The following is a 121,896-nucleotide window of genomic DNA, read 5'->3' as shown; positions in this document are numbered from 1 at the left end:
CAGGTACATTACCCATCATCGATTGTCAATAATGGCTTGTCCAGTGCAAAGTTGCACAATTTATCCTGGAAGGAGGAGGCATGATACTCCAGGACACCTCAGGGCACATTTAGGTTTATTCATTTAGCTTACACTTTCTCCAAAGGCACTTACAATATTAAGCTACCTACAATTATCTATCCATTTACAAATTAGGGTATGTTCTTTCCTCAAAGGTACTACAGCTGGAGATGATATTCAAACATATGACCTATGGGTCTGAAGGCAGCAGCTCTAACCACTACACCACCAGGTGCTCCACAAGGCAAGTTTCTTTAACAATAAATTAATTTTAAAAACATTCTGAATCTTGTGTTTGAACTTGAAAATCAGCGATTGATTTCAATGATGAGGAAATAAAAAGTAGCCATGGCATTCCCCCTGACTCACACTGCACCTCATCCCATGTGACTCAACCCTGAGGTGAGCATCCGAGATCTCCAGAAATCTGTACACGTGTCAGAAACACAAAACCTATCTGACCACCTTTCAAAAAAATATGAAACGCCTGACATGGGCATGTAAACACAGATACATTTGATCATCCGCAAAAGCATCGCTGAGACGGAGATGTCGATGACAAGCAAAGCCGGCTGAGTTTGGGAGGCACCCAGTGAAGATGTTTTTAATATGGAAGGGAAAGTTCATGCACATTCAGAGTGATTCTTCAGAACAGCTTCGCAGCTGTGGCTCAGAGAGAGGCAAGCCTGTGTGCTCTGGGGACATTCCACACTTTGACTGGCTTCACACTGATGGTGGACCGCTTCCACTGAAAATGAAAAAGATAAACCGACTAATTATCGACCTGAAAATGAATGGCTAAATTGCTCATTACAGTTACTGTAGATCTGCTGCCAAGGAATATGAGGAAAAGCATTTCTCTATTCTCCTTCCATTTCATACTCATGAGTAAAAACACATATATATTTAATATATAGTACATGTAATACACTAAGAATGAAACAAATGTCAATTCCTTACAAGCACATGATTCTGCAAGGCATGACTGCAAGCAATTCACACAAATGAAGATTGTAAAACGTAACGACGCTTTTTTTCACTGTCATACGCAACATACATTCATTTTCACAAGTGTAAAAACTTGGCACACTTACACAGTCGCTGCATTCATATCCTGATTAAAGCTAAATGTCATTTATAACTTGAACTTGAGTACAGTTGAGCAAAAGACCCGAGTAAATACTAAGCTATATCAAGAACAGTGTGAGTCACTTTGGATAAGTTAAGTGAGAAAATAAAAATGTTGTTTATGTTTATACTTATTAAAGCGATATTGAAGCGGTCTTATGTAGGAGTCTTCAAATGAAATGCAATTTACAGTTAATGAAAAAAAAATCACGTGGTTCTTCTGAGGCTTGTGAAGGTGCTCTGAACATAACAGAATTGAAAAGTTCATTTTCTCATGTCCCTTTTCAGGTTCGCAAAACTGGATATTTCCCTTGACAACTTAGAAGAGAAATGTGCAAAAACAATTGTAAATATACTCAAAAATTTGAAGATCAGCTCAAGTTTCAGGCAAGAAGCGTCCTTTGTTCTGAGTCATTGGCGTGGTTTTTTGTGTATGCTTTAATTCATATGACTCCAATTTATAATCACCCGCTTTAGCGTCGAGGTTACAATAATAAGCACTGATTTCTTTTTCGAGTTGTAATGTTTCCCTTGGTCACTGTTGATGTCATTATGACATTAGAATGCCAAAAATGACTCAATATAATTTCCATCCCTTATAAAAGCAAGGCTGTCACTGATGCTTCTCAGACTGCTCTTCTTCTCTGCTGATACTTCAGGTGGTTTGTGTGGTGCAAACTCTCTAGAGTGGAAATGGCCAAGTGCCACAGCCACAAGGCTTCCAGCAATATTATGCCTTCCTTGCAAAAGCAACTGAAGTAAAGAAAATGAAGAATGCGTGTCATATGAAAACAGTCCATGCATATAAAATCGTGCACATAAAGCAAGTTACAGGTCAGCAGTAATTACACTCTTCTTGCTGTGAATATAAAGGTTAAAGGAACGCGAGGTCCAGTGGTAGCTGTGTTTCGTAAATGAACTTCTCATCAAGTGTCAGTCAGAGCAAAGTAAATATTAGTCCACTTTTCCTTCCTTTCTCCAGCATGATTCCAAAGTTTCAAGAGCGTTTCGTTCCCTAACCATGAAGTGCCCTTAGATCAAAGTTTTCTTTTCTATGTCCATTTAAAGCTGAACTGCAGATGAACTTTCTGTTCCACTGCAGCCCTTCATAAGCACTCGAAGGCTTCAAAAAAGGCATTTAAACAGCTGTTAGACTCTTATGCATTTTTATGATTTGTGAGGAGAAGGGAACGATCAACTTTCTTATGAGTACGATTACGACTACAATCGGAGGCCGTACGCATGTTCGGATCTCCCCAGGGCACGCTAACTACCTTCACTGTCTGCAGCTACCAGCGGCGGAAGACTGGATAATATAGCCTGTAATAAACACGTCAATATCCATGCATTCCTGAGCTGGAGGGAGCCGGAAAACGTTGGCCACTGTGGGAACTTATTGAAGGATGGAAAACTGACGCCAACTTACGAGATTTCACGTGGCAACCCAAAAAGAGGTCAAATTTTAAAGTAAAATATAAGTGAAAAGCTATACATATATAAGCTATATATACTGTATATACATACACAGACAGAGAGTTCATTACTGATAACATGTATTTCCAAAAGGTTTTATGGTTTCTTTAAATACATCAGCGATATTCGTTTTGTAACATTTAACATTATAATTTATTTTGTTGACAGCGACTTACAATGAGAGGTTTGTACACTAGCCTACGTACAATTATTTACCGATTTATAAAGCACGGTCATTTTTACAGCATCAATTTAGGGTAAGTACAGTACTCTGGTTATTACAGCAGTATATAGGATTTGAACCACTGTGTTCCCTGCTTCCTGTATTTGTTTATATTTTTTACTTATTTATCAGGTGCTCCAAGATGAGTATTTACTGTTGAGACTTGGTAACCATTTGTAACCCTATCGGAGCAGAGTTATGGTCATCAGAGGTAAGAAAACCAAGGAAAAACCCCAACTCCAGGAAGCTATTATAGGTGCTGTTCGTGTTCTGTGCGTAATTGCTCAGCTAAAAATACACACTGCGCCAAATTAAGGGCAAAATGTCTCGGTCTTAAGTAGCCGCTACAGTGATGAATTAACTGTCTACACAGAGGGTTCCCCCATCGGAATGTGCGTGGAATTGCCCGAAAGTGGAAACACAGACATGGTGGAGATCATGTTCCAGGAACTTAATCTGAACTGAAGCTCTGAGCTGAGGAGATGCGATTGCACACGGTCATCTGAAGCACTGGTCCTTCATCAGAAATGGGGAAATGTTTGCATGACCCTTGCTCTCATTTCCGCTACGTGAGACAACGATCTACTGGCCAACAGCAGGCAAGTTTTCGCTTGGCTGCTGGTGGGATGCTGTGCAGCAACCCAAAAAACCTGTGGATGCTCAGTATTGGTGGAAAAACTGAAGAGCAATATTAAAGGCTTAAACACAGCATGTAGCATGGGTTACATTTCCAGCTGTTGTATGATGCCAACCAGAAAACAGAAACGTCCCTGTATTTGTTCATTGACAAACCTATAAAGGACTCCACAGAAATAAGGTAGAACAGAAAAAGTCTGTACCTCGACAACTGCAGCAGTCCAAACCATAAAGACATGCAAATTCCATTCATGAGGACAAATATCAGCATGTGCTTGACAGTTATATTGGGGCAGCAGGCAGAAGGGATTTTACTGAATGGAGGACAGTTAGTCCACACCTGCTGGAGTACAGCACATTAAATTGAGCAAAGACAGCTGTGGTTTTCACTTTGTTTATAGCATATAAAAAATCATGTTTCCATACACAGATGCAGGATATGGCATTGGAAGACTGAGAACATCTGCTGTCAATCATTAGGTAACAGTGTCATATTGCAAGCATTCTATCTATCTATCTATCTATCTATCTATCTATCTATCCCTTCAGCCTAACATTACTTATTACATTATTTTGCTTATACCTTTGCCCACTCATACAGCAAGGGTAATTTTGACTGTATCTATTTATTTTGAGTGTACTGATCAAGAGAATTACAGCAAGAGCTGGAATTAAAACCAACAACCTTAAGATTGAGATGTAAGAGACCTAAGGTTTACACAGTAATAAAACGAGTATGTAGTTATGTAATACGTATATTATTATTATTCCTCGCTTTTGTTGCCACAAATTTCTTTTATTATGCACAGTTCAGCTGTTAATAGAATAAATCAGACAAATTATGACACGTTCAATCGACTGCATCAGGGATCTCACACACACACACACACACACACACACACACACACACACACACACACACACACACACACACACACACACACACTCTCTGAAACTGCCTTTCCCAAGTGGGGATGCGGTGAACTGGAGCCTAACCCACCAACACAGGGTGCAAGGCTGGAGGGGGAAGGGAAACACCCAGGACGGCACCTTCAAGCAGGAATCGAACCCCAGACCCACCAGAGAGTGAGACCCGGACAAGCCTGCTGCCTCACCGCGCCCCCTTTTTGTGCTTTTATTTCCAGTGTACACATAAAAATAGGTGCGTTTTCAGAAAATGCTGATCTACATCCTTGTTTAATTGTGATTTATTCACTGTTTTGGGCAAAAGATGGAAAAAGAAGAATGTCGAAGTAATAGATTATTCACAACAGGTATTGTGTTTATTTGGAGTCTCTGGACCGAGTTCCATCCTCTTGCTGTGGTCTGCACAGATGAGACCTATAATCCTCTCTGACAAAGCCCAGACTGCGCTGCCGAATCTCACGCTACATGAACAGCAAACCTGCTTGCTGCTGACTTCACGGTGCAGACCACGGGGGAAGAAACTGAACGAGGGCGTTAAAGGAAGAGCACAAAACGATATGCTGTCTAACCCGACTTAAACAATTGAAATTCTTGACTGAGTTTTCTATCTATGGGTGTGTTTTTGCAGACACAGTCCCCACAAAGAGAGTAAACCTTGAAAAAAATAGATGTTGCGGAGAGGCCCCCGTGGAATAAAACATCTTTCACAATGGACTGGGAAGGGTACAGATAATTTATTATGCTATAGTGGGAGTCAGTGTGAAATCTTTGCAGTACCAGCTACACAGCACAATGCTATTTGGAAGAAAAGAAGAAAAATGTACCATCCTTGCCCCACAGAGCATATGCAAGAAGAAATTACAATTTAGCCTTAATCTCTATGAAACACAACTTTACAACTATTTACTCAGTTATAAGTGTGGAAGACACAGCTAAGTAGCTAAAGGTATCTATCTACCTAACTTAAGGGTGCCCTACCAATAGGAGTGGGATTTGAACCAGTAGCCTTTAGATTAAAAGGCAATGGGCATACCTGGTCTGCTACCCCGAAAAGAAGCGCACTAGTAATTCAGTGCCTGAAGGAAAAAGGTAAGGTAAAATAGTGATTACAGGTGGATGACTGTGAGTTGAACCTAATTTTGGGTACCTGAAGGAGCCTCCCGCTATACCTCCTGTTGTAGAACCCTTGATAAATGTCCGATCCCTAACCTGATGCGGGAGAAATTACCCAGCTGTAGAATTCTGTGAGTAGCTCAATGACTTTGGAAAAAAGCATCAGCTAAAGGAACACGTTAACGCTTCTCAAGAACTATTCCAACAGAATTACTTGCTGCATAATATTTTATGTTTTCAATAAATCATATTTTAAAACAGCTGAAAAGAGATAAAAGGTGCTGCTCAACTGAGCTTACTAGCTGACTGGTCAATTATTATTATTATTATTATTATTATTACTACTACTACTACTACTACTATTGATAACAACAACAACAATAATAATAAGAATATACATATCTCATTTTGGCTAATGGTCAAGTTGCATACTTCAGCACTGCAGCAAACCAGCTTTTCTATTTGTTTCCTAATGTCCACATGGCAGTTTGACATCTCACCTTGAACTATCACAAAGCCACCGTTGTACTCACACATCAGCATCTCACTGCATCGCCTTGCCTTTTGCCTTATAAAGTCCATTCTGCGCAAATACAAATCACGAAGTCACAGTAAATCTGTATATATAATGCAATATAAATCACACAACATTTTCAAGCGCATGCTGTGCTGCCAGCACACATCATTTAATGTTTTCCCTCAATGAGCGTTATACCTTTGAAGTCGATTTGATATCTTGTCTGGATTACGCCGACTCGAACCGATTTGACAGGGGCCGATGGACAATATTTCCCAATAAAATGGCGGAGCTGGTTCGTGAAGTGTGCAGTTAGCTGGAGGCATGTGGGGCATTACAGCACATTTTAAAGCTGTCTCATGCCTGTGATGAGCATGGAAAACATTGAGGTGTCTTAGCTACATTCTGCCTGCAAAGCTACAAGGACCTGTGGCTTGTATAATGTGGTGGAACACAAAGCTGGGCAATTAGATGCTCATCTTCAACTAGAATTTAATTATGCTAACAGATGTGTCTTTACCCTGTGATGGACTGGCACCCCGTCCAAGGTGAACTCCCTCCACCTTGCATCCAGCGCTTCCGTGATAGGCTCCGGTTCACCGCGACCCTGCTCAGGACAAACGGTTACTGAAATTGGATGGATGGACGGATGGACATATGTCCTACAGCCTCAGCCCTGAACATGCAATCAGAGCAGATCACTCCAAAATACAGCTTCTTGTGCTGCCTTTTCGTCTCTTATTTTTTCTTTTTTTTTTCTTCAAGGGGCTGAGAAGTAAAGAAAGGACTCCGATGTGTCATCGGCACATCCAAGGACTTCGACCAAACAGTGGTTCACTGGTCAGCAGCTGAAAATGATACTAGGTAACACACCTTTCCCTGGGAGCTTTCATGTGTATGTTTGTGTGTTTGTTTGCATGTTTGCTGCAGCTCTTTCCTCTCAACCTACTGCCCTGTTTTTGTTTTAAAAAAAAAAAAAAAAAGAAAAAAACGGGTACATTTTTCGCTGCTCATCTAGACAACACAACAACTTTCTTTTCCTGTTAATTTAACTAGCTGTAAAACACGTTCCGCTGAGGAGGGTGGAGGGTTCGAGAAGCAGGAGGGCCGGTCCTTCCTGGTCTTTCCTGGCTCACAATGGCAGGAAAGGCTGCTTCGCTATAAATGGAACGTCCCTGTGAAACTCAAACAAAGGCTTATCCGATACCACGGTGTATGTGCTGCTTTTACTCTATTATTTTTTCCTCTGCGAGAAGCCAGGCATTCCCCGACAACGATGACGAGAGAATGCCAGCGAATACTACGTTAATCGCCTGCGCTCTGCATGAAGATCTTGTTTACACATGTGCATGTTCCTTCAATAATACACTAATTACCTGTTGTTACTGGGCTTTAAAGAGGTGTAATAGATAGACAAGGGCAGGAAGTAAGGAATTATTGTGTCAGATGCCATTTCTCTCTTGGCTACGTTTGTTTTCTTGGAATTTGGGCAGAATTGCACCCCTCGTGACCTCAAACACGCAGTGTGCTGCAGCGCTGCCAGGCCCCATGCGCGTCCTTGGTTAAAACGCCACTTACTGGTTGCCCGCAGCGATGACGCTGCAGCCAGCGGCGGTGCGTTAGTGTCACACAGCTGTGTCACAGCGTCGGAAAAGGCGCGATGGGAACACAGCGTCGGCTGAAAGCAATTTCGAGGTCACTCCTTGCCAGCTGGTCTCGTAAGCCTCTGGAGAGGCACGATTGCAAATGAGAAGTAAAACGGAATTTGTTTGTTTTCCTTGCGCACTCTTATGTCGGGCCTTTGGAATGGGGGATGACAGAGCTCAGAGTCACGGCTGTTTTTTCCTGCATTTTTCTTGCCTTTCTCCCCTTTTCCACCACGTGCTGCTCGACGAAGCCATTCACCCGAGACCCGGACGCAGGAGCTGTTGAAGGTCTTACTCGTTTCCGTCGAACAGCTTGTAAACTATTTACAACGATTTGCCCATTTATACAGCCGGGCAATTTTTACTGTATGAATTCTGGGAAAATACCGTGATCAAGCTACAGCAGGAGGCCAGATTCGAACCTGGGTCCGTCAAGTCTTCTGACCACTATTCCACCTGCTGCCCAACTTAGCACACGTCATCGATACAGCCTTGCAACAGCAAAGTCTACGGCAGAGCACCTCTGTCTTGCTGATCGTACAGCACGGAGAGCAGATTTTTGGTCAACGCACATTTTTCCAAGGTGTGGTTTCCAGGGGACACGCTGAAATGCCTTGCTGGTCACAATGTGCAAAACCCCGTCAGTTAGTTCAAGGACAGATTTTGTGTACAGCCTAGAGAAACAACTCCTTTTCCGTCTATATAGAAAAATATTACCCAGCTTTACTTGAACTTACTTTAGAGCAAAAAGACTGGGTTGCCAATTTGAGCACAATTTGACCAAGTTACCTTGTCACGCAGGGAATCTATTGATAAACTATAAAGGCAAATCCTTTTCAATGCTGTGCATCAGTCTTGACTAGTATAAAATAGTCATACTTTCTGACTGGTTTACAGCACTACTTTATTCTGTGTCTTTTTTTTGCACATCCATTTTCTTGACCGGAGGGTGCGGTGGCACAGCGGGTTTGGCCGGTCCCACTCTTTGGCAGGTCTGGGGTTCGAGTGCCACTTGGGGTGCCTTGCAATGGACTGGTGTCCCATCCTGGTGTGTCCTCTCCCCCTCCAGCCTTAAATCTACATTTATTCACTTAGCAGACGCTTTTCTCCAAAACTACTTACAATGGATGCTATGCATTGTTACCGAGCCAAACACCTTATTCACTGCGGTGACTTACACTGCTAGATACACTACTTACACTGGGTCACTCATCCATACATCAGTGGAACACACTCTCTCTGTGTCACTCACACACTATGGGGGAACCTGAACAGCACGTCTTTGGACTGTGGGAGGAAACCGGAGCACCTGGAGGAAACCCACACAGACACGGGGAGAACGTGCAAACTCCACACAGACTGAGTGGGGAAATCGAACCCACATCCTCTCGCACCACCCAGACGCTGTGAGACAACAGGGCTACTCGTTGTGCCACCGTGCCGCCCCAGCCCTACACTTTGTGTTGCCAGGTTAGGCTCCAGTTTGCTGCGCCCCCACTCGGACTCTGCGCGCGTGCATATTTTCATGACCATAGCGGTGATTTTAGGATGCCACAGAGATGGACTTATGAATCTCAGAAAATCATCCTAAATAAGCATTAAATAAAAAAATACATACGGTGAATTTAAAATCAGATTTGGACTTGAATATAAATGAATCATGAAGTGTCCAGCTGAATTTGCCTATAACAATCAAATCATCTTACGAATCTTGCTCACGACGCGTTTCCCCCACGCCCATTCTTCGGCTTTTTGTGGCTCGTTCTTCAGTTTGGACTCCGACGACATAATTGTGATATATTCACACAGGAAGGTGCTGTAGGTACCTTTTTCGGGCTGGGCCTTGCTCCAAACTGAAGACAAGCACAGACAGCAGGAAAATCCCATGAGCCGTGTATACTCAACTGGTTGGTCATCTGGCCAAGTTTCCTTTGGATGTCATTCAGCAATTCGTGCCGTAAAAATAATTATCATGAGCATTGTCCAGCACACATACATACCTGTCATCAGAGGGTAGAGATCAGCATGTCTTATCACTAGCAACAAACTGTTCACTTCTTTCCTCTAGAAGCATATTGCTAGTTTTGAAAAGAGAGCTGTATATTCTAATAATACATTCATTACTAGTCAAAAGTTTGAGTACACCTGGGCAATACCTATGTGGGAAAAACTAGGCAAACTGTCAAAGCAAAGAGCAATTCTCAAGTGTCTTATGTCTCTGAAAACTGCCGTAGAAGATTTGGGAAGACACGACTCCTCGTTTCCTCATGAAACTTAATATTTTTGGTGTTCTCAACTAAAATTGGGTGGTGCATTATAACTGTATACAAATGTCCTGTTAAAAATTTTATTATTATTATACATGAAGAATATATATTTATACAAACTACCTGTAATAATCAGAGGATGCAAGAAGACAAGAGGTTGGACCCAAGTGACCCAAGTAATTGAAGAGACTCAGTGGCAGTGGTTGTTGTGGTGTGGTGATGAAGAAGAGCCGTGGTCAAGGTCCGGGTCAAAATCGAGTTGGTAGTTTTGATCCGTGGGGCAAATCCGAAATCCAGGTCAGCAAGCAGAGCGAAAGTAGAAGCCGAAAACGTTATCTAAGAGGCAAATCGGAAATCCAGGTCAAGGGTCCAAGCGCAGGTCAAACCAGTGGAGCAAGAGCAGGGTAGGCAGTTGTCTCAATGAGATTCTGTGAGTGGTGTGGGTGCTGGAGCTGCTGGAATGTGTTCTGGGGCATGACACTACATTTACATTCATTAATTTAGCTGACACTTTTCTGCAAAGTGACTTACAACGTTAAGCTACCTGCACCTATTTAGGGTAAGCACCTTGCTCATGGGTACTACAGCAAAAAATGAGATTCAAACCGGTACCCTTCAGATCCATAGGTAGAAGCTTTAACCACTACTTCTCCCACACACACACACACACACACACACACACACACACACACACACACAACAGTATATTTATATGTATGCATATGCATATAGATTTATATACAGGTTTCAGCAGGTGAACTCAGATTTTTGACTGGTACTGTATGTTTTTGTTTTTCTGCTCCATATGTCCCAGTGTGTCACAGAAGAAAAAAACTACTAAATGACTTTGTGCCTGTGGCCCTTAAATGAATTATAAGTGCAACCCAGTACACGTGACTATACACATTCCTTTAGGACAGCCATAATAACATGCACATTAGAGAAATTGAGCTAAATATCAGAATAACTATTATTTAGGCTCAGTAAGCTAACCTAATTGTAATATTGCATTGCTCTTGACCCCATGTTACACTAAAACCACCCCATATTTTGTACTCTCTGCTTCCAAACGGAAGACTTTCAATAGCGGTTTAATTAATTCTTCACCTTATTGCACACAGTCAATCAATATGTCAGCCACTAATGCAGGCCACTGAGATGATTATACCATTGTGCTATTTGGCCTCTCTGACTGAGCATCGCCCAGTTGCTACCAATTACTGCTTGTCGCCATCGCAGATGACCGCACAGACATCAGAATTTGTGTCAGGGAATCAAAGGCACTATCTGAGCTGGAACCGAGCAGGCTTCCGGCGTGGGACACAGCAGTGTTCGGCATGTGATCTCGCTGGGCCTGCCGCCCGGCTGGCGTTCCCATGGGGGCCACTCCTATCAACTTCTGCAATTGTGGAGGCTGGGTAACTCCTAGTCGCTCCGGTACCAGTGGCCTTGCGGCAAATTCGCATCGGAAAGATCATAGCCACTACTCACGTGGTCCGTCAAGAAGGAAGAGACCAAATTCCAACCCGTATCTCACTGTACTCAACCTGTGGAGGAGAAAAGGGACAATATTAATCCTTGGGTTGTGTTTGAGAAACATTTCTATTTTTGGTGTTCCTAACCGGAATTCAGTGGCTCATTATAACTTTATATAAAGTAGTTATAAAACATAGATGGTCAATGCTGTGTTGTATCTTTTTAACCAACTTAGTCACTATCAGAAGTTCAACCCCTAGTTTTAAAATTGATAGTCTACAGACCTCATTTACCTGAAGTAATACCACTTGGGTGTGTCTGTGTGTAAACTCTTGAATGTGGCGTTTCATTCTTACGTTTGCTGTTTGTTACAGTCTCACCCATTAATTTTCCCACAATTGGCCAGATCTGACAGCATGCACCACAGATGTGTGAAATGGCATTAAACCAGGTAAAATTCAATGAAATTCGTCATCCTTAATTGTATCTGTTCGGATGCCTGGTGTGGAGGATGTCGTGAAACCGTACGGCAATCAAATGAAATAAACCATATTTACGATTGATCAAAGTCATACACGGGTCAAATTTGACTGAAACACATCATGACGGTTAAGTCGCAAACTCAGCCACCCTAAAAAACATTTACCGCTGCAGTTCAAAAGATTATGCCCCCACTAAGGACGTCTGGTGCGACTTGATAAATTCCTGCCTTGGCTGCAGCTGGAGGTGATTGAACGGAGACGTCAGCAAGACTGATAAGGTGAAAAGCTAAACAAAGGGTAATGTGTCATTTGTGTATTTACCGTGACCTCGCAATGGCTAGGGCCATGTCTTTGTGGAGACCTCCCAATCGAGGCCCAAACAACCCAAGTTCTATCTCCAGATGAGACCCGAGTGCGCCCCCTTTGAAAGAGAAGCGGCCCGACCACGTAATGGCCTCGTAAATCAGCCCGCAGTGCCGCGAAGGCAGCCAGTTGCACGTGTGGTTTTCTGGTCAGTGGGTCACGTTGCCAAGCAGTTAGTTGCTCTATTTTGAGATAAGGCCAGGCAGTCTAGGTATCCAAGGACACCAAGTGGGGCTTCAAGCTCTGAAAACATTGGCTACTACCCGTCCAAAAACTGATAAGATGGTTCATATGGTTTTATTTACCCACACCTAGCCTTGTCCTGCTTCCCTTCCAACCACGCTGAAGTTTCAGAAAGGGCTGCTTGTAAACGAAATAAAACCGCAAGGAGAGGCCAGATAGCGGCTACACTGCCCCGGGGTAGCAAAGCCCTTCCTTAGACATGGCCTGCTAAACGCATCCCACAATCCCACTTTTTCAAAACAACTCGTATCATTTTACAGACACGCCAAGAAGAAATCTCCACTCTGATCAGCAATTTCCTTTCCATTGGCCGGCCTCACTAAACATCTCCCCAAATTGGCAGGGATTGCAGCCATATTGTTGAGGTGGATTTAAGAGAACGTTTAAGGTGGAAGAATGTCCTAGAAGCTGTTCCTCATAACCTGGAGAATTAGGCAAAGGTCAGTTCAGTTTAGCTGTAGGGCTGCAGAACACGGATGCTGCTCTATGGCTGCTGACATTTCAACTAATAAAGACATCATCTATGACTGATGCAGCAGAGCCGTTTTGACTGTTAAAGCACTTGAATTATTTAATTCAGTAATAACTTAAGTATTGTGATTTTTGAGCAAACACTTTCTGGGAACCAGGTAAGACAGCATGCATTTTTTAAGCACCTCGCACAAGAATCGGAAAGCAGGGTTTCAGAGGAACTGAAATGGCAAAAGTCCACAAGTTTAACCACTACAAAGCAAATGGAAACAAACTGGGAACTGTACAGTCATTTTTCTATTTCTATGGATGCTATTCTCATCTCTGTTAAAAACATTTAAGAACTGGTGGGTTCAAATAGGTCAAGTGACTTTTCTGTATAAAATCCCAGGAATACACAATATGTGTTTGTGGTTTGAAGTTATTTTAGTTAAAACTATATAACTAGTTTGATTTTTTTGAGACATTTACCACATTTGGCTATTTTATTTTCCAAAAAGGAAGTGCATTCTATCTGTAAGAAGATATTTTTCCTTTATAAAAGCCTCACAGCGGATCTACTGGTGCAATCCAAGGCAGCTTATATCAGGAGTAAGTACTCCTTAATAAATTCTCATTAAACCGAAATCCTTCTTCGCAGTCCTATTTTAATGGACAACTGAAGAAGTCTATTATTTAAGGTAAATAAAATTATATCATGAAAGAGGAAGAGGGTGCAAGCGGAAACAGTTAAAACTGTAGTTTTCACATTTCAGTGCATAACTTTTGTGCCCAGAACTTTTAAACTGATCTGAAGCATAGCCCTAATGTAGAGTTGTACATTGATAGTGATATTTATTGTTCAAATAATTGTAAAGCACACTGTTCACTGCCCACTAGGTGTCCCTTCAATGAGAAACATATAAATGCATAACTTTTACCTTCATGGGCAGAAAAAGAACAGTTGTGTTATATCATCAGTAACTTTCAAAATGTCATAGTCTAAAAATTTGATGTTCTGCACTGACACGCTTGACATACCACGACAGGCTTGGGTGACTGTTGCTCTGCAAGAGAAGTATTTTCTCCAGATTTTGACAACGTACCTTTATAATAGTTACATTTCGCTTCATTATAATCAGACAGGGAAAAATAGTTATATGATTAGCCAAACATATATGATCCAAATAGTAACACATGGAAATATTTGTAGTTTTAAAGTGCCCAGCTGTTTCCCATTGTGTATAATGCCATTATGAGTCATGGGTAGAGTACTGAAATTGATATTTATGTGTCTTTGCTAATCCTGTACATTTTTCTCAACATTAAAGTAATATTTTTGCATTATTGCTTCAAATTTGCCTTATGTATTTCATGAGTCTGTTGTTTATGCCGGGGGGCGCGGTGGCGCGGACCGGGTTCTGCTCTCCAGTAGGTCTGGGGTTCGAGTCCCTCTTGGGGTGCCTTGCGACGGACTGGCGTCCCATCCTGGGTGTGTCCCCTCCCCCTGCAGCCTCACGGCCTGTGTTGTCGTGTTAGGCTCCGGCTCACCGCGACCCCGTATGGGACAAGCGGTTCAGAGGATGTGTGTGTGTGTGTTGTTTATGCCCTTTGGTAAGGATTAAGAGACAATGGCTTTCAGTCTGTTATGTTGTTGTATGTGTCATATTGGTACAGTTTTTTTTAATAATTTCTATTAGTTACTGCTCCTATCAAGTTCCCCATGTTTTCACTTTGCACTGATCGCCATTGGTCCAACTCGTCAATCCCACAGGTCAAATGGAAAGTTTATTCCGTTAGATTGTTGGGCAGTCTTGACAAAAATAATTAAGCTTTTTAACAAAGACAGAAATTTCTCATAGCCTGATATTATCATAAGCACGTGGGCTTCGGGGGTACATCTAGAATTTAAAATAAAAGAAAAAGGTCTGAAATGGGCTCTGCCAATGAAGTCCACTCCAGGAATTAGTGTAAGATCCACAGTTCAGGTGGCTGACAATGTAAGAAGCCCAAAGGAGTGGTCTAACGGAGAGGACGAGTTTTCGGTTGAGGACATGTTGCACGGTGGCAGGAAGTCTGCAGCAGCTCCGACTCAGTAGCTAGCTCACATGTTGGAACAATCGCATAAAGAAGGGTATTAGTATTCTCATCACATTCTTCGGATCTTTCACGGCAACATTGCCCACAAATGGCTGTAGGTAGGTGTGTGTGCGTGTGTGTATGTGTGCCTGCATCCTATTCACTTAAGTTTCACAAAATATTCACATTCACTTGAAATTGGCAAAAACCTATGAAGAATATCGCTGTATATCAGTGAAATTAAAAGTTGTGTGCTAAAGATTAAAGAGGGATTTAAAAGTTTATAGTACGTTTAATTTAGGAAATAGATAGGATTTGACAACCATGTTGCAAATGAACTGTGCAGAGCTGAATATCTATTCTTGGCCGACATTCTGAGCTTGTCTGTGATTCATCTCCGAGAAAAAGACATGGTTCACCTAATTGGTGCAAGGCTTTGTTGCACAGTGAGGATTACACACATCTTGGCTATTCAACAAATGCAAATCCTTTCCATTTACCAAGAAAAAAAAATTAAAGGCATGGGCCCAGCAGGACACAAAGTTCTTTCCCAAATTCAGACCGCTGGATCAGCCACTTTGAGCAAAACTGGTCTGATCAGGGTGAATGACACGGTGATTGAATTCTGCGATTCAAGGGTGACCCCTAAAAAAGGAAATCAAATAAAAAAAAATCTCCCGGTGCAGAAGACATTACTTTGCTCTTTGTTCGACGGGACCACACAGGTTTTTGGGGAATGAGAAAAACACTTATCTCTTTTCATGCAGCACGTTCAGATTTAATTATCCAGGACTGAATCTGTGACATCCTTAGCTTGAGTGTCTATTCACACTGTTCGCTGCCTTCCATAAGGCTTGCACGTTAAGCGGGTCCTGTGGACTGAGATTTCTCATCATCCTCCAACTGGTTACCTCCATACCACATGTTGTCCGCAGGAGCGTGCTTTAACACAAGTTCTCCCAAATGAATCCTTTAACATCCTTAAAAATGACAACTTATAACTCAACCTCTGACTTACAAATGCACTCCTGCTGAAACACTACATTTCATTTCCCGCTGCTGAATGCAGAAAAACTGTATTTCTTAAATTTTATTTATGCACAGAAACCACAGGTCCTTGGCTATGATTATGTATTCTCCTTTGTTTGTAATGTAGTAGAGGCTGGCCTGAGAAAAGCCGATCGTTCATGAACCCCTCGCGGCTGCCAGTTTTCCAGATGTTTTTAAAATCTACTGTGCTTCTCAAATGGGTTTATCCTACTTAAGATTCGTGACTTTTTGGCAACTATTAAACCTGACAAAATTCGCGACCATTATTATCTGACGTTTCGAGCAACATGTTCTGCGATTCCCAAAGCTGTTAAAAAGACACATTGGAGACACCTGCCTGCTAACCTCATTTATCCCAACAGAATGACAACAAGCTATAATTATGGCTGTATTTCACCTTAATGCCACTGCGCAAGGTGTCACGGACACTGGGAGAAGAAAAGTTTGTTGAAAAACTTGGATTAGAAAAAAATTTAGTGCCGTGGTCGCCCTGTTCAGACATTCAGGTCTTTCGCACTTCCTCTTCACTTGATGCCTACAAAGGAACAATATATTTTTAAAAACTGCAAGTCATAAATGTGATAAAATAAGCATGAAGAAAACCTAGCACTGGCATGATTAAAAATGCCAATGGAGGTCATTTGATCCCATGATGTTCAATTTAATTTGTGCTGATTAAAACAGATTCAAGCAATAACTTTATCCATCCAGCTTGAGTCCAAAATGTCCAGTGTGTTATAAAGGCTCACTGACAAGATTTAGTGACTGACTTGGACATCTTTATTTTGGCATCTTTACAGATTTCCAGAGAATCCTGCTCTAGCCTCCACTATTTGAGATGCTACTGTCGACATGTTTTTAAAAAAAGCGCACATTTTGATGAATACAAGGTTTGACTTTAATATCTCGACTATTTGCCTCTTGATTTTAAAGCCTCGGAGGACCCCAGAGCACGGATGTGCAACAGCAACCTTCCACCAGCACAGGAAAGATTTCACATGGCAGCATTTTTCACTTTGCTAATAAATGACAAAAAGTCATGTGCTTTTATTAGGAGGAAATCATTTCAACTATCCTAATAACTCTCTCATTGGAATGTTACCACATGCTCTTATTTCACTCAAGTATATAAGAAGAATTTAGAGTTTATGTTATTTGTAGAAAAAAGTAAAATAAAATAAAATTCACTGTACAGTGCATGGATGGTACTGGATTAATTCCAGTGGAGATCTATTAAAGAGAATTTTTCTTTTTTTTTGCAGTGTCCCCATTAAAACCCAAAAGAATTCCCGCAGGGTTATGAAAATGCCTTCTCAGCAAAAGACAGCGCTGTGTTTCTCAGTTAGAACTGCAGTTTGAATTTGCTTTGCAAGTGTTTTTAACCGACAGGGAGGAGTTCTAAGACTGAAACCTTTGGATTTCAGTGACTGATGGAAACAGCAACGTGCTGCCATGTCTCAGGACGGACTGGAACATCAATTTAACAGATGAGTTGCTTCTCATCAGATCCTTGGCTCAGGCATTTACACTGTTTAACCCGATGTCTTGAGCATTATGTTTGGGTAACTGTCATCCAGAGCTGTTCCTTTTCCAATCCAAAGAATCCCGACACGCCAAGCTTCAGAGAACACAGGAGGTTTTTCTGATGGCTATTTTACCCATGTTTGCCAGGGCTGTTAGCAGTTTAGCTATATTTTCAATGATGGACACCTCCCCCATTTGGTCATCACCTGAGATGAAATATCTGCTTCAATTCCACTTCCTCTCCCAAAGACTTAAGAAAACCACAATTATATTTATACATTATTATTTTTACCATTAATTACTCATTTTGCCTTTTTTTTGCACAAAGTGGTAGAGTGTTAGGTTAATGTACAATAATTTACCTGTTTATACAACTGGACAGATTTTAATCCGGTTATATACCTTGCTCTAAATCACAACAGCGGGATTCGAACCTCATTCCTTTAGGCGGAAAGCAACAGCTCCAAACACTACGCTGCCCACTGGTTCCTTTTAATCAAAATTATACAGATGAGTGATCTTGCAATGGGAGTAGATTATAATTTACATGCTTTAAGGATTTTACCGCATTTCTGTAAAGTTCCACAGCACATATAAGAGCACCTGCTTTGCACGCCAATGACCAGCTCATAACTTCTCCATGCACTGAAATACTGTGCAAGGAACAGATCTGATGGTTAAGTCAGACCAGATGTTTATGTCGAGTGCAGGCAACACCTTCATTAAGTCAAGGCACATCTGTACGCTTTCCATTTGTTGTACAGAACAAACTGCAGACCGAAGACTCCGTCCATATGGTCAAGATGAACGTTTCGCCTTGTGTTCAGCCATTTAAACATTCGGATCATGGAGAATAAAATAACCCTTTAACACGTCTCAATAAATAAGATTTTGATTTTTGTAAAACATGAAAATGCACTGGGCTAATTGAGCCATTGTTCACTAACATACAGTATGAATAAAAAACGCAATGTATCGCTTCACCATGTGAGGTATCTACAATACTGTTAAAAGGATTGCTTTGACAACCTATTCAGACATTCGTCTGTTAAAAACATCAGATGGAAACATGCTTTTTTAACCATGTGTGAATACTTTTCATTTAGTCATGTCCTGCCTGTCCGCCCTATAATGGTCTATTGTAAAAGGATTATGGTGCTTTAAATCTTCAGCAATTTTATTTTCAATACGTTTTTTTAAGTGTGTCTGGGATCTGTCTGTATTGCTGTGCTTTCCATAACAATTGCAGGCGCTGTAAAGCTCTGGACAGCTTGGGCCATGTTTGTTCCAGACTAAATATGAATGCAGTTCAGGTACAGCGTACGTTCAGCTAATTTTTCATGTTTTTTCACTACTGGCAGCTGTTCCTTATATTTTTCTTCACCAGGTGCTGGAGGAGCCTGCGGGAGACAAATGTGCTTGGGTTCGAAAGTGGGCATCATGGCTGAAGGCGACAGCACACGGAAACGCTCGCAGAGGCCGAAGTTCCACATTTACTCTGCTTTACATGAGGGCTGGCAGGGGGATTAAGTGCATTGTCCGACTAAAACAAACTCATTATTTCAATTTCCCATTGAGCCCTGTTACTGGACAAAGACAGCTCAGCGGGATCCATTATTTGAATATGTTCCTGCTTAATAACGGGTGGCTACGCGCTAATTATCGAGGGGACAGTACACCGGCACTTACTTTTACACATGAATAAGCATGTCATGGCAATGGTTTTCAGCCCATTTACTTTGTAAAGTGCAATCAGGTTGGAGACAATGGGCTCTCCTCCCGCAATCACTTTGAACTCCTTTCAAAACAACTCCAAAATGCCGGTTCTCACACATACTCACTTCAGAAGGTGAGATCCAAGCGAATTGAGGTTCACCTCATAAAATCGGGCGGTCCGGCAGCGTCTCTCAGCTTATCTGTTGCAAAAAAAATGCAGCACTTTTCACATGGAAGTAAGAGAGAATTTCTAAGACGAAAAATGTGTTCTCGGGGAGCAGCGTTAGCGTTACCGAGTGATTTTACATGGAAAGGTGAGCTGCCACCTTGCAACTGAAGGTCTGATTTTAGCACCCTTGATCAAGGTACTTACCCTAAACTAATATAAGAAAAATTACCCAGAAGCACAAATGAGTAAATTATTATAAGTAGCTTAGTGTACAAATCAAACATTGCCAGTCACTTTGGAGAGGAGTGTCAGCTAATGAATAGATAACATTTTGCTGGTCAATATTTTACCATCCAAAAATGTATTAGAGTCATTAAGGTTAAAGACATCAGTTAAAAGTGAAATAACGGTTCCCCTCAAGCACTGTTCGTTTGAAGATGCACCAAATATTGCATCAAAATATGACAATGCCACACAAAGTTAAGTGGCAGAAATCACACTGCTTTAGCTGATTCAAACATAACTGAAGACCTACAAAATCTATTGGTCTGCAGACAATGTACATGTACATGTCCTAAGTTGAGAGTTCTGGCTCAATCAGGTTTTGATCACTTGCATGGCTTAGTAGGGCGATAGAAGTGACGCATCACTGGAGTCCAACCTGCAGCGCCTAAAATTAGCTCCTGTAACACGTACATCACCTCACCCCTCGTGTGTCACAGTGACATGCCATGTGTATGCCATTTGCACAATGCTGGTATGTCATGTCACTCTATAAGAGGAAGTGGAAAGACCAGATTTGAAAAGTGCTGGGCAGGGGCAGCTCTCAGAGAGTCATCAGCAGCCACGAACAACATATTGAACACCGAGGTGCAAAACCTAGCTGTTTGCAAGTCAACGCCATAGTGGCATCATAGGTATCTTTTGGACAGCACATATAAATTCAGTTACAAAAATGTTGAGGAAAGGCCCCTGTCAAATTTGGATGGCAGCAACCATAGTGACAGGGGTGAAAAGGTTAAAGCTTGTAATACTTCAACCCATAACATGAAGAATAGGGTGCTTTGTGTTTGGTTTTGCCATTAATGGAAGCTATCTGGGAGGATAGCCAGGCCTGCCTGGCTGGTTGCTTTGGCTAAAAAAGAGCCCCCAACTGATAAAAACAATATGCTTATTGGTTGTGTGTCCATCACCGCTCAATCATCCAGTCATTCCTCACAGTGGTCACTGGCGAATCAGTGTGTTCCACGGAGCAACTTTAAAGCGAAGCACAGCAACTAATTAAAACTTGGGAACTTAACGCTCGTTAGGAGATCCTTCAAGAAAAGCCTGGAGTGTGAAGGCTGTTTTGTGCTGAAACAGGTCTTTAAAAATGGATGTCATAAAAAACAAAACAACACAACATCAAAGAGGTAACATTAACTCAAAATACCCCCTTGTTATAAGATAATGATTTTTTAATGTAGATTATATTGTCTCCTACAGACATGGTGCTGATTTGCCCAAAAAAACAGAAACACTAAGAAAGTATGGGAAAACTTCAGCCTATTCGCCAACAGCATCTAATTCACCTTTATAGTAACATTTGAATAACGTTACAATATTATGAATGCTGATTATGCTGCAAATTGTGTTGCATCCTCAAACATGCTGGCCGCAAATAATGTATTAAAAAAAAAAAAAAACAAAAAAAATGTGTTAATATTACCATTTTTTCTGCAGACAATATGTAAAACAAAAGACATTAACCTAAAAGACTGCATATTTGAAAACCCTGAGGGTCAAATTTACGTAGCATATCCCTACATTTACAATAAATCAAAGTAATGCTTCACTGTATATGCAGTGGTATTATAACTCCTACAGGGACAAATTTTGCATTTCTTAATTACATTGATACAATTACTTCGAACCCAATCAGATCATGGCATTCCTTTGAAGTTCAGCATCAAAAACAGAAGGGCCAATTAAAAGCATATTAAGAATAAAAATAATTGTTTAGCTCATACCTTAGGAAAAAAAATTAACATGTCTCTAAAGTGTCAGAATATTGGAAGTGATTATTTACATGGATGACATGAAGACGATATTCCAAAGTCAGCTTGCATTTAAGTAAAGACTGACAACGCTGCTTAGCTTCCCAGCCTGTTAATCTCATAACCAAAATACATCTCCTTTTCTCTCAATCCTGTTTACGTGTGTTGGCTCAGGTGGGTTTCATGCCTTATTTTCTGTTTCCGAGGGGATTTGAATTAAATAAATAATGAGCTCCTTGGCTATTTGAGTAGCCATAACATTTGCAGATGATATACTGGTGAGCTGTTCCAGAAAAGAGATATCTGTCATTAATATAACATTAGACAGAGACTCGGTGTCAGTGAGCTCATCTCAATATACGTGTTGGCGATGAGGAGGGGTCACTGTTCGGCCACGTGGTTGGCGTCTGCTTCGGCACGTAGGGCTTTGTTCCATGGGAGCATCCTTCATGTCTTGCTGTTCTGACCTGATGATTAGCTCTCGAGAGCTTCAGCATCCCAAGGTGTGGAGTGTGTCAAATTATAAACTTCCATCAATGCTCCCAGGGTTACTGTGTTTAGACTGTACCCATGGTGGCAATCATCTTCTTGATTTGGATTTTCCATCTCCAGCAGTACTAGTGAAGTATGCTTTTAAAGCATATTAGATGCTCACTCACTACACCTCGACCAGACTGCTACCCTCCTCCACCTCTGCCTTTTGGCAGTCCTGTGTACAAGAGGCCCAAAATCAAAAGTACGAAGGTTTTCGGTTCTGGCCCCAATGCACTGGGATGTCTTCCATCTCACTCACAGCTGTTGAGTATCTCTACATTCAAGAAGGGTCTCAAAATACATCTCTTTTGGCATCACTTCTCCCCAGGTGTCCTTTGTTATCTGTTTACCAGTTTAAATAGGAACCGTAAATGTAGCTACTCCTTGTACTTGACTGTAGTCAAGAATCAAATCTGTACCCGAATCTCTCCTTAACTTTGTGCAATGCACTTTTGGTATCATCCGAGATGTACGTCACTTTGAAGGAGGTATTAAATGAATAAATGTAAACGTAGAAACTTATCAAACCTCTGCTTCTACCATCTACAGTGTAACGTGCCTCATACCCTATGCTCACAGGACAGGCTCTGGCCCACCAGGACCCTGCACTGGACAAGAAATTACTCATAAATGAATCAATGGTTTATCACTTGAGCAGAAGGTGTGTTTAGATGTTCATCCAAACCCACAACCAGAAGGGCCACCACTATCAAGAGTTTTAGTCTTGGTGTACAGCAGTTATAGTCTGCAGTGCAATATCTGCAAAAAATATTTTACATGGATTTGATTAAAACTTTTTTGGGTAGCTCAGCACTCCAGTTGTTTTATGGAATGTCAATTTTATAGCCAAACTAATTAAAGTAACTAATTTTTCCGTTTTAGTTAACGGGTTTCTCTTCATGCAGGCCAGAAACATTCTTCATATACATTATTTTTATTGCTTAAGTAATTGGATATTTTTCCACAAGCTTTATAGTTGCCCTTGTTTGCAAGTTCGTGAACTTGAAGTAACATTTTATGGATTATTTGAGACATATGCAAATGTTTATGATTGGACACGCATTAAAAGTATTTGATGATCTACTGGACTATTTCATTTTTCACAGTCAAAAATATATAGCATTTATTAAGCCTCCAAAGTCATAGGTTGCACATTTATCACTGTGTGTCAAGCTCAGCTGAGATCACGCCATTAAGAGAGTTCATCACTGGTGCAACATAAATACAATGAAAATTCTTTCATCGATAAACTGCATGCACATGATGTAATTCAATGACATTATACAGCATTAATTTAGCAACTCCAGAAGACCTCTCGCCGTCTACAGAGGCCAACAGAAAAATAGGTTTTTTTAACAATCAAAGTGGTTTTCAGATCCATTTTTTTCCCTCTCATAGCACATTTAGCAAACAAGGGTGCCGACCTGGAGTTTGACACAGGTACTTTAATAATATTCTTTATCATCATGCAAGTGAACGGCTATTGTCCACCAAGAAACTGTAAAATTATGATTGGATGCAAAAGATTTGTTCAGAACATTGTGCATGTGATCAAATATCTTGCACTGCATCATATTAAGGGCGCGGTGACGCAGTGGGTTGGACCAGGTCCTGCTCTCCAGTGGGTCTGGGGTTCGAGTCCCGCTTGGGGTGCCTTGTGGCGGACTGGCGTCCCGTCCTGGGTGCGTCCCCTCCCCCCTCCGGCCTTACGCCCTGTGTTGCCGGGTAGGCTCCGGTTCCCCGCGACCCCGTATGGGACAAGCGGTTCAGAAAATGTGTGTGTGTGTGTGTGTGTGTGTGTGCGCATCATATTATTTATACTTATTATCTGTCTGATGCTTTTCTTCAAAGCAACTGTCAACATTTAAATACTTACCATGATTTACTTGTTATACAGTTGTGTAACTTTTACTGTATCAGATCGGAGTAAGTACACTGATCAAGGATGCTAAAGCAGGAGATGGGACTCAAACACAGCTCTATTTGGTGCAAGGCAACAACTGTAACCCTAACCCCACCTGCTGCCCTAAAAACAATGCATTAAAAAGCAAAGGAATACCTGTAGTTCAGGATCGATCTTACTCCATCCAAAAAGAAAAACTATTGCAGTGACAGCACCTGTGAAAAATGGGAGGAAGAGTTGAAAATTTAGAAACCAGAGAGAAATGTTCCTTTCGTTTGATCTGATGTCACTCTGTACATTTATGATGATTTCCTCGAGAGGGGCTCTGCATCACTGGTAAAAGGGTGATGATTTTTATCTGAACCTTGACCCCATCACAGAGGTACTGTCCCCCAAACTGGGAGTAACTTAAAATCTAATTTACAATGGACTTTGCTTCACTTCGAAGATCTGTCCTTCCTATTATTTGTGACCAGTTCAGTCTCAACATATATTAGCAGGAAAAGTCACGCGTCAGATTTGTATTCTGGGATTAAACCTTTTCTACATTAAATCAACACTTGGATGTAATAATCACTCCCATATTGCGGTGAAACGTTTACGTGTCTGTTGGAAAACAAGTGTGACATTTGAAAATTTTGGATTTCTTTGGAAAAACTGTTTTATAGCTTCAGCTCAAATTAGGGAAATTTTCACATATTAAACAGACATGCCAACTCAAGAGCTTCAGGTTGCCTGGTATTGTGGTTTGAGGCACTCTGGATGATGTTACATATTCCAGCACTTAGCATATTGCCATTTTGAAATACAGTACACTGTGAATTCAGTCAGAAAATTATTGTATTAGTATTATATTAAATTTTTAAACTTAGAATAAATAAGGGAGAGAACATCATGTATTCCACTCAAAGCCAGGCTGTAGTACATCACAGGACAGAGCCACAGCCACACGCCATGAGATGCGACTCGCTGCCGTCTCCTGTTCAGACGCATAAATTGGCTCATGAAAACTTGGGAGTTGAAAACATCAATTTACATTTTCATCAAATTTTCTATTCATTTCTTTATTATTATTACTTTTTTTTTTTTTTTTTTAATTTTTTGTTCAGTCTCAAGAAGTGCTCTTCAAAAATTTTCTACAAAAATATGTTTATCAACATCAGGTATGCTGCTGGGGGGCCAAGCGATGCTTGTGATTCTCAGGCCCCATACCTGTATCGGGGGCCCACCAGAAAAATGTTTAATTATTTAGCTGTGACTTCCTTCAAGAGGAACCCCATCCCTCCACCCTGCTCCACCAGGTTTTCCTGTTCGTGAAAGGAATTAAAGTGTCACCGGTTATGCAAATTATTTGATTAGGAACACTTGAACAAATTTATTTTATTCAAATAAACAATATTCTTTCAGGGGGGCCAGAATTTCTAGCTCTGGCCCTAACTGGCATTTTCAGTTCAGAAATCAGGCTTCACAGCTGTATGTATTTTACTGTATACATTTGTGACAAACAGAAAAAACACACCTCATTTTATCCCTTTATGATAGCACAATATTGGCTTACATGGTATTTTAGAGCATTGCGTATAACCGGTTTATAAAATACTGTATATATGAAGGGTGTTGTTCTCCATTTTATTTGTACACACTTTATCCATTTATTTAAAGTTAAAGAAGAGAATTTGCACAGAAGCAGATGGCGTAGCAATTAAGACCATGCACTTTCATAATGCCCATTGATGGTTCAAGTCCAGCTCACCCTCTGATAGCAGTACCTTGAGCAAGGTACACAGCATGAACTGCTGAAGTAAAATACCCTGCTTTACAAGAATGGGTAAATGGGGGCAACACCCTTGAGCAAGGTACGTAATTGCTCCAGTAAAAATTACCCAGCTGTAAAATGGGTAAATCATTATAGGTACCCTAAAACTGTAAGTTGATTTGGTAACATTTACATGTATTCATTTAGCAGACGCTTTTCTCCAAAGCGACGTACATCTGAGGGAAAAAATACAATGAGTGCATTACATCAACAAAACAAGCATCGAAAAAATGACTAACTCTGAAATTAGAGACGAGAACACGGCAATGCCATCCGACAGTCACTTAAGAGTAAACCGTGGTTTCCTACAATCTGTGGATTGCGCAAAATCTTTAGGCAGCGCGAAATCATGCACGCGCTACGGTCTTCCAGGACAGGACATGGACTCTTAAGTTCAGTTGTCTTAGCTTATTTAAAAGGAAAAAACACCTTGATTTGGAAATCTGCATGCCGTGGGAACTGCGTGACTTTGAGATCATGGGACAATGCTGCCAATGGAAGCAATCAGTTCCACTCTGTGGGTCTCCTCTTCCCACAGACCTGTCTCTTCAGTTCATGAGAATTTGCACAGCTGATGAAGTTGTTTCTTGGGAATTAATACCGAGCTCTCATGGCTGCCAAAAGACTTCGCCTTGCATTAGTCTATAGCGGCACGGCTTTCAAAAGTCCGCATGTGTGTAAGTGTGCCTGAAGGTTAGTGTGTCTCTTTATCTGTTAGACAGAAAACACAATAAATTAGTACTGTACTTTATTAAAGAATGTTATATAAAGTACGATAGACTAAAAGTGATGCAGGTGTTTGTTTCGTATTCATTTAGATGAATGAAATTCAAGGCTTTTTTGCAGTTTACGAGGTAAAATAAGATATGTTAACTTACATACATTTTTTTTTTGTTTTGTGTCCATGAGATTATGTTGCGCCTAACACAAACTGGGGTTTAACACGATTTGAGTCATGCCGTTCATTCAGTATTTCAATGAGGGCTAATTAATTACTAGGTCATTTTGAACAAAACCCACCGCAGCTATGGGGGGTTGTGAGGACCATGTCTGAGAACTTCTGATTTACCAGTGTGGATGAGCAGACCGCTGCACATATTTTAGGCACAATAACTTCTGTTTTTATATTATTTGCAATTATTTTGAAATGTGTTGTCTCCGTGAGGACTGAACTTCAAACGAACTGTAGGAGCTGACATTCCTTTGTAGAAGTCGACACTCACGAAAATATGCATTTTAACCAGTGACTGGAGGCTTTGCGGTGCAGAAGTACAGTGTGTTCCCACTCGGCATGAATAAGCTGCTGCAGGCCAAAAAAGTGTGTTTTTGGAAAATATCTCTTGAATTGAATTTGAAGTGGGTGACACAGGATGTTTTATTTTAATATCTGCAGCACTTCATGGTTCTTTGCTAGTCGAGACCAACTGGACCCTGGCAGGTCAACCAAACAACACTTTGTTCCACTTATTGCCTTGTTTGTTGGCCCACTCGTAAATCTATAGCAAAAAACACCATGATTAGCAATGAACCACAGCAATATGAATCTTTACAGGTTAAAATCTGCAAACATTCCAGTTTCAGAAGTTCCCACCATAATCAGGGGCCCATACACAATTATGCAGTGATCTTCTCTATCTACCATGGTACCCTACCGTTGTGCTTACTGCGCTTTAATCAGTAGGACACGAGGTCAGTCCCACTCGAGTCCTCTGTTGTTGCTGTACAGTGGCTTTAGGCACAAAAGCCCTATACTGGAACTTATGGAAGTACAAGCATCTAGTAGATGCCAGATGTCCTACTGAAGGTAATTATTGTTCTAAAATGAATGTAATTAGTGTCCCCTAGGGTAACCTGACCCAACTTTATAATAACTATTTGTTATATCACCAAGAAAAGCTGCAGGGCAGTAAAGAAGTTTTTTAGCAAACTTTTCGGTCTCTTTTCTACCTCTTTTTTCCTTAAATGCTTTATTTTGTAAAACAGCATGATTGGAAACTGCTGCTCCTTGGAGTTCCAGCCAGTGGTTCTGAAGCCAAGGGATGGAAAACACAAGCAAAGGTTGCCATTTAGATTAGCCTTCGCTTCTGTAAGTGTCACCAGGGTGTATGATGGGAAGGCTGGTCCAGGTGAGCTGTCATTTGTAACAGCTGGCTTAGAGTCACTGCAACAATCTTTTCTTAAATTAATATCACACTTAACACATCTGAACTTACAATCTCTTCTAGCAGCTTTTCATGATGTTTGCTTAATTTTTCTGCAAATGAAAATGTTCAGATGTTCACCATGGAGCACAACTGCATGCAATTCACAGCCAGCCTAGACCCCGACAGCAGGGGGTGGCTGGCGTCGGTTTATGATGTTTACACTGTGTTCCATTTTTGACCCTTTTCTTTATGGGTCTCTGGACAAGAATACCTCATTTCTTCACGAAGCAGTTCGCAGGCAGTTCATCCATGCTGCAGCAATCGTAACAAGTGGATCACACATGAGCTCTTCATTTTCACATCACCAAAAAATATTTGGGATCATCTCTGCAGTTATTTCTTGGTTCATGTCCGGGAACAAGACACTTTTGTAGGTAGTGCAAAGGGCAATGATGAGGAAAAACAAGGAGACCAAATCCTTTGGACACTTTGAATGTCAGCAAAAGTGCAGGGAGGCCCTCTCTACTGAAGTTGGGAAAGTGTGCAGCTTGAGGGGACCCTCATTTGCATAGAAAATCACATATAACCTTAGCCTTCCTCCAGGATCTGGGCTAGGAACGTCCATGATTCATGTTTAAGATTACAGCGTAAATAAATAAATGGAAGAAGTAGGGATGATTGGTACCAGATTTCCGCAGTGTGCTGGAAGCAATGGTGTGGATTGTGGGAGGCCTAACCGTGCCTGATTTACAAACTGCATCTGCACTCCTGATTGGAATTGAGATTTTGACAAATAAAGACAGTTATTGAAAGCAGGATCAACCTTGTTGACAGACTGTTTTTCTATCTGGAAAAATCACCATGGTGTGTAAAGTAAATAATGAGGTGCGGATGGCTGTTATCCACTCTCCGCTAACTGGGGCACATTTGTGTCCTAAGGGGTTAATTTTTTTTTTTTTTTGGAGAGATGGAGAGCTAACGTGGGTAACATGTTTTCAGCTTCAAAGATGTTTCCAGATTTTGTGGATTTGATTTTTTACATTTTTACAGTTTGTAACCAACCTCAGTTGATTTATTTATATGAAAAACACAACATGTTTTTCCATGTTTTATTTTTAAAAACAAACACAAATTCTCTATTCTTGCCTCCAAGGGAAAGTTAAGAAATGGCATAATAGTTTTTTTTTTTTTTTTTTTTTTTTGACCCAATGCAGAAGAATTCGGGGGGAAAAGCACTGACAATGAGGAAAAGGGTATAATAGCATAGAAAAGCAATTTTCTGCCAGCCAAGCATACTACAGTTTCTAATAACCCAAAAGCCCACGAAACAGATGCCATTAATTATTGTAGTACTTTGCTCCTGAAGGTAAAATCGTATGGACAATTTGGCCACAAGACAAAAACGTAAGCATTGAGGGACATGGGACAAAAAGCAGCTGGTCTTCTCGCAAGGCCAGATGCCCCTTTTCTTATTACATAATAGTCATACTCGTGAGACCCTCTGTATGTTTCCCAAAGGGATCACAGCAGTGGAGAAAAGGGTGTGTAACAGAGCAAGAATGCAGGATGATGGGCTCCTGATTCATCATACAAACCTGAATTCTCACACTTCCAGCACTTAAACTGTCAAAATATTCAAATGACTTATAGACAATTTAAGAGATTTTCATTTCTGATGTCTGATATCAAGACTAGTCAACACTGTAGTCTGTTAAATGCAGTTTGTTTTTAACTAAGCTGCACTGAATTCTTTTGTTCTTTTCATACATGGTTAAAGTCCAACATTTTCAGCTTGGTCTTAGTAGCTCGTCGTCGTCGTCCGTACCGCTCACCCCATACGGGGCATGGGGACCCGGAGCCTAACCCGGCACACAGGGCGTAAGGCCGGAGGGGGAGGGGACACACCCAGGACGGGACGCCAGTCCATCGCAATGCGCGGAGTGGACGGAGCAAGCCCCTATTCCATCTCCCTGTTCCAAAAATCAATTTAATATATGGTCCCCAGATAGGGGACATATCAGATATTAAACTGATAAGAACAGATACTACACATGATCTTAGCCAAAAGGCCGAGAATGTCTATAATGCAAGTCACTTTTTCTTTTATTATTTTTTGATGAAACAACTGAATTTATTTTTAACTGCTATGTTTCTTTGTTTTTCTCTGCTCATTTCTGCACAAATGATGCTTACCAGGCTGCCATTTCTGCGAAGGCATTCTGTTCTGGTAAGTCGAACGGAGTTGACTGTCAACACTTTGGAATTATAAATGGGTAAATGTGAAGTAATGTAGACTCATAACATGGTCAAATATCTTGGACGGTGACATCAACATTGTATGCAGTCTACAGTGCAATAAGAAAATCTTGAAACAGTTAAACTTTGTGTTACATGTATTTCAATTGGTGTTTTGCAGTCTTGAGGAGAATTTATAGTTTTTTGTTCTTCATCTGTCGTACTGAGAGCAAACAAAAGTTAGTTCCATTGCTCCAGTACCACAGCTAATAGCCCTACCTGAGCATTCAGCAGCTTTTTTCAGGTTCAATGGTTCTTGGAACAGCATGTGTCTGGGGCAAAACCCCTCCTGGGTCTCTGGACGTGGCCTTTGAGGCTGCGGTTCGAAAGGCGTGGACTCCCAGAGCGGGATATTTACAGGGAACCACTTCCAAGAAGAGGTCATGACTGCTTTCAGACCTTCAACATGCAGCGCTCCTCCTGTGTGGCCAATATATCTGTTCTTGAGGTGCGTGGACAATAACAGCTGTGCAAACAATCTGCAATAAGGCCGTCTTTTAACTGGGGAAGTGGATTTGAACGTCTTGCTGGTTTCAAGCCCTTGTAGATGGAGTACCTTGAAGAACAAATCATCACTTTCAGCCTCATTAATGGTTTCAAATGTCTTAAATATGTATTTGTCTCCCAGATCCAGTCCAGTAATTTTTCAGATTTCTCCGGAGCATCTGCTGTTTCATTTGAACATTTCAGTCCTTGGCGTGTCTGTGGAATTTGTAGGCTATAACTAAATTACTTTTGTGTGCATGCGAGGGAGTGTGAAAGACTGGAAGTTTCATGTCTAGTCTCTGTATTTAGATTTACATTTATTTACTTAGCAGACACTTTTCTCCAAAACGACTTCCAATGAACTCTATGTAGCGTTATCAGCCAACACATCTTATTCACCCAAGGTAACTTACACTGCTAGATACACTACTTACAATGGGTCACTCATCCATACATCAGTAGAACACACTCTCTCCCTGTCACTCACACACTACGGGTGAAGCTGAACAGCATGTCTTTGGGCTGTGGGAGGAAATCGGAGCACCTGGAGGAAACCCACACAGACACGGGGAGAACATGCACGCTCCGATGCAAATTACTTATGTATTTTGTGTCAGCCCTTACATGTATATCCATACGACACCATAGGATACAGTTTGACAGGTTAAAATGTAGGCCCCTGACCCAGAAAAAGACAGAGCATCAAGACAGAAGTGGAGATAAGGGGGCAAAAAGGGACAGTTTGGGGAGGTGCCTTACTGCTGCAGCGATTTAAAATGTCTGAGGAAAGCTCCCTAGCAATGCTTTGATCTGAACCAAAAAACTGGATAGTTGCTCTTTTGATGAAAGCCATGCATGGATCTTCTTATCTTAGATGCAATTTTCTAGCCTTTGTCAATTTTAAGTCATTATATTGTCTCTTGCAATCCCTCCTTATGAATTAATATAATCTCTGGGGAGAACAGAGGCATTGCTCCTGTCTACTCTAACAGGGCTTTGAGTCCAGACCTTGAAATACAAAGGCTGGTTAGCTGCTAGTCCCACCTGATGGACACATCAAGAAAAAGCTGTAATTGGACAGACAGACCCAGTCAGTGGCTCTTATCTCTCCAAAAAAGGCGGTTCTGCTCTACTGTACAAGTTCTAGTTTTGCTTCATAAAGACCCTCTGGCTTTTCCTACACAGTCATAAATGTACATTTACAAGGCTACTTGCTCCCACGTATTGTTTTCATATGGGCTACAAAGGAAAATGTGACCCATGCCCTGGATTATCCTAATGTAATTACTGTACAAGACTCTTGTGTCCATACATCACATGAGATGCACGATCACTCACCTTGGAGCACATGTAATCCTCTTTTCACAAGCAACTCTGCAGGCAGCCGCCACAGCATTTAAACACTAATATGTTTTTTAGACTTAGCAGGTTGCCGTGACAGGTGGCCGTAAATACTCCATCACATGCTGGGCCTTTGTGCTTCTTTCTTCTGCCCGACACTAAATACCGTAGCTATGCTGTGAGGAATTAATATGACATGTCTTGAAAAGATGCTCGGTTGGAGTGGGGGGTGTTAGCCTTTGAGCTAATTTTCATAAAAAAACTGGAGCATATTAGTTCAAGTTAGATTTTACTTTTATCTGATGCTTTCCTCTAAAGTCACTTGCAATGTTAGGTTTGTACACTAAGCTACTTACAGTGATTAACCCATTTAAACAGCTGGGTAATTTTAACTGAACCCATTCAGAGTAAATACCTTGATCAAAGGTACTACAGAAGATGGTAGGGTCTGAACGCAGGTCCTTCGATTGCTACGCTACCATAAAATGAGTCCTCCCATATGGAACAGCAGCATCTCTTCACGTTTCTAAATTGATTCACTCGGCTATTTTTTTAAACATTAAAAGCTTAAACTTTAAAAAAAAAAAAAAAAAAAAAAAAAAAAAGCCACAATGCTGTTTTATTCCAACAGTAGGTCTGCCATTGAACCCAGAGTGTGAGATCATTTCCTACTTTGCCTACAGCTGCTCAGACAATGCACATGGCAAGAGAAATAAGAATGTAAAGGAGTGCAATCAAAGTCAACATCAATTTCCACTTTTCCAGACATGCAAACTGTTTACATGCATTAGAATGTGGGTTTTGACCTTCATTTCTCAATTCCTGTCTCACTTTTCCCCACATTTTTCTCTCGAAGAGTCTCATTATTAACAAGGTTTCACAGATGTTGCCCAAATCCAGTCTGAACACATACATCTAGGCTCAGCAGTTCTAAAAAAGTTCCAACTCCATACCACCTCACTTTCATCTTGGCATTTATTAAGGACAGGATACTTAAAATTATGCAATGCCATCCACATTTTGATATGAGTATCTTATCCTCAAGTCCCACACTAAATTTCAGGTGCTTCACCTGGATGAAGGATTACCCGATGCTTTCAGTAAAATCTTAGCTCAAAGACGAAAGCCATCACTCATATTCTAAATGTACTTCAGAAGAAAAAAAAATAAAAAATCTGCCACCTCAGATTACGTTAATACCAAATCCTAGTCCAGAGTGTCAGGTCTTGAGTTTTTATGTAAAATTACCCTTTTTTTTTCCCCCCAAAAAAAAAAAAAAAAAAAAAAAAACTATACACAAAATGTCAGTAAGACATTTTTGCATGAAGCCAAATGTGTGTGCTGTCCCTCACACACAGGCACAAACACTCTTCTGATGGTTGAGGGGGGAATTTACCATAGGTAGGAAGTATGAATTGCAACAGAAAAGTTTGTCTTTTTCTCCAACAGAAGGTGGTATTGCACCTTAACTGCAAGTACAAGTAAACTGCATGTAGGACATAAAACAAAAATGTGCTTTATGGAGATTTCTTCTGCACTGGTTGCATTTATGGGGGAAAACAGTCTTCTACTAGGAAAGAACACATCAAGCTTGGCCACGTCACATGCGGCCGAGGCCAGCGATCACAGAGACTGTGGTTTCGTTCACAGAGGCCATCTCCACAGGCTTGCTCTCGCTCCCCTGGGCAGCATGAGACGAGCACTCGGATTCCTCGAAGGGGTTGTAAACCGGTGGAGCTTCTGCAATATCTCATCAGAGGAAAATTGAAAATAAAAATGTGTTCCAGCATTCTGTCTGCAAGTGTCTCGCCAGCAACTGCGTCCAGTCCCACCTCTGTGGATACAGCTTTAGTCAAGGGAGCGCTCCTGAGGTCTTCCCTTCCTGATGCTGTCCTGATTCCTGACACGGTGGCTCATTGATAGGTTTTTTAAAAAAAGAAATAAATAAAACAGCCAGATGGGACTGTTATTTTGACAAACAGAGAGGTACCTGGTTGTCCACATGGCCCCATTTTAAGGCTGACCACATAAAAATGAATTATGTGCCTCATAAATGGTTTAGGATACGCCATTCTGCTGGAAACTCCACAATTCAATTCCCTAATAGCAGGGAGGCAGATAGTAGTGCCTCCTTATAATATTTTTCAAAATGTTTACGGTTTTCTCTTTTTTCATTTGTTTGGTATAAAAAAAAAAAAAAAAGACTGTTACTCTAATTACTAACTTACAATGATTTACCCATTTATACAGCAGGGTAATTTTTACTGTATCGGTTCACACAGCAAGAGGAGGGATTCAAATCCAGGTTCTTGAACCGGAAGGCGATGGCTCGAATCACTGTGCCACCTTCAAAACGGAAATGTTCTGTATTTAAATGTTTTATCCATATGACTTACGATACTTAGACAGACTTAATCCCAAAGGAAATTACACATTGTAATACAGTGTATTTGTATCCCCCCCCTCCCCAAACTATAAAGTCTCTTATTTTCCACAAGAGGTCTAAAACATCACCATTTTCTATTTCAACAACAGTGGCGGTTTACTGACTTAATCTAAAGGTTTCCAGTTCAAACTAGACTGCGGGACACACAAAAAAATAAATAAATAATAATTTCAACACATTCCATCCATCTATCAAACATAGGAGGATAAAATTACACAGCAGTAGTGAGTGTAATATACTCCTCCACATGTTGGTTCGACCTGCAAACATTACACCAAAACAAATATGAAGATCTATCAATTTTATTGAGTCTTCACTAAATTTTAGCATTTAACCATCCTGTTCTTAGGTCATTGTAACAGCTAACAAGGAATAAACGAATGATAACGCTGCCAGATCACTGGTTACTCTTTGAAATCATACCAGTCGAATAACAGAGTCCTGTCAAGGCCGAATCTGTGTGGTCGAGTGCAATAGCGCCTCCCTCAGCGCACCCCAAATTTCACCCAGTGCAGTTTCATTGAGAACAAACACCCAGTAAGGTAGCAGAAAATGCTTATTGATTAACACACCCCCTTCTTTATTTAACATTCATTTCACAGTGTGTCTTTCGCTCAATTGCTGCGATTGAAAGCAGCTGTTGGACAATTTATAACACATGTGAGGTGTGCTGTGTAAATATTATATCTCGGGAGCCCTGCTTTATGTTTCAATTACTACATATATATATAGGCAGCTAACATGATACACGGGAAATGGGTCGGTAACCCGATTCTGCCCGCAGATTCATAATTTATCAGGGCCGCTTCATCAAACGATGTAGTTAGAGAGCATTTCGCACCCTCATTTGCATGCTTTGAAGACGTGAAGGCCTTTGTTAAAGCTGCACCATCAGATGCGCGATAATGTCCCAAAAGAGTTTCCTCAAAATTATGCACATCCAAATTTCAGCTGGAAAAAAGAAAAAAAAAAAAAAAAAAAAAAGAAGCATTCCTATTTTTATTTTTTGCATAAATAGTCTTGCCCGCTGCCAGTGGAGTTGTGTGTTAACTACTCCTGTGGGACGACCCACCCCTCTCCCCCTTTTTTTTTTTTTTTTTAAAATCATCGGTCCAGTTAGGTCCGGTGAGAGATGAGTGTCTCTTGGTGACACAAACATCAGATTGCAGCTGCCACACATATTTACTTCACGTCCCTCCGACCAGCAGCGATCATATATAACTCATTGCCTCCAACTATTCTAGTGGGCAACCGCAGGAAACTTCCCTTAACTGGACTTACTGTAAATGTTTGCACCAGAAGCACGTAAAGCAAATGATGTTTGATGAGTGCTTGTCAAAGTGCACTTTTTTGATCATGTTATGCAAACAATTATTGTACCAGGGTAATCCTACCAGCTGAATGCCACGGTCCGGACCAATCTCCAAGGAAAGAAGTACAATTTAAACGTACAGTATGTACACATAGCTATAGACTGCGCAAAAACCACCCATAAGGGACTCAGAGTGTATTATCTGTCCCTGGGCAACGGGGCTTCCATACACCCAAACATTTCATTACAAGTGCATTCTGGGTTTGAGAAGAGGAAGGACAAATTGTAGTGTTAGTAACCAGTGTATTATCTTAAAAACCCATAATTCAATACATCTTTTAAATCTACCATGTCAACCACTCTGGCCTTTTTAGCATTCACCATATATTAGTGGTTTTAAACTGTTTTCGGATACAGAACCACTGCCCTGCATCAACACATGCATGAATATATATGTCAGGTACATATATGGTACTTTACTAAAAAATCTGAACTAAAATTACTTAAAAAAAATAGAAGGAATTGCAAAAACACACAGGTATGCAGGGTCAGGGACACCGAGGGTTTGACCTTTGAATCATATACCTCTTGGACAGGAACGGTAGGATTAGATGTGTTCAAGCAAACATGTTCTTGTTTATATAAAGAGGATAGGTTCTTATTAAAAAAAAAAAAAGGGGTTTTATTTTAACAGCTTGCACTCTCTTGGATTTAATGCAAGACTCATTCTGATCATTGTTACCGCTGATGTTATTGCTCCCAAAGAGGCATGGCAGGGCAGCGGGAGGAACGGCTATGGCGGACAGACCAAAAACACAGTCCTGCTTTAACTGGGAGTGACTCTCCAGCCCAGCTGCAGAGAGTCTTAAAACAAAGAAAATTGGTTACACGAGATCGTACGTAATCTATGAGGGCTTGACTCGAACTAACTAAACAAGTTATAAAGAAAACCCTACAATAAACAGAACACATACTGAACATATTTACTGAAAATCTTCATGTATTTAGACCTTCCGCAGCAGCCTCGAAAAAAATTGGTATGAATCCCACCTCCTGCTGTAGTACCCTAGATTAAGGTACTTCTCATGAATACAGTAAAAATTACTCTGCTGTTTAAATGGGTAAATCAGTGTAAGAAGCTTTAGAGGAAAGTGTCAGTGCCTAAATAACTTCAAATGATATTTTATTGTTTTAATTCAGGCATCTGCTTCCATATAACATCTATAAAACCTTTTTGGTGGTATGTGCTGCATATAGTTAACAACAGACAAAAGTTGTTTCTGTTTTAAGTCATATAAATAAATTTTATGACTGATATAAAACGACTGGTGGACATAACACTCATCATCCCTGCGAAATACCTTTTTACGAATAGGTCGTTAGTTATTCCTAAAGCCTGACCGCGCCATTTTTTGACTGGTTGCACACGTCAATGTAGGTGAAAGCTTTATGGATGGATTTGTAATGTTCAGAGTTCGTGTTTCGCCGTGCGGCGGCTCGCCCCTTTCAACCTGTGTGGTATTGTTGTTTCTTTTTTCGCAGGGCCATAACCGCTGTGACCTGACGGGGTCGCCATGTCAGCGAGGTCGCCAGGGGCCGCTCGTTCAAGGTGGAAGGGTATTTTCCATGGGTCACTGATGGGTCTTCTCAGCTCCCAGTCTAGTCGGTAGATAAACACAGGCCGGCGGCCCGAGACAATGTGAAACCTCCATGCTCTTTTTTTTGCTTTTCAAATGCCATAAATCACCTCCAGGAAAAACGAAAACGGCGCATTTGCTCTAATATGTCCTCGTGCGGCCCGGCCACATTAAATGATTTGTTATGGCGGGATAAACAAGACTTTCGCACAGAACCTGCGGCTTTGAGCCTCGAAAGAAACTGTCGCTGCTCATCAGTTTTTTAGCCAATGCACCTGCAGTTTTTAGTTGCCTCAGCATTGATGGTTACAATTATTTTTATTACCCCGCTTTAAGTTTAGCCTTATGCTTTGGCAGTAGGGCAAGCCAATAATTGGCGTATGAATGAAATATGTTTTTCTGTTCTTTTCCTTTTTTTTTGATCAGCAGCAGCCAGAAGCCACTTTCCGATCCAGTATAGGGAAACACAAAGTAATTTCACCGTAACAGGGCTAAACAGCATTAAACACTGGTATTATTACTGCATAATATGTAGAGGGAAAAAAAAAAAGGGGAATGATTAAACATTTTGACAGCAAGAGGCAGTGTGACAGGGGAGGTTAAAGGGCACAATATCAAGAACTAATTTTAAAGGACTCTTCAGCATACTAGCTTTTCTACTAATTATTCTGAATTTACAGCCACATTTTCTGAGTAGCTTGCTGTGTTAAATATATGTTTAAACAGAGTGAAAGGTGGTGCTCCTAATATAGTTTAAGGTAGGTGATCAATCATGACCTTTACATTGGACCATTATTAGCTCATTGGGACCCAGCATGAGAAATTGCACATGTAGTTCAGGCTATTATTGCTCGTCTCTTGTATATACCATTTCAAAGGTAATACCTCATGCATTTCATCAAACATTGGCATCCACTGTTTTCTTTTTTAATTTAATGAGGTATTATAATATAATACACACGGTGTTAAAATGAGACACACTTGCGGAATCCATGGGCACACTGCTTTCATCCAGCATGTCGGAGGGTTTGAAGGGTCAAACGCCTTTGCTTTCACCTGAGGGTCACACTCCAGATGTGCCGCAACGCCTTTGTGATGCTGGCCGATAGTCACCAACTCCAGTTCAGACTGAACTGTACTGCTCTGCAATATCCGCCCATTATTAATTTAATGAGACGGTTCTGTACCGCATTAAAATGCTATACAGCCTGTAATGGTTTTTAGGGATGGTGGCAAAGAACTGCTGGATTTCAGGCCAATATGAAAAATCAGAAAGGGCCAAGTTGCTAATTCCATAAATAAATGTGAATTCTAATGCATTCTGTTTTTCCTGTTTTTATTGCTGCTTCAATTATCTTAATCCCATTGAAATGAGACTTATTTAGATTCAAGACCAGACTAAAACATAAAATACCTAATATCTGTTCATCCCCAGGAATAAAAATAACTCCTCTTTAGTAACTTTATCTGTATCAGTGGTGAACTTTGACCTTTTCGTTGTCTGTGGTGCCATCAGGCATTTCTGTAGTAAAACTAATGTTTATAATGTTCCTGGGCAACATTGTCTATTAGATCAGACTGTGACTGGACCAAACTGTCTTCTGGAAGTTCAGCAAACACTTCTTTACAGAGGCCAAAAATACAGGGATTAAATGCAAAAAAAAAAAAAAAAAATTTATATGCAAACCTTACCGATGGCACAGTGGCACAACAGGTAGCACTGGTACCTCAGTGCTAAAGTGTAAGTTTGAATCCCACTCAGCTTGTACAAAATTTGCACGTTCACCTTGTGTTAATGTTGGTTTCCTCAAGCTACTCTGGTTTCCTCCCACAGTCCAAAGCCATGTGTTTCAGATGAATTGGTAATAATAAATTGTGTGTAGTGTGTGAATTGATGAGCAATTGTGTGTGGCTACCATGGGCTGGCATCCCATCCACAAAGTACCCTCCCTCAGGCTTTCAGCCACTGATCGATAGGTTCTGGAGTGTCGTGACCCTGATCAGGAGTTGATGAAAATGGTAAACTGCAGAGGTTTTGCCCAACAACTTCTTTCATACAGAAAGGAAGAAAATTATGTTTTCTTAATAAAAAGCTTCAGTTTCAGTTCAGCCTCAGGGTCAATCCCATGATAGAGATATCCTTCCTTAAATGAAATAAGCAGCAGTGCTTTAATAGCTCAGATGTTGGTTAGGATGTGAGTGCTATCTGAACGCAGCTTGGCCAAGTATCGCATATCAGTCCCAGTCCCTCTGCGGTGAGTCCAGTAAAACGATTAACCACTTGCACAGGGACCGGTTGGTAGAACAATCACCTGATGTAGTACGAGAGTACAAGTTTCTCACCTCTGTCTGCTTTGTTGTGTTGGCGCTGTGCTGTGTTCGTGGGGAGGGGGAGATAGAGGCTGCTGAGTGAGGTGCAACGGGCTGAAATGGGGTTTCAGAGGATGGAGGTCAGGTTCAGGGGACAAGAACCTTGCAAGGCGTCACCTGAATTCTCCACGCTGCTGGTTTCAACAGGCAAAGGAGCAAAAAGGAAATGAAATGTGGTATAAATCGCAGTTCTGGCTCGATTCCACAAATCCGACAGCAAGCAAAGCAAATTGGTTCCTCCACACAACCATCATTTGTAATTTTTTTACCTTTGCCAATCAGTTGTTTACGTGACCCCTTTCTCCAAGCACCTTAACGTGTTTGTACACTAAGCTACTTAGTCACTTACTCATTTATACAGCAGAATAATTTTTTTGAGTAATGTGATCTTCTGACTGATGTGTTTTTTGAGAAAGTTGTTTTTAACCCAGAAATTAATTCTAGGAATGCCAATACCTTGCACCTCAGTGAAAGACAATTTACTTGCTTTCTTGAGTAAAACAGCAGGCTTCAGGTGTGTGAAGACAATTACAAAGGGTTCTCGATCATTAGGACCACTTCAAGTTGACCATTAGGACACTGGAATAATGACTGTTGAAAATGGAGTTTTGCAGTCATATGTGAATAATAAATCAGAAATCAGTCATTTCCTACAGTAATAGATATTTGCCAGACAAGTAATGATGTTTTGGTTATATTTTTAAATCATTTTAACGGTACCTTGATAATAAGAGCATCAATTCTTTCAAAAACATGAAAAAATCTTGGTGTCTCTAAACTTTTGAATGGTAGCGTATACAGTATGTCAATGTCACATATATGTAGTGGAAAGTGACATCAGTTTCCACTAAAAAAAGTTCACTATAAATATTAACTGAAATGTTTTAATGTGCAAATTTTTAAATATTAATACTTTTAAAAATCTACAGTAAAAACTTACCTGAATGTGTATGAAAATAATCTACAAAGGCAAAAAGTCCACCTAACTAGTCACCTGAGACGACCTTTACCTTATCACTGTAAAACCAGCCAAGGTAAATCCTGTCCTTTTGAGGTAAATAAAGTGGGTGCTCATATATAACATCAGTGCATAATGTGATACCAACAAAGGGAAAATACACGACCTCATTTCACAAGCAATTTGCCTACATTTCATCGATTTACTAAGCTCTTTTTCTCAGTATGGTTGAAAAAAACCCTCCTCAAAGCTTCTCAGAGTAAATCCAAGCCGGCCGCTGGAAGGTGGAAGATAACTTTTACTTCATGATGGGCCAACTTTAAGTTGTGTGAAGTGGACAGCAAAGTGTCCACTCATTTGCAGAATGTCCTATATCTCTCTCCTGCAGGAGGGAAGGTGAGCGGCTTTCAGCTGGACTAGAAACCAAAGGTGAGGCCACTGTTTCAGAGCAATTCTAGTCAATAACCTGCTGATTTTACCCCATGAAACCAAACTATATGGCTTCAGTGTTGGATTAAGATCATTCTGAATGATATATGCAAATACATCTTGGATGTATATTTAATATTTGCAGACATTTAAATTATCTCCAGGAGTGCAGTGGCGCTGCAGGCTTGGCCAGGTCCCGCTCTCTGGTGCGTCTGGGGTTTGAGTCCTGCTTGGGGTACTTTGCGATGGAATGGCGTCCCGTCCTGAGTGTGTCTCCTCCCCCTCCAGCCTTGTGCCCTGTGTTGCCGGGTTAGGCTTTGGCTAGCCGCGACCCCACTCGGCACAAGCGATTTCAGACTCTCTCTCTCTGTGTGTGTGTGTGTGTGCGCGCGGGCATATAAATCACCTCCTGGAGGTACCAGTACACAGATACATTACACAGTTATGTATGTATGTATATATATATATATATATGTATTCTCCAATCAGCAGCATGCATAGATCGCCCGGGCCTTCCGGTAGACCTGAACTGTGACTGAAAACAGGTCCGATTTTCAGGCCTCCTGGCTGTGCCGATTGCGACATTTTGGCAGGAAAGACCCAAAACAAAAGTCCTCTGAACATAAAAAAAATAATTTCAACCAACACTGAATTTCAATTAGTCAAACTCTCCTAGCCCACATGACATTTAGTTAAGAAATGTATCATAAGGCATATTAAACAATGTTCAAATGGAGTTTTACTGTATTGCCAACATAGAGCTGCCACTGACACAATCTAAGACAAACAAACATTGAAATTATGGAACAAAAATGTAAATACATAAACATCCATGGCATAATAATTCACTACAGCGTTCCTTTTTTGACAGAATTTCACTTTAAGTGCCTATATCAGGTTACAGCACCTCTTACTGTACACTGCACTCCTGACAGCATAAGGCAGACTTTACGTTGGAGCGTTGAGCTAAATTGCAACCATGTGATATGTTATTTCACAGAGCACGATATGCAAAATGATGCAATTATTATGTCCTTTTCCACATTATTATGTTGCTAAAATAAGAAGCAATTATACAGCTGACAATATTAAGGCACCAGCAGTTATTATAACCTGTTATAGTGAAAAAGATGAAGTACTGCCAAGGTGTGAGAGGTGAAGGGTGTTTGCGCTTCCTACCACTGACGGAACAAAGAAAGGATGCTGAAAGGACAAAGAGCTTTAAGACCCTTCGTTGACCTCTGAAGAATTTAGGCAAGGCAGATGCTATCTCCGCTGAAAACCACCAAGGCCATTTCTTTCCACATGTGTCCTTGAGTGTTTACTTCTGAAAATCTCATTTTCCTATTATGTGTGGAGAAACAAGGTTCTCCAGTGAGTGCGTGCCATTTTGGCATTTTGCAACATCACTGAAGGCATTTCCACGTGACATTTTACAATTTTTCTTTGACGTGGTCTCTCAGCGACATGCTATATCCCCATCTTGCCATCCTGTTTCACATTATTTTTCAAGCTCAGCCGTCAGTGCGGGGGTATGTGTGTGTATGGTTTGGATACCTCAGGAATGCAGCCCAAAGTGCCCGGCCCTATCGCTTTCACGCTGGGTGCACAGAAGCTGGGACTTACAGAGGAAGAACTGGCAGAGCTGTGGCTTTGCTGATGTTTCCTGTAACCATATTACTTTCCTTCACATCATCCTCATCGGGCAAAAGCTAGGGAGGAACAGGAGACCACGGTGCCTTTCGAAGCAAAGTATATACACTAAAAATATCATGGGAGCACATGCCAGCAGCTCCTTGCTCCTTCCTCACACCCAAAAGGGAAAACAAAAGGAAATAATGGAAAAAACTCAAAGAATCCTTTTAACAACTCTAAAGCACATCTGTAATAATGGTACGATCATATTATTCTACCATCCCCGTTTTAAAAAGTCAATAAGCAAATGGGGGAAAATCCTACAACAATAAGTCTTTCATAATTGATGGCACATGTGGAATAACTTTTGATGTATGATACAAGTCTTGATGAAGGAAGTCATGCCTACAAAGTTTCAAAAACAGCCCTGTCTTCACAGTGAGGCACATGTTAGTTATATTATTCTGAGACAACATCCGTGACTCCCAACTTTCGCTGCCACAGCGCTTCTAGCATCAGGCCCCATATACTGTACATGAGCATTAAAGCGGAAAGAATGCGGAATGAGGAATTAGGAAGGCGGCCTCCCTTCGGACCCTGCTGACTGAGATGTTTAATGGTGTGCACCCCTAGACGCAGCAGACCATGGCCTCTGTGCCTTTCAGAGGCAGCGCTCTGACCCCATACCCACCTCCGGCCTTCCGGGAGCTGCTGACTCAGTCTGTGGCCTCCTAATCTGCTTCGCTTTCCGCCCCGCAATCGCTCTCGTTTCCAAAACTTAGGTGCTGTCCAATGACTGCTTAACAAGGACCTAGAAAAAAACTAAGTTATTTATTTAACAGATGCTTTTCTCCAAAATAATGAAGTTCAAAGTTACAATGTTAAGCTGCTTAAGTTTTTACCCATTAATACAGGTGGGTAATTTTTACTGTATCAATGCAGGGTAAGTACCTTGATCAAGGGTACTACAGCTGGAGGTGGGATTTGACCCTATGTCCTTTGAGTGCAAAACTGCAGCTCTAACCACTGTTCCATTTGCTGGTCTTACAGAGAATGAATTTAATGTGTATTGCAGTAAATACAGCACATGGATGCAGGTGTAGCTTTAACTGAATTAAAATCATGTATAGACAGATTGGTCTGAACAGTTAAACTCTTTTATAGCAGTTCCACAGTATCTTCCTTTATTAATTTTCTCAAAAACTTAAGCTGCATGCAAAGCTCTCCTCCCATCAGTGATGATGTGGTTAGCGCTTACAAGCCTGTAGGCCAATATTCTCTGCTGCACTGAATTTGAAACATATATTTTTCTACATAATCAGAAACAAATGACTCCAATAGTCCAGAAACAAAAGTTAATCACTTGGGTTTTGATGTTTCCCTAGGAAGTTTGAGGAAGTTTGTCTAAAAGAACATTTCTCGAACAAAATGTCTCAGATCCTTTTTTCTCAAAGTTGCTAAACATGAAGATCCTCAAATCGTTTGGTAATGAAGGCTTCCTTTTTGTCAGAAAAGCATAAATACGGTTTTGACAGAACATTAACGCGCACTGCCGAACAGCTGTGTTGCATTTGTTGGTGACAAACACAACCTGCAATGTTCTACTCATCATACACACACACACACACACACACACACACACACACACACACACACACAGCTGATTCTTTTCTCCAAAGACAACCTATTTAAGCTACTTACACTGATTTACATATTTATACAGGTTAGCAATTTTTACTCTGTCAATTCAGGGTACATACTTTGCTCAAGCAGATGGTATCGGAACCTGAGTACACTGAGTGAAAGGTGGTAGTGCTATCCAGTATCCTGCCTTCTGCCCCTACCTCTAAGGTACCTTTTCGGTATTTTGGTAGCATTCATATAAGGCTGTTCCACATGAATTTATTAAATGTAACCTTTCGGAAATACACCACTGTCACAATTCATTAGAGAAACTCATCCGCACTTCACTCACATGACATGTACTTTGAAAGAATTACATATTACTGTTTTGATCCCATGTTATAATGTCTGTTGCCATTTTTTCCTTCTAAATGCTAATTAAAAGTTGTTGAAAAGTATTTACAGATGCCTCATGCAGGAACGGAACCACATAACACTGAAACAATGCAGTTATTTGCAGTATTGTTTTATGGACTGAGAATGAGATATTAAACCAGGCAAAGGGGAACAAGGACAAGAGGTTATGATTAAAATGAGCAGATGAAGGTCATTAGGGGGTTAAAGGCTACATATTCATTCATTTATTCATTATCAGTAGCTGCTTGTCTAGTGCAGGGTCGTGACAGTCCAGAGTCTATCCCAGAAGCATTGGGTACACCCTAAATGAGACACCAGTGCACTGAAGGACAAATAAAGATTTTTTTCCTCACACAATAATTTAAAGGTAAACTACAAATATAGAAGTATCATTGCTTCAAGGCGTGCGCGCACACGCACGCACGCACACACAGAGTTCTTTCATCACTCTAGAGGTATTTTGTTGGGCATCTGACTGCATTATGTGGCAGCGCCAACTGAGATGAACTGACATCTAAAATCAACTTTATCGTGGCTTTATTTAAAGATTAGCAGCCAGCCATAAAGATGTAATTAGAGACATGAATCAGTGCATGTCCAATGGGACTTGGTGAAACACTGTTTGTAAAAGTGAACCAAAGCATCATTTTGCATGAAACTGGAAAAACAGTATCAGACCCCACTGTTGTGACAATGTATCTGGAAAACAACATTCAAAGTCATCTATCAAACACTCAGTTTTGTTTTTACTTCATGAACAGAGCTAAAAAGAATATAATTTAGCATAAAAATTAAACAGATACAGTGCACAACTAAATATGCCTTATAGGAGTTCTTGGGATAAATTTAGCACGACCCACAGGAATAAGAAAGCAGTATTATAACGCCTTAAGCAAGACTCTTGACGAGTTCTTCAAGTACAAAATATAAAAGTAATCTTTCTGAACTCAGGTGAGAATTTTGAAAATTATTATCTTCATGAAGTATTTATGGCCTAAGAGAAAACTAGTTGAAACATACTATGTTAAGATTGTGAAATGCGATAATATTTCTGTCATATCCCTGTTTATTTGAATCTTTTTTATAAGTTGAATATGTGGAAGATAACCTCGTTAGCTCTCCCTAAGAGATGCTCATTTTAGCAACCATGGTAATTTCTGTAGGCCCCTATAGGGTTATTTGCATATTAAGTGATAAGCACCATGGGATTCCTCAAATATTTTTTAGGGACATGGGAAATTCACTCTATTATCCACAGCCCGGGAGGTTTTTTCTTCATCCTCAGGTAACAGGCCATGGGTATGATTAGTTCTGGTTATGATGAAATGATGAGCTCTGGATAAGTTGCCACTCTTGTTATTTTTCCATCCCAGTTCCAATTCCAACTCCAGATTTGCAGCAGTTTCACCTGGCAAAGGTGTCTGTAGTCAACTTCCCCATCCATTCCCTTTGCCTACTGTCCATCCTTAAGCTTAAAGGACTTCCTCTATCTCATTATTACATTCCCAATATCCCAAGTAGATTAGATGTATGGGATCTCCATGGAGAACAAGCCAGAGAGGGGGCAATTGCTTCTCACAGCCCCACCAAATTTAATAGGATGGTTTAGCGTTGTCAGCTCGATCCGGATTAAGCAGCTAAAACCAGAGCCTTTTAATCTGATTGCCCATATGGAATTAGAGTCATAGTGGAATATTTTTCTCCACTGCCAAGAGCCCTTCCAAAGTACGTAGGAAACCACTGCAATTACTGAAATTAACATCCAGCTAATGAAACACCGGAGGGATTTATAAATAAACTGTTAAAAATATACTAAAAATTTACAACATTCATACTTTAACAGATTGGTCCCAGATCAGTTAATCTTTGACGGAATCATTTGCTCTGACATGAAATAATCAGCTTAATTAATATCTGATTCTGGACTTAAATCATCCCTCTTTTCTTATAGTGTACCGATGAAGTGTTTTGCATATATTTCCTTGTTTTTCATGCCGCATGTTCCCTGTGTCATGAGGGCTGTTTCAACGAAAGCCTTTCGTTTATGCAGGTTTTCATTATAATTCATCGCTTCAGCACTTTATTCAATTCATTTCAGTTTTTCCTAATTTAATTTATTGCTTCAAAATACCCTTATTCTGCATGGTTGCCTCCCAGCGCTTAAATAAGATCAAAAAGTACCAGAAAATAAGAAACAACAGCTGGCATTAACAACAGATTCTCACAGATGGAAACACAAGTTATTAACAATTAAAAATGATTATGGGGGAAAGCCAGAAGGCCCAGAGAAAAGGAAAAGAAAAACCCTTAAGCTGATACATGAAAAACACCCTCCAGGGGTCCAAGGCTAGTTGGCTACCCAACCCTCCTGGACATGAAAACTTCACACAAGAGGAGAAACTTGTGCAATATGACGCATATTTGGTCCCAGAACTGGGACTGTTGGAATATTAATGAGCTAGATTGCCCAAATATGGTTAGGGTCTCATCACCAAACGTGTCACACGTGTCACCGATGTACTGAGACTATTTTGAACAATAGCCGTGCATCCCGGACATCAGCATGCCATGTTTCACAGTGTCATATGTCTTCATCCATCCACAGCTGGATGGCGAGAAGACATTCCACCGCCCACCCCCCCTTTTTTTTTTTTGCTCCACGGCTTGTTTGTCTCCAAAGGCCTGCACTGCATTAAATATCATGGAAAGTCAACCGGGTCTACAACAAATCCTTGTGCACTGAACAAAATTTACAAACAAACAGAGCGAGACTGGAAACACTTGGCCAGAAACCAAGTACATGAACCACGAAGGAAGGAAAAAAAAAAAATAATCCCCTCAAAGCATTCAACCGTTAAGTGAATTACAGTGGTGAGGTTCAGTTAGAGGAAGAGCTGAAGATTACACTCTGAGTGCTATCACTTTATTGCATGATTGATTGCGAGATTAGCCTTTCTCATTTTCACATGGAGGTCACAGGCACTGAATACTTATTTTGCGCTTCCTGAAAGACATTATTCATTAAGGGATTATACATAAATTGTTACCTCTGATGTATACATTTTCCATATCTTTCGTGACATAAAAGTCTGATAATTGAGGCGTTTCATTAATGTGTTGCCAGTACTTTCCTTTGTACATTTACACTGAACAACTGCACTTCATCTCAGAATCATGGTATATCTATAATACAACATCCTTAAAAATAAGACTGCAAAGAAAACTCCCATGCAAATTTAAGTATTACACATTTATCTTGTTTTCGCAGTATTTTTCACTGTTTTTATGAACTGAAAAGCTGGTGGCATGAAAACATTGTGCTATCCAGCGAGTCATACCACTACACAGAAACAGAACATATTGAAGATATTGGTGGTTATGGGCTGCATATTTCCCTTCCTTTTTCCCCACTTTAATCCTAGCAAGTCTGTATAAAACATGTGGATATTCCATTTACTCCCTTATCATTGTGAAAAAAACTGTATGCAAAAAAAAAAAAAAACACAAAGTTGTGAAAAACCCTGTTTTACTACATTTCAATAAAATACTTTTTCTTTTAAGTTAAACAATATCTTTTTTTGCATTTTTGATAAAAGCTATGAAGTGTCAAGCTTCCATTCTGTACTGAAGCTTCTTGATTGGGAAAACATTATTTGAGGAGAGGGGAGGGGGGAAAAGTGTAATCACGCTGCTCAAAAAAGGTCACAAATGGGACTCATTTCAGCAGTCATTCCTAACAGCAGTTCAGTGCATCCAGAAGGGGAGGTGAGGGATGTGCTGGGAGCCTCTGCAGTGCTCCTCTCACCACCCACAACACACCATCTTAAATGGTGCAAAGCACTCCTTGGGCTCCAAGGCTGCTCGAGAACATCTGGATGCACTGGGGCTGGGGCCAGCCTCCGAGGAGGTCCCTGTCATGGCAGAGCACTTATCCTCTGGAAGAGCTCCACAAGTCTGCGGAAACAAACAAACTCGCGGGGTTTGGCTGAGCTCCTTGGAGCTGCTGGTAACGTGTCGGGCCCCGGGTGCAGTGGGAGTCGTCTCTGTGCTCCGCTCTCCTTTTGAGTCCTGTGGCTAGAATGGCCGTGCATGAATTCTGGGAAACAAAACGCCCCTTTCATCCCAATCATGTCACAAGAATTTGTGTGATTCATCCTCATTATCCTTGTAATAACTTTTTTTAACTTGCTGGACATGGGCTATGACAGAATGGAAGGATTTGTGACCGTTTTTTTCATAGTCTTTCACTCCATCTGGAGCAAAAGGTCAGCAGCCATATCCCATACCGTCTTTGATTTTGGGCCATCCTATCAATCTCCCTTTGCATCCTTCCCAAGTGTTTCCCATCTTTATCCCTTCTGAGACTCCCACCTCTTCCCATGTCCTCATGGATGCCTTTCTCTTGAGGGCTCCATGACATTTTTGATTAAGGACAGAGGTGGTTGTCCTGTTTCACTCAAGAAAAGTGTAAGAGGGAGACTCACACATGCAATGAGTCATGGGTCCTTTACAGACACATCAACTTACACAAACCACTCCATGTAAACCCCCCACCACAAAGCCCACTGTCTGAAACTTACTGAATTCCAAAAGAGGAATCATAAAAGGTTTAAAATTTAAAGTCTGTAGGGTCTAGGTTTAGCCTCTGATGTTTCTAAATAAGTGAAGTTTCCTCGGTCTCTCAAAAATGCTGAATCACTTTCAACATTCAAAAAGGGTCTCCAAATGCATCTCTTTCAGACTCAGTTCTCTCTTGATTAACTAACAGCTTCATACATTTGCATCAGCATATCGAGATCATCTCTGTATTCCCTCTAAGTCTCAGTTCCACAAGAAGCTACTTGCATAGCATGCCAATAAAATCCGTAGTGTCAGAAACAGTATGCTTAACAGATGCAGCTATATATTTACAATCTGCTAAATTAATGAATGTAAATTTAAAAATCCATATGCAGTCAAAAATTGTCCAAATTTGAAAGTACTTGTTTTCAAATATATATATTTTTTTTAAATAACATTTCTGCCATAATCAATGTCAACATCACATTTACATTTATTCATTTAGCAGACACTTTTCTCCAAAGCGACCTACGTCTCAGAAAAAAAAAAAAATAGAAATGAGTGCATTACATCAAAGCAAGGAAAGATTTGGATGCAGGTGTAATGCAGAGTACAGTTAATATGTCACAATCCAGCAAATGAAGCAGTGTACATCACACAAGTAGCTTTTAAAAAAATCAACACTTCTTAAAACACATTTTCAGAAATGAGGGGAGAAATGAGTCTAAAAGAGGTGAGTTTAGAGACCCTTTTTAAAAGTAGAGAAAAATTCCATAGTTCTGAGTGAGAGGGGGAGGTCATTTCACCACATCGGGGCCAGAACTGAAAACCGTCATGCTTTTGATTTTGGACATTTCGTGTGTGGGATACCAAGCGAGCAGGGCAGAGGTGGAGGAGCACAGCGGTCTGGTTGGGGTGTTTTTGCAAGCTAATGCAAGGATTATAATATAATATAAATTTTTTTAAAAATTGCTTTTGGTTAAATTTAAAACTTCTTGGCATCAGTATCTTTGTGTATGTGCTGAGGTTTGCAAAAGGCAAAAATAAGTAAATATGAATTATAAAGACAGACACATAAAAGGGACAACAGAGAACATCATCTGTTCATGTCATCAACTGACAAAGTTTGTGATAAATGCTACTTCTACATGAAAAAAATTCTATCCTTTATTTCATAATTTGTAAAGTAATTAAAACCAAAATATATCCTAGCATAAAACAAATATAACTGTTAAAACAATTTTGTTGGTTACAGCTAAAAACTAAAATTAATTTTCAAAGTGCATGCAGAGAGCCCCCTCCACAGCCTACCCTGTCTGCGTGTCACACTTCTTGGTCAGACGATAATAATGGAAAGTCTGAATGTTTGAGGACACACAGCGGAACGCAGATATTAAGACGGTTGACATTTAAAGGAGCCCATGGGAAAGCAGGCACAAGAGCCATTGACCAGACAAGAGCTGCTGTTTATGACCAAAATGATGGACATTCGAGTCTGAAAAAAGGCCCTAAGGAAGAATACATAACCGGAAACATTTTTGAAATTTTTTTTTAAAAATGAGCTATGGATAAGATTATGTTATAAGCAACTGAAATAAAAACTTTTTTCTCCCTTCAAAGTTTCCAATTAATTACAGGGAAAAACTGGAGACACATGGCTCTTCTGCGTTTTATTACGAGATATTTGTGGAAAATAAAAACATTTTAACTGCTAACAACATGAAACATATTTTAAGAAATTACTTTTTCAAAAAACAGCAGTTGAAATGTTCTGTAAGAGTTAAAAGTGTCGTGTCAAATGACATTCTGCATTTAAGCATAAGCACACATTTCATGAGCATGCCCAGTGATTTATCTTTTATTTATTTTGTCAATTCGTTGTTTTCATGTTGTTACTAAAAGGATTATGGGATTTTCAAGTTGAATAAATTCATCTGTGATCATTGGCTTATTTGACATGGATGACTGGTAATGAAGAGCACACAGTGTAATAGGAGGCTTATCCCGATGTGTATTTAGCCAGTATCCTTTCACAAGCATCCCACTTAGACGGACGAAATTGAATTATTTTCTTAGGTATCTACCGTTTTGTTAGAAGTCCAGCCAATCTGAGTGGAGGACATGCCGACGGTGCTCAGCAAAACAGACTTTTGTGCAAACAAAGACACCCTTTCTTGTGTATATGCATCTTTCCCAACTGGAGGTGTCTGTTCGCTTTGCCTGGTGAATGGCTATAAATGGAAAGTTTACCTCATGCCAAGATAAGATTGGAGGGGTTCAGCTGCAAAAGATTAACAAATATACCAGCCACCCTCAGTAGGAAACAAAGACCAGACTAATCCCAAAATGGCCATAGAATTCAAGATCCTCCATTGGTCCCATTATGAAGGAAGCCTAAATTTATAAGAAATAAAAAAACTCACGTGAAGTCCAGGCTGATACCCTGTAAATTCTTCTTTATACTCAGGTATAAAGCATCAGTAACCTCATATCAAGAACCCCATATATGTTATACAATTAGACTGTTACTTAATATGAATAGGCATATATCTTATTTAGTATTCACAAGTATCATGTGTTCATATTTACTGTTATTAATGTTATTTTATTATATATAACTGTAAAATTATTTTGACATACACTTAGTACAAAAAAGTTTCAAAATCCTTGTATAGACTGTATGTGCATTTTTTAAAATGAATTGCGATTCCTTATATCACTCTGGATTGTTAGACAACGTGTAACATACGGACAAGCGTGGAACACTATATATTCAAAAAGACACGATTCACTTTGTGTGAAACACCAACTGAACTCCAGCAAATTGCCACCAAATACTTTCCAATTCCATTATGCTGCGCAAATTAAGTTGAGCCATAAATTAGTACAAAATGTCAAACATCTGGATGTGTCCAAGTCTATCAGAAACTCGAGTGCACATGCAGAAATAAGTGATTTTCCAGTAGTCTAAAATGCAGTTTTAATGGCTCTAATAAGGAACAGCTACACACTACATATAACTTGAAACGAGAAGAGCTCATCACAGTGACACCTACGGTGTGCATGGCCCCCGAAGGGCTGTGGGTGGGAGTGCTTTCCTCCAACTCTCTCACTTTCCTCAACGAAGCAAGTAGAGTTAAAAGAAGCCAGTGGCTCGAAGTACACAGACTGCAGGAGGTGTGGGCCTGTTTTAACCCTAACCCTGCAAGTTTCTGTGGGTGTTTTTGCTTTGGATGGGAGACAAATTAGCCATGACTACATTAGGTGAATAAAAGGGATTAACAAAGAATATCTGCATAAGTTTAAATGCGGGTTTAAAGGAATTTCAGAATAAAATACAATCTGGAACTGTTACCATGTGGCGTAGAAGAGGGGCCATACTTGCATACATTACTGTGCTGCACTTCCTGTGCCTTTAATTCTAAACTTCTTACTGAGTTTCCACTGCCGTAGCCACTAACACAAGTGCTGTTAATCACGATACATTTGATTTCAGCTGCAATAACATTTGTCACGTTGGCAGACCCCTTTATTCTTCATTTCTACACTTGCTGAACCACTGTGGATTTCTAATTAAGTGGGACATCCAGATGTACCCAGAAGGCCCAGTGTGAGGAGGAGCCACAGGCCACAGTGGGAAGTGTGTGTGGGTGAGATTTACCCAATGTGTGAGGCAATGAAACCTTTCATATTTCATAGAGACCATTAAACTGGCCCCCATTGCCTAGCCTGACCGCCCACCAGAACATGAAGAGTCGTAACTGAGCTGGAGCAAACTGTGATGATGAAGACGACGGATATGGAACTAAAGTTCTCCTTCATGGCCATATCAGAGCTAGTCATAGTATTTCCCCCCGATGGTGGATGAACTGTAATGTGATCCATCTGCTGTATGACGCTTGCTCTGTGTGAGATCAGAGGGCATTATACAGTCCCATGGATGTACGTGGCCAGTAACTGGGTTTCCAAGTTGAAGTCATAACCACAGCTCTTCAGCTCGACTCAAGGAATCTATATAGAGCATGTGCTATGGTTATTTATTTGAAAAGTGTTTTTCTTCCCAATTACTTTAATTGGCTTGCTTTAATCAACACGGTAGGCACTAAGACTGAACAGTCTTCAGAGTCAAGAATAATTCAAGAAACTCCAAAAAGATCCAAAGCAGATGACACTCACAGGAGGCAATGAAATGGTAGTTAGGCACTAAAAGCATGTGCATAACAAACACACGCCCAATCTCTTCAAGCTCTGCCAGATGAATGTAAAATTAAAATCTAATTAATCGGACACATTCTCCCAAATGCTTAGAACGCCAATTCCACAAGGGCGGTAGAATTTGCATTCATTTAAAAAATTTGACTGTGTAATGTAATGTATAAAATATGGGCATTTTGGCCATACAGAAATGATCCATTCTCAGATTTTTAGGTCACTGAAAGTGGACTGTTACTGCACATTATTTACCATTAGTCTAAGAAGAAGAATTACCGACACATAAATGACATTTATTGTGCAATAAATAACAAGATACTGCCAGTTAATGATTTTATTTCATAAGCATGTTTTTGGAAAGTTCCTGGTGGTTGAAAATGACACCACTGCTTATGTTGCTCAAAGGCATGCACCAAGCGCATAGCATTTATGACCAGCCAAACTAAACACACGGTGATACACCTGAGGGAGGAGTCCTTGAATTTATCTAGACACAATCTTGTCCCAAAAAAAGGAACATGAGGTGGTATTTTGTACCTTGCGTTCACTCAAGATTTAATGCTAAGTTTTCGAATTACATCCCACTCCCTACCTCCCAGCAAGAGCTAAACAATCCCTCAGGGTCCCCGATTCCCCAATTAGTTTTATTGCTTTCATGAACCTGTTAGGGGAATGAATGTTGACACTGCAGTCGTTGGATCGGAGAGTGACGTACAACATATGGGCTATATATTCTAGAAAAGGCCGTCATCAGAGTGAGAGTCCCGGACTGTGAGGTCACTGCTTGGAATGACATAGGACTGGGCTTGCAACTGTGAAACTAGTCACAGGAGTGATAAATTTCAGCAGACAAATCCCTCCTTGCATCATATTTATGATCGCAAATGGGGAATCTAAATGTAGATAAATTCAACCGACTGTTTCCATGTAATAACACGGGGGGGAACCGTTAGTTTTCGGCGTATCCTGCATCCCGGTGTCCCACAAATCAGTTCTGAATTCATTGTGTCACCAGGGAAAATCAACTCACTGTAGACCTTTAAAATAAGACCTGGGTACTATGGCATGTTGGAAACAGTTGTTTTTGGCACGCATCTAATTTTTTATTTAAGTAAATGCACCCAACATACAATATGTTGCGCATGTGAGAATGCTGAAGGATCGTTTAATAACTGTTGATGTCATTCAGACGTTATGAAGGTGCATGCGATGTACAGTTCATTGTCGTTTAGAACACGAGCCAAGTTGTTTGCAACCAATTAGACGACTCTTTGATCTGAAAACTCTTCCACATGTGCCACAGAAACACAATAAATCAAAAAAAACCTCGATTTATGTTATTTTTTTATGGGTGTTGTTACTCTTTGATATACTGGTGTCACCAACTTCAAAAATAAGTATGTTGGTCTTGTTAAATAATAGGTTGTAAAGGATCATAACTAATAAGCAAAATAAAAAAAAAACTTAACTAATAAACAAACACACCTAAAGTGCAAGTAACTAAAACCAAACAGAAAGAGGCCTCATGTTAATACATCTAAAGCTCTTTCGTGTGGAATTTCTCCAAAGCAACGTACAACTCATTGTAGTGTAAATGTATATAAAGAAACTGGTTGATGACAAACCCACCGGGGCATTCTTTGTTGATGGCCTACAGTGATGCAGTTGAACCTGCTGTCATTACTTAGTAAAACAATGGTTTGGATCTTTCTTTGATTGTTCCATTGCTCTTAGAAGGAATTTAATCTTGTGCTGAAAGGCTGTACTGTCTCCAAGTTAAAATCTGATAACTACCTGAAGCCTGGCATCCATTAAACTTTGTCTGAAATACAATAATACATTCCCAGAACTGACAGGGAATAACTATAGATATTTAACTTAGTGAGTATACTGAAAGTAGTATGTCAATAAAAGGTAAAACTTTGAATTCTAAACTGTGCACTGACTTCTGTGTCCAATGAGCAGGGTCGCGGTGAACCAGAGCCTAAACCATCAACACAGCGCAAGGCTGGAGGGGTAGGGAACCACACTGGCTTTCACTTCCAAGGTCAAAATGGTAAAATGTGCATCTGACCTTCAAAGTCAGACAAGTCAAGTCTGACCATCGAACCTATTCACAGTAAATACACTGCAAACACAGAATGGCTCACATGCTTCACAAATGCATACAAAAATCTGATTCTTCCAGACTTGTAGGAAGAGAACATTTATATCTTTAATGTAAATACTTAACTGCACCACACTGTACAAAGCTTTACATGACCTTCTATTTTGGAAATACATTGTTGTATGTGTGAAAAACTGCCAATTTTCCAAAAAAACTTGGAGTGCAGTGCTACTGACATTCATGTGTGTCTTGCTTTTCTACAATAATGTGTATGGTAGTTCAATATATTTTCAAGTTCCAGTTCTTGCTAAATCGTTCAATAATTACAGTGTTTTTGTTAGTCCGCTGAGTTCTTCAAATTTTTAACCTGAAAGTATTTTCCTCCTTAGACATAAACACTGAAGCAGAGTGGGTAAACTGCTTTCACTCATGGGACTGACATGACATGAAGAAACACAGACTGATTTTACACCACCCCGATGGAAGGATATTACTGTTCGGGGCCTTCTATCCTCCTGTTTTTCCAGATGACGGGAAGTTCTACTTCCGTTCTTTCCTCCATGAGAACGTATACTCTCAATCTCATATTTATTAGCATTTTATCCACAGGATTACTCAGCTGGCATTGTGCTTTTCCCCAAACATTCAAGCAGAAATTACATGGAGACATAGGATTGTCTTTTAATCTCTGCCTTTGCTGTCAATATCATGTGTGAAAAAGTTTTCAATGGTTTGAGGCTTGGAGCAAGTTGTTGGGACATGCAATAGCTGTTTATAATTATCAGGGGGCAAAGCTATTTGGATCCTCTCAATGGGAATATCACCCTCTGTGGAGGGTAAAGAAAATATTCCAAGTCAGCTAACACTTATTTTTCACATTAAAAGCATTCTCCTTTTACAGATGGCTGGGTGATTCATGACCATTCATTCCACGTCAGGGGTACCCCCGTTGTTGTACAATTCAACAATGACGCCACGTGCAAACATATGCTCCGAAAGAAGAAAGCGGACTGAAAAGGCACAGCATCCACTTTGCTGGCAGTCTTATTCCCGGTCCCATCGATCATCTTGAGTCCATCTGCTGACTTTCTAGGACTACCCGTCCAGAGTTTCCTACAGACACTTCACAAGCTACGAGTGTCAAGGGTTGTGGGAGGCCTTGGTGAGGAAAGCCTTTGACCACATCATGGAGCATTTTGGTTCCTCATTGGGCTCATTGTCTTTACTCTCTTAAGGATGGAGAATGCAGGCTATGCACAGAAGTATGAAGGCTGAATCTCACAAATTACAGGAGAACATGCTCTGTCAAGGGATGCGCAAATGATACTTCCTTCCATAGAACAGTGTGCAACAATACGAGTTATTATCCATGCAACATCTATCATCCACAGCAGCTGGCTATATGAAATGTACACAGCACCTGTGTCTCCAGCTGTCATCTAACTGTGACATAATGACCCTTGTCTTAAGCAGTTTTAAATAATAAGAACTCCTATATTGAATGTAGGAGTTTCCATCAAACCACCTGGCAATAATATAAAACGTTCCTTGTCCTCGACTCTTTCTGGACGGTGACACCCAGTCACAAGGTCACTGCTTCTATGAAAACCATTTAACATTTTCTTTCTAGTGAGTATGAATTCATTAAGTCCATCAGGAATTTGTGGGGAAAAAAAACATGGTCATAGTCTGCGTTTTGTGCTTAAGGATTTTGTTGGCTGAGGTCTCTGTGGTGAATATTATAAAAACGCTCTCCGAGGAGCTGCACATGTTCTGCCTTCTAGAAACAATATGCCTTTGTGAGAAGGGGCAAAGAAGGGCCAGAGAAGCAGTCTGACAATGGAAGCCCTAATGCACTGCTGTTTTTACACAAGCAGCTCTTCACACCACTTCTGGATTCAGGTGAAGGTGCCTATGCCAAGTAAACACTGTTCTTTATACATACTCCCACTGCTGACTTCATGCTAGATAGGGAAAAGGAAGGCTTCTTAAAAATCATGGCTTTACATAAATATGAATTTATCACAAATTGTTACATGCATGGTTCTGGCAGAGGTGGTTTGTAGATAAATTCTACAACAAGAAAACTCACTTAATACAGAAAAACTTCCACAGCATGTGCTGAGCTCCATAGCTTGACTGTTAGATTGTGTTTTTTTTAAAAAAATGTTGTAATATGTTAAACTGACCAAGCACCATTAATGCATATATTTTCAGTTATGTTGTTTAAGAAATACTAGCTGATCGCTCCTCAGTACAGAATATGATGACACAAAACAATCAGCTTTCATTGTGGTGCAAAATATCAGAAACTTTCCAAAGAACCACATATTCAAGGAGGGTACCTCCCGACATCTGCTAGGTTAGGTTATGTTTCTAAAATTATTATACTGTATTGTTTAAAAAACATCTTTTAATAAAGCCTAAAGAAAGAGCACACAATGCTTGACTAATCAAACTGCAAATATGATTCAGGTATTATACAGAACTCCTTAATTTCATTATTTGGAGAATAAGAAAAAATTTTCCTTTTGACTTTAATATTCAAGGGATAATTTCCACTGTTGTCCATGAGGACTGAAAATGCAGGACGGATCAAAGGAAATCCCAGACTGTAAAGCAGTTATTGAGAAATTTCAGGTCCTTTGGTCATTTTCCTGGGTGCTTTTACTTATAATATTCATTAAAGATCACCTGGTCTTTCTCTTTATTCTGCAAAGAAGCCTATATATCAATTCCGCGTTTCATAAAGCTGTATGAAGTGCCGGTGAGCTGCACGGCTGCCGATGAATAAATCCAGTGGCGGCAGATATAAAGGTCTGTGAAACATTACTTATCACTGCCTGGGAATTACAGACGCCTGCTCTGATGTGGTTCCTGTGATTGCAGCAAGGTACGGAGGACCGGCAGCCTGCCATCGTCCTGCTCAGAATGTGGTTGGAAGTCTCCCCCTCCCTCGTTTTTCTCAGTGTATGGTGCGCTGGTTGCTGGCGCGAGGCAGAGAGTGGGCCTTTGTGGGCCATAAAATCTCACTGTAGCAATCAGAAGTACATAGGTCCGAACAGCAGACATCAAATGGGACTCTGCCAGGGCTTTGAACTATAAAAATAAATACTGAATAGGACCACATTGTGTTGGCCAAGCCTGAAGCTTATACTCATCTGTCTTAGTGTACACTGGTGGGAGTGTTTGGCTTGGACTTTGTCCACTGCATGTGGTAGCTGTAGGGTTTTTTTTTCCACAATAAAATCACCCTTTTTGGGGTACACTTGATAAAGCAGCTGACTGAGGGCACGTTCAGACAGAATTTCACAGACCAACCGTCTTTTCCACCATTCCCATACAAGAGGTTCCATATGAGGACATGGTTTGTACCACTACCAGGGGCTCAGGGTCAGTCCAGCAGTGTAACGAAGCTCTGACAGGGGCCTGAAAGAACAATTATCAAAACGAGAGGATGTGGAGAGCAGAAAGGAAGTCAGAGAAGCAAAGCACCTGGGGCGGACGGGTTCTGTCTGCGCGTTTGGACAGAGGCCGTTCGCAATGCATCCAAAAGCTCCCCCCGTGTGCGGGTCAGGCCAGGCCGGGCCAAGGCCCATTATGGCCTTCACTCTGGCTGAAGCAAAGCAGGTGATCAGGGAACACGAGAGCACTCGCTGTTTTACATGGACTACCGCAAAGAACTAATAAGTACACGACCTTGCGGTCTTCTGATTACATCTGCAACATTTTACTATTCCACCTACTGAAGAGGTTCACCTTTCCTGCTCTGTGAAATGTGTCTGACTAAATGGGTCTCCAGGGTGGATTTGCACATGCTTGGTCTGGCATGGCGAGCGCGACAGGAGAATCATGCCGGGTGCTTCGCATCAGCCAACTGTACCATACCTCTCAGTTGAAAGGGACAGCGCAATGTGGCAGGAAGCGGTGTTACATGGAAGCGTAGCCTAGACAGGTTTCCGGAATGCTCTGCCAAAGGTATTGTGGGTACGGGCTGGAGAGACGACGTTGATGTCATTGGCCAACTTGCTTTCCTTACCCTTTCGAAGCGGTACATTCATTGGGACTTTACTAGCATTAAGTTATTAAACCAATTTCTAGCCCCAGCCCAGATCAACATGTATTTAGCTGAACATGTATAAATATGAAGATCTTGGACAGTATGACAAGTTTCACACTGGTTGGTATGGATTAGCAGTAGTGGAAGTTCTTGTACACTGACTGTAAAACACACTTGTTGACAGTACAGTGAAGTCATGTCGACCAAGCAGGTTGAGTTCCTTCCCCATTTCCTTCCACATCTGTCTGCTGTATATCTATGACCAAATACAGAACCCTTGAAAAATCCGAATGTAAAACTAAAATTAATACAACCGAAATTATCTAATTTTATTTTCCATACACAATAAAGGAGCTCGATATGGTCCAGCTGAAGCCATTATCCAGTCACAACTCACACGTTAGTCACGGGTGGCTTTCAAGTATCACTTTGCTAAATAACTGCAGACTTTGTGATTAGCGTCTTGCCAACAAAAGCCATCGTGTTCTGCTATACAAAGCTTAGGAACAGACCGCGTTCTAATTCAAGCCTTTCACGTCGAGATCTCAGTGACGTCTTGGTATCAAGATGTGTGTTTTGCTTTGAAAAACTAAGCGAAGACATTTGCCTTGCAGCACAGCGCTCAATCCAGGATAAGATTATCCTTAGCTGTCAGGGTGAATTCTGGTTTCCATCTTCCTGGATACCACGTTATCCTTGCTTAAACAGATGCCATCTTGGTGTCCCGTTTAAGTGAAAAATGAAACCCTTTGGGCCTGAGCGAAAGGCGTGACGGTCAATCCCATGGGTTGTGAAACAGGTGTTTAGTAAGATAATAGCCTGTGCATTTCTTCTTGGTTATTCACAGAAAAGAGAACCACGCTTGCTCTAAAATCAACAAGATGTACCTTGATGCATAAGCCTGGTGAAAGACGCACACTTGCACTTGGGTTCAAGGCAAAGGGAGCACTGCTGGTTGTGGTGCTTTAACTGTTGATGATCCTGACCGCATGAGACAACTCATCCTTTTCCATCACAGCGTGTTGAGGGTCCCCCTTCGTCTCTATGTGGCTGACTGTCACTTCTTTCAGCGGCTGCGCAATCACATCTGTTGTGCATTCGTCTGGGTTGCATGGGCGGGGCAACCAAGTGTGTGCGTGGATATGCGTCAGTGTGTGCAAGCCAGACTGGAAGAATACAGTGCAAGGTTTGATTTACGCCACAATTCCCACAATGCACCTTGACAGTGGCCTGCACCATCAGGGATCACTTTCGCACATCCTGGCATCATTAACAGGGATTCAGAGGCTCTCCTTTTCAGACATCTACCCATTAGTCTAAGTTTGGAAATAAAGGAACAGAGAGCATATATATCAACAGGGATGTCAGTGAAAGGGGATACGCTCTATTAAGTGGTGCCTAATGCCTAAAGTATTTTGTTTTCTGCACATAAATTTATTTTTTCTGCATGGATGTAATGTTCAGATCTACTCTGAGGTAAAAACACTGAACAAAAGTGGAGGGGTTAAAAAAAAAACTTCAGTTCTTTTGTTAGATAAGAACTAATGGGTTTGTTCCAGGTAACAAACTAGGTTTACTTGAGAGTCACTGTCTGCAGCCGTGTCTCTTTCTCTTAATGTAATGCATAAATTGTACTTTTGCTGAGAAGTACATTGCTTTGGACAAAAAAATTAATAAATGTAAATGTAATGTAAATGTTCCTAACAATCCTGAAACTTCCTGCCTAGAGATGCTGGAAGTCATTTTGTGTTTTGTCCATTGATAACTTGTCAACAGTAATCATGGGTCGGTCCCCATATGCAGTGTCTAACTGGGAAGAAGTTTCTCACAGGATTGACCTCACTCTCTAATACACTGACTTGTACATTGACCAGTTGAGCTCCAGTTGAGCTCTACGTGACGACAAATTAGTCAAATTAAACATAAATTACATATGTAACAACACAGTATAAATATATAGTTGCACCCTGTGTTTCTGGGATGGGCTCCAGACCACTGCAACCCTGATCTGAACAAATGCTTGATAGTGAGTGAATAGTGAGTGAATGAGTGAGTGAGCAAGTGATGTTTTTCTTTACTCTATTTATACGTAATGTTCCAAAAAGCTCTAATAAAAAAAAAAAAAAATAATAAACTCACATTTGGAAATGGTACCACATAATTATCTCAAAATATCTGTTCATACATGATGTAAGTAATATCTATTTTCAACTTTTCTTCAGCCATAACAAAGCAATGGTGACAAAATGACATGATTAACTTAACAATTTACAAACACATACTGTTTGAATGACAGGTAAAAGAACTAGGGAGAGAGGGACATTTGGTAGCACAATGGTTAGAGTTACTGCCTTTGGACCCTAAAGTCACAGGTTCAAATCTCACCTCTGGCTCTTGTATCCTTGAGCAAGGTCCTTACCCTAAATTGTTCCAGTGAAATTACCCAGCTGTATAAATGGTTAAATAATTGTTAGCTGCTTTGACAAAAAGCATCACCTAAATTAATAAATGTACTATATTTCAGCTTTTTATTACATTCTCTTGTTCAGATATATTTAAGCAATCGATGCTGGAAAGGTAACATTTAATTTTTTTGTATCCAGTGCACAAATTTGTCAAAGTTTTCCCCTTCCACAAGCTTAGGATAACAGACAGTTGCCTTCACAGAATTAAATGGAGTTTGTTTTTAATATGTTCTTGGATATGAAATGTGCTGATTGTTGCAGCTAACAGACTCCAAGTCAATCTGTGGTAAACGGTTGCATTTCAGGTCTGAAACTTGATACCTGGGGAGCCAAGGCAACTGAACCTTCTTTTGTTTGTGACCAAAAATCGACTGTAAATCTGCCAAGTGTGACTCTTTTGCCTGTCTGCTAGCGGGATGCCCTTAATCTTCACCGCAGCAGCCAAACAGTGATCCCCTACATTTGGCTGAAACCGTGGCACTGACCCATGACCCAACCTCCACGTGTCTCCTCCTCAACCCAAATCACACCGCCAGATGACTGTCATTCCCCTGGATGAAACAGCTGCTGGATATTAATGTTACTCATGCTTGGCATCTCAGCATCAGCATGTTGAGCCAAGGAGCACCCGCTCCTTAAATCACTGGCACCATAGCTTGTGGTTTCTCCAGCTTTCAAGATACTAGATTTGTGTTTGTGTTCTCATTTTTGCTCCTAGGAGTTCTTCAATAGGTTTGGAATTTAAAAAACCAAAGTAAAAGTAGCTGCAGTTACATTTTACATGCTACATACAGAGCATTTGCTACCAGTTTCTGATTATTCTCAATGTTATTGACTTGTTATATGGGAACTGCCTAGAACCAGTGGTACTGAACCAAAGTTGAGAATTTTCTGAAACTTACTGCATGCTTTTGGATGTGCCTGTTCCTCATACTGAAATGGAACAGAGTAACCAAACACATGTGCCACACAAAGACGTTCTTTGTCTGCATGAGTCTTTCATGAGAAGAGAAATAAGTAAATCAGCAAGATTATTATTATTTTTTGTAACCAACCGCTACGGTGGCACGTCATCAGTAATTAAATCCCTACTGAAAGGGCTGCGTGGCTACCACTAAAGACTGGCAGCCACATTCGTGCCAAGCTGAATATAGTGTGCTTGCAGTCCACATTTGGGCAACAGATCCATAGTATCGAGAACTTCACACCACGTAACACAACTGAGGCAGCACCAAAGTGTTTGATGAGATTTAGTAAAAGGCTTTTCTAGACATTTCCCTCACATTGGCTTGATTCATCACCAAAAAACAACTCTGAAAAATTTACAATGAAACACACAGAACAGCAATAAGCAGCGATATTTAAACCTTTTTGCTCAAATGAAAAGCCAGTTTTCACCTTACGAGTCATCAGCTAAAACTCATAAACATATTAAAACTGATGAGGTAATAGCCCTGATCAAACAGGTACGAGAAAGTCAAGAAATATCATACAGTATGATAAAATGATTGAGTACACAAGCTTTGAACCCGAACTTGACTGGTTTAAAAAAAAAAAAAAAAAAAAAAAAAAAAAAACCACAGAAAATAAACATGTGATGAGCAGAAGTTGGTCAAATTTTGAAGTATCTAGGTCCAACCAGCAAGTATTTGTAAGGCACAGATGAAAATCATACAAATCATGGAGGTGGCAGTGTAATGTTATGGGGATGTTTGCTGGTCAGACTTGGTGATCTTCACTAAGTCCAAGGCAATTTCAACCACCATTTATAACACAGCATACTTCAGAGGCATGTTCAATTTGGGTTACAGCTAACTACGCAGCCTCTCATTTGTCAGCAAGACACCAACTCAAACACCTCAAATATGTGGAAGAACTACCTGGCCAAGAAGGAAAAAGGTGGAAAAATCTAATCTACAGAAATTCCAATTAATGACAATGAAAATGTTGTTACGAAAAAAAGTTTCCAGCAAGTGTACTCAGACTTTGGACCGGTATGAACATCAAAATGCTTAAATCATGATTATCAGCAGCCATTCCACCTCAAAAACAGCTGAAAACTTTTCTGAAAACGAATTGGGGTTACTGACCCTGAGCAGGAAAAGCATCTTTTTAAATGATTAAATGTGTGTGAGAACAAGAAATCCTCTGACTTGAAGAATACACCACAAAGTTGTACTTCAACCTATGAACACATTGGCCCACGGGACCGGAAGTCGGTTTCTAACTGTTCTCAAGTGCACGCGCTTACGTCACACAGTCAATAAAACCTTATCAATACAGCTTAATCCTTCAAATTATTCACGCCTTATTTTCTGTTTTTTTTTTTTTTTTAAAAAATCTGATAAAATTATAGTTTTAAAATGGCTGTAAAACCTCGTTTATTCTGTTTATAATATCATATGAGAGCTCCGAAGGTCTCGTGTTCCGAGGCAACACTGACTGACGTTCATCACTAACGACTGGAATTTTCACTATCTCCTGTTCAGTGTTGTTGGTGTTTTACACAACAGTGGAGGAGTAACGTTACTTCACGTGTTGGGCAAAGGATTCGGTTTAAAAAAAATAAAAAACGGTAAAGAGTTTCACCTGGCCTGACTAATTGAACCAGACTGGCCTGCAGGGTGACACCAACTCATCACATAAACATGTCTGTCAGCACCTATTTGCCTTCAGTTTAACAGCAGAGAAAAGCGTAATATTACACACTTACCTCTTTTTACTCTGCACAGCTTCTACCAAATTGTCAGGAAGAGCCGCAATAAAAACACGGTGTAAAAAATCGGCTCCTGCACGGCCTCACAACGCTTCTTTCCTGCCCCTCCCCCTCTGAGCGCGTTCTGCTGCCATCTAAAGGCGGCGGGCGAAAACGCAGGCAATTTCCAACACGGCGCGTTACAAGAACACGGCGAGGAAGACCGATCTCTCTCTCTCTCTCTCTCTCTCTCTCTCTCTCTCTCTCTCTCTCTCACAGTCTGGAACCGCTTGTCCTGAGCGGGGTCGCGGCGAACCGGAGCCCAACACAGGGCACGAGGGGTAGGGGACACACTGAGGACGGGACGCCAGTCCATCGTAAGGCACCCCAAGTGGGACTCGAACCCCAGACCCACTGGAGAGCAGGACCCGGTCCAACCCACTGCACCACCGCGCCCCCCCCAGTGAAGACCGTTCAATTACATTTAACAAAAAAATTAAATGTTTCTGTCTGCGAAAGTGTTGCAGTTTTTCCCAAATATTTGTGACACGTAGCACTCAACTCCATGTTAACGTATCAGTCAGTTCATTAAATTTAGTATCAGTGACTGAACATACTCTGAAGAAGCCCGAAAGCATTAATACTTTACATTTATTTGTTTAGCAGATGCTTTTCTCCAAAGCGACTTCCAATGAACTCTACGTAGTGTTATATGAGCCCAGACCTTATTCACCACGGTGACTTACACTGCTAGATACACTACTTACAATGGGTCACTCATCCATACATCAGTGGAACACACACACACTCTCCCTGTCACTCACACACTATGGGGGAACCTGAACAGCATGTCTTTGGACTGTGGGAGGAAACCGGAGCACCCCGAGGAAACCCACACAGACGCGAGGAAAACATGCAAACTCCACACCGACTGAGTGGGGATAAAACCCACGTCCTCTCGCACCAACCAGGCAATGCATATTGTGTTTATTGACATGGTACAAAAACATACAATGCGACAAAATGTTTTAAAGTTCTTCCTTGTGTTGATTTTAGTGTTGATTATGATTGGTTACAGTTCACTGATTACAAAAATACCACTAGTTCTTCTGGAGGGTTACTTTTAGTTTGGTACTCTGGAAGATTCTAGAAAGCACCAGATCCTAAAATGGAATTAAACTAAAATACTGTACCGTACTGTACAATATTTGGTGCTTGGGAGCTTGTGCCAAAATTTCAAGCTAATTTCAAGAATGTGTAATGGTTTGCTAAAAACTGATATATAGTACAAAGCAATGCCAGAAGTATGCTTAATCTACCAAAACTGAATGGAAAATGAAAAAAAAAAAAAAAATCAACGTATTAAAATTTTTGTGACATTGTGTAACTTACTGTACAGAGAGCTGTACTTGGGAGCCACATGATGGGGTGACCAAAACGAGCCTACATTATTTTCTGTACTCCTGAAAATGACCAAAACAATGCATTTAGATTGTAGAAATAGATTGCTTTGCAGAGAACTTGTGCAGATTTTTTTCTGTTAACAATATCCTACTGGTTGTGTTTACAGTTTTTGCATAATTGTGTCCTGGCACGGGGTATGACACTTGAGACAACGGCAATTTAGGCAATTTATACAAACTGTCTGTTTTATTCTTTGTCAGTTAAGTCAGCACGGGAACGCAGCCTCGGTAAGTGTTCTCAGTAACGTGAAAAATTATCATTTCTGATTTCCTTCAGTTGGAATGAGACATTTTCCAGAAGAAACGAAGACTAAAGGGAAAAGTGAACGAGGACAAAGAATGTGAAACACATGATTTCCAACCGAGATTCGAAACAGCATTGGAAACAGAGTCCCGTGGACGAGGAGAAAGGAAAACAATATCTAGTTTCCTCAAAAATCATTTCTAAAAACTCTTAAAATGTACTCGTTACATCCATGACCAAACTGCAGCAATGCGCCCTGTTCCTCCTTGCGTACTTCTTGTTGGCTGGCAGGTTCCGGTTCGAACGCTTCGGGAGCACAGGGTTCGTTCCAGGCACAAGCGGTGCGTTACCGTGCCTGAGCCATTCCGCAGGCGTGTTTCACGTCTACAGCAGCGATCCAGCAGGTGCATTTCAAAACTGCATGGGCCAAGTTCCCAGCATTTCAGTATAAACATGACATAAAAAAATGGCAGAAAAAAATGATGGCAGGCAAATCAAAATGAAACACTTGTAATATCACTGAAGACCAAGAAAGATGGATTTAAAAACCCTGAATTCCCTATTTTACGCATTTAAAAGGGAGCAGTGGGCAGCGTACAAGGCGAAGAGAAGGACGTGAGGGTATCAGGTTTGCCCTCATGTTTTTGCAATACTATTTTAAGCGCCTTCCAAATATTTACCCGTTTATACAGCTCGATAATTATTATTATATTGGCTCAGGGTACGCTCTGGTTTCCTCCCGATGTTCAAACACATCCCTTCCAGGTACAATGGTCCCCCTACATTGCCCGTAGTGAGCGTGTGCGTGGCTACTCTGCGATGGACAGGGTCCTTTCTAGGGTGTATACTGCCTAAGCTTCCAGGAAAGGCTCTGGACCAGCATGACCCAGACTTGGACGAGCTGATAATGATAGTGAATGAAAGAGTGCGAACTCGGGGTAAGTACCTTCATGGAAGGTCTAACAGCAAGCGAAGGCATTCAGACACAGCTCTTTTTAATGGAAGGCAGTGACTCTACACCACTTTCCGCCTATTGAACAAAATCCCTGGTGAGATTCTTGCCCATGACACAGCTATTCTGTTTCACATTACAGGGGTTCCGACGACAGGCACCAGGTGGACTGGGCTCTTCAGGCTGTGGCCCATGTGTTTGCACACACAGCATGCATTAAGAGGACCTCTTGTAGAACAAGGGGCTGGCTGATTTACTCCACCGTACCGCAGTGTGCTGCCTAGACAGCAGTTGCAGAGACAGCGGAACCCTGTGCGTTCGTGCCTGGAATACAGTAGCAAAGCCAACGTATTTTCTCTGTATATTTTCCCTAATCCAAGCCACGGCTATGGATTATTGCAAATTTGTTATGTAAGAAAAGGTTTTTTCGAGTTCACAGGAAACGCGGTCCTTTCCAACAAACTCCTTCAGTCCTCAGACGCTTGGACCGCTACGCGCGGACAAATTCGGCTACTTGGCACATCCCACCCAGAACTGTAGGTCTCAGTGTGCGTTCCGGAACAGGTCCTGATGAGGTGCTCTTCTGGGTTTAGCTAAATTAGAATCAGCCTTGTGAATGGAGCTCCTAAATCGAACCAACACACGGCTCTAAATCCATACCTGCGTGCGACACCAGAGGAACGGGTGGATTTATGCGGGCCGAATGCTTGTGGGCGCTAAGCGTGGATTTTCTTGGTGCCGTAGGTTCTTATCGGATAGCAAAGTTGCCATCTAAGAACAATCAAGTGTTTATATATTACGTGAGGTGGAGTAATATATATAGCAGCTCATGGGAATGGACACTATTGTATCACAGCTACTCAACTCAAAGCACAATGGCACTGAACCTACTGCTGGCCTACGTCAAAGAAGAGGTAGTGAGGAAACCCCAAGAGAGTCCTTGCTATTGTACCCTTAACTGCTTCCATAGGGTGACAGTGCCACTTTATAAGCACTCGAATAAAAGATCTGCAAACGGACGAAAGACTGATTGCCTGGGACTCACGTGTGACCGTTGTTGATTTTACGGTGTGTTACAGGTGTTTGCGTTTTCCAAATCGTTGCTCACGATGGGTGGCAGGTCTGGGAATAACTCGCTCAGTGCATGATGGATGAGACCCATGGAAGATGGATGAAGCTGAAGAAGGGAAGAACACCTGTCCAAGAAAAAGCAGTCACACATTGTAGGCTGCAGAGTTTGCTAACATCGCAGTCAAACGTTTTATTTGTTTTTCTTCCCTTTATTTTTGCTCTCATATTTGCAGCATTTGGGGAGGTTTAGCTGTTCTTTGCGAATACTCTAGAGGCATATTAATGTATCATAACACTTGAGATGAGAAATTAGCAAAAATATATTTCTAGACAAAAATTTTATCATGATCCACTTGTGTTATTTAAGCTTACTTAAAGTCTCATACTAACAAGCCAGAGTGGTACTATAGCAACAAAAAGTCTCTCACTTTCTAAGCAGAGTAATGGCAACAAAGCAACAAAAAGGGTAAATTAAAATGTTCAATAAATGGATGGAAATATAATAATGCATACAGTTTTCAAACTCAGACCTCATCCAAACACACTCCATTAATATTGCAGGAAATCATTTCCATAAGGAAAATTCATCTCATACACACGGCCAGCGCTTCCAACATAATGAAATCCTCACTTTCATTGTTTACCATCCCTTATATAATTTAAGCAACTATTAACACTTCTGGGAATATAAATGTTTGCACATCTGGAATAAGGTGGCGAGCAGCAGCGGGGAGTGTTTCTCTTGCGTTCGCCTTGACCACTTCATCCATGGCAGCACATTCGCTGATTTAATGGTGCTCATTTGTTTGATGGATGTGAAAGACTGGTCCCCTGTGAAGAGAGTCCAGGAGAAGGAAGAGAGAAGAGAGCTGTCTCTGACTCCAGGAGAAAGGTGAAGGATCTCCACAATTAAGCCCATAAAATGGGACAAAGGTAAAAATGTCATTTGATGAAGGTGGCAAAACTCTTTCCGTTACTTGGATCATGCTTTACTCTACAAACTTAATATGAAAATTACATGTGCATGCATATACAGATAGGTTCCATGAAGGCATTCACGTCCGCAAACAAATTCACAGCTATATTTCAATGTCAAAATATTTTTAGGAAAATATTTCCTGCTGTCCACATTGTCCTGTGACAGAGAGAGAGAGATGGTTGACTTCTTGCCTACCACAACAGCTCTACGAAGGAAAAAAAAAAAGAACGTCGCGGCTGGATTTTAATACGAATGCGTGATTTTTTCAAGGGCTCCTGAGGACAGCCAAGAACGTACTCATCCATTGGATCATTGTTGGCCGACATGAACGTCGGCTGATGTCACTCGAGATTAAAGTAATGGTAGCGAAACGCAGATCTGAACCGTGCACGTACAGCGATAAATAACGATGTATTATTTGCACGAACATGTCCGCAACATCTTAATATATTCACTCTAACTGATTTGTCTCGAAAGGCTCCTTGTTGACATCTGCTTCTTACCCGCTGAACTGTGAATTGTGCCCGTTTATCCAATTAATTCTTTTAAATCACGCAGTTAACAGTTTAATGTACATTTTAGTTGGAACTAAAACGAGCTTACAAGGAAGCTGGAGGAGCGGAATTGAGAACTTTTGTCTTAAATATCAATGTTTAAAATAATTTCGACATCTCGGATGGTGCTGGGGGCCCCCGTTGGATGAAACAGCTGGAACCGAGGGATCAAGAGACACCGTGGGGGTCCATGGCAGGTAATTATACAATGAACTGTCTCTAAATGACAGGAAGTAAACATTACAGTATAGCACTTTAACTGGAAGTGAGAATCACACAGATGTACTTAATGTCTGTCATGGGCGGGGGGGGTGGTGGCACAGTGGGTAGCGTTGGTGCCTCGCAACTCCTGGGCTGTGGATTTCATCTTGGGTTTGAATCCAGCTTAGTCGCCCTGGAGTTTCGGGTAAACTGTTGAGTCTAAAAGGGCATTACTGGGTGTATGTGTGAGTAACTCAGTGTGTGTGTACTTGCCCTGTGCTTCAAAGATAGGCTCCCAACCACCATGAGCCCGAACTGCACAAGTGGTCATGAATGATGAGTGAAAGAGGGAATGTCATGGGTTGCTTGTACTTCTGATGAAACTCCGTTTACTTCCCACCATCCAACATGACCTGGAGTCTGTTCTCTGTTGAAAAAGCTTTTCAGACATGATTAGAAATGACTGCAAGCTGGACTGGAACTCGTGTGTTTTGGATACAAGCTGTCCTTCCCGAGACACGTCTTCTTTATACATCTGCAGAAACGCGAGAGCAAAGATCCGGCTGCAAAGTCTAGCAAGATGGTTAAAGACCATGTTATGGCTAACATGAGCACTGAACACGCTCCCCGTGTGCTTTCGACAAAGTCAAACCTACCATGAAGAGGTGTATAATGAAGACAGCGTGTGCAAAACTGTTTACTCGGAAGCATCTGGACATTTAACGGAAAGCAAAAATATTATTCTGTAGTTTGTTATGGAATGCTGATCACTTGCATGCAAATGTGTCAAGTTACATGACCTTACACATTAAATAAGAGCACATAATTAATATGAATGTGTAGGGAAAAGAAAATGTTTCATACACAATATGGAAAAAAGTTTTAAAAAGAAAGTTGTATATCAGGAGCTGCAGACCTTGAACTTGAGCTTTAAGCAAATGGCTGTTCAAACCTGTTCATGACTGGAAAATGAAGTTTACAAAAGATTTATGAAATGCAAAGGCAATATTGAATGAATTAAAAAAACAACAGTAGTGTGTGTGTGTGTGTGTGTGTGTATACACACACACTACTGGCAATTTAGAGTGACCAGTTCACCTGAAACACACCTTTGGACTGTGGGAGGAAACCAGAGCACCCGAAGGAAACGCATACAAACACAGAGGGAACATGCAAACTCTTCACAGATTCAAACCTACATCCGAGCCCACAGCCCAGGAGATGTGAGACACCAGTGCTCTCTGTTGTTTCGCTGTGGTGCCTCCTACAAATAAAAATAGACTAATTTGAAGTATAGAGGGATAATTTTTCTCGTGTACGATGCATTGGAAGAACTGGTCTCTTTATTTTGTCCCCGATAATTTTTTTTCCATTCAGATTAGGTTAATGTGCTGATGGGGGAGATGGGGGAGAGAAGGCCTTGGAAGGTCTTACAATCAAATCTGAGTTATGCGCTGAAAGGAAAGAGAACATCTTTTAAAGCACTTTTTATTGAATATCGTGAAAAGCGGGCGAGATGAACCGCGCTTCAGGGTCAGATGAAATTGGGGATACGGGTTGCGGAACACCCCTGGAGGTAAGCAGGACACAGCACGCCTCTTCTTTGGAAAGCTACAAAATTTGAGGACACAGAGATCGCAGTTTACCACCATTAAAATGCATTAGTTTAATTTATTCATTTTGTTTTTTTTCATTGTGCTTCTTTTACTTGCTACTTTTTCATCTTGCCTAAAGACTTGCTACAGCCCACTGTGGATTTATGGTGCGTCCCCATCTCCCGCCTCCCCCGGGTGTTTAGTGTTGGCTCCTACTTTAACTTTGTGTGCCGTGCGTTTCGGCCCGAGTGGCTGACGGTATTGGTTCAATATGGGGCGAGGAAGCTGCGGAGCCCCGGCGCTCCGCCTCGCCTCCACAGCCAGCGCGATCACATTCAGGAGGCAGCGCGTGATGAAAACCAGGCGTGATGTTCCACCTTATCGTCCACATTCAAAACATCGGCTGAACGCGCCGCGGAGGCGGGAAAAAGCAGCGCTTCTGCCACCACCCCAGCGCGTCTCTTTGGCCTGATTCCAAGCGGACGGACGCCTTTGTCCCCCCTGCAGGACGTGACTTCGTGGCCTATGGTGCGTCAGCCACACGGCAGGAGAGCTCGCTGTCATTCTCCGCCAAGGACTTTGGGTAACTACACCGTGGCTTTCCACTTACAGGTGCCACGGCTTTGTGAGTTTCACAAGCACAAAGTGTGTGTGCTTGTGGGGGGGGGGGGGGGGAGTTCTGGAATTTCTATTGTCTATTCTTTGGCCACAGACGTGTTCTCCATGTCATACAAAAGGAATGACCATGAAAAAAAGAGTCACTTCACCGTACACTGCTGCCATCTAGCGGGGGACTGACTTTCCTTTTGAACCAACATGACACTTCAGACAAGTTTTTATTACTTAGAACTGACACTTTTCCCCAAAGAATCTCAGCACTTGGGTTTGTACACTAAGCTATTAACAGTGATTTATCCATCCATACAGCTGGGTAATTTTTACTGGATCAGCTCAGGGTTAGTACCATGACCAAGGGTACTGCAGTAGGAGGCGGTATTCAAACCCATATCCTTCAATTGGAAGGTGACAACTGTAACCGCTGGGCCACCTGCTGCTCTCATACTGAACTTTCTTCACTTTACTTATTTAATGTGTATTGCTGTAAATACGGCACGTGGATGCAGGCGTAGCTTTAACTGAATTAAAATCATGTACAGACAGACTGGGTGGTGCAGTGAGTTGGTCCTGCTCTCTGGTGGGTCTGGGGTTCGAGTCCCACTTGGGGTGCCTTGTGACGGACTGGTGTCCCGCCCCGGATGTGTCCCCTCCCCCTCCGGCCTTACGCCCTGTGTTGCCGGGTTAGGCTGCGACCCTGTATGGGACAAGAGCTTTCAGATGATGTGTGTGTATGGACAGATTGGGCTGAACAGGTAAACTCCTTTATAGCAGTTCCACAGTATCTTCCTTTATTAATTTTCTCAAAAACTTAAGCTGCATGCAAAGCTCTCCTCCCATCAGTGATGATGTGGTTAGCGCTTACAAGCCCGCAGGCCAATACGCTCTGCTGCACTGAATTTGAAAGATGCATTAGAAAGTATATATTTCTCCACATGATTGCAAACAAATGACTCCAATAACCCAGAAACAAAAGCTAGTCACTCGGGCTTTGATTTTTCATTAGAACGTTTCAGGGTGCTTTGTCAAAATGAACATAACTACGGTAATAGTATTTTTTCATTCGTGCCATAGTTTCCTAGTTTTTTCTACTTTTGATTAACAACAGAACCAAACTGGGTACCAACAACAAACTGAAAAAAATCACTATAGCAGAAAAATAGAGCACGGGGGCAAAATGTTGGAACATTTATCGCCGGTGGTTCTGTACCGCGGTTTCATTACGTCTTTTATTTCATAGTTTGCACTTTAAGTTCTGATGTATGCGTCATAATGTTAAATAACGTTAAATGGATTTCATGCACTTTGGCTTATTTTTTCATTGCTCGGCACAAAGGCATTACCCATAACGTTCAGCTGCGTACAATTTAAAATACAATTTAAATCACTTTTACGCCAGGAATCTGTTGACTGCCGCTTGTTGCTAGTCGACTGCTAGTTGTGTATTATTTCAGTTGCGGTAAACAGTCTACGTGCCGACTGCTCAGCACTGACATAGGGGAGTCTGTGCTGAAAGGGGTTTACAGCCTCGGCGTTGTAGGACGCCACAGAGTCACGTACAACCCTAAAAGGAGTTATTTTCCAAGGCGGTCGACTCGGTATGCCAGAGGTTGAAGCAGAAGAGCGGCCCGGCACAGATGTGCACTTTCCTCTCTCCCTCTCGTTCCTGCGGCCACAGCTCTGCTGTATTCTGGATGAGGGCAAAAGCGGGAAAATAAACTTTTCACATCCTTCCCTGCCAACTCGCATTTTCCTATGTTTCACCTCGCCGTTGACCTCAAACACGTGTAAGACAAAGGCTTGTAAAGCTGGACATTCTGGCAAAGAAGAATTTTACAGAGTCGCTCTGTGCTACGAAAATGAATGTAAACTGGTTGCCTGTGGATTCAGTCCAGCGCCTCTTTACGAAAGTCACTACATGGGAAAATGTTCATTTTAAGGGTGTTAAAGTAACGAGTTTGTATCAAACCACAGTGCTAACATAAGTAACAAAAAAGTATTCCTGGGGGAGTGCTTAGCACTGTTCCTTATACCCCAAGGACCCAGGTTCAAACCCAGCTCCTTCAGCAAGGTACTTGTCCCAAAACCGTATGGTAAAAAGACCAAGCTGCATAAATAGGTAAATCTTGTATGCAGTAGCAGGTAACCTAGCAGTCTGCACAGCTGCCTAAGGCAAAGGTTTGATTCCCAGCTCTTAAGTACCCTCATACACAGTTTGTTCTCTAAACTGCTCGAGTAAGAATTACTCTGCTGTACAAATGGGTAAATCGTTGCAAGAAGCTTAATATTGTAACTTCCTTTGGAGAAAAGCATCAGCTAAATTAATCAATTTAAATAATCGAATTAACTGTTCAGTTCAAAAGCTCATCAACCTGTTGTATTCAGACAGAACATTCTTAAAGCCATTCAAATTATCCTTAATAGCAGTATCATTATGGTAATTATGTGGTATTACTTGATTTTGCCTTTTCGGGGCCATAACTAAAAGACAGAAAGGGCATCAAAGGTTGCGATTTTAGATGGACACTCAGGACACAAGCGCAGCTCCCATATCTGTGAATCTTACATTACTAATCACGACATCACCAAAATTTTTCATTTTGAGACTACCTCACTCACGCCTATCATAACTGTATACGTAAAGCGCAGAGAAATGGTCCGTGACCTTACGCCGAAACGCCATGGTGTGCCGGTGGACCACACACACAGCTTCCCTTCGCACCCTTCTCCGCAAATATTTAGTCCTGTGAAACATTTTTAAATATTTTTAAATCATTTATGCTCAACATAAATGTTAATGCTATACTGATGTTTAGAGCTTTATACCACTGGGGCTAAACGGCAACACTGCTGAACGTGAGAACGAAAAACAAAACTGTTTGTAGACACCAGGCTTTAGCAGCCGGGCCTGCATCTGCAAAATGACTATGTTTATCAGAATCAGAATCAGAATGAGTTTTATTGGCCAAGTGTGCTGACGCACACAAGGAATTTGCTGTGGTTCTAGGTGGTTCTGTGGTTTATAGATATGTTTTCAACATTTCAGCTTCTTACAAACACATATTGGTTTTAAAGCTTGGTAGTCCACGAAAGGTCAAAAATCAAAAGCACGAAGGCTTTCGGTTCTACCGCCCATGCTGAAGTGACTCCCCTCTCACTCAGAACTGCTGAATCTTTTTCTACATTTAAGAAGGTTTAAGAAGATCATCTGTTTTGGACTCACTTCTCCCCTGATTTCGTAATTACATAATAAAAGTGTTTTTGTATAATAATTTTTGGGTACTAAAATGTTAAATAATGGGTAAATCTTTATACAGCTACTGGTGTAATGTACACTGGTTCATATGGTGGAATGCGACAAATTGACTATAATCTGGAATCCCGCGCCTGCATCCAAACCTCTCCTTCTGTTGATGTAATGTGCTTTTTGTAATGATTTCTGAGATGTAAAAGAGTCTGCTAAATGAATACATGTAAATATAAATGTCAAGGCACATTGGCAGGCTATGAAATCAACGCCTCTGTTGATTTGAAGGTGGTGCAGTTGTAGCGCAACCTATTCAACCACTGACCACAGTAAAGGCCCATTGGTATCCCAATGAAAACCACTCACTGCCTGCTGGATCCCAAAGGACTGTGATGAACTCTTTAGCAGCTGGATTCAGTCTAATGGAGGCATGAGATCAAATCTTAGACAGGTCTGTGGCTCAGGCATCATGCTGCTAAATATGACCTAGGGTAAAGTTGAATTGCCTGGGGCCAAAGCCTGCGATATTAGTACTATTGTTTATTCATTCTGTTCACTCTTTTCTCTACAGTTACTTAAAATGTTGAAGTATTTAAATGGTTTTACCCATTTATACAGCAGAGTGATTTTTTTTACTGCATCAGGTTCATTGATCAAGGGTGCTACAGCAAGAGTGGGATTGAGTTCAAAGTGACAGCTCTAACCACTACTCCACCTGTTGCCCCTACAGCAGAAATGTACAAGTGGAGGTTCATAATTTGTGTGTTTAAAATAAGTAGGGATTATTACGTCCTGTGAGGTTAATAAAATATGAGGTTTAATCTTGTGTTCTTCTTTTAACAGACATATGAGAAAAACTGCTTGACGGTTGTTGTCAGTGCCAGCGCTTTAAGCCAGAAATTCGGAGTGGAAAAAAAGATGCCCTACTATTGATGTTGAGTGCCATTAAGTTTATGCTGACTCTCGGCCGCGACACAAGTACAGTTCCTGTCCTCTGCTTGTGTCCTTAGGGTTGAAAGAGTTGAAAAGGGTTGAAAGGGGTCCTTTGTTATTGAGTTCATCCATCTGGTTGCTGGTCGTGCTCCAACTTTTCCAAGGATTACCGTCTTTTCGGGAGAGTTGTGGTATTTGTAGGCCCAGAAAAAAACACAGAGCTGGCTCATAACATCTATGGTTCAGACCTCAGCCATGACTCAACTCAACCACTCAGAGGACACTGCCTCAAGACAGAGCAATGAGGATAACCAGTTAAGACTTGATGGCCCCCCAAGGGCCACTAGGATAGGTTACCTGGGGCACGAGGGGAATTTACAACTCTGGGTCATGGTGGGAAAATATGCAGGGGTGACGTTCTTAATCAAAAGCAAAGCAACAATGCAAAAAAACTGAAGGATCCTTGGAAAAAACGGTGGGAACATGAGGGGGGTGATATATTAATGATTGAAAACAAAGAAGCCATGGAAATACAGTAAATATTGTTACTACTTTTTTACATAGTATGAAGTGCTGCCAGTGTTTACTGTTATATACCAAGGTAATTCCCGCAGTAATTGCTCACATAGGGCCATCAAACCTATATATAGGAGGGGCTGCCCTACCTCAAGAGGCTAAATCAGGGTTGTGTGTAGGAATCCGCATCTCTGCCACCCCGATGTTGACTGGAAGGGGTATGAGAAGACCGGAAAGGACCCCCCTCCAGACATGAACTGGGTGGAAACATGGGAGAACAATGCCAGGACAAAATGTGAAAGGGAGGACATGAATGACAGCATGAAAACAACAGAGGTGACCATAGAAAGCTTTACACAAAAGCCTGTCCCCGTGCACAGTCTGACTTCCTCCCTAACAGCACTCCTCCAAGCTTACAACAAGAGAAGATTTGTCATTCAGTGGCATTATGCGGTTTTGCAGATTTATCATTCGACTCATCTGTAAAGTAATTACAAAATAACATGTGTCCATTGAAACCTGTAAAGTAGAGAAAATAAGAACCCAGCAGCAATTATATTTTTCAAACATACTGATCATAATTTTTAAAAATATTTACATTTATTTAGCAGACACTTCTTGCTGAGGCAACTTACAATGAACTCTATGTAGGGTTATTAGGTGACTTACACTGGTAGATACACTACTTACAATGGGTCACTCATCAATACATCAGTGGAACACACTCTCTCTATCACTCACACACTATGGGGGAACCTGAACAGCATGTCTTTTGACTGTGGGAGGAAACCAGAGCACCCGGAGGAAACCCATACAGACACGGGGAGAACATGCGAACTCCACGGGGATTGAACCCACATCCTCTCACACCACCCAGGTGCTGTGGCACAGCAGCGCTACTCCCCACCCCATATGTTTCCTACATACATCTACAGAAAAGCTGAATATGTTCAACTAGACATTAAGACCTGTTCGCTAACATAATAAAGCACTTTTAAGTGTGTGAGCCAGTAATGGGCAAAATAAATGACACACACCTTGATTGTTCTGTGAGGGGGCAACGGGTAGCAAAGCAGTCAGACCTGTTGAAGGACCTGGATTTGAATTCTACCTCTTCTGTAGTACCTTTGATCAAGGTACATACCCTGGGTTGATACAGTCAAAACTGCTTACTGTGTAAGTAGCAGAGGGACATGGTGGTGCAGTGGGTTGGACCGCGTCTTGCTCTCCGGTGGGTCTGGGGTTCAAGTCCCGCTTGGGGTGCCTTGTGATGGACTGGTATCCCGTCCTGGGTGCGTGCCCTCCCCTTCCAGCCTTACACCCTGTGTTGCTGGGTTCAGCTCCAACTCCCCGCGCCCCTGTATGGGACAAGCGGTTCAGACTGTGTGTGTATATGTGTAAGCAAGCAAGCAGCACAGTCTTTAAACATAGCACTACTTGTTGCCTTGGTGCAAACAATGAGCAAAATGAAATAACAGCACCAGCCTTATATCGTTGTGGGGCATGCTAGCTGGATCCTGACAGATAAACCTGATAAAAGCCAAATGAAAGAGAGGAGAGAGCCACACTACATCCTCTATTCCGACATCGTTACTTTCAATTGTTTTTTTTCTTGAGTTGTACCTCTTCTTGAAAAATTAGATTGCATCTTTCATTCCATTGATTATATTGTAACTGAGTCAAACTATTGTGGCATTGTCTTAAACAGAGTTGGCCCCAAATAACAGGAAGAGCCAATCCAGGGTGAAGGAAAGGGCGGCTCGCACCAAAAGCTGTGGAAACGGTAGTTTGGACTGATACGTGTTTAGCCGTGCGGTTCTGCTGAGTCACTTGTCTGAGGGAATTGTTCTACCTCGGATTCAAGGGATCGTTCAGGCTCAAATTGAAGGCGCACCACGGTGGAGAGCCTGTTATTATTTCACTCCTAGCGCTCCGTTGTTTTCAGGAAATGAGGATCCACCTACCGCTGTTTATTTTCGCAAGGAGAAAGAGAACCGCTCCCGAGTTTCACCGGGAACGGTCGCGCGGCCGGCTGAACGAGGACCCACTTCGGTTCCAGCAACCCAGGCAGTGTCATCTCTGAATGGACCAGACCTCGCTTCTAAAATCACACGCCCCGATGCGCCGCTATCGCTAACGGAACGGTATTGTGGGAAAGGGAAGCACGACCACCACTTCGCTCAGAAATTTCTCTTTGCTCCTTTCCGGTGGTTTCCGTTAGAGCCGCACCCGTAAACAAGAGCAAACAAATGAGGAAATTACATTGTCGAGGATGTAGTAAAACACGTAAGGCCCAAAATTCCGAGTATATGATGAAAGACACAATAAAATTTATATCAGTGAGCAACAAAAAGACGGAATCAATAAGAAACATATACTATGGGCCTCGAAATCAAATACATTACATCAAAAAAGAAACAAAAGCAAAATAAATGTTATAATACAAATAAAATTGTTGACATGATTAAACACACACACTCTTTCTGTGCCGCTTGTCCGATACGGGGTCGCGGGGAACCGGAGCCTACCCGGCAACACAGGGCGTAAGGCCGGAGGGGGAGGGGACACACCCAGGACGGGACGCCAGTCCATCACAAGGCACCCCAAGTGGGACTCGAACCCCAGACCCACCAGAGAGGAGGACCCGGTTCAACCCACTGCGCCACCATGCTCCCCACCATGATTAAACAATATATAATAAATACATAATAAGCCGGGGGGCGCGGTCCCGCTATCTGATGGGTCTGGGGTTCGAGTCCCTCTGGGGGTGCCTTGCGATGGACTGGCGTCCCATCCTGGGTGTGTCCCATCCCCCTCCAGCCTTGCGCCCTGTGTTGCCAGGTTAGGCTCCGGCTCACTGCGACCTCGCTTGGGACAAGCTGTTTCAAACAGTGTGTGTGTGTGTGTGTGTGTGTGTGTGTGTGTGTGTGTGTATAATAGGCCAAATTGAAATTATAATAAAACAATAAGAGCATAAGCTATGAATAAAACAAAATAAGGAATACATAAAACATCAACAAAATCATCTACGTAATAATAAGCTGTAGGAAATTTGGACTCGTTGCAAAAACGAGATGCATTCACTTAATATTATTAACCACCTGAGACGTTTCTCTAAGGTGAGTCTCAGTGTTAGGGTTGTACACTAAGCTTCTTACACCGATTTACCTATTTAGACAGATCGGTAATTTAAACTGTGTCAGTTCAGGGTTAGTACCTTGATCAAGGGTATTATAGCAAAAGCAGGAACTTTGGATCGAGCAGGAAAACATTACACTGGTTTGGATATACTGATCATTAAGCACTTAATTTAATATTTATTTCCAATTTATTTATATGAATAGACTTCATGCCAGATGGTGCACGGAAGCAGAAGGTAGCAGAAACCATGTCAAGGGCAATCAGCTCTCTACATCGCTCTGGCCTCAGAAGCCTGGCTCCGCTCCTGAAGTCAGAACGATCTTTAAATTAAAGTGCAAAGCAGAGCGGAAACGCACAAAACGAGCCGCTGATGAAAGCGCGTAAAGACGCTCTCGTTATTAGTTCGACGCAATCGCGTGAATCGGCCCTTCCGTTCTCGAAGGGAGAGGTTCCCCTGAGTCACGCAGACGGCCAACCTGTGCGCCGCGGCCCCTCCTGGTCTGTGCCGGTGCAGGCGTTGCCCTCCGTCCGGAAGGGAGCCCATTTGTGTTATGGCTGGAGAGACCGATTGGAATTATGGGCACGGTCCAAGCTCGGATTGTTTTAACTTACACCACAGTAGCCTCTTGTTTGGCCTGAAGAAGGAGTGGTCTTTGTTTTTATTAGATGTACAAGAAGTGGTATTGAATAACTCCAGACTCCACGTTCTTCACCTCGGTGTGTTTGGAAGCGTGTGTCGGCGCGTAAGCCGCGTGTCTCGCTTTGCTCCACAGTTGTTTTTTTAATTGCCCCATTGAAACTGCTAGCAGAAATCCAGCGTGGAAATGAAACGAACACACTACAAAGCTAAAAAATGATACATAATGTGCATATTTGCAAAAAAGTACTCGTTGCTCACTGTGTATAAGTTACTGTCATCGCCAGGACAGAGGGACTGGAGACAGGTGAGTGTTGGACCCAAGTGCGGGTTTTATTTTGCGACTGGGTTCGTGGGACAAGGCAAATCTCGTGGGTCAGGGACAGGCGAAGGTCTTCGGGGCACGAACGTCACAATGCGGGCAAGGCAAACTCGAAAGTCGCTGAAAACAGGCTAGGGTCAAGAACCAAGAGCGAGGTAGCCAGGCAGGATGCAAAGAGTACGAGGAGAACGCTGAAACTGCAAGACCATTAGGGCGATTGCAAGAATCCGCGTCGTGGCTTGGATTCGGAGCTCCTTTTATCCCCGGTGTCATCAACTGGCCGCAGGTGTTACTGTTCCGCTTGTTCCCGGGGGCGTGACAGTTGCATTTATTCATTTGGCCAACACTTGTCTCCAAAGCACGTTTGCGGGCATCTGCGTGGGTTCCCTCCGGATGCTCCTGTTTCCTCCCACCCTCCAAAGTCATGCATTTCGGGTGAACTGGGCACTCTAAATTGCTCACATTGTGTTATTGTATGTGTGTGTGTGTGTGTGTGTGTGTGTGTGGCTACCTTGCTGCGGACTGGCATCGCGTAGAGAGTGTACCCCTCCCAGCGTTACGCCAAGTGATTCCGGGATAGGCTCCAGATCGCCAGAAACCCGACCAGGACAAGCAATAAGTAAAAGTGAACGAGTTTTCTCCAAAGCGGCTTCCACTGGTTCAGCAATTTAAAGAGACGGGACTTTTATTACTGCAGCAATTCAGGGTAAATGGTTTGTTCAAAGGTATTACAGTGGTGTCAGTGCCAGTGCTTTCAAAGTACAAAGGCAGCAGCTCTAATCACTATGTCCATGTTACTGCATTTTACCATTTAATCACTATTATTCAGCTGACACATTTGTCCAAGGTGACTTATAGTGTTGGTCTGGAATGCAAAGCTGCTTATTTTTATTACTTCAGCTATTAACCTATTTTGAGCAGCGTAATTTTTAGTGTATCACTTAAGGGTGAGTACGCTGAGCAGGGGTACTACAGCAGGATTCAAATCCAGATCCTTCAGTTGAGATGCAACACGTCTAACCACTGAACCACCTGCTGCTCCCCCTTTCAACACTATTTATTGAATTTTAGTCATTCCAAATTTAGAGGGTGTGTTTTTCCCCTAAGATTAATATTATGTATCAAATTTTAGAGAAAGTTAATTATTTAGAGCTCAGCTGTGTGCAGTGAAATCGCATAGTAGTTATATAAATACAGGTCTTGGTCATTTCAGAAGCCTCGCAATGCCATTTCCTTCAGCCGATTGCCATAAAACTCAATATTGGGTTTTATAATTAAGAGAAGACGTACGCTTTTGGAAGAGGAAATCTATTTGTGAGTCACTGGATTAAAAGGAGCATAAAATGTTTGACATTTATTTGGCAGTTTAGAGTTTATTCTAGATCATATTCAATATTCGCAGTAATCAAATCTACCTTTCCTACTGTAAGAAATACCTCCACAAAGATCTTCTCAAAGGCCCCAGGAAAAGAGCCTCTGATCCTCTGGGTGAAATTAATGAGCTGAGAAAAGTACAAATTTAATGGTTTTAATGGTCCTTTTGCTCCATCTCACTTATAGGTGCACTGCATAATAGACTGGATTTTTCCCACAAACCACATTTGATCATATTCTTTGAAATTTTATTCAATACAAATATTGTTGTTCCTCAGTTGGTTTTGAATTTCATACACACACACACACACACACACACACACACACACACACACACACACTGCTGTAGTAGTCAGTAAAAATAACCTTCTGTATCAATAGGTAACTCTGGCTGAAGGCGCTAAATTTTTAAAAAATCTATAATTTCTCACAGGAAGCACACATAATGAGACTGGCGTACTCATACTTTGAACAAATGATAAAGTTGAAGTCTGTCAAAGCGACATTAATGGCTGGAAAAGACAGTGGAATAAAGAGGACAAGCACCAAGAAGACAGATGGACTCAATCTCAGTGACAATGGACACACCCATTTCAACACTAAGGACACTGGGTGGAGGACAGAACATTCTGGAAGACAATTACCCAGCTCTGTAAATGGGGAAATCATTGTAAGTATCTTAGCATATTAAATTGGATTGAAAAGAAGCACTGGGTAAATGAATAAATGTAAATACAAGAACTCTATAGATCTAGTCATAAAACGTTGACATCAGCACAGAAAAGGAAGAGAATTAAATTTTCTGTGCCGTGCATGACCAGTGAAGATTGTTGAATTTAATGGCATAAAAATAAAGATACTCGAGGTTAACCTTTTATTAAGACTTTACTCTGTGGTATAATATGCAATCACGGGACTGACACCTTACTGACTGTGTTGTAACCAAACGCGCAACAATATTCCACTGATTATTATGTGTCCAAACCCATAAAATCACACGGTGTCACTGAACACATCAGTATGTGTGGAAATGAGTTGAGCACCACATTTTCAACAGGTATCGCTCTTTCTTCGTACTGAATGGAGTGCAATGACATCATTAGCCTGCGATGAAACTGTTAATGTGCTGATGAGTTGGAGCCACCCTGGGGCCATCCTCAGCAGGTTTCCATCCCAATGGTACCCTGGCCCTTTCCCCTACATTATTGAAACATGCAAATTTAGGAAAATGAGATAGTGTAAATGCCAAGCTACTTTTTAAACAGCAGCCGAGAAGTTTTGATGGAAAACTCCTTATTAAGACGGGTAATGGCTTAAGCCCTAAACATAGGGCTGCTTTATAGCCGTGTTGAAAGCGAATCATTTGTGAATAGGGCTTATGGTGAGTGTAATGATGTAGAGCGAGGCAGGGACACGGGCGTTGTCATCAGGACCAATTACAGGAAAACGAGCAGCAGTTACATCTCCTTACCGAAGAAACTGGATACGAATGAACTCAGACACATGGAAAGTTGGAGCCAGGAAGACAAATTGTCCAAGTCAAACATCTTTTTCAGGTAAAGAAAAAGCAGGAAAAATGCAAATAATCTTTCCTGGCAGAGCTGCAGTTTGACATTTGCAAAATTTTTTAGTTCAAATTCAATTAAATGGGAAGTTAAAAATAGTTTATATGTTTAAAAAAAACACTTGTATAAACTATGGCATGTCTACAAAATGTATATTCCCATTAAGACTGACACTCCCAGATGTATATTACAGTGTATACTTAGGTGGGCCTAGACAGGGCTGAACGTACACCCATCAGGGTGGTGTTAATTACTCACATAATGTGACCGAGTTGAAGTACATCAGTTTTTTGTACCCTGGCTCCCAGTCACAGCACAAACCGTCCAAACACCGGGACCGTAGGAACACCCATTCACAGACGTGCCAATTTCAAGTCAGTAAACTCAGCTATAAATGACTTTTTTATGGTCGTTTCACCATTAAAAGTGACAATGACAAATTATAACGAATATAAAACTCCGTAATATTAACACGGTGCGTATTTTAATGCCCTGTAGTTAATGGTTGTTGAAAGCCAATGTAATCAAAACCCTGTTTTGCTTGGTGTTCTTCACAGTCCTTTACACCCATTGTGTGATGTTAAACACAGATATGTGAATGCCTTCGCTGTGTATTAGCAGTTATGTTTAGGGGAAGGCTAGAGGATTGGCATCAGGGTCAAATTTACAGGCCTCCGTCTCTCTGAACCAGTGTGTTTTCATCATTCAGTCTTTTTGCAAACAAACCAGCCTTTCTGCGTTGCAGTAAACAAAGCTATAAGGGATTAATTTCAAGTGCAAATTGTAACTTCTCGTCTGAATTTGACCGAAAAGCCTAAAACACCAACTGCTACTGATTACTGGGAAAACATGAGCCCTATTTTGAGGAGTACACAACACATATAAAACTGCTCTATTCAGAAATCTTTCCACATAAGTCATTTGGCAATAACGAATGTTTATAACTTAGATAATAACGAGTACATTTCTATTGATGAGTAAGTATAATGTTTCGCTTGACTCTTCTGTCCAAGAAACCTTACAATAATACGTATAAAAATTCTTTTGCACTGATTTACACAGGAAGGTAATTTTACTGGATTAATTCAAGGTAAGTACCAGCACCAGTATCAGGGGGAACCGCAGCAGGTGTGGGATTCAAACCAACAACCTTCAGTCTCCAACACAACAGCCCTAAATTGAGCTGCTCTAGAAAAAAAAAAGAAAAAGATTTTCTGCAGACTCCTTCAGGTAGAAGCATCTGCCAAGCAATTAAAGTATGTAAATAAACAAATTCCCTTTAACTGATTCAACCAATTAGAAGGGTTTGAAACAGTACAACGTGTATGTCTTGCTAATGGTTGTGTGATGTTCTCACAAAGCTAAAAATTCCCAGAGACTAATTCAAGAACAGCCCTGAAGAGGAGCATGACGGAATACTTAGTACATTATTTTTAGAAGTCCTCTAAACTGGCTGTTCTTTGAATCTGTAGAAAATAAATATTTAACCAGGAAGGTATTTATGATGTTTTTTGGTAACTGAGAGAACAGGAACCGTGGAGGCATGTGCGTCTTGTTGGCTCATTGTCCTTTCAAATGGTTCGGGTGACTAGATGTCCTGATGGTAATGTGTTTACAAAAGCAGGACATGTGGACAGTACGGAGCCAGAAGTGTTGGTTCTATGTCTGCACTGTGGACGACATTGGTTTAGAGTCTGTTAGTTTTGGCCTAAGGCAAGAAGATCCTTCATTCGAAAGCAAGACACTGAATATGAAATAAAGGAACTTATTTTTAAACTGTGGTGAATGGGTAGAGTCATGGTGCTCCCACATGCATACCATAGAGCCCCACTCTACTCCAAAATTCAGTTTGGTAAGACGTAGAGGTTTAGAAAATACTGTGACATACAAAACATGCTGTGGTGCACAGAAGCATCGACACTTGCACCTTGTGTTACAAACATCCGAGTTACGCGTTTTCGAAGACGTGGACATTTCCCGGTTCATTTTTCATTTATAATCTTATATACGTTAATCGTGTGTCATTGCATGAAGTGGGTCATTTTTGAACCATGTTCTAGGGGCGAATGGTTTTTCAGCATGTTGCAAAAAATAATATCAATAAGTGGAATTATACCTTGTCCCACTCAAATGAATCAATGCATGTTGAGACCCTTTAGACGCTTTGGTTTCCCAGAGCAAAATGCAAAACCCTCAGCCATAGAAAGTCCTAGATCTGGCCTTCGACCTCCAAGCTGTGCCCAGCAAGTGGCTCCCTGCCACGGTCTGCCATGTCCGCCTGCTCTGCGCCCTGAACAATGGCTCATTTTCCAAACGCGGCCCTGCATTAGAGTCCTGCGGCTTGGCCGTGGCCCACGCCTCATATTTCAACCACATGTACTCCACTCGATTGAAAAAGGTCAGCCTGCTGGTAGCACTGCCGCATAGCTCCGCGAAAGCCACGCTCCGGGCGGAAATCTCTCCGCGTCCTGAACCGCCAACCACCAGAAACCAGCGACGAGCTGGGGGAGAAAAAGAGAAAAAGACTAGAGAAGCAAAAAAACACGGGACTACTGTAACATAGGTAGAGCTCGGCTGCGTGAACCACAGCCCCGTTCAGTTGTTTACTTTTAGAGCACATTCCTGGAGATATTGGTGTTCCAATGTGCTTTAACACACTGGTACTTGATCTGTGTGCCTCAGATGTGCGCTGGTACATCCTGCCAGGTTTTTTTCCCTCCTTCATTGTTTCCAGTTTCATGATAGATGTGAGAAAAGAGACTCGCTGAAAGTAAAAATTCCCATATCAGCTTTTTCCCTCCAAAATGTTCAGTTTTTTTTCCGAAGCGCTTTTAGCTTCCGACTTAAAAGAATGACAAGTCAAGGCACCTATGGCTTTCAAAGAAGCTGTCAAAAGTGATCTAAACGTTGCACGCTGAGTGTTTTCCAGAATGCACTGCTGTCCATCCATCCATCCATCCATTTTAATAGCTGCTTTACTAATTCCGAGTCATGGTGGATCAGAGTCTATCCCAGAAGCGCAGGGCATGAGGCAGGGTAAACCCTGGATGGGAACCCTGTGCATCCCAGGGCAAACATACACTCATTCACTCACACACACTTAGGACAATTTATAGCGACCAACTCACCTGAAGCACATGTCTTCAAATTTTGGGAGGAAACCAGAGCACCTGGAGAAAACCCACATGAACACGGGGTGAACATGCAAACTCCACACCGCTTGAGCTGGATTGAAACCCACACCCCAACTCTCAGCGAAACACTACCCACTCTGTCACTCTGTGGCATCAGAATACAGTTTTGTTTCGACGTGATCTTCTTCCATCGAAGAAACATTTCAATTTACCCTTTCAGCATTCCAGGAGGGGTCTTGGTGATAAAGGACCCTTGAAATAGAGATCTGAATATCCAGCTGTACATATGATAAAAGTACCAGACAATAAATGCAATTAATAGTATTTAATTAATAGGGGAACATGTCACACTCTGAGGCTGTCCCAAGTGGTTTTACCACAGTGGTGTTACTTTCCTTCACACTCGGCTGCTAGGAGTGGCACAGTGTGCTCAGAGCTCTACGCTACAGACGTGACTTCATGTTAGAAGAATTGCAGGTGGAGATGGATGCAATTAGCACAAGTACCCGTTTTTAGACATCCGCAGAGGCCGAGAACCAGACCGCGTTGCCGGTGCGCGCGCGTGGTTAACGTCTCTGACGTCGCGCAGTTATTGCTGGAGGCGTCCTGTTTTGCTGACGCAAACACAATTTAGAAATCTGAAATGCTTTCAGCAGCATTTATGACAGTTTGCCCTCAATACACATTTCACCAAAAGGTGCAATTTTTCGTAATGTGATGCCATTTGTATGGCTCCTGCATTTTTTGAGGTCACTCCTCAAGGCTGAGCAGGACTACTGGTTTGAGGTTGGACACAAGGACCTGTTAGTATTACACTTGCGATGTGAATAGAGGAACTACATTTTTGGCATACAAACTCCTTACTTCCCTTTGCTAAGAGCCTTTCCAGACAGCCGAATGCGATGGCAGGTAAGACGCGTAGCACCTGGCCACTTTCCGTCACTAAACGAAGCATATCTGCTTTGCCTCCGAGGATAACGAAGCATGTCTGAAGCTAAGAAGGACCGCGCTGTTACCCTTCAACACTTCAATAAATCGATTTCAGTGGTATGAAGAGCTGATGTTTCATCTATAAAATATAATATATAAGATAATGCATAGAATGAAAGGGCTAATTATGTCATTAGCAATTATGCAGATGAAGAAGACCTTACGTTGTGCAGCCAGTTTTTCCACAGAGAGTAAAAAAATAAATCCATGAAGAGATCTTAATGCAGAACAGTTAATCACAGCTTTAAAAGTGCCTTCCATCATTCGCCTTAAATTTGCATGCACACGTACAATCGGGTTGTGTCTTGGAAAAATTGTTAACATGACATCGCTTTTCTTATTATAAGACTTCTGCGGTCTTGTGGATGACTTTGTGGACTAGTGTTTCTAAACCAAAAGCCCAATGTCTCTATCCCCTCCTTAGTTATGATGCAAACACTAAGTGTGGGTATACAGTATGAGCTCATGGACAATATAAGTCAAGTTGTATAATATGTAGCCCATTAATCTCGGAGCTATGCATATGGAAACTCAATCACGCTTACTTTGTTTCAGCCACTGGTTATGATTTCGATGGCACTGTGAATATGCACTATGAATGTCCAGGACCTTACATAAGGTACTTGTTCTTGCTGTCCATATATCATAATCAAAACCTCAGCTTTTTCCAGAAAGGACTCTGTTGATTTACAAGACCAAGTTTGTTAGTTTTTCTAAAATAACCATGCATAGTCTCAGTCTTCGCCCATATGTGGCGGAATAAACTCGCTCTGCCTCTCAGAACTGCTGAATCCCAAACAGAATTCAAGATCTCAAAGTTAATCTCTTCAGGACAAATTTCCCTACTGAGCTCTTGACAGCTTTGTCTGTTGTGGAACATGTTTCTCTACGGTACATTGCTTTAGAGAAATCTGCTAAATGCATAAATGTAATGTGTAACTTCTAAATGTCATGCGATGTGATGTGAGTATGTGTGTTTGCTGCTGTATTTTTTAGTGTGATCTTCTAGCATTGTCGTTGTTCATTCCCGGCTAAGTGGAAGGTCCTACCTGGGCCGTACTGGAAGCCCACAGGAAGCAGAGCTGCTCGCCTGATGCAGATCTTCTAGGTCCATGGGCTTGTGCTTTCCATCACGCTGAACAATGATCAGCTTCGTAGCTCACATCAGTCCTGAGCCATTGCAGTAGCATGTACACCAATACAACTCTCTTATTCTCCTTATTTGATCATCTGCTCCGAGGCGGAAAGCCAGCACTGAGCGGCTGCACAGACAGAACCATTTCCTACACATGTACAGAGGCAGAGTGGGTCTTTTTTAGTTCACGTGGATTCCAACGTCCTGTGTCAGTACATCAGACACACCAGGTATCTGCTCCATCAGTCACAAGGGAATTAGATAACATGAGTTATGTCTGTAATCTTTGTATCTTTTTCCGTCTTAACAATGAGATTTTTTTTTTTGGTCACGATGCTACGATCCCATCACGAAATAATAAGAAATCAAAATGTCAGGACAATAAATTGCTGAACAACTGGTACATTAGTAACTACGGCTTGTTCATTTTGACAAGCAAAGCCTTGAATGTAATGAGATTAACAACATATTGATGCTATTGATGTTAGCTCGAACCGTAAACTGATGCACATTTATGGTATTTTTCAAATTGAAAAAAGGAAAAATCTAAATCATGTTTCTTGCCCATTATAGTTATGCACTGCAAATAGCTGCGTTGGCCGAAACACTCTGCGAATTTATAATTAAATCCTTCAAACCTTTTTTTAATGGTTCCGTGGAGAGAGGAAGAAATGACCGAGTTAAGATTTGGTTTCAGTTCTAGAGCACGTCGCGCTATTTAAAATCTCCTTGGGCCTTTGGCCACCCACTGCGTGTTAGGACCTGTTACTAGTTAGTGTTAAACCTCAGTTGTAATTAAAACTGATAAAAAAGGGGCTTTGACAGATTTCGTTTAGCACCCACTAGAGCTGATGGATTTAATGGTTGGCCAATCTGAGAACAAAAATTTCCTTCATTGAATTACATCCTTTTTTTTTTCATTTTTTGCTTCGATTGTAGCTTTGACATGACGCAGTGTTACATTTTCGTGTTCTTATACCTTCAGGGAAGAATTCTACTTAGGAAGTAAAGTGTGTTTCTTGGCCTTCAGGCTATTGTTCAGAAACTATGGGTGATGAGTTTCTTTCCTTTGTAATTATGGTTTCTGAAGGTTGGGACATGTTAACTGTATGTCGTTTCTTAGGGATTTTTTTATAAGTCTCCTGTTGTTAAAAAAAAAAAAAAACATCTTTAACCTAACATACACACACACACACACACACACATTTTCAGAACCGCTTGTCCCATACGGGGTCACGGGGGAACCGGAGCCTACCCGGTAACACAGGGCGTAAGGCCAGAGGGGGAGGGGACACACCCAGGACGGGACGCCAGTCCATCGCAAGGCACCCCAAGCGGGACTCGAACCCCAGATCCACCGGAAGGCAAGACTGCGGTCCAACCCACTGCGCCACAGCACCCCCCTTTTACCTAACATACAGTGTTAAGTAAAAATGATAAACCCCATGTTTCAGCGGTTTCAGAAACAACTCAAAGCAATAATCTCGCAGCATCTGAAGACTGTCTGTCCAGTCTCTGCTCATTTCACTCCAGACTTTTCACGCTGTTCCATACTTTTCTATGAAAAAGCACAGCTTAATGCCAGACATCTGAACATTCTCAGGAGATGCTAATCACATCTGCATCTCTCATACCATTCCCTTCCAGTCTATATTGTACATATTTCTGAGGAAACGTGAGAATGTGTATATTATACAATACTGCAAATTATACCCCACCTGCATTTATTAATGTTACCATAAATATTTAGAATCCCTGTCTCAGAATGAAAAAGACAGCATTTGTTTCCAGCTGGAACGAGGGTCTCTGAGATGACAGATCAATACTCGTGTTTCAAAGCATCAGTGGTGTCAATGATGGTTATGGGTTTGCTGATGGTTCTAGTAAAGTGACGCGTATGTTTTCATTCTAGCCGAAATCCTTCCTGAAAATTTAACATTTTACTTTTCTAAATTTGCCATCAGTGGCGATATCCAGAAGCTGGTAATCCAGTGAGTCCTGTGCATTAAAAGAGAACAGTGAGAAGCAGGGCTTTCCTGGAAATATTTTCCCTTTAAAATCAATGTTGCACCTCTGATGGGGGGTGCAGCAGTGCAGTGGGTTGGACCAAGTCCTGCTACCCGATGGGTCTGGGGTTCGAACCCCATTTGAGGTGCCTTGCGACGGACTGGCGTCCCGTCCTGGGTGTGTCCCCTCCTCCTCCAGCCTTGCGCCCTCTGTTGCCGGGTTGGGCTCCGGCTCCCTGCGACCCCGTATGGGACAAGCGGTTTCAGATGGTGTGTGTGTGTGAGATGTTGCACCTCTGTCTGAATCTTTTTTTACAGCACAGCTTTTCATTGAAATGCTTTATATTTAGTATATCAGACTACACACACACACACACACACACACACACACACACACACACACACACACACACACACACACACACACACACACACACACACACACACATTTTCAGAACCGCTTGTCCTATACAGGGTCACAGGGAACCGGAGCCAACCCGGTAACACAGGGCGTAAGGCCAGAGGGGGAGGGGACACACCCAGGACGGGACACCAGTCCATCGCAAGGCACCCCAAGCGGGACTTGAACCCCAGACCCACTGGAGAGCAGGACTGTGGTCCAACCCACTGCACCACCACATCCCCCTATATCAGACTAATCAGACATTTTTTGTATGACATGGTAAGGAGGGCAATACATAAATTAATAATTACTCATTAAACAACTTCATTAAACTAGTAGTTTCATAAATGAAATGACCTCTATTCTGGCATTATGTGGAAAGTGCTCAATATATCACCCTATATATTTCATCAGGCTATTTTTTGTGTATATAAAATGATTTGCTCATGCAAATTCCCCCTAGTAAGGGAGACAAAATCAACATCCATTTATAGAGGAGCAATAAAACTGCCTGGAGACTGGTGTGTTTTTGTTGAGGTTCATTCCATTTAAGATCACATTAAAGAAACCGAACACGTGAAATATCAGAATTTAGGCTGTTTCTCGTGTTTGGATTGAGAGAGGCACAGCAGTGATTATTGCTCATCTTACCTGTGTGACAGCTGCACCTGAAGGCTTGTGTGTGTCACCAGGATTCGGTCAGATGTTGTCTATCACCTGGAGTCACGGGCATGTGTCAAGTAAAATAAATCGTTCCGCTGGCTCAGATTTCACACTCTACAGACACCTCGATGCCCCGCGTGCCCAAAACAAGAGGAACAAAAATAAACGTCTAGACTTCTGTCAGCACACGTTTTCAGCAGGAAGCTTCTGGCTTGCAGAGACCATTTGTTTTGGAAAGACCGCTGGATTCTTTAACATACATTTATTTGAACTAATTATACTTCTGCTAATCCTATCCCCTGTAGCACTAATAAAATAAAACAAAAACCGGGTACATATGATAGGAAAAATTGCTGGACTTATCATGTGTAAGAAGAATTGTCTGATGCGGTATCTAAATTAAAATAGCTGTGGTCACCACTGCAATAACCAGAGAAATAATGTAAAAAATATCAGTATTTTGCAAAATCCATATATATTACATTAGCTTTATTCATTTAGCATATTTTATATATGTATATATATCAAAACCTGACCCGTCAGCATTTAGTTTTTTGTGTTTTACTATCCAGAACATTGTACACTGCAAATAACTACGAAGAACATCTAGATGGCTGATGAAACAAGTAGCTACGAAGGCAATAAAAATATAATTGGTATAAGAATCAGCTACAAGAACTATGCTCTAAGAAACTGTGAACAGCTTACAGTTGAACAAATGATGGCAGTAAATCTCATAAAATTTCATAGCACAGTTGAAAGCTTTTGAATATCTGAGGCCACCAATGCACCATTTACCAAAAGGAAAGAGGGTTTGCAGTGTTATAGTCCAAGCGTGTATCATTAAAAGCTGGAAGGGTACTGTACAAAGCAGGCTCTCCAGGCTCTAAACAATGCTCTCAGTAAGCTGATCCTTGGGAAATAAGATTCTAATTAGATATTTTTTTCTTTCTCAGAATTTCATGAGAGATAAGAAAGAGGGATAAAAAGCATAAGTAAACGTTTTTTCCGGTAATTCATAAATCACTGTCATTACATGTCATTCCAAGTGTAATCTTAATTTATTTCATTTCTGCTTATTACTCAATGTGAAAACAGTTTCAAATAGTGTAGATTGTGACAGGAAGAATAATGGTGGTAAAGGTTAAGACCTGAAGGTTGACAGTTTGAATCCTTGAAGGATACTGCAGCAGCATCTTCAAAGAAGGTGCTTAAACAGAAGTATAAAACATCCCGATGTATTAAACAGCAAGTCGCTTTCGATATCAAGTGTTATAATAAGATATTCAATAATAATTTCAAATGTTTCTTCAATGCAATGGTATATGTCTTGTGTTTGTGTAGCATTCCATTTATTTTGAGCAAAATATAAATCTCCACTTATAGGAACCTTTGTAACAGTACTAGAGGAGAAAAGAGAAGTATACTATATAGTAGATCTGGTCTCAATACATTTTGCTGATGGGTCCAAAAAGGATCCAACTGAAGCTCAACAGTGGAAAGTCAAAACAGACTGTGATGGATTTCGGGAGGTCCAAGGGTCAACTGTGTCCAATGAGCGCTTGGAATAGGTACCTGGATTGCAGTCTGGAGTGGTCCAGCAACACTAAGGCCATGAATAAAAAGGTTCAGGGTTGCCTTGGCTTTCTGAGAAGGTTCCATCCTTTGCAGTACGCAGGTCACTACCACAGATGTTCTACCAGTCTGCTAAAGGAGGTGCAGTTTTCCATGCAGCTGAATCCTTGGCCAGTTGCATTTCTACTGGTGGTGGCAGCAGACTAATCAATAAGGAAAGATGACTCAGTCCTAGGAGTCAGGCTGAAGAAAGTGGCACCAGGAAGGACCTTAAACACACACTGGTGTGTCATGAACAGTCCCTCTCACTCCTGCACACCACCTTCAGCAACAGACTCTTCCAGCTGTGCTGTTCCAAGGAGCCAGTTGAGGTTATTAGACTCTATGATGAGTCCTCTCACTGTCAGGTGGGTCAGTAAAGTTTTCATCCTTCTATCTTGTTAAAAGCCACGAAAACAAAAGTCGATCAAAAGGGTAAGATAGTAAAAGTGGAAGTAAACGGAGACTTCGGAAGAATTTTAATCCAGCCTTCAGAGTCATCCAATGGTGGTTGACTGATGGAGAAAAAATTATGTGTCAGATGATGTTAACAATGTGCACCTGACTGTCCATTGTTAAGTATGGGCCTGCAGCTGCAAGCTGCATACACAGCATTGATATAAAGCAAATGTTTTGTGAAGTCAGGATTTTACATTCCCAGGATTACAGCCCATAAACCTGATGCACGTTGCTGAATCTGCCTTTAAGAATAAATTCATCATCTAATTTTGCAGTTGCATGAGTTTGCAGCAAAGTTGTGATGCAGGGCAAATGTAAATTGCAGTAATAAATCAGGTCAAATAAGTCATACGGTAAAAGACATGAGGAGAAACAATTTCCATATCATGGCACTGACAGAACGTATTTGATTTATATTCCAGTTCCTAGAAAAGCAATGTAAACAATACAGAATGTATTTCTCCTGATGAAGTATCAAACCACTTTTGGATTCTTTCACTGGCTGTGAAATCCTTTTACTTCCAATTTTGTTTGACTTGGATCGAGGTTTATGATCTGCAAAAATTTTTTATTTCTGACATTTCAGTGGCGACAGAACTGAGACCTGCTGGTCCTTGTCTAACAACACTTTCCAGTCCGGGAGTTAAAACCACGCTGTACCGGTGCGCCACGTACTCAACTGTAGTCGCCAGGTACGCCATAATCGGTACCATTCTGGTCAAGCTCACTACTTACCAACCACGTCTGATTTGAGCTTCTGTGACACATGTCAGCACGCTGTGAATTTATGACATCCACAAACTAGGGACTGCTGTTTTACGCTCCACGTTTACCTCGGATTTACATTGGCGTGCGGATGTGAATGCTTTGGAAAGTATTTCTCCCAACTGGTCAGCAAGGAAGACACAATGGCTTTGCAAATATGAATAATAAGTCATGAGTACGACTTGGACTCTTCAGCCAAATTGTTCATCTGAGTACTATAACCCCGAAGGCCTAGGTAAAAATATCATCTTCTACAAAAAAGATAGATAAATATATATATGTATAGATGTGTGTAGATAAATGTATATATATATATATATATATATATATAGTACTGTGCACAAGTTTTAGGCACTTAGGGAAGAAAGCTGTAAAGTGAGAATGCTTCCAAAAATAATGCTCTTAATTCATAAACTTCCTACAAAGCTTAGTAACCATCTATCGTCAACAACCATTTGGCGTGGCAGGTTTGGCCGGGTCCCGCTCTCTGGTGGGTCTGGGGTTCGAGTCCTGCTTGGGGTGCCTTGCGATAGACTGGCGTCCCGTCCTGGGTGTGTCCCCTCCTCCTCAGCTTTGCGCCCTGTGTTGCCGAGTTAGGCTCCGGTTCACGGTGACCCCGCTTGGGATAAGTGGTTTCAGATGGTGTGTGTGTGTGTACTGTAATACTGTAACTTTTTGCAAAAGGAATGCTTGGAAATCTAAAATATGCTCTTTCCCCATTGACACTAATGCAGGAGACATTAAATAACCATCTAAAACAAATATTTTTGTGAAACATCTAAGTGCCTTAGACTTTTGCACAGTACTGTATACATACATACATACACAGACATCCTGGGAAAAAAAAACTGCACAAATTACACAACACTGCTGCATGCTTCATTACTGGCTTTTTGCTGGAAGCAAAAAATCTCACTGCCATGGTTTTTGACCTTTATTTATTATTAGAAATGGATGAACACACGTTCTGTGCGTATCATCCGTGAACCTTGGTGCAAGCGCAGTGATGCAGGACAGCACTGGTACTGTAGATATGTTGTAGACACGTGTCTCCACCTAAGAGAGGCACAATGACTCAAAAAATGGCCTTTTTGTGCAGCAAATGAATGTATAATGCAGGCAGAACATATTTTCCATCACAGCTAGAGTACATTTTAAGACATTGCATATTCCACTTGACAATGTCCAGGAATGTTTTGTGATGCGAGTTTGCAGGTGGTGCAAGTCATCAGCTCCAGCCCGTTGGATATTATCTTTCGAGCTTCCGGAACCTCTGGTCCAAAGTGTGTTTCAGAAGATCTGTACGTCCACACCCGACCGTCTGGGAGCGACAGTTAATTTGGACATCAGGAAAACAGGCGATTCAAGGCAATGGAGAGAGAGATGTAGAGGGGTTTGGACTGAAATGGCAGATGGCAGGAGGAAAAACAGGTACCGTGGCTTTATGCCAATAATAAAAAATACACCTCTGCCTTGCCTCCCCCATCCCGAACCATCTCCTGAGTCCTGTCAGTGTCTGTCGGTCATCGCAACCTCCAGCTGTCATTTATGACAAATTACAACTATTAGTAAAATGCAGTAATTTCTGGCACAGCGAGTAAGTGTTCCACAAGGAGCACAATATCATAAGTTATTTAGTTTTACATTAATTCTTAATTTTTAATTCGACGTGCAATAAGCACTGTAGGTTAAAAGGTTCATCTATTCATTACGAAAGGAATGCCTTTCAGTTTTTTTTTAACTTCCCTGAATGGAGAATATTAATGTCTGCTATAAAAAATAATAGAAAAAGTTAGTCTGACCGTCATGTTTCAGATGAAAGAAGTTTCTGACCACATGTGTCCAGTTCATCCTAGGTCAGTCCTCTAACTGTTATCTACTTTACTGGATGTTGGATTGAAATATAGTTACTTTTCCTACTGGGGAAGGAGGAGGAGGTAAAAGTACTAGAAATGTTATTTGAATGCTCAGCGTGCTAGACTGAGCTAGGAGAAGATGCCAAAAGGTCTGGCATAGGACCTTAAAGAATATCGCAAAAATAAAACGGCCTTATCTGACATGTCTCATATTTAATTACAGTAATGGAAAGGAGAACCGTGACAAAGCAAACACTTCTTCACTCCTTCTTGAGTTATTACTTGCAGAGAGCAAAGCATCAGATCAGATGCAGCCAGAGCCATGTAGAGTGAAACGTCTCAAAACAGCAAAGCCATCACAAATCTAACATATACTCCCCTTTGACTGTTTCAAAATGTACAGTAGAATACACTGAGAAGGTATTAGGAAAAACCATGGACAGGAAATTATCACATACATCAGTGGCCTAGAACCAAGTTTCGCACCTTTCTTTTCCACGACAAGAAATTCCACAAAACAGGGGGCACAGCGACATAAAATTATATACTGTTTAATCTTTTTTCGCTTAGAATCAGAACAGTCTCAGAATTTTGAAACTAACGAAAGGTTAAACCCTGGCTGCAGGAAAGCAGGATATAGAGTCTGCGGTCAAATTTAGCCAGCGAGAGTCAAGTTGGAACATCTGGGACGCAAACAATGATCTTTACAGATCCCCATTATTTTTGAAGAGGTAAGGGTGTCATCGGGCTGGATGCGGAGAACCGGCCACGGCTACCCTAAAACTGAAAGATTGATAAAGGCGGAAACGCAAAAACATCCGGAGTCATAAATGTGTCACAGTCCTACATGATCAAATGGACTGCGATCAGAGGACTCATTGTTCAGAGGAAAATGCTGAAAAGAGATTTATAGATAATATATAAACCTGAGAAAAAACCATGTAAATTCCCAGTTTTCGTGACTGTTCAGCCAATGACAGAAGAATTGTGATATTTTTATGCATGTTTGCGTGTGTCCGTATATTCTGGACTGTACTGTACCGAATGTTCGCAAGCCTGGTTTTAGAAACCAGCACAGTCTCAATCACAGTTTTGTACTACTTATGCCCAATGCACAAGAACACTTTTAGGCTAAAACTGACTGATTCTGATAAACAATATCTGACAAAAGAGTTGCACTAAGAACACACACAGTGGCCAAAGCCGCTTGTCCCGAGCGGTGTCGCGGCAAGCCGGAGCCTAACCCGGCAGCACAGGGCATAAGGCTGGAGGGGAAGGAGAACACACCCAGGTCGGGACACCAGTCCATCACAAGGCACTCCAAGCAGGACTTGAACCTCAGACCCACCAAAAAGCAGGCCTTGGCCAAACCACCTCACCCCCCTCACCCCCCCAGCACTAAGAATACAAAAAATTAAATATCAAGCCTATCTTCAACTATATAATGGAGCTGAACACACAGAGCATGTTGAGTTTTGTACACAGCCTATGTAAAAGAATGACTCCAAACTGTCTTGGTCAAACAGACAATGAAATATACGCGAAACCCCTCATACCTTTCCGTTTTCCGGTGTGAAAACGTAAGGGTTTAAGGGGTTTGATGTACATTTCCTGTTGCTTCTATTTTGAAGGGTTTTTTTCTTTTTTCGGTGTATTATTTTTATCATACACTATATATGGACAGGGAGTCTATCTGAAGATGCAGAACGACTTTATTGTGAAAATAACTGCCATAAACATGTTGACAACAGACAGGACTGTCCACTAAAAATAATGCAGATTTTTCTTTCCTGTTGAACAGTCAACATATTTTTCACATACTGTGTTTACGAAGGGAAAACAAGTTATGTGTTTAGTCTGCATTCATTCTGTGTGGAGATTAAACAACATGACTTCAGCAGGGTCAGCAGTCCAAATGTTTCCAATAAAATTGCAATCCTGTCTTCCCCTAACACCTAATTGATTAAATAACCTGTTTTTTCTCTTTTAATCCCCTGAGAATTACTTTTTATGCCTCGTACGATGATAATAGAGCTGCGTTATAATGCTCGGGTGGTGGTTCTCGCTGATGAAATCATTTCTACGGCGGTGATGTCAAACTTCGTTCAGATTTGATTTTCCAGGAATCAGTCAGGCAAGGAAAATTCTGAAAGGCATGTAAATAAAGTAATGTAAATATCTTCCATTTAAAAACCCTCCGACTGGGTTACGAATAGCATGAATAACCTGTGATGGCAACATTACGTCTTCTAGGCATGCAATGTGAAGTAAAGACACTTGCTTTCTCTTCGGGACTGACCCATCTTAAAGGAGCTCAGCGCTGTGTTTGACAGCAACGGGACAGACAAACTCCTGTAGTAACAAGACAATGAACGTCATCAAGGCTGATTGAGGGGCCTTAGAAAACAGAGCCAAAACAGAAGACCTACCCCGGCATCGCTAAATTCCTGCATATATCATATAGTAAAGCATGTCTATAATTTGGTTAGGCTGCGTTTGAAAGGTCCTGGAAGATCATGGCCAACATGAGACGTTTAAACGGCACGAAGAGCCACATGGCAACCGTGTGGTGTCCCCTCGGAGAAGTTTAGCCTGAGCTCATCTCATAAACCTGCTGCCCTGCGTCCACGGCAAGAGGACAAAACAAAGAATTCCTCAGACTCAGTGTGAGCCTGATTCTAATTATTTTGCAGTCCTGTAACCCTACACGTCCAGGCTGTAAAGTGAAGGCTTAGTAAAAAAATAACATAAATATGGAGGAATGAAATGGGGCTGCAGAGAGATTCCTGGCCGGGCACACTGGGAGCAGTAGGAAAGCCAAGCGAGCGAGCAGAACCCTTCCACCTGACCAAGGAGGGCAGCCCGTTGGGGGTACGCACACCGAAGGGCAGGGTGCTTACGGCTGGGCTCTCTGCCTTTCCCAAGGGGCTGCTGTATTGAAGGACGGGGACTGCCCTGAGCGCAGACAGCATCTCTGCACCCGCTGCGCTCCTGCTGGTTTCATTTAAAGCGTGACGTTTTGGATGCATTCTGATGCTCATGTCTGGAATGCTGTGCTTTTGAAGGATAAGACTGTGCACACTTGTCCACCGGGCTACTGAGAAATGGCAACATCTGCCAAGTCTGTGCAATTACAGCAGTGCGGCTGATGTCAAAACATCTCTTAGCTTAGTTTAATGTGAAAATTTCTCATATTGAACTGACATACAACATAAAATATACAGAGACAGCTTCAAATAAGGGAGGGCCATTTAGTATGTGCACCCAGCACTACAATAAACATAATAACTAACATTAACCCCTGGAATTAAGGATAAACAAGCAATTTTTGCAGGTAGGATTATCTAGGACATTCCTCTGGTCTAAATTTCCCAACAGCTACCTTACACTACAGAATTTTATACATATTTTAATGATTTAGCTGTCGTTTTATGGACCACATACTCAGACAAAATATACATTTGAAATGATACTGGCAAAAGAATGTCATCCATCGAAGGATGGGTGCCCTATACGGCCTATCCATCACAGGGCTCTCTCATACACCCATATATTCATAAACTCATAGATCCATTCTTTCACATGGCCATGAACTTGAAGTAATTTACTCATCAGTTCCATCTCGCAGGGTGAAAATGGCTCAAATTGAGGTTAAGCTAATGAAACCGGCACAAACTGGAGAAGAGGATGCAAGATCCACACAGGCAGTCTGTCATGACCAAGATTCAACTTTTTGTCTGCAATGCTCAGCATATATTTACTCCCTTATCCCCATATTTTGGACCGCACAAGCACACGAGAGTTTGACTTCTATTTTTAGAATCGGTACTTGGTGAAGTTATGAAATATGACCTTACTCCCTCCCAGAATGATCCGCAGAGTTTGTTAAACATACCAGCCATTCTACCTAGAGGAAAGCTAAAATAGGATAGCTTATGAAAATAATTTAGGAAAAATAAATTTTGATAATTTTAAACAAACTTAATTTATACCAGCTGCTACAGTTTATTTTTAGCTTCTGAGTCGAGTACCTTTGATTGGAGTAAGTCAGACAGTCCAATTAATCACCAGAACTTAATATCAAGGCTCATTGTGAAATCTTTTACTACCCGTCTATGATAACATGGGGAGCAACTGAGTCCAGCTGCTGCTCACCTTGCAGTTGCGCTTGTGTGACATGGTTCATATTAATGGCAAAATAGCAGAAATGCAAATGTATAACAAGTTTTTAACATGAAAATACACGAATTGTACTTTTGTCTGCCTTTGTTTGATGTTATTGACCATTCTTAACAAATACAACTTTGTTCAGTCTGGATGGGGAGAGTTTATAATACTTTGGGGTAGACCCCCCCATGTCATTGGGGAAGTCAGTCATGATGGTTAAAATAAAAAGTCTGGGGTGGGGTAATTATTGCAGTGTTTGTATAGTATTATTATCTACCTAAATAACAGTCTTCAGAAGTGAGCATCTCTTCAATCTGTCTGCAGGCTTGTGGTTTTTTACCACTAAATAAACCAACGAGGCTCATTTAAGCATCTTTTAAACATTAAACATACCTGAGCCTGCAAGTGCTTTTTGGGATTCAAACTTAGCAGCTCTAACCATTACGCCATCTGCAGGGCTCATGTGCGGTGAAGGTCATGTCACTTTACTTTGTTTCAGTCATGCCTGTACCTCCCCAACCCCCTGCCCTTGCTGGATGTAAGAATGAGTCTATTTTGTCAGATCATCCATCCATCCATCCATCCATCCATCCATCCAATTTCAATAACTGCTTGTCCTAAGAAAGGTCGAATCGTGGTGACCCGGAGCCTATCCCAGAAGCTCTGAGTACAAAACTGAAGGGAGGTGCAGGGATAGGACGACAGTTGTTAAATATCTCTATTTGATTTTTATTTTTTACATGACCATCTTTTTCAGCCAAACTAAAAATTCTGCAAACTTTGTGAAAGTTAATATGTAACATATTCACCAAATACTTAATATCTCATGTCAGCTTTTAATATGATTTTTATTGTGCTCTAGAAGCACAGCTCTGTTACTTTGTTTATAGATATTTGTTCTGCCCCCTTGTTTTGATGATGTGGGGATTACTTGCACACTTGAGACCCAGTTATGTTGTTGTTATGAGGTTTTTGGTTCATACTATGTCATACCGCAGATTATTCATCACGATTTCCATGTACTTTCTTTTCAGATTATCTCTGCTTTCTGTTTAACCGGTTAAGCAAATAAGGGCTCTTTCTTACTGCTAGTTACCCTAAATACTTGGGCGGTGTGTTAAATCATTACAGTACAAACCACCAATTATCTAGGGGGTGGGCTGGTTTATTATGAATATTTTTTTAAATTATTGTAAAAATATGGTATTATGAGCAACTAATCCTATAAGTGTCATTAGTCATTCCCCATAAATGTGGAAACATCTGGATTAAATTGTTCTGTTAAATAGCCAGTCTGAAGATGTAATACAGCACTTAATTGCGACTGGACTAAGACTTTATGTAGCCTTATATGATTACATGCGGAACAATTATTCCTGTTACAAATAGGCTTCCAGCCTTATTAAAATTTGTTTTATGCGAAAGAAAAGGGTGGCGGTGTAAATATTGCATAGCTGCCCATATGAGCTAGTTTCAGAATGTTCCTTTGGGCCTCAAAATGTTTGGATGAGGACTTTGTTGTCATTAAAAGCTGCACTTACTGGCAAACTTGGTACTCATTGCTTTCAAAGTCCATTGTTTGCCTTTGGGAAATGGGCCAGCCGCAGAAACTAACTGTTAGTTACGGTCTCAGTCATTAAAAACAGCAACGCCATGTACACAAGAACTGGGTGTCCACACTGGAGTGTAACAAATCTGATTTGCCCCCAGAGTCGGAGGTAATTATTCCCACGGATGCTGTCTCAGTCCTAGATCTCCTTCTTTTACATGTATGGAGGATTCTGCACACATACAGTTAGATCTCTGCACAGTTAGAACTTCTCCGTGTTCATTTCTATCTATCACCTGCATTTGGTTTCTCCTTGGTTTTGGTTTTTGTTGACAAAACTCAAGATTTTCTCAACTTTTTTCTAGGCTTCTAGAGTCATCACAGCCAGGTTAAATATGACGTATCCATTACTGAGGTTTTACGCAAATCAGAGATCTCGTTAGACGAAAGGTCAGTTTCAGCTGTTGAAAAAGCATATCTGAACACAGCCAGTTTAAAGTTACTGTAACATACAACAGTATGTCCAGAGCAGAGTGTTTAAAAGTAGAATAAAAATTACAATTTGTGCTACAAACAATATTGAGTGATTGATTGACTGAATGATTGAAACCCATATCTCTTTCATCGCTATATATATTTTGATTCTTCTTCTGGTTTATGTCTTACATGCACTTGCTCTAAATGGTCTCTGGTCCGGAAGTTAAGTTGCCACATCTGAGTCTTAATAAAAATGGCCCAAGTGCCATCATCAGGAGCTTTTATCCTCTTTAATAGGCAGACTTTTAGTCTCCAGTTCTATTATGTTTGAACACATGGATCACCTACAGTTCTGATGTTACAGAACATGTATTGCTAATATAAAAAAAAAAATTAATTAAAAAAGTTATTTTTTACTTCTACGTTTCCCATTAGTGCTACTCAAAGAGAGATGAAAAACCAGAGCACTTCACCCATAGCAAACTGCTATTAAATGTGTGCTTCAGTTATAGATCCCACTTTAGCGCTTGATAGAATATTTCCACACTGAAGAACTGTGCGAGCAATATGGTATAAATTAAAAATATATGCACACGTCGACAGGAAGTTGGAAGAAATGTCACTGCAAACCGCCATGAACGTAACATTCAGTTCTCAATTAAAGTCGTAGCTGACATGTCTGTCGTTCGCTTTTTAAGCGTGAACATACATGTGTAGTCGTTTCATCTGACGCCTGGGACAAGGAAATGTGTTTATGCAGCAAAAATTTCCCATGGCAACTGTGGTTTGCAACCACTGTAAACAAAAATGCAATAATAAACAGCTCTTGGACATTTTATGTGGTCCTTTCAAAAAACTCCGGAGAGTGAAAAGCGTTCATTTGTGTGAAGCAGAGCCAGTCATCTGTAGTCTTCAGTGTAATCATGCTAAAATATTAAATTGCTTTTAATGTTATAAAATCCTATCTGGGAGATGTTTTTTACATTGCCTTTCACACTATTTATAGTGACTTTCTTAAGATTCACTTCTTTGCGCTCGAACCTTGATTTATCCGGCCAATTTAATTATACTCCTCCACGCAATCTCAGATATGAGATATATGTGAATGTAATATGATGATGTGAAGCAATAAAGCCTTTAAGCAGGGTGCAGAAATCTCTCAGGGATATTTTAAATTCAGAATAAATTGGTTCCTGTACATGTCATTTATCCGTTGTATGCAAGAAATAAATATGCAATTGCAACATTAATTTAATCCCTCAGAAAATCATTTTGAAGATGAATTGTCATAGAATAGTCCAGAGGTTCTGGCCCTGGACTAACCAGAACATTAGATAGCAAATATTAAGTTTCCTAGTACAGCATTATGAACACTACTAATAAGGTCGAGGAGCTACGCTCCACAGATAACGAACTAACCCCATTCTGTAAATCATTTTTCAGTCAAAATGGGATTATGCCAGGTAGTCTAGAAAGGCAGCCACCGAATCGGTGTTAATTTGCACAGGACGCAGCTGCTACAAATCCTGGCACAATCTACAGCATGATTTACGATGTTTTTTGGCAGGGGGAATAGGAAAACCGATGGGTCCTTCCAGAACCGGAGCAATATTTGGGTTACATATCCTATTGACATTTTCCAGAAATTTCCATTGTCCTTCCGCAAACGCTACGCTGGCGTGAGTGGCCGATCGCAAATACAGCGGATGACCGATATTGCTCCCCGTGGGACTTGCCTTGATTTACATCCTTTGTAGCTACAGGCCCGACAGCACCAACAAAGGTTTGACGTCGATGCTCCTCTGGAAAAATTCACAATATAGGTGTCACCATGGACTGTGAAAAGTATGGCTGAAATCGAGCGACTCTGGAGAACTGCACCGTTTTGTTACGAACAGTAGTAAAACTTTGAGATTAACGTATTAGGCATATGCCAATGTAAACTCTGAGGTTTGTGAGCCCTTTCTCTGACTCGCACTCATTACTATCCAGTCATTTGGCTGACAATTATATCCAGCGAAGCCTATTCTTCACGGCTCATTAGCGCAACCTTGTTTTGAATTTCAGGATAAATGCAGGTAAAGCTTACACTTGACCCAAAGGAGGACCACACCTTAAAAGCAGATACCGAGGCAGGTTCAGACATGTGGGAAGACTTCATTAGAAATGTCCAACTGGCAAATTTGCGCTATTGAAGGATGCCAAACCATCAGAAAGAAACTAATAATTTCAAGCAATAAACCCGACAGATCTGCTCTGTCTCCAGAAGGAATCTCTTCCATCGGCACTACAAAGGGGGGGCTTTTTCTCCTTGTGCGAGGCTGTGAATTATGTACTGTAGGTTACCTTTCCACTCCAGATATGTTGTTCACTTAGAGAGACAGACCACCGGGGTACCGACTCCCAGGGCTATTACGGCAAATGGCAGTCTGGCGCTCGCACAAGCAACACAATGTGCGCCTAATGTCCGCCTGGAATAAAGGCCTACTTATACTCCCCTTTTTAATTGCCAGTATACACCACGCTGAAGCAATCTGTGTGCTTGCGAGTTTCTCCGAAATTGCGGGTGAAGAAAATAATAACTGGTGTAGGAAAAAGGGAAAAGGGCAAAGACGTTCCGCAGATGCATAGCTTTCGGGATAAGGGGGAATAAAAATGATCCCGACGTGCTCGTGTCCCATCCAGTCGGAATGTCACGTTCTGACGCAGACTGACTTCTTGACAGTTAGCGTAGCACATACGTTCCGGAAAAACTTCTTAACAGTAACGCGTTTCTCTCAGACAGGTCTTTCTTGAGGGTTATTGTGTCGTACCTGTACGCAAAACGCAGTAACTGCTTTAAACAGCTTTGATTTCTCCTCACGTGCCCGACAGTGTTTTCTTTTTAAAGTGGGCGCTACATTCCATAAAAATTGCTGTGACCTAAAGAAAAAACATGCCCTTCACATTATAAACACGTAAAATGTCTTCGGAAATGGGTATACACACTGCATACCTGATTTGATTGACGCAGGAGAAAATATAAAAAGGGGGATTCAAATAGTTTTTATAAACTCTAGGTCCTTAAAATCTAATGATGTCAGTAGGAGACAAATCGCATTAAATCCACTGACTTGGATCCACAACGTGCGTCGTATATTTTCTGCTGTTATCATAGAAGCAGCTGTAAGATTGGTCTTGATTTATGCCAACCGTTAGTCTTCTTAATTGTTTGTGAACAAGGGTCCGCAGCTCACGTTGCCAACGATGAAAGCTTAACAATGTCTATATAAATCAGTTTAATGAAAATCCTTGAACCGTGTGCTGAACCCTCCAGTTCTGACTATTTACTGTCAGTTCGCAGTTCAGGCCGTAGGACATTTTGTTTCTGGTATCTACAGCAACTCCACTTAAACACAACAGTTGTTCTCATTGTTTATTGAGGGAATTTCTGAAAATCATTTGCTGTTTTTGTGCACCTACCCCCCCCAGTCATCTCGATTATAAATAATTATTCATGTGCATGCTTTCAAACTGTATGTGGTTTGCAGAAAAGCCAACCTTTCTGATTATTCTGATAGTGGCTAAGGATGGATAATGGATATGGAAAGAATAAATGGTGGCTGTGTTTAATCAGTATGATGGTAAAAGGGGTTCACTCAGTGAGTGAAGAGGGTCATGATCGGTTGGAAGCGAAGAAAACACAAGTTTAACACCCTAAGTGTCATGACTTCAGATTGTGCTGCGTGACTTTATAGTTCATGAGGCAATGTCACAATATAACGTTAATAAAATTGTATTTGGTCTAAATACTGCGTAATGACAATTTAGCAGCAGAGGAAGGGACAGCTGGTAGTGTAGTGGTTAGCCTTTGGACCCAAAGGCTGTAGGTTCAAGTATCACCTCCAGCTGTAATACCCAATAAAATTACCCAGCTGTATAAATGGGGAAAATAACTGTAAGTTGCTAAATGAACTGCTTTCTGACAAACGGTGTTTGTGTCAGAACCCAGAATGGGTCTGATGGGTAGTGTGTGCAGATCTGAGATGTGAAATAACCAGAAAGAATCTGTTATGGACTGGCGGTGCAGCGAAGGAGCACTGCTGCCTCATAGCACCAAGTTCATATCCAGCTCACCCTCTGTAGGGTCTGCATGTTATCCCTGTGTGTATAGGTTTCCTCCCACAGTCCAAAGACATGCACTTCAGGTGAACTTCTGAAGCTAAAATTGCTCATAGTGTGAGAATGGATGAGTGAGTGTGTGGTGTACACATATGGCTACCTTGAGATGGACTGGCATCCTCTCCAGGGTCTATCTTGCCTCCAGTAATTTGGGAATGGGCTCTACACTGCCAAGACCCTGACAAGGACATTTGGTTAAAGAAAATGGATGGAAGGATTGAATCTGTTATGAACCAGACAGAGAACTTGCTACAGAAATGAGAGTTGAAACTGATACACTAGATATTATTTTTCACCGTGTATTTGAACAAAAACTCTTCATTCCTGATGTAAGATAGATAGAGGTGTTCAGGAGCCATGGGTCAGAGCAGAACCAGAATTGCAAGCTGGACACCTCCCAGGTCCTCTGGCTTGTCCATGATCCCCTCCATACCCTCCCATGTGGAGCATCATCTGGCCAGACACGGGAGTTTTTGTTTTGACCCAAACTTAACATTTTCAGCTTCCTTGTGTTCCCTGTCCATCATCCAAAGTGCATGTCACTGCATAGGTCTAGTAATTAAAGCTATTGTTATTAAAACTTTTGTTTTTACAATAACAAAATATGCAAATACGCAAAAAAAAAAAAAAGAAAAAAAAACCTAGTCAAATTCTCTGATTATCCGAATATAAAGCAGCAGTAAAGTGGGCAATGCTGAAAACAGCTGTTTAACTTGAATGGCTGCCAGTAGCAGAGGCTGATAGAGAAGCTGTCAAAGTTTAAACATGTTACATCTGGACCTGGATGAGGAGCATCTGAGGCCAGTACTGACCGTGGATGGAGGAGGAACCCCGGGTTCAGAGAAGCTGCTCAGAGCTGCACCCCGGTGGAAGCCGTTCTCTCGCTTGGGGTGAAAATGTCAGGAGAATGGCTCCCAACATAAATGGAACTTTGACCTTGGATTCTGGTATGAACAGCTTGCATGTGTCCAAAAGCACTAAGCTAACAGAAAATAACAATCCCGGCTAACAGCTCAGCCACCAGGTGGCAGGGGGCTCGTATTAACTGACAGGACAATGGACACATCAACTACTGGTCCACACGTGCATTTCAGCGCTCCTGTGGGGGATGATCATCAGGGGACCCCCTGCTCACCCCCCATGGCCCCACCCCAGGACACCCAGTGATCTGGACACGTGGTGTAGTCAGACCGCAGAGACCTCTGATTGGAAACAGCACTGGTGGAATTAATCAAGTAGGGAGAAGAGAGTAGAAACAGGGCCGCGGTCCTCGTCCCATAGGCCAGGCCGATCCAAGACTCAAGTACAAACGTGTAATTAGTAATCAGTGGAAAATGTGAGCACATAATATGGTATCAATGATGGGCTTGGTGTGGGCCAGCCTTTCGCAACGAGGGGGAAGGCCGACATACACGGATATATTTACATAATGACCGTTTATCCGTGAGTCTGTTGTTTTGCCTATAACCCCCAATAAATCCCCAGGGTTTACAGAAGGATCAAAAGACAGCAAGGGTGTGGGCTATTAGGAGCAGTCTTTTACTTTCAAGTTGTTTAAGAAAAAACAAAAATAACGATGAGGATCATTAGCATCAATTATTCAAACGACTGTACTGAATCTTCTGAGTCTTTGTTTGCATCATATGTACCAATGGCATATATTTCACGATGTCCGTATTGTTTCTGTGCATATTGATTTCACTTTGGATGTTTTAAGGGGCGAATTGGCCACTCTGGGATTTCCCCATATGAACCCAACTACAGGCACCCAGTTCTATGAGTCTGACCATAAGAAGCCCAACCACATGAACATAACCATACAAGTCTGACTGTAGGAACTCTACCGTAAATCACCTTTTGTATTACACTGCAGGCCATCTGCAAAACAAATACACAGTAAATCAGGCCGCCCACCTGGCTCGACACTTGGCCGGCAGCAACCCAGATTTCCGGCTCTGTCGGCCCGCCAGATGCAGACCTACCTGCCATGTCCCAGTCCGGCCCACGCCTCCCCGTGGGTCAGCTGGGGCCATAATGGCTCCGCTGCGCTTCTTCCGCTGGGGGAGGGAACCGCCAGGTGGGAAACAGCCCGTCAGATCAATCAGCCTTCTTCTCTTTGGAAGAGGATTTCCATAAATTTACATGATGGCGCCAGAGGAAGAGAGACGATCCTGGGGAGTTATGAGCTTTGAGAAAGATGCTGGGGGACAGGACGGGGGAGTTTGAGGGTTGTCACCTTCCACCCAGAAAGAGGCTATCCTGAACATTTTGTCTTGTCCAGGTCAGGCCTTTCAAATAAGACAGCCCACATGTGACTGTTCATTATTTCCTTTGCTGAAACACAGACACTTAACTAATGGACGTACGTGTTTTCCAAGCAGTACATCATCAGCAGCAACCCTCCAATTGCTTTTCCTGCTCATTCCCCACGTGTTTATTCATCACACGACTTCTAACACTAAATAGCTGCTGACAATTACCCCCCCCCCCCCCCCCCCACATTGGCTCCATCAGCCTCTTTTGGAGAACCCTGGTTCTGGCAGGTCTTCAGCAACTATCAGCCATGAATACAATCATTTCCAAATGTATTTAGAGACAATTAAGTAACTAAGAGAGGGTGCTAGATAAAAAAAAAATGCATGTGCTTAGCCCAACTGAAACTGACTTTTGCTACCTGTGCTAATACTGGTGTCTCATATTCCCTCGGCTGTGGGGTCGGTTGTGGGTTTCAATCCGACTTGGTCGGTGTGGAGTTTGCATGTTTTCCCCGTGTTCGTGGGGGTTTACTCCTGGAATCCAAAGACATGTAAAAGAAGCCAATGGTAAGCCGATGGTAAGCCAATTCTTTACAGCCCATAACCATGAAAACCACGTGACCCAATGGTACTACCCTCCCTACCCTGTGGCAGAAGCATTGATGAGACCAAAGGAAATTGACTGTCAAAAACTGTGTTACTTTTGCATTGGACACCAGTTATTCAGTGTGGGCACATAGACATCAAGGCAGCATATCTACACCATCCAAACACTGACAATAAACACTGTTTTCAGGAAAGACATTGTTTTCATTCGTGTGTATAGACCCTTCACGCAGGGCAACTCCCCAAAGCAAGTGTGTTATTGCTGCTCTTCTGTTGGGAATCTCTGAGGTATCTGCCAACCTCAGGCAATTGAGATCAGCCTTGCCCATCAAACCACCACTGTGTCCTGTTGAAATTAAACCATCATAGATTTTGACCTCTGAGGAAACAGGTTGTCCCTCCGCTCACGATCAGAGGATGGAAAACTAACTCAAGACCCCAGAGACAGAAGAACATGTCAAACGTCTCCGAGCATTCGGCCGAGATGTGCCTTCGCTTCAACCGGAGCGAATTTATGGCATTTCAGAAAAACAGATGAGTCACCAGCATCCTTGGAATAGAACGCACGGTAAACATATCCCATGTCATCACTCACTTTCAGCGGGCTCCCGCTCATGTAAACACACTATAAAAGCATCCTTTCTAGTGTGCAAAAACGAGATCTTCTTGCTGGGAATTTCATCTTAACCAATAACCCATTGCCGAAGTCTTGTCCTAACATTAGCACTGTGGGCAATGACATGCGTTTTCTACGCAGACATTGAGTCTGCAGGCACTGTAGAATCGGCGGGACAACGCAGCCTTGGGGAAATCCTCTCCATGGACAATAATCCAGCACAACTGTGCCCCAAACTAGCCCCGTGCTCCACATAATCAGACACACACCACACTTACTCATAACATGCTGAGTGAAACCATGCCGAGTATGATTACCCCCAGCTAGATACATGTTCCTAATTTGACATACAGGTTTAAAAGAACAGAACAAAGTTAATTCCATTTTAAAAAGAGAAACTTTTTTCTTTCTCTGCGGTGGACAGTTATTAATTTTTTAACATAACAACAACCCTTTATCATGCAAATGTAATATGGTGAACCTTGTATTTAACTTGATGCCAAGGACAGGATTGGTGGTTATCATAGGGAGTTAGCGCAACCTAATTATTTTTAAGCTTTAGCTGAAATACACAGCAAAACAAAGAGAAGTCTTTTCATCAGAAAGACTTTCACAATTTTCGTTTTTTAGACAGAAATTCACATTCAGTGGCAGATGTTACAGACAATATGGGTGTTTCCCATGAAAGGCCACAGCCATTGCAGGTCACAATCAATGTAGAATTTTCTTTTTAGTATCACTAAACCTGGTCAGTAATGCGTACAAAGAAACTCAGTACAGCATTAACAGCTTTTAATAACTCAGTTTTGGAAGATGGTCCATTTAGCTTTTGTAGGCCTCTGATTTCCTCTGAAACTTTTTGCAGTCTTACTAGTGATTTCATTAACTCAATAAATACATTTATTCTTAAATTTTATTCTTCTAGAGAAGACAAAAATTGTCTTTTGAGGTGTCATTTCATTCGTAAGTTTAAAAATACAGGTGGTGCCCAACTTACAATTGTTCGACTTACAATTTTTTTGACTTTACGATGGTGAGCTGGAGATAGACATTCAGTAGAAACTGTACTTCGAATTTTGATTTTTTCCCGGGCAAGCACTATGCAATGCGATACTCCCTCGCGATGCCGGCAGCGACAGCGATCCGCATCAAGTGTATTAGGTGTATTAAATACATTTTCGATTTACGATGGGTTTCGCGGAATGTAATCCCATCGTAAGTCGGGGAACATTTTTAAATTGAGTGTGGATAAGCAAATTAGAGGCCAACTATGTATTTAGCACTTTTCTCAAAAGTGATTTATAGCGTTAAGCTGCTTACCCATTTTTAGAGCTGGGTGATTTTTACTGCATCAATTCAGCATAAGCACCCTGCCCAAGAGTACTGAAGCGGGAGATGGTACTCAAACCTGGGTCCTTTGAATGGAAGGCAACAGCTCTACGCCACCAGCTACACCAACTGCTGCCCAAGCCAACAGAATTCTGATGACACATAACATAACGTTCATCTGACATTTTACACCATCGAGACAAAAGAAAAACTGAAAATTTTCCACTTTTGTCTTTTGGTTTCAAATTCCCTGCTCATGTAGTTTTTATGCTGATTTGTCAACCACAATTTTTTTACTGTACATGCGCAAGATAATAGAAAATTTGAATGACTGGAAGTGTTGTCAACTGCTCCCTGCCCTCGATCCCCCTCCCGTGTATTTGGGGGCAAAATTGTTTCCATCGGTGCAGCCAAGACGATACTGAGACTGTGAGCTGCAGCTATGTCAAATTTATACCGCTGACTCCTCAAAGCAAAAAGCAGAAAATTCCTCAAAGGGACCGTAAAAAAGCAGGATGTGGTTGACGCTTCTGGAAGCAGACCCTTTAATGATGTCATGAAACCCGCCACATCCTCTGCTTGCACACAGAAGACGTCCCGCAGGGATGAGGACAGAAGGGAGGTGTAGGGACAACTGCGTTACCCAAACCATTGCTTTGGGGTAAGAGGGAAGGGGAAGAGAGTAGCGGGTATAGGGGAAGGATGTGGAAGGCATGGGGTAAGAGATAACGGGAAGTGGGTAGGGGGAAGAGGTTGTGGGGTAGTAGGTAATGGGAGGTTAAGAACTGTACAGAGGTTATGGAGTACGAGGTAAAGCATTGTACATATGTATGAGCTCATTTTTCAATGTATTTTTATGCGCAGTAGTTTAATAAGGGGGGTGCGGTGGCGCAGCAGGTTTGGTCGGGTCCTGTTCTCTGGGGGGTCTGGGGTTCGAGTCCTGTTTGGGTTGCCTTGTGATGGACTGGTGTCCTGTCCTGGGTGTGTCCCCTCCCCCTCCAGCCATACGCCCCGTGTTGCTGGGTTAGGCTCCGGTTCGCCGTGACCCCACTCGGGACAAGCAGTTTCAGACTGTGTGTGTTTAATAAAGAATTACAGTAATATTTCAGGATGAAAGGATCAAGGTCTGGGCTCAGAATCATGTGAGATGTCCGCTGGTTGTTTCATTTTCATTTTTTTTCTGTCACCATGAACCCCGGGTGAACATAAGGGAACTAATTATCTTGGAATAACCGCATTTCTACACCACACAATGAGTTACATCACAGCAGTGACATGTTGGTGTCTCTCGGTGTAAATCAGCACTGAAAGAAAAAGCTGTGCAACAGATGCCCCCACCATGAGGCAGGGCAGAAAAGGATTATGAAAATACCAAAAAAATGGTCTGGACGGGAATCCAAATATTTCTGGAAGCACTCTTCTCAATGCCTTACAGCTGCAGAGGACCCCTAGAAAACAAGGAGTGTTTCTCAGGCTAAAAAACAAGTTGCCTGGATTCTCTAGACTCTTTCAAGCCACCCTCCTCTTTGGCGACCTTTGCCCACCAGCCAGCTCCTAGCACCTCTGGTCTCATCCCTTGCATTGGGCTTTTGTCCCCGTGACTCTTTTCAGTTCAACGGGTGTCCCATCCAGGACGCCTGCTGCCCCATGCTTCCAGGATAGACTCTGAGCCACTGTGACCATGAAACAGGACAAGTGGTTATTGATAAGTAATGAATTTCAGTTTTTCAGCTTCCGTTTTCACTACCACTTCACTACAAATACTATAAATACATGCAACTCGTTACAAATTGAGCCAAACATTTAACATTCTGTCCTAACAATGCAGGAGAATGGGTTTGTGGGGGCTGGTACCTAAATTTGAGACAGATATGAGAAGGCCAACACTATAACGCATTCCATGAATTTTGGATAAACTCCTCGCCGTGCCGGGCAGAGACGTGTCCAAAAAAGTCCGAAATGCACGAGAGATGAAGTCATAGCTGGGTCCTAAACGTGCTGAATCACAAGGTTGTGACACTGAACAGCATGAGCAGAGCTGCTGAATCATCACATTTACACGCCTTTGTTTGCCCTCCAGATGAAGACACTGAATAACAGCGAATGAGCAGCTCAACGGAATCCGTTTGTCCTTTACAGTTAATTGAAAGCACATGCTGAAAATGCTGGTAATGGGCAGAAAGAAATGCATTAATACGTGTTGTAAATATCTTTGTTGAATGTTTTTGTGGGGATTGACTCACACCAACACACATAGATTAATGAGACACAGGATGGTCATGACTATTTAAAACCATAATTTACTCTTTGTGGTGAGGACTGTCATTGTTGAGAGTAAGAAGTAACCCGGCACTAGCCTCCGGAGCAGAAACAAACACCGTGCCATGTTCGCTGTTAACATGGTAACAAAAAGCACAAACCCAAAGAGGAAAAGCGGACGTGCTTCGATCTCGGCAACTTTCTCCAAAAGTTCACTCCTGAGCTTTAGCACACGACGCACAGGCACATGATCATCAAATCATCTGTGCAAACAAGCAACCGCTATACCGCAAGACGGTGGAAAAACAGGGAAATGCGATCCGCAGGCTGGGAAAGAGATGAGAACAGGAGCTGCTCGGTGCAGCTGGATGCTGGCCGGTCGGCTTTCCGGAATGATCCCCTTGACCAGCCAGGTGTGCCGCGTCAGGAGAGTGTCACGTGGGGTTGGTTCCAGGCCGGGGATGGATACAACAGTATAACCCTTATGTCGTTCACAACGGGTCAAAGTTTCATTACTTCTTGCTTCGCACGTTAGACCCGGGGATCCTTTGTTCATCACCCGCTTATGACGTGCAGAGCTAGGCCTTCGACGAGGGACGATTACTCAAAATGAACTGGGGAAGCCGACACAAAATGGGGTACATGATGTGGATGCGGGCCTGGCGTTCGGTGTGCTGACACCGGGGTCCTGCTCGGCTGTTCCTAGACCACTGAGATGGAGCATACCCAAAGTATTTGTGTTTATTTTGACTGTCGCTTTATGGCTCTTTCCCTCCCTCCACTCCCAGTGTAGACTACTGGCGGTTCTCACTCCAGTCCCAGCAAATGCGGTTTTATTTGTACAAAAATCAAATATTTGACATAACGCAATTTCCGCCCGATAGGGGCTTTAACCTCAACTCAAGCCTTAAGTTATGTTTCTGCACCTTTGATCACAAGAAACTCAAATATAGTCCTCAGACATCCAAATCGTCTTGTATGAAACGCAGCCATGGAAAAACAGTATGCGCCCAAAGAAAGTACCAATATTCTCATGTGTATGGGAACTAAGCTCTTAAAGCAAGCTGTATAATGTATTCCACACTGTGTTGAGCTGCCCTTTATGTCATATAAACTACTCCTTCTTATATATGGCTTTGCCTTTTCTCTCTCTACAGAACCCTGACACTGACTTTTTATGCTTTTGTTTTCATATATTGTGATGGAATAAGATCTCTCTCTCTCTCTCATCCCATACAGGGTCACAGGGAACCGGAGCCTACCCAGCAACACAGGGCATAAGGCCGGAGGGGGAGGGGACACACCCAGGACAGGACACCAGTCTGTTGCAAGACACCCCAAGCAGGACTCGAACCCTAGACCCACTAGAGAGCAGGACCCAGTCCAACCCACTGCGCCACCTCGCCCCCCAGAAGAAGATCACTTCTAATTCATTTCTTTGTGCGTTATCGATATCATCCAGTACCTGTCGCCAGTGTTGTGGAGTCTATCCAAGAAACATAGGGTGTGGGGCATGGTACATCACTACTGAAAAAAAAACGTAAAATTAAAATTGTATATTTATTTTAAATTAATATTTTCCTGCTTACTGTGGACATTGGCTGTAAGGCAAAATTTGTGTATTATCATATCTCTGATTTTACATATAAGAGCATAGTATATTGTACATAAGAGCCTTTCCCCTGTTAGACCCATTTTAATTACTGTATTCAGAGATAAAAAACAAGTCAATGTATGTAGGATGCTTATCTTTTAGAATATAAAGGCTGAAATTAAGTTTAAAAAGCGATAAAGCCCAGGCCCAACAGGGCTGGAATCCAGCACGGTGATTATCTTTCTTCAAGTGCACTAATGTAGGACTCCCAATCAGCTCCAGTGCTTTTATCAAGTGGCTGATAGGAGGTTTTGCGAATATTTCTCAGCCCAAGAATACAGCTGGAAGCCATTGCAGAATTGGAGGGGGTTAATTGCTTTATTTTACAACAATTCCAAAAGAAGCATGATGGAGACCATGGGAGAGAGCGAGGTCACAGAAAGCAGCCACTGGGCGCTTGTTTTTACTCCTAGTGCTTTTCATGACGTCACTGTAATGCTGGCATTGTTGCCGAGGTGTGCCCTGTATGGACTGTAAGGGTTCGGCCATTTCACACTACATTAGTAATCAAATTAGTAGATGAAAATGCTACAAGGAGTATCCCGGCGTCCTCGCACTCGTACCAGGGCGGCCCTAAGTATCGACAAAGCTGGACGCCGTCGGCGTCCCCGCTACCGTGCGAGGGCCGCCCCCCTCGGAGCGTCCCCGGCTCCAATCCTGCCCCATCGCCGAACCCAGACAGTTGACTGCCTGCCCCAAGCTGTCAGAGCTCATTAGGCTGAGCGCCTTTCAGGCGAGTCGTGCACTGGGGCCCAGCGCTCACCGAACAGACTGGCCATTCAGCTTCAGTTTTAAGTGGGAAAAAAATTAAACCTGCCATTCCCTGTGCCTCATGGGAGCCTCCCTCTCCCCAATTACGCTCTAGAAATTATGAAACATAAACAGGTGTCAGAGGCGATTACTGCAGTGCAAACACCCAACATTTTGGAGTCTGAACTCGTCACAAAGTCACCCGTGTTGAGGCGTTCGCCCGGACGCCTCATCCAAACCCGACAGCTCATCTTCCGCTTTTTAAAACTCTGATGTGAAACTTCGCACCTTGAAAGCCATGTGGTCCAAGATATCAGATTTCCCCACAGCCTCTGTGAGCGCGAAGGGGTGGAACATCCCCTTCGGAAGTGCGCGTTCATCTGAGGGGCGCTTGCGTTGGATGCACTTCAGGTCACCTCATGTTCAACATTATCTAAAAACCACCCATAGAGAAATATCCCCGAATAACACACAGTACATTTGTCGAACACGTTTGATACTGAGACGGTTTCATTTTGCTTTCTGCATACTTCAACACTCAGGACTGAGCTTTGTATGATCCGGGAAGATCTACAGAGAATTAAGTTTACCTGCACGTTAACGGTCAACTTTCTTATTAACTGTCATGGTCGCGGACAGGAGACGGGAGGTAGGGTTTAGACCCAAGTGCAGGTGCTGTTGTGCCAAAACACGGGAGCAATCGAGGACCGAAGTCGGGGACAGGCAAGGATCTTCCAAGGAGCAAACGTCATCGTAAGGTGCGAAGCAATACTCAGGAAACTGGTAAACACTCTGAGGTCGAAGAGCCAGGAAAAGCAGGAACTGTAAACAGGGAACAGGGTGCTGGGAAAGCAAGACGCTGAATGTACAAGCCTGAGGAAGGGCGTTGTAGATTCCGCACCCGCTGCCGTGTCGGCACTGCTTTTATACCGAGCCGTGCTAGGTTAGTGCCGTGTCCGTGATAATTAGGGTTAGGGTTTGAATTCCCTTTGCCGTAGTATCTTTGACCAAAGTACCTAACCTATGGAGGGGCAAACCATTGAACTGCACATAATGAGCCACCCTAACCCTGTAAGTCTCATTGGGGAAAAGTGTCAGACAAATGAATAAATAATAATAAAATTGCATTTTATGGCTGTGTTTGCCGTAGGATTACGCTTCAACAGTGCTCCATAGAAAGCACATTGTGTTCTTTCCTATCCGATGAATTTAAATAAGACGACACCACCGGCCCACGACTCCCATGATCTCCAAATTGTTTGCGCATGGACTTATCGCGGATTCAAAAGGTTGCCTTAAATGCAAGTAGTTTTTGGGGATGTAATCTGCCTCAGATGAGAGCAGCAATCTGCATCTTCATGGGAATGGTATTAAATTGCCGCTTGCTTTTTCTGCCTGATGAAGACTAAACACCAGCAAGTCAGACATCTCGCTCTAGAGAAAGTCCGCTAGGAAAGCGATACGGCTTAATCCACCACACTCATCGGCTGGATGAAGCCAAAGCCTCACGTGGGTGGCCGTGCATACCTGCTGGACTCTAACAGGTAGTGTGTAAATCTCGCCTAACCTCTACCTTCTGTGCAAACAGTCCGGATGCATGAGCCGCTGCATCGAGCCAAAGAGAGCAAGATGGGTGGGAGGCCGCATGACTGGGGGGAGATCCTGACACTTCTTTAAAAGCAGAGTTCTGGCCGTTTTGGATCACCGCTGCTTAAACCCCTCTTGACTCCCGCTTTCCCATTTTGTGCTTCCAGAAATTCCATTTTTATCAAATAGAAAACGTTGAGCTCTCCGGGTATTACAGTGCAGTGTGTTACTTTAGTCAGTGTGCGATGTGCTGCGGTTAGCAGTTCCTCACACAGAACTCCCAGATATCCCGTAACAAATGGGGAAAAAACACCACTTGGTGACAGGCGTAAGTCTTGGAACTCCTCTTTAAGGTCAACACACAGGGAAAGCGAAGCGCTGTATTCCATTTGTTTTTGTTGAACATTGGTGACCCCACCAATTATATCCACCTGTAAAAATTACCCCCCACCGTGAGACTTTTCCTTATTATACTGAAAGATTTTGCTGCAAAAACATGCAAAGGGCTAAGGAAGAGATTCACATCAGCTGCTGGCCACCTGTATTGACAGTTCAGGGTCTCATATCTCCTGCTTCATCACATTCTGGAATTGCATGTGTAGCATCTTCTCTTGGAAACGTACTTCCTTTTCCAATTACGTGCCCATCTTTCTGCGCTAAAGCTATGAAGGGTAGGGCTATAGGCACGCATAAAAAAGGGGGGGCATTTTTGTCGTGCAATCTGTGGCCTTATGTGCCTTGAATTAATGCACCTTTTATTGCTTTAGTTTATACCCCTCTACACTCATCCAACACCAGCATTTTAGGATAATATAGTTGTGTCGAAGGGGTGTGGTGGCGCAGTGGTCTTGGCCAGGTCCTGCTGTGGAGCAGGTCTGGGGTTCGAGTCCCTCTTGGGGTTCCTTGTGATAGACTGGTGTCCCGGCCTGGGCGCGTACCCTCCTCTTCCTGTGTTGCCCGGTTAGGCTCTATGTTGGCACAATCCTCCTCAGAACGTGTGGCTTCAGCCAGCGTGTTTGTATTTGCATTGATCGGACTGTCCAAATCTTCCTTTGCATGCTGGACTGATTATGCTCCAACGATGCAAAATGTGACTGAAGCACAAAAGTGATTTACCTTGACGAGGGTGAGACTCCAATTAAGGCACACGCATGAAACAAGATACCGTGTTGATGCGAAAGCTCATCACAAAGTGGGCTTCCAAATGTGCTTGAAGCGGAAGACAAGTTGAAAACATGAATGCTGACAAAGCCCGGTTTTTGACTGTAATTGTGAACAACATTTTATTTTTTTATTATAATGTTCTTCAGTCAGCTAAGCAGGGTTCGGCAGTGACTACCACTGGACTACCAGAAGAATGCACAATTTTTCAAAACATGCATCACCGAGGACATGGTTCGTTCTGACCAAAAACACAATAAAATAAAACCCTTAACTCGGCCTCTCTAAAACAACCCTTAAATCCTTTCCAACAGTCATTTGCTCTCTTCTGCGTTAGCAGCGCCTGTTATGAAACTTGGATTTTCTGTGTTTCGCATTTGGGAAATTTGGGAAATTTATATTCAGCGTTCCAGCAGATAAAATTACAAGCCATTACACATACATATGCATGTGTATCAACTGATTATATTAGTTTGGTAACTGCCTTGGATCCCTAAGAATGAAGAAGAGAAATATATTTTAAAATGCATTTTGCAATATGTGTAGCAGTTCTTAAATTGCTATAAATTACATTTAGTAAATATGAATACTGTATACATTTGGAGATATACTGTACCTTGCCTCATTTCCTGTGCTTCTGGGATAGGCTTCGAACCATGCATTGTTCACTGATCCTCTAGTAATTTAATATATAGCCAGCTATCCATTTGTTTATTTGTCTTGTGCCTTTGTTCAGTCTTCTGTGTCACTGTGTGAGAACGGTGCTTTATAAAAGTCAACTGAATTAAACTGATAATGGATGGATGGCTATGCTGCATGAAAATACAACCTGAAAGCTTAGTGGATTATAAGACAGAATATGTCATGAATTATGGCAATTAAAATATATTAAAACATTTCTCTCTTAATGGCAGACTTACATAGAAAATGCCTGAGTATTATGATAGCAATGCCAGCCAAACGATATAGACGTGGTCAGAACAGCAAGCACGGTAAAATATTTCTTTAAGAAACCACAGACAGCATCCCTGTGTTTGCAAACATGAGACTAACCTCAAATCTCACTGAATTCGCTGGGTAAACAGAGGTCGTGCTAACCTGAACTCACTGCCAGTCTTATATGTGAGAAAAAATCCTTCTGTATTATAATATCTATGCAGCATGGTTTAAAGTGACAGTTACAGAAAAAACCTTGACAAAATACATTAAAGTATCAATTTGGTGGCACATGGAGTAGCGCTGCTGTCTCACAGCATCTGGGTAGCGCAGGAGGGTGTGGGTTCGATCCACACTCAGTTTGTGTGGAGTTTGCATGTTCTCCCCATGTCTGCATGGGTTTCCTCAGGGTGCTCTGGTTTCCTCCCACAGTCCAAAGACATGCTGTTCAGGTTCCCCCACAGTGTGTGAGTGACAGAGAGTGTGTGTGTGTGTTCCACTGATGTATGGATGAGTGAGTCATTGTAAGCAGTGTATCTACCAGTGTAAGTCATCTTGGTGAATAAGGTGTGTGGGCTCATAACACTACATAGAGTTCATTGGAAGTTGTTTCGGAGAAAAGCATCTGCTAAGTGAATAAATGTAAATGGTCAGGATATGGTCATGATTATGACTTGGCCATTTCTGGAGAGGAACAGTGCACACAAATAATGGTTTGTATAACGAGGCGTTTTGAACGAAACTGTACAGCAGACAGCTATAACAATAAAAATAACATTCAATATTACCCTTTGTCAAAAAACTACAAGAAAAAAACTGGGAAAAATACAGATAATGGGGGGATATGCTTTTTAAAAAAGAGGCTGTTAGCAATTGTACCATGGGAAACGACTTTACAAATTTGGTGAATAGCTGCGTATGTGGTATCAGCA

The 121,896-nt window shown here is 41.7% G+C and overlaps 1 long non-coding RNA gene and 1 other non-coding gene across 3 annotated transcripts; both read right to left on the bottom strand.

Moving 5' to 3' along the window:
- Positions 1-614: 614 nt before the first annotated feature.
- LOC108938744 (uncharacterized) lies at positions 615-65,138 on the bottom strand. 2 transcript variants are annotated; one of them, XR_001966451.2, is made up of 5 exons: positions 65,042-65,138; positions 11,482-11,537; positions 10,114-10,326; positions 9,430-9,576; positions 615-808 (listed from the first exon to the last, which is right to left on the bottom strand). It is a non-coding gene; the product is annotated as an uncharacterized LOC108938744 (long non-coding RNA). The 2 variants fall into 2 exon arrangements; XR_001966450.2 differs by lacking the exon at positions 65,042-65,138 and adding an exon at positions 19,499-19,568.
- LOC114910624 (U2 spliceosomal RNA) lies at positions 29,870-30,056 on the bottom strand. The gene has a single exon (XR_003797734.1). It is a non-coding gene; the product is annotated as a U2 spliceosomal RNA (small nuclear RNA).
- Positions 65,139-121,896: the final 56,758 nt, after the last annotated feature.

Source organism: Scleropages formosus, chromosome 5, assembly GCF_900964775.1.
Source record: "Scleropages formosus chromosome 5, fSclFor1.1, whole genome shotgun sequence".
In the NCBI taxonomy this organism is placed as follows: domain Eukaryota; kingdom Metazoa; phylum Chordata; class Actinopteri; order Osteoglossiformes; family Osteoglossidae; genus Scleropages; species Scleropages formosus.
This window is presented reverse-complemented; position numbering and strand designations above follow the sequence as displayed.